Genomic DNA, 121,896 nt, shown 5'->3' with positions numbered 1-121,896 from the left:
CAGCAGATTACAGCCAAAGACTCTCTGATACATGATGCTGGATTTTGATTTATTTAATTTTTCTTTTTTCTTTTTTTTTACAGACGTCATAAAACGCCAGATGGAAAACCAAAATAATAAAATAATAAAAGAATACAACAGCAGACAAGGTCAGCGAGAGATAATGTGTCTCTCAGACTTCACTTCATGCAGGTAGCAAAGATTAGACCCGATAACAGAATCTATACATATATATCTTTAGATTGTGTAATCCTGGCTCGTGTCCCAAATTGTGCAAGTTTTATCCTTTAATTCAATGATTGATGTCTTAATCATTTATTTAAGAGTAATGTTATTCTACAGGTTTTATCCGTCGTATCACTTTAATTGGTCTTGTTGTTTTTTTACTGATGAATGAGCTTAAACATGTATTTCGTGAATGATTAGGAGAATGCTGTTTGGAGAGGTTGACCTTTTTACTAGTAGTGGCAGATTTTGGGTTGGTGACCTTTCACGACATTCTGTATGCGAGTATAAATCACAGCGTTTTTGCCGTCTGCTCTGAAAACAAAGATCCAGTCAGACGCTGAGTTTATTTTGCACCCGAAATGCATCAACGGTGCAAATGAGTCTGAGTCACACACGAGTAGGAGGTGTCGGCCTCGGTCTGTCTGAACTCTGTGAAACGTGATTCACTCCGTCCGGACAGCTGACATAGGAGAGCTTAACACCTCCAAATATTGTGTGACGCTGATGCACTGAGACGAGACCAGTGAGTCTCGGGCGAAGGCCCAGTTTAAGCTGGTTTTCAGTGACAGCCCCGATCCAACCATGAAGTGAAAGATAAACTCGCCCAAAATCATTTTATTCAACTTTTCAACCCATATTTATACACTGACACTAATACACAGCATGTTATGGTTAAGATTTATAGTTTTTTGAAGGCTATACAAAACTTCCCTCAAACATCAGAGCTGTGTTCAGAGTCTCGGGTCACCTCAGTATCTCTGAAATCGACACCCTGCTGTCTAGTATACATATTTATTTTTACAGATATGTCTTATAGGTGTTTGGTTATTAATTAGGAAGTGATTGGAATGTTATATAAGTGGTCAGGTGACGAGGTTCGAGCTGAGAAAAAAAAAATGTGAGCCAGGTGTTAGATTACTGATGAAATTACGAGACCTAATCTGCTTTTTTCACCCTAATACGAATAATACGTTTCATGATGTTTGGTAGGAATGTTTATTTCGACACAATAGACGCAGAGGCATTGAGATACAGTGTAATGTAACACAACCTTCAGGAAACCACTATGCAAACTGAATACGGTTGTTTTCTTTGAGTGTGCATTATTCTCCCACCATGCAATGCACAAAGGAAATGAGCTACTCACAGCTGGAAAAGAAATCTTTGAAATCAGGAAAAACAAAACAACGTATCCTGATACGGTTCTCATGATGCCTTACAAAAAGTTATTTTGTTATCAACTTGTGAACATCACTTTAATGTTGCAGCTGGTAAAGGTGGAGCTCATTGGTGGACATGTCATCTTAACCTATAATAATACATCTTTATTTATTTGTTGGTTATACTTTGTATTATTAGTTACGATCTAAGTTATCAATTAAAGTAAAAAGTACAATATTTGCCTTTGAAATGTAATGGGGAAAATTAAGATACCAAAGTAAAGTACAAGTACCTCGCAGTTGTACTTAAGTAAATGTACTTAGATACTTTCCTCTACTGCTGAACTGAACATATCTGCTTAATACACGATTTATCCTCAAGAGAAATTAAGCCAGATTGAAGAATCCTCTTTTGGACGCTCCGTTGCAGAATTTTAAGATGTCATTGTTATTATTCATGTCGACTGTAATCTTGTCCCACATCCAAAAAAAACGGCACAAGTTTAAACTATGTATACGCCCCCCTCCCCTCTCGTCTCTGCTGTTTGGGGCCCAGCCGGAGCCTCTGGAGCCTCTGACACACTCCAGATGCAGAGATTCACAGAACACGCATGGCGCACAATGACTCGATCAAATCCTCTTTGGTCAATTTGGGATTAATTCGTCCGAAGAGAACGCTGCAGAGAGCCGCTCCGGAGGTGGGGGGGGGGACAACGACGACTGGGTGTCATCCCCCCCCCAGCTCTGCCGCTCATGTTCCTTCTTATGTAACCGTCCCAGTGGAGTAATTGAATCATCCGTGTACTGAAGCTCCGACAGGATTTCCAGTGTTAAGTGTTTGGTCGTCCTTCCGTAACTTCTGTCAGTTGACGTACGACTGATTACTCCCACACACACACACACACACACACACACACACACACACACACACACGCACACACAATTATTTTACAATATGTGGTGAATTGCTACCAGTGAGTGGTGGATATTCTTGTACAAGGTCGCAGTAAAAAGGTGAATTCAAAGACTCGGTGTGATTGGTTTAAAGCATGAGAGCTGGTTTAAACAAAGCCAATGAAGTGGATGCGGTCTCTCTCGTGGTTGCTACTGGAGACGATGGTTTCAAAAAAGTCGCTAAATTAAATATTTCCTGTGGATTGTTTGGAGATTCACTTACCGGGTCACGGATGAAGGGGAATAAAAAAAAACAGCTTTGTGTGAAGATGAGGTCAAGGGGTCAATCACAGCACCGTCATGCAAACGGCATTACGCAACTGCTTCACGTTTTTGTCCTTCATTTTTTTTATTAAACATTCACAGAGGGCAGTGGGTCACACGAGCCTGCAGGAGAGACAATCGTGGGAAAGTTTGAAGCCGCCTCGTTATTGATCATTCAGACACCTTGCTGCGTGTCCTGACTAATGTTCTCAAACCTCCTCATTCTCTCTCTCAGAGGAATGCCCTTGTTTTGTATGCAGAGAATGGGCTTCTGCAACTCCTCCTGCTTTCCCCAAAGCCCAGGGATTCCTCAGATAAGACGGTTCGTTATTCTTGCCGAACAATGCCAAGTTTGTCCGTGCGTCCTCTGGGCCCCACGCTGTCCGTTTGGCCACCGAGGGAGGAATTTTTCCACTCTGTGCGTTCCCCCTGGAGAGAGCAGCTTTCTACTGGTCTTGTTTTATAGACACAGGTGGAAGTGGGTGACGGGGTTTTTATTATTGAGACAATATTGATGCATCTGCGAGGGGATGTTAATCCGCACGTCAAAGCGAGTGGATTTATTTGGGCCAAGATGGCGCTCTGCTTTTGTGTCGCTCCCTCTCGGTTGTGACATAGTTTTGCATAAACGGAGACACCACTGCTGTCAAGAGTTCCCAAAGCAACGTTATTGTTTTTTTTACCCTTTGACGTCAAGACTTTGTATGCCGATATCACTCATCCCGTGCTTAATTTACACCGTGCATTCCTCCGCCCTCTCATTGACAGCGATCACCGCATGTCAGTGCTCTTTTTAAAAATAGCACCGTGTCATCGATTTGACGCGACAAGTCGGTTGCCACGCCTCGCCCAGCTGACTTTGATGCTGCTGCGCAGAACAAAGGAAAAGAAAGTACAGAGCATGTTCTCACTTATGTAAAACGTCACGGCCTCTGCATCGATTCAACGTATTGCATGCTTTTTGAGTCGGGCCTTAATATAATCAGCCCATCTAAGTTTATCTTCAGGCCTGACCCGAGCTGAGCGAATGAAGCCACGGTAATCTGTCTCCAGCTGGAACTCAACTCCTGCGCGTACAAAGAACACTGTGGTGGAAGACACGTGAGTCAAAGTGTTTTGTGCACGAGCAGAAGTTTTTCGGACCTCGTGTTTATGGCCTCCATTTTGTATTTATCTCTCTGTAGGAGTCTGCCATTCTTGTGCTGGATTCAAATTGCCAACCTAAGTATGCATCCATCTATCCGCCTGTCTGTCTATATTTTAATTTACTGATAATGCAAACTAAACACTTCCTTCTGCTACTGCTAACCATTAAAAGCAACTGGCAAAAACACAGGGTGGCTTTTATTGTGACGCGGTCACAGGAAATGCTACGCATTTTTCACTGAGGTTTGCTCCTGACAGTGATTGCTCATCAAAAATGCTTCTACGCAAACAAGTCGGCAGCACTTTAATCTTTATTTTTTTGGTGCAATTATTAATGACTGACATCTTAATTAAAACAGGGCGAGTTTGTTTGGCTGCGCTGTAAACAGACACACCAGTCTTAATGGTTGAGAACTTTAAACAGGCAGCTAGTTTTAGTCTTAAAATAGCACTGCACAATGACAAACCGTCCAAACTAAATCATCTCAGCCGATTTAACACACTCTTTCCTTTTTTCGTGACTCAGACGTACTTTTCAAAGCGAGCCATCCTGCCTCCACGATAACAGCAGCTTTTCTCCTTCAACCTGGGAAAGAAATGTAGATGCAAGTGACTTCTCCTTGTAGGTGGAAAGCAGCTGGTTCACTTAACCAGATCAGAGATCAAAGGGAGCAGCGCAGCCCTCCGCTTTCTCCACAGCCTTTGAAGTTTGCTGTGTGCAGCCTCAGTTCGGGATAACAGAGCATCCTGCATCTTATACAACTTCCGTAATCGCTGCTGCACATCCCGGTGTCGGCCCGATACAACAGGATGGGAGTGTGTCGTATGCAAAAGAGGAAGATGAGACGCTCACGTTAACTGTCCTATACCCAAGGAGACTCCAAACATAGCTCAGCTTCTACAGGCAGCACATTACCCAGCGATGTGAACGGTGTGAAATACCAGAGCGCTGCAGGCACCTGTGCCACACGCCGAACTTCAAAGTGTGAACATCATCGCAGAGTCTCTGAGTGCATGGGACATGTTCACCAGGACACTGTAATAGCTGGAATAATTAGAGCAGATTATGGCTGCTGTGAATCACGCAGTCATGAATATTTAGACAAGCTGAACAAATACGTTTTATAGGTGCTTTATGAGTTGGGAGCGTTTCTATAAAGTGGTGCAGGATTGACATGTTTTTGTGGGCCAAGCTGGGAAGTTAGCATCGCATTGGGTTCCCGCTGCAAAACGCCAATGGGATTTTTCCATTGATTTTGGATTATAGCAGAAAGTAAGCTCTGTGGCAAGCAAAAGTTAATGATAATTCCATGTTTTGATAATCTTCACAAATAAACAACACTATTTATGAATTTTGAAGTGTGAATGCACTCGTCAGAAGTAAAAATATAGCAAACATTATGCTACAAACAACAACACTACCGTCTCATGAATGCCAGTTTTGCACATCGGGGTTGTGAAGGCGAGGTGATGACGTTTTGTAGTCTCATTAAAGCCACTTGTTAGCAACCACTTTTTTACGACACTTAAAAGCTCCAAAATTCACGAATATTTACCGACGTATTTCATCGTAGAACAAAACGTTTAAATCTCGTAAGCTTGTGTTAACCACAGAAGTTATTTCAGGCATCTAACCAAAAACCCATTCAGAAAATATACCTTTGTCCTCGAGACAGGGGAGCCGAACGTTCAAAAATGCTGACTCATTTCGGGGTTTTAAGACTCATTCCTGCAGCACTCAGTTGCCTCCACACAGCTCTCAACATGGCGACGGTTGAGCCGGCTCAAATATAGGATTTTATTTTGATGTAACCAGCAGCAATTGCTTGTTTTGAGTCGTTTGTAGTTCTTATTGCCAAGTGGGAGATATTGTCACAGTTGGTAATGTCCCATAACTTTCCAACAATTTAAACTAGGAGGATGACGTGCGTTCTTTTTTACCACTTGGCTGCTCGTAGTTACGGTCCTTATGGTGTGAACATGAACGCAACATCACACCAGCCTTTCCTGTGGGCAAACCAGGGTTTATCTGTGAACTCTCGCTTAGTGATTCGCTTTGGTGAGACGGGTGTATTCTTAGATGAACATCAAAACCTGTGATGTCTTAAGAACAAAGTCTTTCCTTAAATATTTAGCGTAAAACATGAGTGAACGATCACGGAGGCTCACGTGCCTTGAAGCAGGCCGGTCAACGGTCTGATCATGAGAGCGGAGGGTCGCTGAGCTGAATCATGGGAACCAGAGGCTGATCGCTCGTGAACCGCCTCGGCTCCTTATATCACAAAATCATATGACAGAAGCAGAGACACAAGAGGTTTACACTTTTTACAGCATTCCTGACCTAGTTTATTAACACACACACATTTTTCTACTGGTGTTTCTGCTCATGAGAACCGTTAGGCGAGTGCATTCCTGCACAGAGCCACATGAGGGGATTTAGGGTAATAACCGATGAGAGAGTTATATAATGGTTTTCTGCAGTCGCTCGGCCCGTAACCTTTATTTGCTTTATTTACTGTCATGCAGACACATGGGACCATGAAGAGGACGGATATGAACGCTGTCTGTTTTCTTTAGATCAATATTGGATAAGACAAAAGTTAATCTCCTTATGTTTATAAATGTCAAAGTGTGTTGTTTTCACATAGTTTCACAGATATAAAAAATAAAAATACACCACATTACGTGACGTTATTCAAAGCTCTGGTCGTGGACCTTTGGACACCAGAGGCTGTTGGAGTACTTAAAGCTTTTATGTAAGAATTTCAAAATGCTAATTCCTGGTTAAATGAGTGAAAACAAACAGTTTGGTGTTAGTATTAAAGTCCCTTTTAGACATGGAATCTGTAACTTTGCTGGCTGTAGTGACAGAGGTGTCTGAGACGAATGTTTGTTTTGTTTTATTTCAGTGATGATGTGACATCTAGAGGGCCACGATGCTGACATAAAATACAGGGAGGGAATGCTGGTCTGATGACGGCAATACCAGTCGGTCTACCGGTTTGCTTCAGACTGAAATATCTCTACCACTTCTGGATCAATTGCCATTTGTTACTGCTATTCATGGTCCTCAGAGGATGAACCCTACTGACTTTGGTGACCCTCTGACTTTTCTTCAGGTGCCACCAGAAGGTCTTATTCTTTTCACTTATCCATTGAAATTTTGACATTTTGTTCAGATATTCATGGCTCTCAGAGGATGAATCCTAGTGTCACAATGAGGTTGACATTCATGGTTTTGAGTTAAATGTCTTGACATTATTAATTTCAGACATTATTGTCCCCGTAAGGATGACTTGTAATAACTTCCCCTAACATTTTATCTAGCTTTTAATATAATATTGACAAAATACTTTAAAAACTAATGATATTCACATCAGCCTCAGTTGTAGTTTGATTAATTAGTTAGTGCGTATACGTGATATTAGGTAGTTTTTTTTTAAAGGCTGATATTTTCAGACCAAGGTCACTGGTAGCCGATATTTTGTCTTGTCTTTTACTAGACTATTTGCGTATTAAAAAATAACAGATTTTCAGTATTTCCAAAAAGTTTCTATCCTTGTACGTGTGAAAAAGCCTTTTTTAAATTTAGATGATCACAGGACACTAAAACTTGAGGTAAATCAAATGGAAAAATACGTTTCACTGCACATTATGTACCTGTAGGCAAGGAGGTCAATTCAACATGACAGCAACGGCTTCTCTCTCACCCACTCCCAGCTGTTGGTTGGATTTTACATCCTCTGTGTGCGTAATTGGGATTAACCGAACCTCTGTGCATAATTCTGCACGATAATCTCTCTCGAAAAAAAAAAAACCATCATTCAGAAAGAAAAAAAATGCTGCAACTCGCTCAGACTACAAGGATTAGATAGGAAATGTGGAGTGGGGATGTGAAGGGGACTGGTGAGAAAAGTGCACGGAACAGTGTGTGTGTGTGTGTGTGTGTGTGTGAGTGTGTGAGTGTGTGTGTGTGTGTGTGTGTGTGTGTGTGTGTGAGTGTGAGAGAGTGTCATTATAATGCAACATTCCTGACAGGTACAGGAAAATCGTTTATTAGGTTAGCACACTTGAATGACGGGAACCATTATCCAGTAAACTAAGGGGCATCAGTGACATACATACAAATACATCTACCCGTCATTATTTCTGTAGCTTCGTCTTCATCATACAAACGTGAGTGATATCGATCTTCTCGTCTAACTTAAAGAAAGCGCATGAGGGTATTTATAAAGTCGAACTGCCAACCAATGAGCATGTTCGTGAAGGAGGGTTAAACTAATTTACCTGTCCTGCAGCTCTGCTCCTATTGCATCTATTTATAAAGTTTTACCCCAATACATCTAATTTGCTAAAGTCTTAATTTAACGAAACATCTGTATTCGTGTCCACATGTGGCGTCTTACTGGAAAAATAATCATCTACTTTTATCTCACTCATGACCTTAACCTCTAATACTATAAAGGACTTTTGTATCACTTTCTCTAAAAAGACAATCACTCCCACACATCCATACCAGCTGTTTGTCTCTATGGACAACTGAGTGAACTCTACACCGTCACCAGATTTCAGCAACAGCTGGACGCGTGGGTACGCAAACAAGCTCAAACCAGGGAAAATAAAACCCAGAGATATAAAACTTAAAGAGATTAAAGCGCTGATTTGTACCGACTGTACTGAGTGTACTGACACAGTCTGTACTGATGGTGTAGAATTTAAGCTCTTTGCAGCACATAAAGGCCTAATGCAAAAAAAAAAAAGAGCCACAATGGAGGTTGTCTTTATAAATGAGGCTGTCTCAGGGACAGACTTCAGGGCCTGGGTGTGTGTTTAACAGTGGGTGACGGCCCCTTGGGGCCCAGCGAGTGTTTTTATGTCACAAGTGTTTCCGACATAAACATCAAAAGTGAGCCGAGCGCTTCCCAGCAGCACCGTGGATGTCTCCTGCAGATATACGCTCTTTCCCAGACTCTGACTCAAGTGGGTCTGGCTAATTATAGCCGCTCGCCGCCCAGGACGGCTTCACACATCTGGTGTTATGTGCTTTTGTCACTCCTCCGTTTCTGACGGGATCCCGCTGAACAAAGTTCACTAAGAGACAACACCTTGTTTTTTGTTATTCAGTCCGGGCTCTCCGCTGTTTTTGCAATGGAATGTGGCAGAAGGTCACGCAGCTTACTCTCAATTTATTGCTGAGTAATGAAAAAGCCATGGAATCTCTGAGCCGTCGACATTTGTACGAGTCGTTTGTGTGTTTTAGTGCTCAAACAGCCTTTCGCTGGTTTGATGCTTGATCCAGTGTTGAAATGACCATTCTGCAGATTTTACAAATGAAGCTCAGCTGTTGAGCTGCATTATGGAAGATCCGGTGTTTTGGAGTTTAAAAGTCATGAAGGTTTGCAAAGAGAGTGTGGACCACACCTGTGCACATGAAGCTTATAGCAGAGCAGCCGGGTGGTGTTGTTCAGCTGGGACCAGCAGATGGATGCTGTTGGATTCGGGCATCAGATAATAGACTTAAGGACAGACCCCTGCAGCCTGGCCCCTCTTTTCTCAATGAGCACTGTAATCACTGAGCCCGCTGACGTGGAAACCTGCCAGGAGATCAGAGTTTGTGAGCGGCGCCCGACTGTGATGGACCTCATTGATCGGCTGCTGTCAGCTGATAAGTCCGTGGTGGAAATTTCCACTCGGCGTTTACACGCAGCGGTTTGAAATACAACCTGTACAATCAGCGGCATGGGGTCCAACGTGAAACACTTTATGTAATGTAATAGTTTATTTGATTTAGCTCGTGGTGACCGACGATGAGGAGGCCACAAAATGACACGTTACCATGGCTACGAGCTGTTCGCCCTGCCTTGGTCTCACACTGCTGTTGCGCTTTTGGTTAGAAGTCAAGAATAACAGGACCGACTCGGTGAACAAAGCAGAGGGATGGGGGCGAGTCAGTTCGGGGTGATCAATTACAACACTTCTCAGGTTGTAGTGAAATGAAATCCCTCAAGCGTAAAATGTGGGCAAACTACATTTCAGCCCCCAACCACGGAGAAGATGATCATGTAGAATATCTAAGAAAAAGGCTCCTGCTATTTTGGCACACAGCCTGAACAGTCAAACAAGCATTTAGCTACATTTTAGACCAAAATCAGTTAATTTCATTAAAGCAAAGTAAATTAAAGCAGTGCATTCACAGAGTGCCTGACCCTGAACCATGATAAGTCCTTGTACATGTCTTTTATTGGGGGTGGGCCACACAAAATTTGGTTTTGGTACGATACCAAGTTTCCAAGGTCAGATCTTGTTTTCATACACATTTAGAGAGCGCTATATTGAGATAACTATCGTATTAGCTTTTTCATAACATTTTGTGATTCTGCTCCGCTGAATGAGAGGCACCAAATGAAACTAGCCACAGTCAAACCCACAAGTAGTTCCTGTCTTTCCAAACTATTTCCTAATGGGAATGAGTCAGCAGTATCTTCAGCAGCTCATTTACAGTAAGAAGTACTCAGTCAGGACATCAGAGAGGGGACAAACGTGTTAAGATAATCTGATGAAGTCACTGATGCGTTCAGTCATGTGGAGAGCTGCTGGAAACATCCCTCCTCCCTCTCAAGTCTCCCTAAAACGTGTAAAAAGATTAAATCCTTCAGAGGAAAAAAAAGAAAAAGAAAATCCCTGTTGCCATTAGGCGTTGTTAATTGATTTTCCCCCGAGTGGAGCCCCTGTGTAGATCAGAGAAATGTCCCTGCACGGGCGCCATTAGCAGCTGGACTCCGTGGCTTCAGTGGGAACGACACCACCCACAGGTAGGCCGGGAAACAAACCGGCAATTATGAGCAGCAGATCAGCATGTTCTGTCCCCGAACCTCCTCCCTCTAACCTGGCCTGCTGTCAAGCTGCTCGTGCTCAGCCCCCCCCCCCCCCCCCCCCACCTCTGTCTGCCTCCTCGCATCTACTTCACAATTACTGGCTGTCTGGTGGAGCGATAATCACTGCAGCAATCAAATCAGGCTCCAGATCCGCTCCCGTGTCTCTGCTCCAGTATCTGCCCGGCTGCTGCTGCTGCTGCTGCTCTGATGAGGGGCACGAGATCAGAACGGGATGTTAAGGTCTGTTTCGAGGGCCTCATCTATCTCCTCCTCCCTCTGCTGCTCCGGCTCCCAGGATACGGCAGATACACACCACTGGGAAAGGTTGAAGGCCTGTCCACACTGTGTTCAGATCCACAGAGCGGGAATACTCCAGTACCTTTAAAAGTCCTGCATTCAAAATGTCACTTAAAAGTACAAACGTGATATCAGCATAACATCACTACATCACCACTATTGTTGATGCATTAACATGTACAGCAGTACTTTTAATGCCACAGCGGTTTGAGGCGGAGCCCGGAGAACTTCCGGGTCGTTAAATCTATAACGCAGCATCATATTTTGTTTGTAAAATCCTGAAAATTATTCAAACAATAGTTGCCATATGAATGTAGTACAAAGACCAATATTTGCATCTGAAATGTAGCGGAGTAGAAATATAAGTAGTAGCATCAAATGAAAATACCAGAAATATAAACGCACAGACTCACAAGGTGAAAACAATACCTGAATCGTCCAATGGCTTTCCTTCTTCAGACCTTCATACTTCTGGCGCCCTTGGTAGAGCCACACCTATCCTCAAACCCACCCTTCAGTTGGATCTCAACTACACACCTGTTAAGTTTCACGACTGCGTCTTGACTGATTAAGACGCCGTCGTGGTGACAAAATCTGTCCACAGTAACACAAACCACAAACTGTCACTGCCGGTAGTAATAATACTCAGCATCGTTCTAGTACTAAAATATTAAAGTAAGGGTAGTTTTTTGTAAAATAGATCCAGTACGAGGCGAGGAAAGGCTCTTTTTCCAGCGTGTATCTAAGTAATTTTCCATCAGCTGAGATGCAATCTTACTACTACTGTGAAGAAACCCATGAAATCTTATTCGTCAAAGTGGAAAAAACCCAAAGGTGATAACTAACACTCATCGTAAACTCTTCCTGTGTCCCTGGTATTTTTATGAGTTGGTACCACAAAAACAATCAACGCCTGTTGCCAAACATGTTTGAGTAAACCACAATATAACTCCTGTTTCCGATCATAAAAATGCTCTTATCGCTAATGCTGTTGCTGAAATACCTTTTTCTCGCTTCGTTAACCCGAGAACAAAACACTTTGATCCACTTGTGCTGAGAAACGCTCATGAGTTCTGCTGCTGGGAACGCCAAGACTCTGAGATAAGAGTGGATTTATCTCGGGAGCCCCTCAAAAAAAAAAAAAAGCTACATGGAGATGCGATCAAGAGTGTTTGCAGAGTCATGAAGCCGGGACACTGTGTCATGTGATAAGGCTGTTAGGGAGCCTAGAGTCCCTGAATAATCTTGACGTAATCCCCGGTGCCATTGAGTGTGTGAGGGGGGGGGGGGGGGGGGGGGGGGGGGGGGGCAGTGTCAAAGAAAGCCGAGAGGCTGAGTCACGGGGAGAACATCCTGCGTGCGGCGAGCGCAGTGAAGCGTTAAGAGGCTGACTCAGGCCGATGGGAAAATCGTGTACTGGAAAACTTCTTAACAGTATAATGCATCCGCTGGAGTATGACCATACACACACACACACACACACACACACACACACACGAGGTCGCTCCGTTCAAGTGTCCATACGTGCAGTAGTTCTTCGTGTCCATTTTTCATTCCAGGTTGTTGTTTCCAGTGGTGGAGGAAGTCCTCAGATATATTTTTACTGAAATAAAATGGCTCTGAAAATACTCTGCTACCAGTAAAAGTCCTTCACTTAGAATCGAGAAGTGTTGTCAGCAGAATGTACTATTGTTATCCTACAATCTCTGCCCACGTTGTACCGCAACTGCTGCACAGCAGTTTCCCGGATAAATAAAGTTTTATCTTAAAGTATCAACAGGAATATTATGCAGAATGGCTCCTCTCGTGGTGTTGTGTTAGATAGATAGAATGTTAAAGTATGCTGCTCTCATCATGAGCAAACAAAAGAAGAACAATGATATTACATTACGGTCATTTTAGCAGACGCTTTTATCCAAAGCGACTTACAATTCAGTATCTATCTACCGTAGACGCAGCTACGGGAGCAATTTTGGGGTTAAGTGTCTTGCTCAAGGACACATTGACATGAGACTAGTAGAGCAGGGGATCGAACCGCTGACCGAAAGGCGGCCCTGCTCTCCACTTAGCCACCCTCAATAGTGCTGCTTCCTATCATTTACCACACATGATTTGTTTTTTATGTAAATAAAAAAGTATAGTACAAGTACCTCAAATTTGTAGTTGAGTGCAGTGCTTTAGTAAATGTACTTATTTACAGATTCCTGAACTCCAAATGAGTTTCAAATCTCATACTTTTTCTTTTTACTTTTAGTACATACTACGAAGTATGTACTGTTGCATGTGGTATGCATACTTCCTTGAACTTTGACCCTTCTTTTTTGGGGTACTGCATTTCACATACTATGTAATGGGACACACTAAATATTTTTCCTGCATACTAAATAGTATGCTAGTATGAGTATTGGAACGCACAGTTCAGATGTTCAGAAGATCTTCATCATAGCATGTAGCTGAGATCCTAAAGCTTGAGGAGTGTTAGCAAACGGCTGCTTATTTCCACTTCCAGCTGTTCCAGAGGAGCAGTATTATTCACCTGAATATACGCCTCATATTCACTTTCCCTTTTAGCAAAAACTGCTAAATCCTTGTTCCACATCTTGTTTTCCCGAAAACCTCTGCTAGCCTGAAGAATTTTAGAGAGGACATTAAAGTGGCCAGCATTTTATTAATGCATCAAAATTTGACACTGCATTTACTACAGGGTTGGAAGAAGTACAAATATTATATCAAAAGTAGCAATACGTACTAACTACATTGTAGAAATACTCAAGTAAATCTCAAAATATACTGAAAGTGGAAGTACTTATTCTGCCGAATCATTACTCAGAATCAGTACAACAGTATATCATATTACTGGACTATAACTAGTGATAGCTAGATGTGGAGCTCACTTTGGTCACTGACACTATGATCCTCCTTTTTCCTCCACCACGTGTTTGAAGTATTTCACCTTGTTTCAGGGATCAGGTGAAAAGGATTATGGGCTCATTAAACCCCGCAGTGTGAATCAAACCCTCAATTATCCTCAAACAAAGCCTCTCGGGCCACCGCGGGGTTTCATAAGAGAGGCCGTCACGCTCCCGAAGCAGCTGGAGCCTCAACTTGTGTTCCCGCCATCCGACGTGACGTCGGGACCGGACTGAACTGAAGGGTCCTCGTCAGACCGCCCCGGCACACGGAGACTCGAACAGAAGGGGCCCCGCCAGATAACATTACAGTCAGACCAGAGACGGAGCCCGCACAATGTTAGGTTAGAAGATGTGGCATCATTTGTTTTTTTAATAGTTCAACTTTTCTTACCAGAATCTGAAACATCTCTGCCTCCTGAATGGAGCAAAACACAGACAAACACATATATTAATGACATATTAACATGTTTGATGATTGCTTATTAGTTTAAGTCATGTATCAAGCAGAAGTATCAAACATTTGCAAGTTCCCACTTCTCAAATGTGAGGATTTCTTGCCTTTGTTGTAAATTGAATATTTTTGTGTTTTAGACTGTAAATTGGACAAAAAAAACAGCTAATTGAAGACTTCCTCCAGAGGTATGGGAACTTGTGACATGTTTTTAGACTAAATTGTTTCTAAAAAAGTAACTATTAACTAGAGCATCTCTCAGAAGAGGTGGCATCTCCTAGAGTGTGGCGATGTCAGTCAGCTGATACACACTCTGATACACACACACACACACACACAAAGGCATTATTCACATTCCGACTGCAATCTAATGCCGTTTACATAACTCTCACTTGAGTCTTTAAGTGTTAAAACCAACCCTCTTGTTACTTGTAGCGGAATAAAAGGTGCATTACGTGAGAGAAAACCTCTCTCTCTCTCTCTCTCTCTCTCTCTCTCTCTCTCTCTCTCTCTCTCTCTCTCTCTCTCTCCCTCCCTCTCCCTCCCTCCCTCTCCCAGATGTGGTTCATATGTGGAGAGGTGTCTGCGATCCTCTTGACGTCTGACACTAGTTTGATTAACCTCTCTGTCGCCCTTCAGCAATGCCTCTAGTTGTGGTTCCACCAAATTGGACTCACTCTCACATTATGTAGCTGTTTGATAGATTGTTCATGTGAACACATTGATAGGTGCAGCTTTAACTTCGTTGGCCTCAAGATAGAATGAATTGAAATACTGAAGTAGATGAGGGTTCCACCCTCTACTGCAGAAGGCCTGACCTCGGTGATCTCAGTAGCAGCAGATGCAGCCCTGCTTTGTTGTGACATAACCACTGATATGAAAGTAATCTCATTTTTTGAGAAGCTTTTTGGTCATTGAGCTATTTTAACAATCTGCCCGGAGGCTGAGATGTGCGGTTGATCTCATTTGTTCATGCTTGTTTTGATTTGTAGGCCTCTGTTTCTGTTTTTCTTACTGTACAGACATGATGGGATAAATCCAGCCACATGGTGGAAATAGAGTTATTGGAAGAGATCAGTTCTGGACGGCACACCCGGGCCTTTTCTTATTCTATAGCTTCAACAGAGCCCAGATCTGCGATGGCGCCACTTCTGCTTTTATAAGAGACACAGACTTTTCCCTGTAAGCGTCCGAGGAGCAGCTGAACTGGCTCATGTTTGGGTCCGAACACAGATTGGGATTGTGCGTTCTCTTCATCTGTATGCGACACACACGTCAGCCGGGCATCGCTGCGGCCAAACAAAGCTGAAATTCATCGCGGACGTCTGCCGATGGTGCGGCCCAGGCAGGAGTCCGCTCCTCTATGGCTCGTATTGTTGTACGGCAACTGCGGTCTGAGTCATCCACCACGAGCGGCCTCCTCGTGGACGCTCCCGACTCCCACCAGCATCGGCTGTCCGCTGGGTTATAAAAGGCCTCCCACGTGCAGAGGAGATGCTCTGTGGGGGCTTCTAACCACTTTATATACACGCTATGTATCCTGTATAACCAATTTGGGAAATTGTTGCTCAATTAAACCTGTCAACAATATTTGAAAAACACAACAACTTTGCCCCCCCCCCCCAAAAAAAACAATCTATATTTTATCATAAAATGTCCTTTAAATGAGCTGCAGTGTGCCAAAGCTTCATGTTATCAGTCCACATGGGGAAATGGGAAGTCAGTTGTAAACCATGTGATCATAATTTATGAAATATCTATTCCGCCCTTTGTTTTGTACTTCATGTTGAAGATGAAGATTTATTTTTTCCTATTTGTTCTCATTGTGAAATGTCCAGTATGAGGAAGTGAGTGAGACTATTTTAGAATTATTTAGTAGAAGTGGCATCAATTTGTTTTTTTAGTTCAACTTTTCTTACCAGATTCTGTAACAAATCTGTCCCCCCCTGTATTGAAAAAAATGTCAAATATCATGTATAGTAAAAGCTCTGTTTTTAGACGGATTTTCACCACATCAAAAATGTAAAATTGTGATTCAAACAGCTTTGGTATTTTATTGCCCCCTGCTGGGAGACCCTGTGAACTGCCGTAAAATCTCAGAAAACCATAGACTATACAAGGAGGAGGAAACCAATGTCATGAGATGCTTGGTGGGAACAGAGTGCGGAGCTGACAGGTCTGCTTTGAAAGCTATATATGTAAAACCTTGTTGGGAAACTTGATGTAATAAAAGCACAAGCATTACGATATGTAGTGGGGCTTTTAAAACAACATCTGTGCCTGAATTGCAGGCAGAAATGAGGAAAAATACCATTGGAGTTGAGAAGACTGAAGATCATGCATGACACATGGGGTCAATTTACAAGCACATAACAACCATCAGACAATAAGTTATATTGAGCCGTGCTGGAACATGAAAAAAAGGCCAACTGAGAGCTTTGGTTGTGTAGTTAAGAAGAAGGCTAGTGAATTGTGTTTACTGGATAGAAGTTATTCTTCCACTGTGGTTCTGCCAGCTATTCCTCCTTCCATCCATCCATCAAATGCGGCTGTGTGTTGATATTGTGTGGGTCCCTGCCCATGTTGAAGTTGATGGGAAGGAGAAGGCGGATAAAGCAGCGAAAAAGGCTCTGAAGAGTGTAAGGAATAACATTAATGTGAATATAAGAAAGTCAGAAGCTAAAGTGGTGATTAAGGGACAAATCCAAAAATAAAATGGCAGAAAAAATGGAATAAAGGGAGTAAAAGAAGACATCTTTTTTAAAAATAAACCATTGGTTGGGAGTGCAGGAGCTAGTGAACGAAATAGGAAAGAGGAGAGGATTCTAACTAGACTAAGGAATGGTCATACTGGTCGTAACAGTTCCCTCTATGTTAGTAGAAAGCGGAAAGAGGAAACTATCGGTAACGTACTAAAGAAAAGTGACACATGTGGGAAACTTCTTTTAGAGTATTTAGGGTCAACAACACTAATGAATATAATTAGTTTCCTTTTGTTTGGCTCAGTATTTTAGGGTCCTTAGTCCACGCTCCAGAGGGTGGCGGTAATGCACCCGAAAGCTGTTTGCCAACCGCCATTAAAACCAAAAGAAGAAAACCTCCTGCGTTGACTTGAAAAACGTCACATCCGGGCAGTTAGTTCAGTTCAGAATACAGCGGACGAATAGAAAGGTAACGTACGTGAAACTTATCCGTCTCCATCCGAACTAAATTTTAAAATGTATAAAGTTTCTGACCTTTTGAAACGTTATTTGTAGCGTAAAGTTGTGATGAAATGGCGGTATTGTTAAAGAAACTTTATTTTTAATCGTCTAAAGTCAGGCGGTGCTACTTCTGCTAGTTCTGCTAGCTAAACAGCCGGTATTTATTTTCTGTTTAATAGACCGAAGACGTGTGTTTAACGTCTAACATCAAGATGTCGAGGTATACAAATGTATATAGATATTTAAAAATGTAGAGATATTTTGACCACTTAGTACTAATGCATCTCCCAGCCCGTAGGAATGCATTGCGTTGTGATGAGCGCTGCATGTGGGCTCTCACAGGAAACATGCCAACCCTTACAGTTCTAAACTTTAGAGTTTTCTGTGTAAACTGTGCAGACCTTATCCAGCGAGGCCCAGCCTGCAGTGGCTATGTCCTTTCCTGTAGTGTCTGCTAGAGAGACCTGAGGCCGTTTGAGGCCCTGCTGTGGCTCCTCGCGACAGGGTTATAGGTAAACCTCAGACAACCTGCAACGTGTTCACAGGAAGCATCCGATTATTGTTTAAAGTGAGCTATTACACGGTTTGAGCCTGCGTTAATTCTGTTTGCTCTTTTCGTAGTTGTGAACGCCTTGATGGGGGAATTCCATGAAGCATCGAGGAGACCATGTGCCACGAGGAGACTAGTCTGCAGGTATCTATGTTTGCTTAAGTTTGTATAACCAGATTTCACTACTTTATCTGTTTACTTTTGCAACTTTGGCTGGGCAAAAATGAATGGCACACTATTTAGAAGGCATATTGACATTTACGACCATCTGTTTAAATGTAGAAGTCAATCTCAGGTTAAGAAGTCACACTAAAACTTTTATTTTCAGCTGGTTGGCACTGATCTATCAAATACTGTTAACAAAGATCAGAATTTGAACATACTACTTTGACATGGGTATATTTTCAATACATAATTTTAATGGCAAGACATTACAAATGTTTTATTTGCAAAATGAGCCCCCCCCCTCCCCAACAGTTAAACACAATTATCTCAGCAACATGGATTGCTTCATAATATCAGGACAAACTACAAATTTGTGCATCACGTTCCACTCACAACAGCCTTATGTAGGCTGGTAAAGTCATCACTTCATCCCACATGGTTGATGTGACCTTCATATTGTACATTGTGTAACAATGCCCAGTACTTGGAGTAAGACACCTTTTATTTATTTTTTTTTATTTTATTTTATTTTTTAAACAGGACTGCAGAGATGAAGCCCTGCTCAGACCTCCTGACTTGACATCTGCTGCTCAAGTATGACTTTGAAAAAGTAAGTTTATTTTATTTTATTTTTTTTATTTATTTTTTTTATATATAAATGTGAAGACAACTGGCCTGAAATGGCTGTTGGTCATGTTGCGTACTTGCAATTCCGCTACATTGCCATGGTGTAGTGCAGACCTTATCCAGCGAGGCCCAGCCTGCAGTGGCTATGTCCTTTCCTGTAGTGTCTGCTAGAGAGACCTGAGGCCGTTTGAGGCCCTGCTGTGGCTCCTCGCGGCAGGGTTATAGGTAAACCTCAGACAACCTGCAATGTGTTCACAGGAAGCATCCGATTATTTAATGTGTGAACTATTACACGTTTGAGCCTGTGTTAATTCTGTTTGCTGTTTTTGTAGTTGTGAACACCTTGATGGGAGAATTCCATGACGCATCGAGGAGACCATGTGAGGACACCATGTGCCACGAGGAGACGAGTCTGCAGGTATCATGTAGTTTGTTTTTTTTATTGTTTTTTTTTTTTAAATGTAAAATGTAAAGACAACACCTGACCTGAATTAGCAGTCGTGTTACAGCTACGTTGCCGTGGGTGCGTGCAGACCTTATCCAGCGAGGCTCAGCCTGTAGTGGCTCTGTTCTTTCCTTTAGTGTCTGCTAGAGAGATGTGAGGTTGTTTGAGGCCCTGCTGTGATTCTTCACGGCAGGGTTATAGGTAAACCTTCGACATTTGTCGTCTTGGGTTTTCGAGCTGGACGGCGTGTTTGGCATGCTGCTCCAGTGTCGTCTATTGATTCGACTTAAATCCCTTTGCTTATATGTTATGTTACTCCCTACCTCTTTATAGACCGCTCAGTCAAGTTAACAGAGGACATCTTGTATGAACATGCATGTACAAAAAGCACTGTATAAATGAAACCTCTAAGAAATACTGTTAATTAGATTTTTTTTTCTCATCTTTTCCAGAGTTTCACAGCTTCCGGCCGGCCTCACTGAGAAGAGTTTACCAGTGACCATGTGGATCCATCCATGTTGTGGCTCCTTGTTGAACCTGCAAACTAAAAAGTGCTCACAAACATGACCGGACTTGAAGCAGGTGAGGATGCAGTATTCCTCCCAGCGGGCTGATGAGTATTTGTTTTACAACGAAGAATTTGATAGAATGTTTTCTTTATTTGCAGATTTCACCTGAGAGTTGGCGAACCAGTTCATCTGCTGAGGTCATGTCTGTACTTGTACATTTGCACTAAAGTTAATTTCTGGTCTACTCCGGTTCAACCCACCCCACCAACGCATCCGAGACTGCACTGATCTTTCAGACTTCAAATCAAAACTCACCTTTTCAGAACTGGTTTTAATGTATTCTGTTTTTTTTGTGTATAGTTTTTTTTTTTATGATTTTAATGTTTGTAAAGTGTCTGTCTGAGTATCTTGAAAAGCGCTCTATAAATACAATGCATTAGTCCAAAAACAATAAAGGAAGTTGTTCTCAGAATGTCTCACCTGGTCTTTTATTAAAGTTAGATTTTGTGTAATGAGTGGATTGGTTTAGCTACTGAAGAGTTCAAGTTTTTAAAGAACACTAGGGGCAAATGTCATTTTGCTTTCAAATGACTTGGTGCTTAGGATGTGTTTCAGTGTTCTTCATGGGTCAACTTTTTGTTTCAATAATTCTTGGATAGTGTCTCAAATGAAAAAAAAAAAATACAACCATGCACTCATTTTTTTTTAATTTTTTTTTTTTTGTAAATTTTGTTTATCTTTTTTTATGAGATCAAAGTAAAATCCTGAAACTGAAAAAATGTTTAATGAGAACATGATGCATTTAATGTCTTGTTCTGATTAGATGACCAATGCATCTTTTTAGTATTTGTAACTGATCTTCCTGCTGACTGTTGAGACTGAAGTGGTTTCAACTGACCTGTCATTCGTGTGTGTGTGTGTGTGTGTATAAATATATATATATATGTGTGTGTATATATATATATATATGTGTGTGTGTGTGTGTGTATGTGTATATATATATATATGTGTGTGTGTGTGTGTGTGTGTGTATATATATATATATATATATATATATATATATGGAAAAAGATGGTTCACAGGGAACGGTTGCATTCATATTTTAATTTGCAGAAATCCAAATGTAATCGCATCAAATCTGATAATGCAATGAGCCTTGAAGATAATATCCTAAGTTCCTTGCTTAAATAAAGCGAAACCGTTGACTTTTTGGTTTGAAATACTGAGTTTTGATTATTCTGAAACAAGTTGTAATTCAGTTAAAGACCCACGTGAGGGTGGCATTGCACCATGTGTACTGTAGGACATGATCACTCGAGGTAAACGGAAGAATCATTCTTGGTATTTTAGACTTGGTTTGTTTTCATTCTTTGGGCTTATTGGTGGTTGCTCATATTGATGGATCATGGGAGATTTCTACAGTTATACTGAATGAAAGGTGTTTCTTATCATTTGTCCACCACATTAACACATGATAGGGATGAGTATAAACACAACTATAACCTCAGTATTAAACAAAGTTGAATTACCTCTAACACAATCTGTTTGTAAAGGTATAAATGGCTGCTGTGTACAATCACATTAGATTTTACAGGTGTACCCTGAGTGTAGATTAAGAGCGGCCTTCATGCATTGTTCGCAAGGGGGCAGATACATGAAATTAGGGGATGAAACCTCTTAATTGCTATTTTATGCACCTTCATATTTCTATGGCATGTTAAAGGGGTTTCCATGGATACGATCAAAGGTTTCTTTCCTAGTCATTATTCTTCCCCACGGAATGTATGCAGATGTATTTTACTTTCTAAAAAAAATTAAAGAAAAGGTCAACAAGCTTGACTTTTTAATTAGATTTATTTTGAAATGCAGGAAACTGTAAATATGTAGCGGAAATGACATCACTTTCGGTTTCATCCGCACAAAATATAGTGAAGTCATGGAAGTTGACAGGAATGAGGTGTAAAGTAAGTTATGAACGTAACAGAGCTTCGGCGTGTCGAGTTATTTAATATTTACTGCGGTATGTTTACTTGTAAGGTGAGTACTAGCTAGTGAAGTTCACGCGCTAAGCTACCTAGTACTTTTGCTTTGCAAAGAGTAACTTCTCATCACTTTTCAAACGTTACTTTTATCCGCGAAGTCACCGTTTTTACAGGCAATGAACTTTTTTTAAATGTACAGAAGTTTAATTAGAAGCCGCAGCTGAGAAAAGAATCACTTTCACTTTCGATGAAACGCCCCAACATTAAAGTTTCATGCAGCCTTGAAATGTCGTCCTGTAGCCGTTACCTAGCATGAACAAACCAGACAACGTGAAGAATAAAAGCTGTTTTATCTCTGCTCTCACAGCGTCTCCTTGTTTCCTCACAGCCAAGGAGGAGAGGTGCTGAGGGGGAAGCGTCACATCTGAGCAGCCCGACAGTACGTCACAGTGAGCCACATAAAAGTCATGAAAAGCCCAACAGCCATTTAAACAACAAGAGTGTTCCTCAAAGTTCCATTCTACACACTAAATTAATTCCTTCTTCAAATGGTTATTAACTAGGCAAATCTGTGGTATAGAGGCTCTTATGTTTGTTTCCTGTGGCTCATTTCAGCAGCAGTGTCGTTTCACCACACAGAGCTATAATTCCAAAATATCTCCGCTGTAGAGACGAGGACGGGCTTCTTCTTCTTTATGTCCCCTGGGACCTTCAACTTCTTTCTTCTACTAATTAAAACCAAGGTGTTTTTTTTAAAACTAATCTTTTAAAATTAATTTTAGCATGAAACATGGTTACCTTGAATAAAGTAAGTAAGTAACTACTATATACAGTAGCTCCTGTATTCCAAAACAAACCACAAGGAGAAAACAAAACACAAAGGTGTCGTCATAGTCATAAGTTCAACATGGAGGACAGAAAGTTAGTCCCCTCCATGAGTAACTAAGTCCAATCATGTTTTTCTTTCCACAGTTGAACGAGAGTCTCACCAAAGAGCTCCCATGTGTTGGAGGTGAATCATCAACCACAGCATTTAACACTGGAAGCACTGGAGAGTGTTGAGGTAGCTGAGCTCACACATTGTGTCAGGTCACATTAATCCTTTGCCTATTCCGAATGGTTTGTCTGCAGGCTCCTCATGCACCACCCTGTTGGCGTGTTCTTCCTCCACCTCTCGTTCTCAGATGGATTTACCGGTGGAGGCAACGGTGCGCTTGGACGTTTTCCCCGATGAGGCAGAGGCGCGACGCATCCTCAGGTCGCATGGCTTCACGCTGACGGATCTGAGCGGCCATCAGGTGCGCGTGAAGGGGTCCTTTTTGGATCTCAAGGCCGCGAAAGCCTCTTTGGAGCCGCTTCTTAGCTCACGAACCATCTCGGCGGTCCCAAAGGCTTCCTCTGGAGCCATTTCCAAACGCCCCGCCGGCAACAGCTCGGTGTCAGGTGGTAACAGAGGCCGAAACATGTCTCCGCGGGCTTCTCCATCTTCAGCCAACGCCTCCTCCCCTTGGCCGTCTCCACCCCACAAACATCCATCCTCTCCAGAGCCCCGAGCTTCGTTTTCTCCACCACCAGACCAGCGGGGCTCCTTCGGGCCCGGAAGAGAGTCCTTTGTCGTTGATGTAGATGTGTGGAGGTATGCAGAGCAGCTCCGGAAAAAGGACATTGAAGGCATTCAGGTCAGCCATAATGTGAAAATGGAAGTGTGTGAAGTCGGCGAAACCTGCAACATCACTTTACTGGGGAAGAGCGCGAGAACAGCTGCCGGTAAACTGCAGAGCCTCATGAATGATCTCAGCAAATCACTACGCACGCAGGAGGTTCCTCTGAAGGACATGGATCGGGAAGGCCAGGCTCTTTTGAAGAGGATTCAGAAAGAGAGAAACATTTACTTTTCAGTAGTCGTGTACTCCATGAACGACAAGCTTCACCTGATAGGCCCGTCCGCTGCGAGCTACGAGTTAAAGCAGAGGCTGCTGGGTAGGCCGGTCGAACGTACGGGGAGGACGTCGGACAAAAGCTCCAGGAGGAGGAGCAGCTCTCTGCCGCCAATCAGTCGCAAGAACACAGAGAGAGATAACGGCGCCATCGCTACGCCGTCTCCTGTCGGTGCTGCGGGTTACTCTCCGCCGAAGGATCATGACCGGGCAGCTGCTGCTTGTTTCGGTCAAGGCGGAGCTTCGAGGGGAAGGAGCCACTCCGCGTACCACCGTGAAAACACCCGGGCAGAAATCACTAATGTGCCAGAGACGGAAAACAAACGTCCGTCTCCTAAACCACTCAAGAATCTCTTCAAGCAATTCAAGAAAAAGATTAAATCTATTAGAAAATGAACAGTGAAGTTCTATTCATGAAGGTAGAGAGAGAACTTTGGTCTCAGTTTACATTGTTAGTGCTGTTTTTTGACCATGTTGTGTATCTAAAGACCTGTTAATATCCTTATTGAGTAACAGGTCTGAGTATGCAGTCACATGGCGTTGTACAGTAGAGCCTGATTGACACTGGGCTCTTGAGGATAATAACAGTGCTGATATTTGAGCGTTGAAGGAAAAGTTTGACTTTTTGTCGAATTACAGTTTATTGCTTTAAGAGAAATTTGACACGACTACGTCTGTACAGTAAATATGTAGCTATTGTCAGCAGCTGGTTAGCTTAGCTTAGCACAAAGCCTGGATCAAGGGGTAACAGCTGGTCTGACTCGGTCCAAACCCCGCCCACCAGCACCATCTAAAGCTTCAACATGTCGTATCTTGAGAGCGAGGTTAGCAGTTTCCAGTGGTAGCCCACTGTATCTGTGTGTCTGTGTGTAGTGGTACACAGTTACAGCACCAATATACTATATCTGCAATAAACCAAAATATGCAAATAATATCAGCCATGCACATATATCGATTGGGCTGTTGTTTAGTGTTGACTCTTCTCAATCAGCTCTTTTTAAATGATTATTGTTGAAGTGTAAATTTTAAATTGCTCAGTCAGATTGTTGTCGTTATGCGATGCAATATACTGATATATAGACTCTGACACATTGTATTCTTCTGATGTCACAACTTTTTTATTCTAATCAAGCAACAATAGCCCGTGCACAACTTCATTCAACTTATTCTATTAAATAACTGTAACGGTCAGTTATTTTAAGTCTTTTACTGACATCTCTCACACAATTGTGTTTTGTTATTGCCAGTTGCTCTGACTGTAAATGTTGCTGATGAACTGAATGGCTAAAATATTTATGTATATTGAAAAAACTGAAGAATAAATATGGCAACTAATTAAACAAATTAAAAGAAACACTAACGTTAAGAATAAAGTAGCGTGGGTGATTTTAAGGTTAATCACTTGTGATGATGAGATTTATGTGTTCGGCTCTAACGTAGTTACATCGAGCATCTGGAGCTGTTGTCACAGTGTTGTTATTATTTCTGCCAGGAGGATCATGACATCGGTCGCGTGTGTGCACCCCTCTGTGAGTGAGTGTGTGAGTCTGTGAATGAGTAAGTGTGCACCTCTGTGTCTGTCCATGGCTAATCTCGCATACTTCTGCAGCGAACTGTATAATATGTTGGCTGGCTAGTTATGGCAGCGCGCTCAAGGACCCCCTTGTGGTTGCGGTTTCTCACATTTTCTTAAAACACCTTTTATTGCCTGTTTTATACAGCCATTGACTTCCTGCCAACTCCTCACTCACTACTCTGAATCGACCCCCGGCCGGTAGAGGCCGCTAATGATAAAGCTTAGCTTAAAAAGATTGTTTTGTGTCGTGTGTTTGGCTAACTGCCCTCTACTGAGTTAAACTTTCGAGTTTGTCACTGTAGCACCTGAACTCATCATCTAGATGGAGACAGAATCAGACGTGAGAGGGAAGAGGGACCAGCAAGTGAAACGGTCCCTGACAGCTGACTGAACTCATGCAGGGAGGGGAAGTGCTTACAGCAGAGGAGGATCTGACAGGCAAGTGTATTTACAGATAGAGTAGCTGCATGTTGGACTGGATATTGTTGCCTTAATACAATATAAACTGCAGTTTAGATTAAACAACAGACTGTCAAGACACAGATGCTCTACAGTAGGTAGGTGTTGTGTATTTCTGGCAAATGTTTTCAGCTTGATCGTAAAGTCCCATTACTCATGAGTTTCCAACCGTTACTCGCATCAAGCGTGCATTAAAACGACCATTCGAACAAGGCTGCACTGGTGACTGTAGCTATGACTCAGAGGCCTTTCTTTTAACCGTAATAACTAAAACACTAAGTCTGATCTGAAGTCTCTCCACCCCCACAGAGCTCAGTGCTGGGGGTTTCCCCTGTTAGTGTTTGCCTGTTACCATGGTGTCTCAAAAACTTAACCTGTCCAGCAATAAATGATCTGGACCTGAGATTTACATCTTTGCAACATTGTCTTGAAGTCAAACCAGGAAACGTAAAGATAACGGTTTATTTAGAGGATTTAACGACCAATTAAAGGTCGGTTCACCCAAATTACTAAAAGCATCAAAGCTCAATCTTGACTAGAAATTGTGAATTTAAAAAACAATCCCAAATCAAGTTCCAATTACCAGCTTTTCCTGGAGCATTTACCCCCTCCCCCCCCCCGAATCTCATTACTTCTTTTCTTCCAATACTCCAAAATAATCGCTTTAACGTACACATAGTCCCCAAGAGTAAAAGTAAAAAGAGAGAACACATAATAGTTAGCCCAGCAGAATTAACAGTCGCTATGTTGCATTAGCAAAACATTAGCCTCAGACAGCTACGCTTGGTTACCAGGAAACAAATCAACAATCACAAAACTAAGAATTAAGAGGAACAATGGCATTTGAGAGGATTAAGGATGACTGTCAACATTGACAAATTGGTGGATGTAACAATGTCAGTTAAACTGCTGACTTCTGGTTCCCCAAACTGAATGGGTTTTGGTTAGATGCCTAAAATAAGGTCTGTGATTAACAGAAGTTTAAGAGATTTTAACCTTTTTTTCTGCGATATAGAATATGAATTTGAAGTTTTTACGTGTCTTAAAAGAGTGGCTAATTGAGACGACTAATTGTCATCGCGCCAAACACTAGTGATGCTGAGGTGAAGAGATTTGTGAAGATTATGTTGCTGAACAATCATACAATTCTGTTTGCCACAGAGCTTATTTTCTGCAATAATACAAAGGAAAAATCCCGTTGGCTTTTCTTTAAAAGTTCAAGAAAAAGGTCATGCATTAGTCAGCATTCCCATACACTCTCTACACACACACACACACGCACACACACACACACACACACACACACACACACACACACACACACACCTACACACTTACATTGCAACAATACAGCTAAACCATTTGGCACCCCCCCCCCCCCAAAAGAAAACGGTTTCTCACGCTGCAGTTTGACTCTGGGAGTCCGGAACCCTAAAGGGACACGTTGTACTGCCAATGTGAAGTCAAGAAAGGAAATGCCACGATGCCTCCCAGGAGATAAAGGCCATTTTCTACCCCCAACCTTTGCAATCGCAGTGAGAGTCAACGCTCTGTTTAGACATGGGAAGGCCTTTTGCGGCAGGAAGAGAGAGACGGAGGAGGATGCAGAAGTGGTATGAGCTCTTAAAGATAGCCTCCTGCTATTTATATAGATCTGCATGAGGGCACGGTCTGACTGACAGGGTGACGTGCTGGAGCTTGCAGACCGCAGCTCTCTAGCACACCCTCAAATCCACCATAGAGCTTGCCACGCCCACAGTACACACACACACACACACACACACACACACTGTCTACACTACCGGGGCCCCAGAAGTCGACCGTACTTCTCTTTCTTCCTCCTTTTAGCGGCTTTCTGTTCCTCTGCGTCTTGTCCGTCTTCTATTTTCTGTTTTTGGTGTGTTTGGTGAAGACAGACAGGGATGGCGGAGCTGGAGGGCCTGGAGTTTGGGAAGTCAGACTTTGTGCTGCTGGATGAGGTGACGATGGAGCAGTTCATGGAGAATCTGAAGCTGAGGTAAGAGGCCTGAGATACTGTTAGAGAGGAGGAAGGGAGGGGAAGCAGCCGGGTGTCACAGGTTAACGCTTCCTACATACCTCATGTATGAAGGAATAACAGTCCTTAACATATGTTAAAATGAGATTCAACATAAGTAAGATGAATATGTCTATTCTATAATAGCACTAAACTACCAAGTTGACCTTATCTTGGCGACTTGGCTGAAGTAAGAGAGGACATAAAGATGAGACATGAAGGGGAAAAAGAGATGAGCAACAGCCTCTTCTAGCTTTCCCGCTCACCCCCTTTGGACGTTCGGCTGTAAACTTGTGGTTGATGCGATCGTCAGCGCTCTACACGCCGGCTGTCATGTGAAGCCAGTGGAGCACATGGCAAACCTCACACAGCTGCTCTCACCGAAGCCCGGGTTCAGTTAATGAGTCTATGTCGCTTTTCTTTTGTCTTGTTTTGTGACCTTTCCTCTCTCTCTCTTTCTCTCTCTCTCTCTCTCTCTCTCTCTCTCTCTCTCTCTCTCTCTCTCTCTCTCTCTGTCTTTCGGTGTAATGCTTTGGGGACTTTACACTTGACTGTCTCCGAGTCCATGTCCAGTCTCACTTCCTCTGTGTCTTTCATGGGGCATCATGTCCTCGGTTCAGACCATCAGAAATCCCACAATGATCTGAGGACGAATATCAAATAAGCTGTAGATTTAGAGAAAACAGCTGCCCTGACTTGAAGTCTGTTAGTTGGCCAATAATGTATGAAGCTTAGTTTCATCAGGCAGCTTGATCAGACTTGTCAGCTGGCACTTAAGTTTGTGCTGTTGTGTGTCGACTTTAATGATTTGCGCTGACTTTTCCTTTTCTACCTGTAAGTTCAGGTGTTTGCATTTTGTTTTTATTTTTGCAGTGTTTTCATTTACTTATTTTACACCACTGCTGTTTTTGTCCCATGTCGGGCTCTCTGTCAGCAGGATATCCCCAAAACATGAAGCCTCAGTGGTGATTTGTTGCTTTAAGTACCGGAGATCAAGACTTCATTGGAAAGTTTAAAATGTTTTTGTTATCGTGATTTAAGTGGTAAAACTGACATCTTCAATGTATCAGTAAAAAACAAGGCAACAGAGGATTTGTGCTCTTAGATTTCCCTCTGACTCATATCAGATGTTTTCTCACATGGACTCAGACACTTGTTACATGATTGGTCAATAGATTACCAGGAAGAAGACTGGAGGGAGTTCTCTTTATTTGTTTGGCACCAAACCCAACTGTTACAAAGAGGAAAACTGTATTTGCTGTGGCAGTGGTAGAGCAATTTCTGCTTTCAGAAAAGATATGTATAAAATATGAACAACCTTCTGTGACTCAGTGCAGCTATAATAATCCATAGCTGTGTCTCAGTTGAGGGGCGGGACCCTCCAGGACTCTGCCCACACAGGCAGTGAACCTGAAGTCTAGACTGAAGCAACTTTTGTTTTCCTAATGACAAAGTCTAGATTCCTACGGACCAAAACTAACGGTACTTTCTGGTTCGTCTTGTCAGCTCAAACAAGAAAAAAATAAATAAACGGGGACAGTGGTAAACTATGTTTTTATATCATATACAGTCTATGGTAAATACCGGTGGGAAATTGGGATTAGTTTACAGTTGGAGTTGTCTCCACTGGTGTCCGAAGTATTCAAAATTCCTTTACTAAAGTAAAAAGTTTAAATCCCTCCATAAAAGTAAAAGGTGATAAAAAAAGTGACGTTTAAGTAACATGACAACACCAACTACTTTACATACTGTATGTGTAGTTTGAGCAACACCATGCATCCCATTTTGAGCCCTGACTCCTAGAAATTACGTTTTAATTACGTCAGGAGTGAAAAGGTATTTTGTCGTGGATTTGTTGTTCGCTTTTGACAAAAAAAATCTTCAAATGAGTCCATCAAAGGAGGTCTGGGTAGCGGGTGGGTCAAAAATGACTTTCACCCAGGAGACTGCTGTCCATGTCCCGTGTATAGTATGTACTTTGGTGGTCGAAACATAGCCAAGTAGTTTTGTTTAGTTACAATTTCTCAGTCATTTTAAACCAAACCATGCTGGTTTTTGTACTTAACCTAACCAAGTAGTTTTCTATCGTTTTTTTGTCTTGTTTTGTTTTACAAAGTTAACCCTGTGTTTCAAACTGTTTCAAACTGCGACTGTAATCCTCTCTGGATTACAACTCCGTGATCGCATGATATTTTCAAACTCTGCTGGCTAACAAAAACCACATAAGTGATCCAGTAAACAGCTGGCTAGTATACTATACTGGTTGTGTCCTCTGAAGGTTGCAGCCTTGTTCAGCCCCGTTATGAAGAATTTGGTATTCAAATGTGAACCTTCAGAGGATCGGTCCCTGTACTGTTACAGAGCTCATGTGTCATAAAAACAGTATTCCATTTTGCTCCACCACCCCTCGTGACACGTCAGTTTTACCTCTCGCAGCTCAACAGACCTACACAATGCCGTGACGCCCTTTGAACCGCAAGTTTCATTTCCTGCTCTCGGTGTGTACACACACTTTGTGTCACTTCCTGTCAGGAAGTTACGTGTCACATAAAGGTGCATGATCTTTTATGGAGCTTATAGCTCAAGGTTTTTTTTCTCGTGGGTGGTGTGAAAAATGCCATGAGGCTTTACACCTCGTTTCCCACTTCAATTGAAGATTGAATAAATGAAATAGTTAAATACATACTACATATATAGAGATGCACACGCAGTATCTTTATTGTTTCGGCATCCATATATCTACATGATACCTGTACATGTATGTGAAGTGTGCCATCAGTGTGTCTTTTCTTTTGTTCGGACAGGTTTGAGAAGGGCCGTATCTACACCTACATCGGAGAAGTAGTCGTCTCCGTTAACCCGTACAGACAGATGGACATTTACGGCAAAGACACCATTGATGCGTACCGGGGCCGGGAGCTGTATGAAAACCCTCCTCACCTGTACGCAGTGTCTGATGCTGCCTACAAGGCCATGAAGCGACGGGCCAAAGATACCTGCATCGTCATATCAGGTCCGTCTTCTTTCCGCCTCTTTCCTGTGCTTCCATATTCACCTGACATTACGTTCATTGTTATCACACTGTATGCTTTGCTTTTTGTAAATAAATAATGTTGTAGGGGTAATGTTAATATAATATTAATATTAATCCATGATAGTCTGAATACTATTTCACCCTGCCAGGAATGTAATGTAGGGACAAATACAAAAAAAATGTTTTACATTCAAATCATCAAATTGACATATTCCCAGTCGTCTTCTGCGACACAATAAATTGAATGGGGCCGTAATTAATTTAATCAATTACACCTGTGTTTACCTTGCTATGACATGTCAAAATGGCTGCTGGGAAAAGGGCCTATTCACAGTTCAGATACCACGTTCACATGCTTGGCACAATAAATAAAACCAGTACAAGGTGCATTTCTTTGTCATTTTACAACACAGGGTTGCACAATTAAGTTGTAGTCCCTTTCCCCTATGCACACATAGAGCATATATACAAATATTTAAATTACAACAACAATACATACAGTTACTTATATACAAATCCTTATGTAGATAAGCAGTTTACCTAGAGAGACTTTGGTTCAGTAGTAATGAGGGTTGTTTAAGAGATAGTGGTATGGTAATGTGAAAAAGCAGCACAGCAGAAAGTTCCATGTAATTTATTTATGGTTGATTGTGGAGGATCAAGCTGTTCTGTAGTCTGGTGGTACAGCAGCAGATACTTCTCCTGCCAGACAGCAGCAGGGTGAACAGGCCATGGCTGAGGTGAACTTTTAGTGTCCTTTGAGCTCTTTGCAGGCACCTCTTGTCACCAATATGACGTGATGCTCGATAGATGGGTAGCTATGATGTTCGGGGCGGTTTGAATCACCTGCTGTAGAGCCCTCCTGTCCTGGGCCGTGCACAAGCCATACCAGTTTGTAATGTTTCCAGTCAGGGTTCTTTCTATTGCTAAATTAAAGTTAACAAGAAGGGGACGTTTGCTTTTTTACATTTGATTAAGAAATGCAGCCGTTTCTGAGTAAAGAGACATTGTGCAAAGTATTATTACATTTTGCAGATGTACTGATCTGTTCATCATTGCTGTGAAACCTGTGTGTTTTGTATTTTAGGTGAAAGTGGAGCAGGAAAAACAGAAGCTAGTAAATACATCATGCAGTACATTGCAGCCATCACGAACCCGAGCCAGAGGGAAGAGGTTGAGAGGTGAGTGCTGTGTCCAGGTTAATAGAACTAAAAACTCATTAAGTCAGTGCTGTAATCTGAAACGTAGATTCTGAATGGTTTTATCCTTAAACCAAACTCAAGTAAATAATTGGATCATGAGAACGTGATGTTAACATTAATCATCTCCCTTTTTTCTTTTCCTCTGATTCCATTTTCGCCTCCCTGATGGCTGTCTCACACGCTACTAATCAATGTTACCACGATGTGACGAATCAGTGTGAAGAACGTGCTGCTCAAATCCAACTGTGTGTTGGAGGCTTTCGGGAACGCCAAGACGAATCGCAACGACAATTCAAGCCGCTTCGGCAAGTACATGGACATCAACTTCAACTTCAACGGGGAACCCACCGGAGGGCACATCAACAACTACCTGCTGGAGAAGGTGGGCGGGCAGGATGATGGAGGGGCTTTGACCGCAGACGGGGGACCCTTCACGGGTCCAAGAAACACAAAAACAAACTAGTTATATGTTGTCGGGGACCTAATGATCTGAAGTAAAGTACAGGAAAGTTCTGCTCATTTAGTTTCCAAATTACGTCTTCTCTCCCGAACATGAATATTTCATGAGGTGATGACAAAGAGGTGAGAGGGAACATCCACGAATAGATGTATCTGTGAAGCCAACGTGCTGCTGCTGTTGCGCGTTAATAAACGGCTCGCCTGAGGATACGTAATGCTGCTGTATTTATCCGCTGTGTTAAAGAACCGTCTGGCACTCAGAGCTGGTGTGAATGATGGTGTGAATGGTGGTGCCATGCTTCATTTACAGAGGGCAGGAATAACCGCACTGTTTCAGGTCGTCAGAGTGCCCGGAGAAAACTTGCTTTGACCCCTTTAAGAGCTCTTTGTTATTTGTCGTTTGTTACCTCAGAAACTCACACATCTGATTGCTGACCTGTGCTGCTAACTGCTTTTGTGTAGATTAATATAAATTCAGTCTTAGTTGTAACCCGGAGAGTTCCTCTTTGGGTAGTTGAAAGTAATTTAGAGAGAAACTAAAGTAAGAACAGCCAACGCAGGACCTGGCTCAACAAACAACACTCATGACGGTGTAAGAGTGTGTTAGGAGGATGGACGCTGGTTCTACTGCAATAATCTGTTTTCCTGTTTAAGTCCAGGGTGGTCCAGCAGCAAGACGGGGAGAGGAACTTCCACTCGTTCTACCAGGTAAACTCTAATCCGCGCTGCAAAACATATACCGAGCGATAAAAAACGAATGTAATCAAAGATATTGTGGATTGCCGCTCCAGCAGTTCCTCCACGATATGAACTCTAATGAATTTGGTAAATTGGATCTGAACTTGCCTGTTTGGTGGGTATTTATCACAGTTACTACGCGGAGGCTCAGATGAGATGCTGGAGTCGTTGCATCTACAGAATGATCCTGCTGCTTATATTCATACCAAAGAGGGAGCTGCAACTGCCGTGAGTTTGTCACCTTTACACTTACACTGCAGACAAAATGAGCTATTTGAGAAACGGCTGTTGGTATGAAATGAAACCAACTTCTCAATAAACACATTTGAAATAAGTAATTGGCAAAAATTGCAAAAACCCATCCAGATTGCCCCCTCTGAACTGCAGCTCATATTCTTTTGACTGATGCTGATAATCCCAAATCTATTTTTTCTTTCTTAAGACCTCCAACAACGATCGCTCGAACCACAAAGCGGTGATGAGCGCCCTGGAAGTGATCGGCTTCTCAGCAGAGGAGATTACCTCAATTTATCAGATCCTGGCCTCCATTCTTCTGTTGGTAAATTACAGCATGGATTGCTCAAAATAGGAAAAATTCATGCCTATAATCTAGGATTAAAATGATAGATTTTGCACTCCTGGTTCTTGAGATCACAGACATTTAAAGCATCCAGTAGTGATGAGGTCACGGCTCTGTAATGAACCGCGGTCGGTCTGTCTCTCAGGGCAACGTGCAGTTCGAGAGCGACGGCGAGAGCGTTCAGATCCTGGGGCTCGAGGCCGTCGGCCACATCTCCGAGCTGACGACCACGGAGGTGGACGCGGTCTGCAAGAGCCTGCTGTTCCGCACCGTGGCCACCGGGGGCGGCGAGGTCATCGAGAAGGGACACACGGAGCAGGACGCCTGCTTCGGGCGGGACGCTTTCGCCAAGGTGCTGTAATGCAAATTGAGATTTGCATTACAAATTACTTTTGTCAATTTTACCTTGACAAAAGCAGCTCGTCAGAATGAAATTGTCACTGTGTGACTCTCCTTATAGCTCATTTTCACAGTTGTCACTTATTTCTAACTCTGTCAAACACACTCTTATTTCTAGGCTCTTTACGAGAGACTTTTCGGCTGGATTGTGAGCCGCATCAACAGCGTCATTGAAGTCAAAGACTACGACCCGGTGCTTCATGGGAAGAACACAGTCATTGGCGTGTTGGATATCTACGGCTTTGAGATCTTTGACAACAACAGGTTGGTGCTGCTGCCGTATCTCTGTGTCACTTTGTGCAAAGAAACTGCTGATGCCGTTGCTCAGGTGTTTGTTCCTCTGCTTGTCGGCCAGTTTCGAACAGTTCTGCATCAACTACTGCAACGAGAAGCTGCAGCAGCTCTTCATCGAGCTGATCCTCAGACAGGAGCAAGGAGAATACCAGAGAGAGGGCATCACCTGGCAACACGTGAGAAGCACACACGCACGAGCGGCAACACTCGCACGTAATATGCACACAAGAAAAACATACATCTGCAGATCAGTTGTCCCTCAGCAGCTGTGCAGGACATAGTCTTATGTTCACACAGTGTAGTGATACATAAGTGTGCGGAGGTTAAGGTAGTGAATTAATGAAAGTTTTCTCTAACGTTATTCAAGTGTTTTTAGTGGCCTCACACACTTGCAAGTCGGCCAATAAATAAAAAAAAAAACTGTAATCGCTGATGACGGTTTTCTGTGTATATTTAAAATTGCACCTCACTGTTGATTCCAATTATATTTATGACACTTACTGTCAAATTTGGTGTTTTAAATTAGTCACTTGGTGTCTAAGTGACTAATGGGAACAACTATTTTGAAACTGGTCCAGTTTGGAAGTAGAACAGTAGAACAGACAGCCACGGTGCTCAAAACAGTCTGATAAGTATTCACAAACAAATGCCAAGTTACCTAACTCGTAAAACGGATTTGCATCTGTAAATCTGTATCCGTGTTTGTAATTTTACTTTAATTTGAATTTACTTAAACGTCTACATTTGCATGACTGAATAACATTGACAATCCTTATATCTATTTGGGAATTGTCAACTTAACATTTTAAAACTGAAATGTGTTGCTCACGGATCTCAGCCGATTCGTGTGGGTCATACCATTCACAAGTTAAAGGGAAGACCCAGCGCTCTCCAGTAGGTGGCGCTAATGCAGCATTTATGGATGCAAACCGCCGTTTAACTAAACAGAAAGAGAATAGAAGCCTTCGCTACGTAAACATTAGTCCAAAGGCACCACTTTCATTAAAGCATCCATGGATACTTCCTGACCCTGTTAGGCTCACAGGGGTGTTCCCTCTCTTCCAGCAACAAGTCACATGACACAATAACGAACAGAGCGGAACAAGACAACAACAACTTTTAGCAGTTCTCCCTCAATACTGGATACATTTCATGATCTCCTTAGTCACTTAGACACAAAAAACATGGGAATATAGGGTCCAGGTTGAAAAATACCAAAGCTACACTTTAATTTCTGCTATTGTACATCACCGTATTATCCCCCTCTCAATTAACAACCACCCCGTTTACACGCAGATTGATTACTTCAACAACCAGATCATCGTGGACCTGGTGGAGCAGCCCCACAAGGGCATCATCTCCATCCTGGACGAAGCGTGCCTCACTGTGGGCAAAGTCACCGACACGGTCTGCCTGGAGAGCATGGACACCAAACTGGCCCAGCACCCCCACTACACCTCCCGCAAGGTGAGATCAGATCAGAAACGTGAAACAACATGAAACCAAAACGCTAACTTCACAGAGTTAGTAAGAAGTGTTGTTGACATGTTCTCCTCAGACCTTACTCTGAAAAATCAAAATTTATGAGATCTTCATTTCCGTTGCAGGATAGAAATAAAGTATTTTAGTATTTGTTGTGTGTTTTTTGTTTCGACTTTTGACTTGAAATTAACAAGCAATAACAACGGGGGTCCACACTGCAGTGTGACTTTAATATTTACTATAACTCAGGTGCAGTAGGGAATTTTGTCTTAAGAGACATCATGAGATGCTTTTTTTTTTTTTTTTTTTCAAACAGCCGGGGCTCTGAAATGCAGCCGTCATTCATCTGTACACAGCAAACATTTATATAATATGTCGTATGTAATATTTGCACTCACAGCGTCTCCTCTTCATTTCCAGCTCATTCCCACCGACAAAACCATGGACTTCCAGAAACACTTCCGTATCCGCCACTACGCCGGAGACGTCACGTGAGTTGCTCACACATTACCCCCCCCAGGCAGTCCAGCCTGTGCCTGAATAAGTGACTGTGCAGAGTTCAGAAGTGTACAGCAAAAAAAAAAAATCCTATTAAGAGAGGAAGAGATGTCAGCAGTGGGTGAATTCATAGAGGCTTTCCAGTGAGTGGTGTTGCGCTCAAAGTTATTGTAAATTCCCATGTCAGCAATTATGGAAAACAATTGATTTGTGTCTGGACTTAAAACCAGAACTACAATCCTTCTGATTAGGCCTGCACCATTTTTAAAAAATATCTAATTGCAAGTATTTTTGACTGATATTGCGATTGCGATATGATTTGCGATATTATTCTCATTTTCATTAAAAAGCTTTAATATTATTATGGTGTGACTGTTGCAAGGATCTGTGCCAAACTAAGACGTTTGTACATTTAACCACGACAATGTTACATTTAAAATTGTATTTTGACACACATTTATTGCCTTTAACAAATACCGCTCCTCATGCGATTTGAATATTGCAGTCGACATTATTGCGATTTTGATAAAATTTAGGTTTAATTTTGAAGCACCACTTCTGATCTCACTTCTCAAAATGTATCCCGAGAGGTTCCAAACATCCAATTATGTAATATATTTGCTTGACGAAAGATCCACATGGACCATACAGTAAATTGTGTGTCCACATTTTGAATTATACAAACGGGAAATGTAGTCACCGAACGTTGATGCTTACATGAGTTGTGACCTACTGTACAAATCTGTTCATGTGGAAACACATGAAGAACACTCCTCACACACACACACACACACACACACACACACACACACACACACACACACACACACACACACACAGTATAGTGCATTCACTAAGCTGCACATTCAGGCATTCAGACAACACAACCATGTCCAGGAGAGGAGGTGACTGTTGATGGGACAGAATCAGTGGTCGCCAATGTTCAAAACGTGCAGCTCTGATTTGTAAAGGCTGGTGACACCTTGAAGTATTTTCCAGGGTTGCACGTGCACGTTTTGCACCACACAGAATAAAATTAGAATTGGCATGTCGCTGTTATAGGAGAGATCTGATCGAGGATGCAAATGAAAGATGACTTTCTGATGTTCTCCACAACAGCATGAACATGTGTTTTGATCACTTGTTAGGGCTTTCATTTTGTAATTTAAACCATCCGTCCTCCTTTAGTCCTAATTTATAAAAATCCTTTTGGTAAATAATTTCGCCTTTGGAAAAATTTGGTGACTTGCAAAAAGGCCCTGCACCACATTCAAACAGAAAACAGAATGGATACGATTAATTCTATCTTAAATCACATGTAACCCTTTATCCTATTTCGAAAGCATGACCATTTTTGTTTACGTTGGTGGTCATTTGGTTTATCATTCACAGACTAGAGAGGGTTTGTTGGGATTCCTTCTCCATCACTGCTCCACTTCTTTAATGTGCCCACCGGATTTAAACGTCACAGTGGTCACCCGACGGGGCTTTGGTTTCAGAAAGATCCCCGCCGCTCACGTGGACTGCCCTCAATCTAGAGAGGGGAAGGACATTAATATGTCAAGGGAGCACGAAAGGAGGAGGAGTGGGAGGAGGAGGAGGAGGATGGGGGGGGGGGAATTGGGTGGCAGGCTGATGAAACAATTTTGGATGTAGCAGCAGCAGTAATCAAGGAGAAGTGGAGTCGGGTTTATTGAAGGTCCTTGGCACGGGGAATTCCGGGCTAACGCGATGTCGAACACTCACTGAAACACAGAGCAATTTCATCCGTCTCTGGAGCTCCAGACAGCTCTCACAGACAATTACTGCACTGTCAACGTTCAGCAGTATTCAGATCGTTCACTTCAGTAAAGGTGCCGGCATACGTACTTTAAGTGGAGAAATGACCAGCGCGAGGGTTATACTATTATACGTCGTGTCATGACGTTATTATTACTGATGCATTGACATGTAAGCAGCATTTCACTGTTGTAGAGGTGGAGTTAATTATTTCCGCCAGGGGATCATAATAATAATAATTTTATTTATATAGCACTTTTCAAGCTTAAGCACAAAGTGCTTTCCAGATTAAAAGATTTAAGGAATGAAAATTAAAAAGCCCCCCCCCCCCTTTTTTTTTAGTAATACTAAAAAGAGAGCACATCAAGCTGCACTGAGCCCAAAGCTAACCAGATGGACGTGCAAGTGCAAAATAAAAAGACACTCGTTCATGTGAGTAAGATGTGGATAAGGGAAAGAAAGCTCAGATAAAACAGGTGAAGATTAAGAAGGAGAAATAACCACACATATAAACAAATGAGATGCAAAAATCAGAGCAAATAAAAATGTAATATGTAATATATGTAACGACAATAAAAACACCACATCAACGTACTATAAAGAACAACTATAAAGTGATGCGATAATGGAATGCATTACTTGCCACCTTGTGAAAGTGCTGACACACCTGGCAGAGATCTGCACTCTTCTGAGTTCACTTCACACAAATGTTTTCTTGATCAGTCCATTCATTGTTCGGTTTGTAAGTCTGAAATTAGTAAGAAATGCTCATCACAATTACCCAAACCCCAAACGATCCAGATTACTGTAATTCAAGACAGAGAGAATCAGCAAACCATGAAATGTATTTTTCGTATGAAAAATAAATAAAAGGATGAATCAGTTATGAATCAAGTTAAAGCTCCAAGAAGGAACTTTCATTTTGTGATGATTTTGGCGGTCCCTGAGGACAAAAGCAGCAGCGTTTCAGACCACCAGAGTCCCTTTGGAAAAACCTCTCATATTACTGCATCAGGGTCTGACAGTTTACCCGGTTCTGGTTCTTCCTTGCCTCCCTCCCCTCCAGCGGGCCCAGCAGTACGGCCTTTTCTCCCAGTGTAGCAGCGAGGCTCTGCTCCTGGCCGGAGGAGGAGACGCTGCTGCCGGCGGCTGAGCTCTCCTCCTCCCGCTGGAGCTCCGACTACAGGTCAAAGGTGGCACCAAAGCCGGGTCAGGGTCTGTCCGCTGTGGGCCGGTCGCTGCTGGAGGCCCAGCTAGAGTCTGAGCTGAAGGAGTTTCTGGTGAACCTGCATGATTTCATCTGATTTTCTGTGGAATCCGACAGCGATGACAAGCATTAACAATAGCTATATAGAAATAGACAATCTTCTCTCTGATGGTCTCCTTTACTGATGGAGGTCATAAAAAGGCATCAGGATTAAACTGAAGCTGTTTCATAACCAATTAAAAGTCGATTTAGTAATGAACATTTAATGTTATACCAAACACATATATTTAAGTACAGTACTGGAGTAAATGTACTTTCCTGCTGGCGTTAACAAGGCGGGCGGCTAAAGAGCATGCGTGACCGACCTGCAGCGCTGATGACAGATGGCCGTCCCTGTCACTGCGTGTCCCTGTCACCCCGCCTCATGTCGGAGGGCCGCTCTCTCTCTGAGCTGTCACCCCTGGTATATCGCTCCGTGGTGGCACTGGCCCCCCACCATCCCCTGTCCCACCCCACCACATCTGAGTCTACGATGGCTAAATATACCCTCATCCTCACCACCCACTGCCCGCCGCCCCCCCCACCGGCACCACCACTCTCAGCGCACCACCACTATCACAAGCTTTGACCTATTTTGCTTCCTCCTCCTCCTCCTCCTCTTTCCTGTTTCCTCTTTTCGTCTTCTCCTCCCTCTGTACTGCAACACTCACCTGACTCTCTTTGCCATCCACATCTTAATTCCCTGCAGTATTTCCGCCTGCACATGCAGCACTTTGAGCAGCCGTAAGATATATCATATTCCCCCACTGCACAACTTTACAGTGCCAGAAATCTCACGTCTTTGTCACCATGGCGCTCTCGGCGTGAGCTCCCTTTAACCTTCTGCAACACGGCCCTCTCCTCGCTCCAGCCTTGACCTTCACACTTTGATATACTTCCCTCTAAATCATCCTCACGTCTCTGGAGGAACCGCTGCCTTTTTCTCCACATGTCCCCTCCTGTCCTGTCCTCTCCCAGCACTGTCCTGTCCTGTCCTTGTAATTTTGTTGTGCTGACTGCTCTTTCTCTCTCTTTTCCTCTCGCACTCCGTCTCTCTCCGGTGAGCTTTCCCGGGATTTGGTCAGGTGGTTTCGGCGCCCGTGAGCCAAGGGGACACATCTGTCATAGCCAGCCTCTGCTTCTTTGCCTCCAGATGTGACATTCTAGGACACAGCCGCAGACAGGGCCACGCAGGCGACATGTGACATGCTGAGTGTGTCCTTGGTTTTGTTGGTGTGTGTGTGTGTGTGTGTGTGTGTGTGTGTGTGTGTGTGTGTGTGTGTGTGTATGTGTTTGTTTGTTAGAGAGGGAAGGGTGCAGAGATAATGTGTAGAAGAAATATGTGTGTGTGTGTGTGTGTGTGTGTGTGTGTGTGTGTGTGTGTGTGTGTGTGTGTATGTGTTTGTTAGAGAGGGAAGGGTGCAGAGATAATGTGTAGAAGAAATATATGTGTGTGTGTGTGTGTGTGTGTGTGTGTGTGTGTGTGTGTGTGTGTGGAAGAGAGTGTGAACTACTGCAGTGGTGGAAGTACTTTTACTCAAGTGCTGGTGTTGAGGTACTTGAACTTTACTCGAGTATTTCCATTTTGTGTTACTTTATACATTTATCTGTAGTCATTTTGCAGTTTACAGATTGATTTTTACATACAAATATATGCTAAAATATGAAGTACATTGTATTGTAAACCATTTACATTCTAACCTTCTCACATGATCTTATTTCAATAACCACTGCATCAAGAGGTACAATTGTTGTTTCCCAAAACAAAGCACAAAATCCATACAAAAATGAATAAAAATGAGTTTAGCAGGCTTTGTTTTTCATCTTTCTTCTCCCAAATAATCCTCTTATGACCCACCAAATGTATCTTGTGACCCTTTGTAGGGGCCTCGACCCCTAAAATATATTAAAAGCAAAGTTTAAACTAGCCTCACCGTGTCCAGCTACAACAGTAACTACTCTACACCCAGGATGCTACAAGTTCTACTGTAATACTTGAAGTACATTTCGCTGCTCTACATCTGTACTTTTACCTCAGTAGAATTTGTCATGCAGGACTTTTACATGAGCAAAGGATCTGAATACTTCATCCACCACTGATGTATTGTTAGCCAGTGTCTTCCAAGCTTTTTAGCTTGTGACCTGATTTTATTTAAATAACAGTTTGAGCCCTAAAGAGCTTAGATTTCACTAAAAATGTAAAAAAATAGAGAAGAGTACAACAAATCCCATGTTTGGGAACCACTGGATTCAACTACCTAACTGTATACAGTAGTTCAAAGTAAATATATAAAATAATACAACACTCAAACTGGCTATTTTTCTGCGGAAGAAGTACTTTTTTAAAGCACATTTAGCTTATAATATTTCAGTACAAAGTAGGATTTTGAATGCAGGATATATTTTTTTAGGAAAGCATCCACACCGTGTAATGTTTTGTTACATTGTGAACAAGAGAGGAGAGGGAGAGGTTTATTTGAGGCAACGCTTACACTACTCTCTTAGCCCCGGGCTGGACGGCTTATGTAACTGTAAGACTGCGACCTCCCGCTGACACTTCACCAAAACCAACTGAGCAGTTTTAAAGAAAAGCCAAACGGATTAGTTGTTTTCTTTTCCTTCTCCAAAACGTGAGCCGCAGGGGGAATTTGAGCACGTTCCTAATTCATAAATTGTCTAGCCTGACGATTGTGAATCATTTGAAATAGAGTGGAGTCTCTGGAACCTATTGCTGCTTGTAACGAAATAATTTCCCCTCGCGGGATCAATAAAGTTACTATCTATCTATCTATCTATCTATCTATCTATCTATCTATCTATCTATCTATCTATCTATCTATCTATCTATCTATCTATCTAGCTATCTATCTATCTATCTCTTAACATAGTGATCGTGACCCTTTTGGTGACAGACACCTGTTTGAACTGTGACTACCTTGTAATTTTAACAACTTTGTTTTTGACACACCTCTTCACTCCAAGTGCTCTTAAGTGGGACATCCCTCCTTCTTTGGAGCTACTTCAATTACTCTCCTTTTCTCCCTCTACATCCATCACAGATATTCCGTCGAGGGCTTTCTGGACAAAAACAAGGACCTGCTTTTCCAAGATTTCAAGCGTCTCATGTACAACAGGTGCCAAATATCATGATGCTCTTGACAGTTCAGAAACTGGGTTAAATGTATAATGAGTTCTTTGCCCATCACTCCTCTGCTAACCCAGTTAATGACGCCCCCCCCTCCTCTCATGTAGTGCCAACCCAGTCCTGAAGGAGATGTGGCCAGATGGTCAGCTGGGCATCACGGAGGTCACCAAGCGACCTCTGACTGCGGCCACCCTCTTCAAAAACTCCATTGTGGCCTTGGTGGATAAGCTGGGCTGCAAGGTCAGTGGTTTCAGTTTAGGATTGACTTCCTGTTCCCTTCCCTTTAACCATTTGGGGAAGCTGAGGTTGGCATTGGCAGTTTTTAGACTGATTAAAGATACATGATTCTGACAAATATAAAGTAAAGACAAGGAACAAAGGCAGAGTGCAGTAAATATGGACACTGAAGTTCTTACATTTTCAGACTGGTCGGAAAACTGCGTGACAGATGGAAGATTAATTTTCTAACTTTTCAGGCAGATTATTTTACCTCCAAAAATCATTTCCCTAGAACACACTTAATAGATCAATAATCTACTAACAATCGTGTTCTTTCTGCTTTTATGTCCATTTAAACTATTTTATTTAAGAACATATTTAGTTCATAGGAATTAATCGTATCTCTGTTTTGATAGGTGATTGTCTTTGTGCCTATTATTAAATATTAAAATCAATATAATAAATGAGTTTAAAGAATGAACAATAAGATATGTGATTCAAGGCAGCTTGACCACGCTAGCTGAGATGGCAGTGCTCCTAAGAGTTCTGCTAAGCTAGTTAGCTTGGCAGGAGTTTTTTTTTCATCATCTCATTTAGTTATGTGAAATAACTACTGTAAATTAATTGCTTTATTTTCTCAAATTACAGTTGTTTTGTCTCTATCAATAATGGATTTGTCTGCCTTATTTTGTTATGTGGAATAAGAAAGTGAAGATTCATGTTTTCAATTACAGAAAAATCAATAAGTAAACTTTGTTTAGCTTTAGGCTAGCCGCGGCTACAGCTGTCTTGCTTTGAGTTAGCTACGCAGCGAGTTACCATGGTTTGACTTTATGCCTTTCTATGGCTTCATCATTTTCATATGGCAATACAGATGCCAAAATGTCATTTGACCAAATATGTAGTTCTGTGTCTGGGTCTGAAGGGCAGAATTTGCGTGAAATCAAAGCCAGGTTTGATTTTGTGATCATATGTTCACGTTGGAGTTGCAGTATTTAGCACAGACGTAGATCTTCTCCCCCAGTTTACGTTGCTGCCATCATCAGAAAGATGCTCTGCACCAGTTTGCCTGTTCTGGTCCCTGTAAAGCCTCAATGAGTCACAGGCTATTCTGAGGCTGCCAGTGCGTCTGTGTGCGATGTCTCTTTTTGGAGGACGGCTCGTCAACATGCATGATAAAAATATGGAACGAGATGCAACGCACAGCCGTCCAGCAGGGAACGTACATAGATGGCGATGTGCTGTTTTTGGTGTCAGAGAGTATCAGTTTTTGTAGGTCGCTCGTCCTCGTCCCGTCTGGCTGCGTGTGGTGTTGATAGGGGGGGGGGGGGGGGTAAAGGGGGAGGTGGTGCTGGACCACAAGATGTGCTGCTCACCTCTCCTGGCCTCATCTCGCCGACTGAAGTCTGACATTTCCTGCTGTTATTTTGGGATGGCCTGCTGTCAGGCTGCTCGCAGCATCTCGTCTCGGTGTGGCTGAGGTAAAATGAAAGGCAGCTCCCCTGGCAACCTTCAGGTCACGTCAAATGAGCGGATGTTTTCCTCTACCACCGAACAGGAGCACCTGTGCCCATTCTGCCCATCTAGTCTGCTCCCAACCCCCCCCCCCCCCCCCCCCCCCCGCGCACCATTAACTGAACTTGAGTTGAAACTTGGGGCACACAGTGCACATGGATCATTGATATGATCGATGACAGTGTTGGGGAGCAGAAAGTGTTCACTTTGTTCCGCCGTCTTTCACGGACGGCGAGTGAGAGACGTCTCTGTTCTGTGACAGGACAGCGCATCCCCTCAGAGGTCCCTGTCAAGGTCCAGGCGCCCAGCCGTCAGCTCTGCACTGGAGGCTTTATCACCTTCGCGGATGTGATGCGCAGTTAAGCGCGCTGTTAATAAGTACATGTGTCGCGATGCTCAGCTGCTAGCAGCTGTTGAAAGTGTGATTAAGGTCAGTGGACTCGGTTTGCCGGTGTTGCGGCTTGGCTGTCACAGTTCAGAAACTGTAGTTTATTGACACGCACAGTGATGAACACAGCAGTGATGGAAAAACATGCAACAATAAAAATAAAAGACAAGCACAAGTTTGTGCAGGTGATAAAACAAGAGTGTTATGAAAAAATATCGCCTCAATCATACAAACACTGAAAAGCGTTGGAAGTACGTGTACACTGTCCTGCTATGGCAGTACTTTGATTGTGGTTCATTGCGTCCTCACTTTAATTTCCTTCAGTATTGTAGTATATATTTCTGTAAATGAATACAGAAGTTAGTCGCAGCAATGTGGTGATGTGATATTTCATAGACCCCAGCTGGGAAATAACAAAGAAAAAAAGGCATTTGGTGTCTTTTTATTGAAAGAGGATCTCTCTCTACTCGTTTCCTTAGAGGATTGCCCGCATCCCTTTTTGTCTTTGTCTTTCAGGAGCCTTACTACGTGCGGTGCATAAAGCCCAACGAGATGAAGTCCCCGGTGCTGTTCGACGACGCTCGCTGCGAGCATCAGGTGGCCTACCTCGGCCTGATGGAGAACGTGATGGTGCGCCGAGCGGGCTTTGCCTACAGGCAGCATTACGCTCGCGTCCTGCAGCGGTAAGAGAACGTCGTGGCGCTCTGTGAAGCACGAGTTCTGCAGCGTCCTCCTACGGTCAACTCCTCTGTGAGGAAGTTGTCTTTTTTGTCTTACAGCAGCTCATTTTACCACCAGGGTTGTGTAAAATGTACCAAACTATGCAGTACTCCTTACTCCTATGATACAATTATAATTAAAACCAATACCATAAGAGTTATCTTACTTAATATGAATGGAAATCTCCAAATTACATGTAACAGAAAAGAAGAATGATGCATATAATCTTTTCCATTTAATTAAAAAATGCAGAGGACGAGAACATTTACAAAATCAAGTAAAACCAGATTTTTTTGTCTCCAATTGAGACTGAAGCTGTTTTTGTTGATTGCTGAGGAAAAATACTTAATTTTCAAAGTACTCCAGGGATTTTAGATGATGTGATGCAGTAGATGCAGAGTTACCCTTGCTTTTCACAATCCACTAGATCCTACACTTCCCAGAATGCAACTTGATAGCTTCTTTTTCCTTTTGTTCATCTTAAATAATCATCTAATTTTCTTAGACCTGACAAATCTTCAAACCCACAGAAGATATGATACAATAGTATAACAATACAAGCTGAGTAGTACTTCCCATGGCTAGTAAATGTGAAATTGGTGAAGTGCCCCTTTAAAGACAAGCACTGACTAAAAACACTTTTCCAGGTAAATTAAAAGAGCACCTCTTCCATTTTTGTAGATGCTGAACAGCACTCTTGTTGTCGCTCATGAATGTCCGCAGGTATAAAATGACGTGCGAGTACACCTGGCCGAACCACCTGATGGGCTCGGACAGAGAGGCCGTGGAGGCCATCGTCACCCAGCACGGTTTCCAGGACGATGTGGCGTACGGACTCACCAAGCTGTTTGTCCGAACGCCGCGGTCTCTCTTCACTCTGGAGCAGGAGAGAGCCGCCCTCATCCCCATCCTGGTGCTCTTCCTGCAGAAGGTCGGCCATATTAGTATCAGTATCACTGTTTTATTTGTCGCCATCGTCTGAAATCTCAGATCCCCACGGATGTTTTCAAAGACCGCGCATGCACTTTGATAAGGATGTATTGATCCGACAGTACAACTAATTGACACAGACCTAATTTAATGTCACGAGCAGCTCCGATCATGTGATCTCAGTTAATCCCCCTGCAACGTTATCTTCTCCAGTTCCCAACGTGGGCCTCTGGGTTTCAGAGTGGAGATCGCAGTTTGCCTCAACCTCATGAATACGTGGCTTCTGGTTATGTTTGACTGAAATTGATCTGCCAGCTTGAATCCTAATTTCCTGTAACAATAATGGGGATAACTAATGAGATCCAAAGCTACAGTTACATTACAGTCAATTACTTCACTCGCTCCACGAAAAACACCCTTCTCCCTTTCTCTCTCCCCTGACCTACTTTGATGACTGCAGAGAAGTCTGGTTCTTTAACTGGAGCACGAGTTCGTCTGCAGCTCAGTGGGACTCTCTCATCGCTCCTCTCTCGCTTTCTGTCTTCAAAACATCCCTTTTTCCCCAAAGGTGTGGCGTGGGGCTTTGGCTCGTAAGAGGTGCCGGCAAATGAGGGCCATCTACGCCATCATGGGCTGCTATAAGCGCTACAAGGTGAAGGCCCACTTCTGGGAGGTGGAGAGGAGGTTCGCTAATGTGCGAACCATGGCCGACTACGGGAAGAGCGTGGAGTGGCCCACCCCGCCTGCAGCTCTGTCCCAGTTTCACAACAACACAGTCATGCTGCATCGCAGGTCAGATACTACAAAATGAAACTCAACAATGTGAAATATTGAGTCTTTAACCATATTTTAAAGTGAGATAAATCCAGGCGATGACCTCCGGTTCTGAAAAGTCAAGTCAACGCAGAAGTGCCTTAAACTTGCATTCTTTCTAATGACAATCAGGGGACGACTCCTCTGGTTACAAAAAGAAGTCTGATTGTGTGGAAGTCTATGAGAGAATGACTCTACTTCTCTCTTGATTTATTCTCTCAGTAAACATTGTAAACATGAGTTTATGGTCTCAATCTCTAGTTTCAAGTCTTCTTCAAAACAGCTTGATGTTCATTTAGTAAATTATGGTCCATTTAGAGTCAAATAGACCATAAAGCAGGGTATGCAATAGGGCGGGGCTAACTTGTGATTGACAGGTTGAATACTGTGTCTCTACATCACTCCTCCGCAGTCCAAATACGTTAATTTCCATTCAGTGGTCGCAAAAAACCAAGATGGTGAGTGATGAAACTACAGACAGCAGCCAGTTAGTTTAGCTTAGCATAAAGACTGTAAATAGTGTCCAAAGCTAATACTTGAGACTCCGGGCAGTTACTGCGCTCGGCCAGGAAATAGTTCAGCACATAATGGCCCTCAAAAAGCTGTTTGTACCATTTGGTTTAAGTACAGATTAAATAAACAAGATACAACGTCAATTGGTGAACTTGAGAGGTGCTGCTAGGCAGACTTTGGACAGAGCTAGTCTAGTGTAGTTTATTTACTCGCACAGTGTTGAACACAGCAGTGATGAAAACTATGATAATAAAGCTAGGCAAAATTTTGAGACAAACACAAGTTTGTGCAGGTGATAAAACAAGAGTGTTATGTAAAAATATCGCCTCAATCATACAAACACTGAATCAGTCCAAGTGTTGGAAGTACGTTTGCACTGTGTCCCGCTATGGCGGTACTTTCATTGTGTTTCATTGCGTCCTTACTTTAATTTCCTTCAGTATTACTGTATATGTTTCACTGTAAAATGCTGCACAAGCCAAACAAACAATAGAATACAATACAAACATTTGGTTACCAGTGTTCCTTCCTCTCCTGGCTGTAGCTTCTTATTGAACACACAGATGTTAAAGTGGCATCGATAACCGCATTTAGCTCGACAACATTTCATTTGCATTGAAAACTAATTATTTTTAATTAGTATTATTTAATTCATTAATTATTATTAATTATTTCTCCCTGGCGGATTCTTTTCTTCTCCAGTTTGAATTAATTCTCAGCAACTGCAGAATAATTTGAATGATTCTCTGGGTGTGTGAGTTTTGGATCAGCACAGATATGTTTTGGCACTGCGGATGGAGTTTATTTTTATCCCTCGTAGACCTAGTCTTGAAGTCGTTCCTCCTACTGTATTGTTTTTCTTTTTTTTTTGGTTGCACCTTTGATGTGTTATTCCGCCCAGGAGACATGCTGCCTTGTTCCCATCCCCTTGTTGTCAGGTGGTGGGCGAGGCAGATCGTGAAGAACATCCCTCCGTCTGACATACTGGAGGTTCGGGCCAAAGTGGCGGCTCTGACTGCTCTGAGCGGAGAGAGGAAGGACTGGGGAGTCAGCAGAGCCTGGGAGAGGGACTACCTCGCCAATGTAAGAAGATTTACATACAAATAATTCCGGTTAAGCTTGGAGATTCATTCTTGACCATGGGAAAACAAACCTAGCAAGACAAAAGATAATACATTAACAGAACAACAGAAGGAGTCTTGTACCTCCTTACCAGAGCAAAACACAAACATACCCTTTCAAGGTAGAATGATCCTAAAATAAAATAAAATATAATAAAATAAAATAATATATAGACTCATACAAAAGTCACTTCTCACCCCAAATAATTTTTTGTGTCTGAGACGTTTCTGGGCGACAACCCCCAAAAACCGTAGCGACCAGTTGCCAGATTGTGAGCATGCATCCAAGAGGAAGCTACGAAAGTCACACCGCCGAAAAACCCCGAGAAGAAACAACACACGAACAAAGCGGTGCCTTTGTAATATTTTATGGTTATTAATGACGAAAAGCAGCTTTTTAATTAGGTACAGATCCAGGGTTTCATTTGCAGCTGAAGATAAAAGATAAAGGATAAAATAGATAACAAAAATAATAAATCCACTGTGCCGTGCGGACACTTCTATTTTTAATAGCTTCTACTTAGTGTTTTCTCCTCATTTTCTCTTTGTTCATTCACTTTCTGTTAACGAAAACATTTGCCAAGCACTCCACGCCATGAGAGGACCTTAACGGTTCAGTGTGACTCTTCACACAACAAAATGCTTATTCCCTGCATGAAAAATAACTGGGGAAATCCATTGGATTTTTTTTTTTCACTTGAATTCATCACAGTAAACAAGACTTGAATGACCAGCAGTGTGTTGGAGGACAGAGATCATCCGTGGTTGTGAATGTATATGGCGCATGTGACGACGAGCCTCGCGGAATGACCAAAGGAGGATGGTGCTTGTGAACACAGCCCTCCTTTAATGAATCCCACAGTCGACTCATTTAACGGCTAATCTGAGCTTGTTTGGTGGCCGGAGGCTTGAGAGACGTCTTCAGGGAGCCAAGAGCATGACTGAGTCACTCCCCTCGTTAGTTTGTCAGGCGGCCCGTGACTCGTCGTCCTCCTTCAGGGCTTCGGCTCCACAAGCTTGTTCTTAATTCCACAAAGACCTATAGAGGAGTGCATGTAATGGGGCATGCGGGCGGCCTGAAACGTGGTTTGTGTGCGGCTGAAGTCGCTTTGGAACCACTGTCTGGGATCATGAAAGGGGAAAGTTAGACCAGTTAGTTTGTGTTATGTGTTCTCAGAAACCCTCAACGAGAGCACAAGGATCGGCAAGTTTGCGCCATTATTTTGAATTCAAGCTTTTCTTAGAAATCAAAGTTCGCTTGTCAGGACAAGAAGAAGAGAAAAACAAATCTTATTTCCTGTAGCAATTTACACCCATCTACCATTATTTGATCCCCTTAATGTGCGCGGGGAGCTATCAGAAAGTCACATGGCTCCAGAGGAAGTCTCAAAAGATCAGGATCTGAACAAACTCGGGAGAAGAAGAGAAGGACTCTACTGAGCATGCTCAATGGGTCCAAAAAACGCAGAAGCGTGAGGGAGCCAAACCTTTTCGGTGTATTTGCCCAAAGAGCAAGGCCATGTATTGAACGCGGTATACAATTCTTTAAAAGAGACAACAAACTGGATAAGTAAGTAAGTAAGAATTATTTATAAAGCGCTTTTCACAGACATTAGTCACAAAGTGCTTAACAGGAGTGGAATTATGAGCATAATAACACAAAGTGACCATATAAGGGCCAAAAGTTTACATTTAAGAAGACACAAAAAACAGAAAGTACACAATTAAAACATGGCTTAAAAGCAGGCCTAGGACATGAGATTCAAACTAACACCAGTCTAAACAGGTATGTCTTGAGATGATTTTGGAATCAGCTAAACGTGGGGGTGCAGGCAGAGCATTCCTCAGCCTTGGTGCTACTGCCTCAAAAGCTCGGTCACCAAGGGTCCTAAGGCGAGCGTCTGGGACGGACAGATAACACGTTTGACCTGAGACCGTGGGTGAATAAGGGTGAAGTAGTTCAGCCACATATGTAGGAGCCTGACCGTGTACTGCTCTGTAAGTGAGGGTGAGAATTTTAAAGTGGATCCTAAATGCTACAGGGAGCCAGTGAAGAGATCGGAGTATGGGGGTGATGCGAGATCCCCTCCGCTCACTCCTACCTTTTTTCAAGAATGCTGTAAAGTGAACCGTGAGTGGAAGAAACTGTGGTGTGGTTTTTCGCCCTGCTCAGAAGCCATCTGTTACATAACAACACTACTTTAGCAGCAACGGAAGTCAGACGGCGTCTCACGTTACAGCAGTTTTACAACTGTGTCGGTGAACTTTAGGCAACATAATAGCACCAAAGGCGCTCACTAGAGCCAGCGAAAACACAACTATTCTTAGTTTCACGTTATTGTCAACTAAAGAAAATGTGTTTCTGGATATTCTATTTCATTTCTGCTCATAGATTCCCAGAAATGCTACACTGGCCCATAACTACATCCATCATATTGGGTTTAATTGTTAAACATCTAGTTCCAAAAACATTAACATTTGTCTTTAACAACTTCCACTCTTCTCTGAAGACTCCCCACAAGATTTTGGAAAACTGGCTGCAGAGATGTGATCCCGTTAAGCCAAAAGAGCATTCATGAGGCCACTGGTGTTGGGCGATGAGGCCTGGCTTGTTCTGGTTGATCCCATTGGTGTGGGATGGGGCTCAGCGAGGGCCAATCGAGTTCTTCCACTTCAAACCAGGAAAAAAACATTTCTTTATGGAACTGGCTTTTGTTTCCTGAATTTGGAAGCATACCAAAAATATCATCTAATGGTCTAGCATTTGGATTTCCCCTCACTGGCACTAAGGAACATGTCAACACAACAAAGGGATTTTCTCATGCATTTGGTCACATGCTTTGGTTGTTTCAGTATGAATACATCTTTAGAAAATATTTCAAGGGAACATTTTCAATGGAATCTTACGGGAAAAAAACATTTAGTAGCTGGAATATATTAGAAACGGCTCCGTAAAGGGAAGATAGATTATAGTGACGGCTCCGCTCTATAGGAGTGAGACTGCGACATGGTTTGAGATTAGCGCCCCACCGACCGCATTTCTCATCAGGCAGTTTAGCTCCAGTATCAGCCGCCCTGCTCCCCCTCCATCGGCACGTCAAACACCGTGGCTGGTAACGGCAGCCTGAGGCCGCGAGCTTTGATCTGCTACTTATGGAATTAAAGTGATAAAAAAGAAGCTGAGAAGAGGTCGCCCAGAGTATTACGACTAACGACGAGATACACTCCCACGCTGCCGTACTGTAGCTACCGGCTTCTGTGTAATAACACGGGGTCTTTTTATTTCTGCAGGTGAGAGACTGCCCTCAGACCAGCTCCGGCTTCGTTCGAGTTTCCAAGGAGCTGAGGAACAAAGACGAGTACACCCAGGTCCTCTTCTCTGGCTTCTGTAGGAAGGTACAGTATGTGAAGTGGGGGAAGAAAAAGAAACAACACGCTGACATGAAAATGTCTGTTTTGAACAAGGAGTTTCTGTCTTTTCTTGCTTCCTTTTAGCCTCGGGATTATTTTTTCTTTTTCTCACCTGCTGTGTTCTCCGTTCCACCCCCTCGCTGTCGGCTTTTGTGTCCGCTCGTCTTTCAAGATTTCAGAAAGTAATACAAAGAAGTTAGGTAAAAAATAATCATAGAGGATTAATTGCGAAAGATTTCCTCAACCTTTAAGATATCCTTTTCATTTTTAAAGTCTGTTGGGATCTCCACCAAATGCTGCTGTGGCCCAGCTTATTATTTCACCTTATGATTAACTCTTATCATCTCCCTGTGGATAATAATGGCCATGTTTTCCTTATCAGGGATTGCAGAGACAGGGCTTCCACTAAATTCTGCAGCTTTAGCCAAAGTACATTTGAAGATATGCAGGCTTTGATGAAGTGAAATAAAACAACCTCCAACACTGACAAACCCACCAGAGCCTTTGTCTTTGTATCGGATCCTTTTGTTTTGTTGTGTTTTGTTTCGTGAGTGTTGCTCGCTTGCAGCTCCACAGGGGAAACTTGTTTTTGAATTGAGAGAGAGTGATAACCCAAAAGATCCTACAAGTTGCAAAAAAAAAAAAAAATGCAAATGTTGAGCTTAATCCTTGTCTCTGATCCCTCCTCTGCCCTCTCAGGTAAATAGATTCAACAAAAGCACCGACCGAGGCCTGCTCATCACAGACAAGTGCGTCTACAAATTGGAGCCTAAGAAGCAGTACAAGGTTCTGAAGAGGTTTCCCTTGGATGCCGTAAGTACTCACATGGGAGATATACGCACGCTTTCACACATTGACACAACGTTCGTCTGAAGCCGAAGCGCTCCTCAGTCATCCTGGTTATGAAAACACATACAGTATCGAACCCATGCTGTTGTATTAGGGTGACATTTTCCTTAGATTGAAAGGAGTAATTAAGATAATTCATTAACACTATAGTGTGCATTTTGAACGTCTGTTCCGCACATTGCGGAATAGTTTTTATCCTTAATGTAGGTCAGCCCCTAAAGCACTGGTTCTTACATTTCCCTCTTAGCATCTCATTGTGTTTATGTTTGTGGTCCTGCCTGATAAACAACCACATCTTTCAAACTCTTATCACTTTCCACCTCATGAACTTTCCCAGGGGACCAAGAACCTTATGAGGAACTCCGGAACTAAACCTGCGTTTTGATTGGAGGAACCGGCGACAGAATTTCCGTCATGTAGGCAGCTCTGGGAAATGTTCAGGATCTTCAATGGCAGAGTTTGCATGGTTGAAAGTCGCTGTTCGGCACATTCTGACCTTCGGCAACAGCAACTTGTGTATCGCTTCATTCACAAAACATAGAAAGACTCTTGGACTGATATAAAGACGAGGGTCGTACATTTCTTCATTTCATTTTAAGAAAGTGTGTTTTGACTCAAATTAGCTTTTGACCTGTTTTGTCAAGATTGAAGAGAAGAGTGTGTTGGTTGGCCATTGGTGTGTCTGTTAGGGTTGTGTTTTGATATGTGAGGCCGTGGTGGTGCTTTGACACATAGCTTAGCTTTAGAGATTCCTCCCGTCTGGGGCGAACCCGGCTCATTTCACCGCCCAATCTGAGAAAGTGGATCAGGGATCTCTCAGGGGCCGTTAGCTCTAAAAGTGAAGAGAGAGGAGATGACAGCTTTATTTAATCTGATGCTTGGGGTCCCTTGAAATAGCTTTGAGAGCAGGATTTTTTTTCTATGGTTTGATGTATTTCTGAATGAATTGAGATGTTGGGCAGGGACCTTATGGACAGCTGGGATTTGATTTAAGCGTGTGAGATCTGGATCGTCTTGTAATACCACTTGTACCTCGATAGGCGATAGTGAGTCGCTGTAGCGTCCAATCTGTCCTCAGTCCAACATGAAAGGAGAAAGAAGTAGAGCTGTCCCGAGGGCTTGTCGATCACGCTGGAGGTCTGTTTAATTCAATAAACGTTTGTTTATTGAATTAAATCCATATACTGTATATAACAAGTGGGATTAGTCAGTGTCACCCATTCGTTTTTGTGGACTGACGTTTTAAGCCTAGAGTCCGGCTATGCATAGGAGTGACTTAGAGACGCCGTATACGGCTCTGGTAGCGGCAGCGACCTGTCAATCACAAGGTAGCCCCGCCCTAAAGCATACACCGCTTTATGGTCTGTATCTCCCTAAATGGACCACAATTTACTAAATGAACATCAAGTTCTATTAAGAAAACTTGAAACTAGAGATTGAGACCATAAACTCAAGTTTACAATGTTTACTGAGGTAATAAATCAAGAGAGAAGTAGAGTCATTTACTCATAGACTTCTGTACAACCAGAGGAGTCGCCCCCTACTGGTCAGTAGAGAGAATGCAAGTTTAAGACACTTCGGCGCTGGCTTCCCTCAGCAGAACCGGAGGTTTCCGCCTGGGTGAAATTACAAGATGTCGGGAACAGATATTTTTAGCTACAGCTAGCTAGCATTAATTACCTCATGCTAGCCCTTGAGTTGGCTGAAATCTGTAGCTGATCTTTGAAATTTTCAAGCTATCAACATATGCTAAAAATACAAATGGGATGGCTACATACACGATATCGTGCTAAAAGACTGAGGCTAAAGCTACATATCCCAGACAAAAAAGATCAGCATCCTCACCAGCTGACTGGTGATAGCAAACATGCAATTAGCATTGTTTGCAGGGTAGAGCAGGCTTATTCCGATTATTATATTTACTATAGATAAAAGTGTAATTCAAATGTTATTTGTTATTGTGGAGGTTGTATTTTGGGCATATGACATTTCCATATTTAGATATCTTTTCATCAAAATCCATCATTGACTGTCCGTTCTCTACTGTATGTACAATGTAATTTCACCGACAGTGTAAAGACCAACAACACCTACTTAGCACAGAGTGAGTCAGCACAGCTGGACGTCCAGAAGTGGCTTCTGAGAGAGAGAGAGAGAGAGAGAGAGAGAGAGAGAGAGAGAGAGAGAGAGAGAGAGAGAGAGAGAGCTCAAACATGCCAGAGGGTTAAAAACCATCATTATGCAGCAGTGGAGCGGCTAAAGATAGCCGATGCCATTAAGCTCTGCTGCTCAGAGTGAAGGATATGAATCTTATCCAGGTCAGGAACAGAGAAAAGAGAAGAAGCGGTGCAGCGCATTGTGTCACCAGACCCTGGAACAGATTCCTCGAGTTTGACTTTTAGCGCTGAAAGGTCACTCAGGTCACACACTGATGGAACAATGTGACAACATCATGTATAACTGTGACGGGTCTTCAGTGTTTTTCCTTAATCGATTGGACTCGTCACGAACAAAGTCAAGCAAAACAACTGAACTCTGTGACTCTGTTCTTTTTAAATGACGTCTTTGTAAAAAGCACCAAATACAACTGCTATTGGAGAAGTATTAAGTTGTATAATTGATCAACAGAAAATTAGTTTCTCATCTCTCATCTTCGACCGCTTATCCGGGATCGGGTCGCGGGGGCAACAGCTCCAGCAGGGGACCCCAAACTTCCCTTTCCTGAGCCACATCAGTCAGCTCTGACTGGGGGATCCCGAGGCGCTCCCAGGCCAGTTTGGAGATATAGTCCCTCCACCTGGTCCTGGGCCTCCCTCGGGGTCTCCTCCCAGCTGGTCGTGCCTGGAACACCTCCCTAGGGAGACGCCCAGGTGGCATCCTGATGCCCGAACCACCTCAACTGGCTCCGTTCCACGGAAAATTAGTTTAATTTAATTAATTAAAAAAACATCTCAGAAACAAAGTTGAAGTAATTCAAACCGGTGTCCATAACATAGAACCTATCCGATTACATTATCCAGGAGAAACTCTGTGGTTCTGCGTAAAGCAATGTTGAGGATTTTGTCGAAGCTTGTAAATACAGAATGGGGAAAACACTTCCTGATCCAGCGACTTCTTCACTATATGAGTGATCACTAGTTTCAGCTTCTCAAATGTGTTTTTCTTTTTTATTGTAATTATAAATTGAATATCTATTTGGTTTTTGGTTGGTTGCTGGTTTGACGAAATGAGGACCTTGAAGACTTTGCTAAACAAAACAATCAATTGAAAAAATGATTAATTGAAGCTCTAAAAACAACATGTTATGTGTTGATTAGATAACTCGGCCTTGTGTGTACAGCCTTAACGTCTCAGTCAGCTCTATGCCAGACCCTCTGACTTTTTGTGAAGACTGGACTGTGTTGCTTCTTTAGAGGATCAGTTTTAAAGATAAAGATAAAGATAAGATAATCTTTTATAGAGGATACTGTGTTCTGGGTCTGTTTGTTATGTTTTTCCTTGTGTCTCCTGTGTCTCATGTTTTATTTAGATTTTCTGTCACCTGTCCCTCGCTACTGTCACCTGACCCTCGTTACTGTCACCTGTCCCTCGTGACTGTCACCCGTCCCTCGCTACTGTCGCCTGTCCCTCGTTACTGTCACCTGTCCCTCGTTACTGTCGCCTGTCCCTCGCTACTGTCGCCTGTCCCTCGTTACTGTCACCTGTCCCTCGTTACTGTCGCCTGTCCCTCGTTACTGTCGCCTGTCCCTCGTTACTTTCGCCTGTCCCTCGCTACTGTCACCTGTCCCTCGCTACTGTCGCCTGTCCCTCGTTACTGTCGCCTGTCCCTCGCTACTGCCGCCTGTCCCTCGTTACTGCCGCCTGTCCCTCGTTACTGTCGCCTGTCCCTCGTTACTGTCGCCTATCCTTCGCTACTGTCACCTGTCCCTCGTTACTGTCACCTGTCCCTCGTTACTGTCACCTGTCCTTCATTACTTTGCCTGTCCCTCGTTACTGTCACCTGTCCCTCGTTTCTGTCACCTGTCCTTCGTTACTTTGTCAAGGTTGAAAGGAGTAATTAAGTTTGCTGTGTGGGTTCGGACTTCGCAGCCTCCCTGTTGTTGTACACTATTGTGTACATTTTGAATATGTCCGTTCCGCACAACTTGATTGGTTGCAACCTTTACTCATGGTGGCAAAAATCGCACTTGTTCTATTCTTGTTTTTTGTTTTTTTTCATCACAATAAATGGCTGAACACTGAGGGGACAGGTTGTACCAGAATCAGGCCTTGACGATGTCTGGTCCCCGCTGGATTAACCTGTGTGCTGGAGGCCGTAAAAGGCTTAATCTACTCTTTCTCTAAAATCTGTGACACACCTCACTTTCTCTATCTCTCTCTGTCTTCATATATCTCATATGTACTGTTCTTCTGTTTCTGTTACATTTACTGAACTACTGTACTTGGATACAATTGTTAGATGCGTTACCTGATCTCCATCTGCTACTTTATATGTCTATTCCACAACATTTTGAAGGCAAATATTGTACTTGTTTACTCTACTACATTTATTTGACTGATTTAGTTACCTTGCAGATTCAGAATATTAAAACAAAAAATATGAATTAACTAATGAATGATGATGTTATTATAGATAATGCTACCCAGCAGTATATAAAGTAAACTAGCTCCACCTTTACCAGCTGCAACATTAATGCGATGAACACTTAATGTATCAATTATTATAATCTAGTAATCTAATATATGTGATTCTGAATAATGAGTACTATTACATGTTGAATGTAGGACTTTTATTTTTCAGTAGTAGTGCTACTTTTCCTCCAGTATCTGAATAACAATATTCCATCTGGGTCACACCTCATGACCTTTCCTTCACTGCACCTCAACTACACGTTCACCGCGGGCAGATTTTCTCTCACCCTACATACTGAGCAGAAATAATCCGCTGGCTTCGTTCATGGCGTAATTTCTGATCCTGGATGTACTGTGCCGCACTGTATTCAATTTACAGGTGTTGTACAATGACGGTATAATCCTGACATTCTTATACAAATTAATTCCCAGTGCTCTAGTGTGTGACCTTGAATGTCACAGTCAGTCACCTCAGCAGCAGAAGAACAAGCATCCAGGTTTCTTACTAAACTTAAATTAGCAATGCAACATTTCAACAACACTTTCTTCTTCACTGCATTAGGTAAAAATATAGAGGTACCATTAGTAGAATGTACTTAACGTATCAAAAGTAAATATAGTTGTTATCTATGTTATATTGTTACTGATGCTCAAATGTGTAAGCAGCATTTTACTGCTGTAGATGAATAAAGGTGGTTGAGATATAAGAAGCCTTTAATCTTAATGTAGTATTACCTGCAACTGTACTTTTACTGGAGGATGTTAAACAGTGACTCCCTGAGCACATGTTTCGCTGTGGCCTTAGTGCGGGTTGGTGTCGTGTCGGAGTCTGACTTTGTGGCGTTTGTGTCCCTCTACAGTTGACGGGGCTGAGCGTGACCGACGGGGTCGACCAGATGGTGGTGCTCCACACGTCCTCCCAGGACGACGTCCTGCTGTGTCTGCAGCGCGGGGAGCTGTGCACCAACCAGGATCGAGTGGGCGAGCTGGTGGGCACGTTGGCGGACCACTTCACACGGTCAGTTCACGCGGCCGGAACCATTTCGCTGACGCTGTCCCGAGAGTTCTCCTCGAGTGAGACGCACAATTACAAACAGTGCGGATGAAGCATTATTTCTCTGTTGGGTCCTTTCCATAATGTTGTCACACTTATGATATGACAGTCTGAGCTTGTCTGCTTGAAAAACAAGCACTTTTAGAGGACATACATTGACGGTGAGGTGACTTATAGCTTGTTTAGCGGCTGACGTCTGCGTTCTCCCTCAGTGCTGGACCAATGTCATGTCCCCATTTGTCCCTTAGACACAAACATGGAAAAATAGTTACCCTTTAAGGTAGAAAAGTGTATATATATATATATATATATATATATATATATGTGTATATTTAATATAAAGGACCAAACAAATGTCTGCCCACTGTTAATCACTTGTTTTCACTCATTAGGTAAAGTTTTACCTGTTTATTAATTGACATTGAAAAGAAAAGAAAAAAACAAACAGCAATTGGCAATGGCAATTACTCAAAACAAAACAGTACAGAAAAAAGCAATGCAACATAACATTAAAATTATATGAAGAGCTTCCCATTGAAGCTACAATATTTTGCACCTTATCAATGTCAAGAAAGTACACCGCACACCAAACTTTAAACTATTTCTACAAACATCTGTACATTACACATTTTCTTAAACTAACAAAGCTCACCACTCTAGTTAGAAAAATTCACCCCTTTATGTTACGTACTACAGCAGCGGATTACTCTCATTAGAGAACCTTAAACAGAGAGGAGGAATGAATTGGAGAAAACATGGAGCCTTTTCAGGTCTCGTTGTCACACAAATAAACGGCACAGCATCAGACCGACGGAGTAGCTGGTCAAAGACACCCGGCTGAAACGAAGTCTATTAATGCAGCACAACAATTACGCAAATCATACTCTTGGCATTTATCACTGTCATAGTTGTCGGTGCCGGCGCCCTGCCCTGAATGACTGCTGCGAAATGAATCAGTCACGCTGACATTTATCACGTTTATCATTCGGACCCTGATTTGTCATCGCTGTTTATAAACCTGATTCACATCCACCCACATTGATCTCTGCCAGACTTCATTTGAATGGCACAAGTTTTCACACAGAGCAGACTGTTTTTGTTGTGTGTGTGTGTGTGTGTGTGTGTGTGTGTGTGTGTGTGTTGTTATTAGTACGGCCTGCTGAGACAGCACCCAGTCTGCGGTGATTGGTCTCCCAAAGTATTAATCCTGCCAGGACCGCAGTGAGTGATGTACGTATACTAACAAACACACAGTGGAGCTCGTCTGGGGATGAAGATGATACCAAAAAGACCTCTTTATAGTTCAGACTGATTTAGTAGTTGTCAAAAAGTAGTTTGAAGGTTCATCCTAGAAAACAAGGTCCAATTACTTGGTGTTTTCTGCTGCCATTACATAGTATTATCAGTAGTATTGTTACATAGAATGACATAGTAATGTCACATGATAACAAATATCTTAATGTGTTACTTTCATTATCCTTTGATCGAGGGATTTATTGTTTTATCTATAAAATGCCAGAAAAGTTGATTGAGAAAATGATTGGCAGACACATTGTTTGCTTGCTAGCTCACTAAAAGTCAGTTAGCTCTAGCTAGCTTAACGTTTCTCATGATGATTCGGCAGAGAAGCTTTAATTTCTTAAAGAGAGTACATTTTCTCTTTCTTAATTTTAAGGTAGTTTTGAAGTTTGCAACATGATATAAAGTTAAACCATGATTCAATCTGGTTTATAGATTAACCCTCGTTGGTGCAGCCTTAGACGTTTGGTCTGGGTTTTGGGGGGGGGTGGGGAGCAGCAGCTGGGTGTCTCTGTTCGGGGTACGCCGGGCGTCGCGGAGGAAAGTCGACCATCGGGAGTCAGCTTCAGCTCTCCGCCTGCCTTTGTGCCACCATCTGCGGTGAATGGAGGAGGTCGCGACCTCTACTCATGAGACAAAGTCAGGGGTGAGCTGTGTAAGTGTGTGAGCATGTGTGAGGGGGGGGGGGGGGGGGGATGACAACACACAAACACACTCCTCTTGTGCTTTCTTCTGTCAGGAAATGAGATCCCAGACTTCTGGGAGTCACGCGCACGTAAGTCTTTAGTTTGTGAGGTTTGGAGATTGGTCAGGGGAGCAAACAGTCAATGGAGCGATTGTGTGGTTTATTTATTTTTCTCTTTCTGTCTCATCTCTGCTAATCAAACAGGAGAGAGTGAGTCTGTGAGTGTGTGGTGGCACAGTGAGTTGTACAAAAGTGGGTCAGCGAAGGCAGCGTTAGAGGCATAAGGTAAAAATCAGACTTCAAAGCCGCGCTGCGTCGTCGGCGAGGACGAGCCGAGACAAGCTGCCTGGTTTTCTGTCATGTCACATCCGTCTCCATCCCGTGGCGCGGCTCGTTCCCCCCCCTCCTCTTTCCTGTACGTATTCCCCCATCTCTCTCCTGCTTTCCCTTCCTGTCACCTGGGTCTGAGATGTCGACATGAATGCGGCGCGTGTGTTGGTATGTCTGTTTACTGTGTGTGTGTGTGTGTGTGTGTGTGTGTGTGTGTGTGTGTGTTTTGGAGGGGGTTGGACTCGTGGACCATCTGCTGGGACAGCTGGGGGGGAGTATGAGTGGGCTAAAGGCAGGATTTAGGGTATGATCCGCCCCGGCCTTAAAAGATTGAGGAGGATTCTTTACTTAAAAGGCAATTTGGGGATTTTATTATCTTTATTGGCCGCGGCCAGAGACTGTTTTCTGGATAGAAGTTTCTGTATCAGCTGTGATGTGGAACTAAAAACGGTAGCAGCTAGTTTGTGCCATTTTTAAAGACGCACTGAAATGAATAATGCATGTCGAAGTTTATATTGACAATACAAACACATCTCATTCTGCTGTCACTACATTCAGTGTTTGGAAAGTTCTTTGCCAAGTCAGATATATGTAAAAAGAAAAAAAAGCATATTTGAGTATTTCTTAGTTTCATCAAATAGTAATTCACCTGAATGCAGCCCACACAGCCCCATCCTGACTTCTACTGTAGGATGTATGTTGTTGTGTTTTATTTGTGGTTCCTCCGCTGCATCAGAGAAGCAAACAAAGTCAACAAACAGCCTCATCTTTATTTACAATTCTGCCATCTGTCAAAGCCATCTTTAATCACAAGGTTGGCGGTTCGCTCCCCGGCTGTGACTGTCCGCATGTCGTAGCATCCTCGATAGAGACACTGAACCCCCAAAAAAGAGGTCAAATTTCACAACGTTGTGCTTGAATAAAGTTTTTAAAAGCTTTCTGACGTCACTTTTCAGATAGTTTGTGTTTTATGATTGTTTGGTCGCTACATTTGCTTCACTTTACATTAGTGAAGGCAGCAGCAGCAGCCTAGTTCACTAACAGGGCTGCACGGCACGCAGCGGGTCAGATGGTGCATTTCGCAAACGCCCATGTTTTCTTCATGTTCACACATATAACAGATTAAAAGTGACGCCCCAATTATATATATCTTAACTCCTCTTCTCTCTTCCTGTAAAACTTTGAAGTGTTTTGGTTGAATCATCCGACCCTCGAGGGCGCACACATGAACTCATCCAAACAAATGTGATTTGGGGTGACCGGCTAACGCCTCACATTTTATGAAATGACACTTGATTAGCCCGTGGGGAAATTATCCCCTCCTCTTTGCCTCTCGTTTGTTTTTCTCTCATCTTGTCCTCTCCCAGCTCCTCTCTCTCTCCGTCTCCAGCATAGTCTAAATCAGCACTTTCCTGTTATGAATATGGAAAGACCTGGGACAGTGTTGCATTAATAGCGATCTTCTGGGTCACCCCCTCCCTTTTCCAGAGAAATAGAGAGAAAACAAGATGACTTCATTAGCCTCAAAGCGTACGCGAGTGGTCTTGTGGTGTGGCTTTAATGGCCTGTTACTGATGTCGAAAGGACTTGTTGACTTTCTCGTTTGACCTCGTCGGACGTCAACAGTTTGCCGGTTAGGGAAGGCCGTCTCTGTTCTAAATTCACTTTTTAGGTCGTGAAAGGCGTCATCCGAAGCCCGAAATAGCCTCTTCTGTTTCTCTGCATCCCCTCTTCCTTTCCCTCCCTCAGTGGCTGTCCTCAATGTGTTCGTCTCTCGGCCGGAGCAACAGGAGAGGCAGCTTGTGCTCCGAGCTCTCCTCGGTCAGCTCGCCCTCTCGCCCGCTCACTTCCTGTCTCCCGTTTTATCCTTCTTCAAACATTTCACGGTTCCATCTTCACTAATGTGAATGTTTGCAGTTTTGAGGTTTGTACTGTTGGTTGGTCAATGCAAACATTGTGAAGGTGTCACTTTGGTTTGTAAAAAAAAATCAGAAAATAGTCACAATTACCCAGAGCCCAAACAATGGATCCATGAATGGAGAAAATAATCAGTTGACTCATCCATTATGAAAATAATCAGTACACAATAGTTCAAAATGAGCTCCATCTCAAACAACTACAACAGTAAATCCTGCTTTTCCAGTAATAATAGTATAATCATATAATATAATAGTATAACAATCACAGGGGACATTTGTCAGCTTTGAGTACTTTTACTTTTGATACTTCAAGTACATTTTCCTGATCGTTCTTAATACTTTTCCTGAAGCAACTTTTGCTTCTAATAGTGTTTTTACAGTGTGGTATTAGTACTGAAGGATCTGAATACTTCCTCCACCACTGGGAGTAACTATGGCAACAGCTTTTAACCCAGGTGGAACGTAAATGGTGTGTATTAACATTGACCCATTTCCTTCTCAGGTCTCATACAGCTGGCAGGTCATGTGGCTCAGTGCTTTTAGCCTCACGGAGTAGCCGGAATCAGTTGATTACAGCCGGTCTTTAGCCGGAATTTCCATGACATATGAGCATATTAGAGTTCAGTATCTATAAGTAGAGCTGGCACCAAATCTAGTTTCAGTGTTTTAATGTGTCCGTCTTTCATGTCGTGACCAAATGCTCTTATTAATTTGAGATTATGCACAGTCTTTCATGTCTACATGAATAATGTTTCGGTGACTTAGTAAGGTCTGACATATCTAAGAAGCTTTATGTTTTTTATAAATAATAATTAAGTAAATACTGTCACATATAAGATCAACGTAATGACGTGATAATTACTGAAATGCAGATTTTATGACCCATCACAGCCCGTTTCTTTTGTCTTAAACACAGTAGTTCAAGTGGACACAAAAGACATTTTATAGTCATATGACCAATATAATGTCAAGTCAAATATGTCATCATATCTAGTACACACAAATAAACGTTTATTCCTTAAGACTTACAAAAGCCTCATTCATGCAGGATTAATATCAGAGAGGGAAGTGGGTAGTAAAATAATAAAAGACGTCCTTCAAGATGTCATTTTACCCGCTGGCAAATTACCGGTGCTGTGCGGGAAAACCATGTGACCTTCATAATAGTACAATACCTAGCATTGTATTTAATAATTTGCATTATAGTTAGGTAATTTACTTAGCTGTAATTTCATCGTCAACACAAACTCTTTCAGAATGTGGATTAAACGTTCATACAATCAATGAATAGCCAGCCGTGACCGGAAGGCTAAACTTTTAGCAACATTTTTCTCTCCGCCTCTGAAACACTGCGCTGATATTGTCCCACGTTCTTTTCTCTACGTCTTCCTCATTGATGTTGCTTTGCTTTTGCTCCTTTTGACGCACTCGTCGCTGAGTTGATGAAACTCAGAAACGGTGAATGCAGCTCTTTGTTTAGTGATGCAATAATGACACGTTTAAATGCAAAGTGCCGCAAAGCGTTAGTTTTAAAGATATATCAATAAGAGTCAAGTCAAATTCGCCTGCTCCCACTATCCTGTTGAGGGATTAATGTAAAGCTTCAAAATGCTCTGCTGCGATTTGAACCCGTATTTGAGCAAATCAGTCAGCACACTACCTAAATCTACACACAAAATGCAATCCTAACAGGAAGGATGATGTTAATCCGTTAAAAAAACATATTAAGTATGCCAGTGAACATGATTTTCTGCTTTTTCCTGTTTAACCAACCCTTTGTAGTCGAGCAACAAAAAAAACCATGATGGGATGGGTGGCGTGTAGCGCACGACTACACAGACAGTGAACGCTTCACATCCTATTTTCCCGATGAGCTCATTCCCACACGTTTACATCAAAGACACTCCGGCGGAGCAGATTTCATAAAGACGTCCTGACTGGTGCCTCGCTTGTTAAATCTCGGGGACTTTCTTGTTCGAGCGCCTCAAAGCCTCCTGGGCGCTCTCACAGAGTCAGCGACGACTGACCTCGAAACTGCACCGGCATCAAAAAGGCCTCTTTGTGGATTCAAACACACACATACACACACACACACATGCACACACGCTGCCTTTTTTTAAAATCCACCTCAAGAGTGCAACAAATGGATTCTTCAGCAACATTTCCATTCGTCACAACAGTCTCACCGCAGTGTCGAGCGCCACACAGCAATTTGTCCGTAAAAGGGATTGTATCTCTTATCTTTCTTGAGTTCAGCTAACGCTTGGAGCGAGGTGATGAGTTCAAAAGCCGTCACTAACATGTCTGCTGCACAACCCCCCCCCCCTGACAGCGATCGATCTTCCCCCCCATTGATAATCAATTTGTTGAGACGCTCGGCTCTCCCTCTGTGAGCTCTCTCACTGGTAAACTGATTTTTGCTGTTCAGAAACGTGTCGGCGGTCCTCAGAATTAATCAGCGCTGAGGAAATGATTGAAGTCAGTGCTATTAAAGTACATCACACTTGATGACACACATCTATGATTCAAGTCATGTGCGTGCACAGGACCACAGTGTTGCATCTTAAAGCATATTTGCACCGTTTACAGAAGCCACTCTTCATGTGTTAGCTCTGCTGTTGTTACAGTATGACTCATTTTTTCTTTCCCAGAATGCCCCCCCTGAGGAGACTCAAGACGCAGGGGGCAGCTGGTTGAGATAGGCGCACGGTTTCTGATGACGGTGATGGTAATTTGAATGGATGATGAATGCTGTGACGCTAAAGCGGACCCCGTGATGGTCCGCCTGCCGCCACCTCGCACCTCGAAAACTTGAGCGGCCTCGGCCCACGTCACCCCCCCCCCTCCCCCTTCGCTGCCGGCGCGCTGCAGATGCTGCCGTTGCCCCAGAGATGGTTGCCAGGCAGCCGGGGGAAGTGCTAATTAAGATTGAGAGGGGGAAATTGCAGGCTTGTGTTGAGGAGTGGGTGTCGAGTCAGGTGGGATGGAAGAATAGGGGGGCTGTGGGATGGAGGGGAGGGGCTCTGATGGATGGAAAGCCACAGGTGAGTGTGAGACAGCGACCATTTTTTTTCTTCTTTTTGTTAAATGTATTGATTTATTTACATTTTATGAAATATGCTTATTAGATGAGAAGATGGATACCCTTTTCATTTCTGTCTTGTCAATGTAAAGCTACAGTCAGCAGCCGATTTGCTTAGCTTAGCATAAAGACTGGTAATTAGCTAGCCTGGTTCTGTCAACCTGTAACAAAATCCACCTTTCAGCACCTTTAAAGCTCACTAATTAAAGCTCACTAGTTATACCTCTCTTGTTTTATCTGTACAAAAGCTGAATTGTAAAACAAAATGACAGGGAGTCCTCATATCTAAATGTAAAATACAGGACATTTGTGAGTGCCGTTTTCATGTGATCCACCTCAAAGGTTGATTTGGGGTTACTGTAAGTTTAGGCTACTAAAAGGACTTGGTTTAGGTCAGGGAACTATGGTGGTCAAGGTTGGTGGATGGTGATAGGATGCAAACCGCCGTGTCCGGTAACATCCACCCCAACCTCCTCCCCGAGAGGTCTGGCAGCGATTCAACGACAAACTTCCACCCTCGTGTCTGAGATTCGTACCATCAGTATGTCAGAAAGATTTGGAGAAATGACAGACGCTATTGTTTCTTTTGGGGGGAAGACGGTCTCCGAAAAAAGTCATGGTAGCCAAAAACCTTTGTGTTGCTGTACGTTGAGCTTAAATGCTTCAGTGGTTTGAAGAAAAGCCCTCACATAGAGAGTGATGGTCGGCTGTATTAAATCGTAGCCTTGGACGATCTCGGCCTCCACAGTCTTCCGGTGCACATTGCTGAACCACAGGCCTTCACAGCTGATCGTCCACTGTCCTCGGGGCGCAGCCGGAGGCCTTCCTCGACACACTCTGCCGGTGTCGGGTTCCTCTTGTGGTAGCCAGTGTGATGAGATCACGATCACACACAAGATCCAAACGCAGCGGAGGTCACTGGGTTTCTGTGTTGGGGCTCGTCCCTGCTGCAGGAGGGCAGGACAGCTGGTTTAGGGGGGTTCAGCGAGGCCACGGTCGAGGCTGACGAGGGGCCAAGCGGAAAATGGAGAGCGAGGCCACACCTGTCGGATGACGACGATGATGAACAGCGACACGGATTTGGAAACGGGCAGTGACTTGAGTCACTCAAGTTCTTTTTGCACCAGGAAAGCAAATAATGTGACACCTTAAACAGACTGTTGTTTTGAAGTTCAAGCTGAAATGCATCAGCTTCCTGTACACAAACTGATGTTCTGGTAATTTGTTATTAATCCCCATGGATGTTTAGTCTCTTAGACCTACTGTATCTTGTTCTGAACAAACTTTCCTGCAAAGTATAATTCTCTCAGATTTACCGGCATGGCAAACAAGAGAGACACCTGCACCGTGTTGTTGGATTTGCCTGTTTTCGTTACCTCGCTAGCTAGAACATAAACGGTGTCCCCAACTGTTTCGGCACAAATAAATGATTCCTGATGGATATGTAATTTGATAGCCTAACTTTTAAACAAGTAATATTCATACTGGTTTAAATAAACCTGTCCAAAGCAAATAAAAGCCCGGGCTATTAATTGCAGTTTTACAGTATTTACAGTTTCTTAATAAGCAACAGTGTCATCATTCAGAGTATGTTTAATACATTTGAACTTTTAGTCCTGTCTCTATTTGTGTCCGTCTGATGCTCTCACCTGGTGTAGCTCTCTACTTCATAATCATAGTGCCAGCACTATTGCATAACGGCGAAAACATTATGTAATCTGCTTGAATGAAGTTCACCTTTTCAAAAGCGGGACATCGTCTGATTTTCATCCATTGTTTTTTGGAAGAGGACCAGTCTGTCTGGGGGAGAATAGCACACTAGCAGTTTTAGGCAGTGCACTTGGTCCGTTCTTGCCAAAGGAGAGAGAGGGGGGGGGGGGAGACAGTTGCCAAAGGTGGCCCTGTATGCATAAGCCAGCTCTGCTTATCAGTCACATCATCGACATTCAGAGGCCTCTACAAATAGCCGCTTGGCAAATATTGTTCTGCATCGGCTTTTGTAATGCCACCAAATTGAGTTAAAACAAAGTGCGTCCACGGAGAGACAAACGGCAATCTGAATACACCCACAACAGAACCGGGAATATCAAACTATGCACTCATGGTCTCCTGGGCCTCGGGCCGTGACGGAGGTGGATCCGGTGTAAGCCTCTTTGTATGCACACTGCAGAGCCAGCTTGTGTTTGCGGGGTCGCCGAGGCTGAGGCTGAGGCTGAGGCTGCAGGATCCCCGAGGGGCAGAGAGGAAGCAGCGACTTCACTGTGGATCATCTTCAGCTGACTGTGCAGCAACCGGCCTGTCGAGCAAGCAGAGCCACGCTTCCTTATCCCAGCTGTCAGCAGAGGGATTGGGGTGGTGGTGGAAGGAGTGTGTGTGTGTGTGTGTGTGTGTGTGTGTGTGTGTGTGTGTGTGTGTGTGTGTGTGTGTGTGAGACGCCACAACCCCCTGCACTCTGGACGTGACCGTGGTCAGTCAAAATCATCGCTAGGCACGGAGGAAGTGTGAAGAGATCAATAACATGCTCCATGTGGAGAAGTTCCAGGGTTAAAGATGGGATAAGGCATTCAAACACACACCTGTCAGGTTTAACGGATTAATATGCTTTGAACCTGGATGCTGTGGATACGTGACGGATGATTGACGCAGTGAACCAAACACTTTCTTGTTGTGATATCAATGTTGGGGAATTTGGTTGCCTGAAGGAACACAACTGCTCCAGTTTGGCAGTGCTTTGGTTCATTGTTAACTTCTCTGTAAACAACGGCAATGGCGAAATAAAACAACACATTTTATTTTTTATTAGACTCACAGATGTTGAGCTGCATTATTAGACCCACAGAGTATATGTTTTTTTGACACGGTTTTATCTCTTATTTCTAAGTGGGTGAATTTCCCAATAAAATGCTCTTACTTAAACTTACTTAAATGTCTAAAATTGCAGCAAAAGTTGAAACGAGGTCCCTATTTTCACTTGTCATCCGTCAGCGCACTGATCTCATTGACACACATTAAATATTCGGGATTAGGAAACAAGGTGAGGATTAAGTTAAGAGGAAAGGAAAGGCATGTAGTTCAGAGGCTGTGGGAATACACTTCTTTTTTTTGAATCAAGTATAATAATACAAAAATGTATGTTTTGTCTTTCTCTCTTTCAGTATAAGAAAAGTCCACTTTCCTGTGAAGGTTTACCGCTCAGCCCTGCAGCTTCACATGCGGGGCAAACCAAAGAGTGTCACCGTAGAAACCAAACCGGGCCAGACCTGCGCGGACTTCAAGAAGAGCCGAGACGGTTTCGTCCTGCTCGTCCCCGCTAACTAACAACTTGACCTCAGGAGCTCGACTAGACCGCTGCAGCGCTGCGTTTGGGGTTATCCAGCAAAGATTGTTTGAATATTTGAAATGTCAACCCAGAGGGCAGAGTCCGTTTTCTTAATCCTGAGCTGTAGGAGGAGAATGTTCACCGGACAATTACAAAAGTGTTGAAGAGAGAAATTATGTTGCTGTAGAGAGAGACACGAAGCTGTCTTTGCTTTTAATGTTGCATAACATATTTGAAGGTATTTTTCCAAGACAAGATGGAACAAAAACAGATGTAAATGCACTTTTTGGATGACAAATTGTATGTCGAAATGCATAAAAGCAATCAAGAGAAATCCTTCCAGATATATTTTTGTACATTGAGTTGATTTTTTATGAAATGAGAACAAGTTTGCCTTGTCTCATGCTGTTCCCTTAAAAATAAAAATGCAGACTGTGACAATTATTCCATGTCAGAAGTAGTAAAAAGAGAAACGAGAAGAAAATAAATTATTCAAGATTTACTTAAGCGAGCTCTCTGTGTGTTGATTTTTGCCTAATGCTTTGCCTCGTGAAAATACAAAATGCTGTAGACAAGTCTACATTATACAGTGATTAGAATGTATTTCTCAAATGTGCTTTGGGCCTTTGAAGGAAGACATGAAAATATAAATGGAACAGGTCAGAAGCCTTGAGGTGTTCTGTGAGCGAGAGGATTTCCTGTGCGAATACGGTCAATTTTCCATCAGCTAAAGCTCTTGTGTTTTGTATGTTACGCTTCTCCAGCCTGCAGGAGGTGACGTCCAATCCTAACTGTCCTCTGAGCAGCAGCAACTGGACTCTGTGACGTAAAAGCTGTTTCCTCTCTTGTCCCTTTGGTGTCCTCTGGATCAGATCAGCTGGGTTGATAAACACACACGCAGCAGACATCATTTCACAGGATTTACGGGGGCTTAAGTCGCTGCGATTAGGAGTGGGTGATGTCCAACGTGGTTTCGGTCGAACAGAAAGTCAAAGAAATGTTGAAGTGTTGCTATCTGCCGGTGAGATTTCTGCCTCAACACAGTGGAGGTTCAATACAATATTGGTTGCGTTCACTATGTTAAGACCTGACTCCCATATAGTGTCATACAACCCTCCTCTGCTGTGGTAGAAACACAAATAGAAATGCGTCCCTGAATAAGATGTGTGAATTTGTTTTGTTAGAAACTGAGCTAGCGTTAGCTAACATGCTCACTGACTGTTAGCTTGGAGAGCTATTTCAACAGTGTATGGAGGCTAATGTTAGCAAACTAAAAGGTGAATACTGTCGTGTAATGGTTATTTGTCAGTCGCCAACTTAATTACTTTTTTCCACTTGTTGCTCTTTTTACATTAGCAAAAATGCTAAACAGCCTAGCAATTACACTATCCCATATTTGTCCACTATTCACATGTTTCACACAAATTAAACTTTGAGTGGGAATAATAGCAAAAAACAAGATGGCAACCCTAGATTTGCGAAAACTTTCCCTTTCTTTGATTTGCGAGACTCGCTGCCCGACGATCTATCGTAACCTCCATCAGACTTCACACAGATCCCTCCGCACGTCATATGAAGTAGGACTAGCTCTCCCCAACACCTGTAAACACACTTTGATGAGGACAATCAGTGGAGTTCCCCTGTTTCATGGCAAACGCTTGATTTTATGGACGATATCCACTATTATGTATGAATTAAGTTACTGGACACCAGCATCATGTTTTTATCAAATGCTTGATATTCCAGTTAGGACTAAAACTCTTGGTATCTTCGATCGTTCAGCCTGAGAGCTTAATTGTGTCGTCAGCTGCCCGTTTTCCTCCCATCTCTCTCCGCAGTGACCTGTTAGTGCGACTTAGTGACGGCCGGCCCTCACTGTGACTTGGCTCTCTGACACACTGTGATTCCCCAAACCTCTGTGAGTTTGTGTGTGTGTGCAGATGTGTGTATTTATTTTTTGCATAACGGGGAAACAGACCATCACGTTGTTAATGTAACTCTGAGACACTGTGCTGGGTTTAAGCACAGTGCATTCACACCTATAGGCGTCAATTTAACACTTCGTAACAGCCCTGCAGCTCTTCAATCAACACTCTGCAACTCAAAATAACTGTAACTGCAAAAGAAGAAAAGAAATGTGCATCATGTTTTTAATGGATGGTGAATATGGATCTGTGAAAATGTCGAAATTCGTCTCTATATTTGCTGTGGTCCGGTTCTCTGTCTGCATATATGCAAATATTATCGTCATGTGCTTCCATGTGTTAAAATCATGTTTCGGACAATGGACACTGGCTCAGGTTTATCTGTTTTAAATCTGTGCTCAATGTAGGAACTTAAAACATTTGATTTTGCAAAGAATTGAAGAATACGACATTAAGAACCGTTTAAAACCAGCTAAAACCATTCATATGCAAATTTTAACACAACTTCCCTTTTCTCCTTTGAAGTGGCGGTGGTACTGTCTAAGCACAAGGCTGCACTCCATTTAGCGTGCAAGCGTCACCCAGATTGGGGGCCCCGAACGAGGTTTGACACCAATTCACACCTTTTTATTCCTCTAACTCTTAGCGATTCTCATATGGCTGCAATGTGACCATGCTCGCCAAACAGGTGACATGGACGTGTGAACGACCTGCAGGAAGTCAAAGGGCCTGGTTGTGTGAACAGAGAACAGATCCTGTCTTCTAATCCATTTGATGTTGGACATCATACTTGTCGATACTTTGAGGCAGCGGTCCCATGTGGAAGCAAAATATAGAAAGAAAAGAAAATGGAATCCCAACCCCTTAAACCTCAATTGTATTTTCATCAATGAGTGACAATACTGGGGAAACTAGAAACAAAAGTCCATATAAATAACATAGTCGAGAAGAGGAAGTGCGGGTTTCTGGTGTGAAATTGAAGTGTGCCTGAGAAGCCTTTGAATTCCCAGAGCTGGATGTCCTGGATTGTATTTTATGTCTCACTGGAACACCGTTGCAGCCCCATGGTTTTGTTTTAATGCAGGTCTGATTTTGGTTAACTACATGATTGGAGCTAAAGACACACCTGTGCACATGGCAAAGAAGGATCGGAAATCCAAATACATAGTGTTTCCATGCCAAAAAATCCTCTTATGTATCAGAGTACTCCATTCAGCACTGGAGACTTCAAAAACCTGATCATAACCAGGACACTAGTGTGTTATTGATGTCTATGAAAATGTCCCTGCATTACCCACAATGCCCTTTGTCTTCATGTCCTATAAACTAGGTGACCGAAGTCAGGAGCTGTGCAGCAACACATTCATTCTGCATTCTGTTTTTTTTGGTTTTCCCACTTATTCTGAGCTCTCATTAGTCAGAGAGTGAAGTGAGAGGAAACATCCGGCAGAAATAACCGCCCTCGGCCCCTTTCGCTCTCATGCCCTATTTTGACAACAAGTCGTGTTTAGTGGCAAAAGAAAGTGAATTGTGGATCTAATTTAAAGCCAGGGGGTGGGCTGGCATCGCTTTGTGGCCTGATCGAGTCAGAAGTCTTGAGTGCTCGCCACGGCTGCAGAGGGAACTCGTCCTCAAGCAAATGACCGGGATTTGTTTATTTAAATGCCACGGACAGCGTCTCATCCTCGGCCTCTAGTCCGTCCTCTGCGGAGGCTCTGCAGAGACCTTCAACTGCTCGATGATTAACTGGATGCCACGGCTCTTCTTCCACTTACAGCTCCACCAATTGTGGTGTGTTGGGCCAACATATATCAATCAGAAATGGAGAGTTTGTCTGTAATCCTTTAATCACTGGCATAAAAAGATGTGATTTATAAATGAAGTGCGAGATCAATGCAAATTCAAGCATATCCTTCCCACCACTGATCATTTGATACACACACACACATACACACACACACACACACACACACACACACACACACACACACACACACACACACGCTCATCATCGGATCAAATGAGGACATCTGGATTCGCCAAAGCAGACACTTTTTCAAAGACCCTCAAGATGTATTCATCATTCTGTTTTGTTTTTTTTAAATATTCTTTGATGGGTTTAGTTTGATGGCAGCTTGTGCAACAATTATTCCCCCAATTGTTTCCTCGTCACATCCACATCCGCTTCCCCGCTGCCAGGCTTTTTCTCCCACATAATGTTTCCCAATCATTTTCTTCTCTGACAGCTCCCATCACATCCCCTCCTCGCTGCGAGAGGCCTGCGAGTGAAAAAGCCGACTGACTTGCAGACGTAAATATTGCAATCAGTCGAGTAGTCAGAACGTAGACGCGTGTGAATCAATTCTTTTCATCTGACGTCTGGTTTGGATTGCGATGAAGTTTTTCTTGTTTTTTTCTCGCGGCGCTGTACAAGCAGGGTTCCTGTACTTCTAATCTAATTCATCAGGACCGGCAACTGTTGATGCAATCACTTAAAGCGGCGTGCAATTCCATTACAAAAAGGACTGGCACCTGGTCGGCCTCTCTTTAGAGATTAGCAGCCCTGCAGCGAGGATTTGGTAATGAGTTGGAGAGGATTTACCAGTGGGAATATAATATGTGTCCCAGAGCTGCTGTGTTGTTTTTCCCCCTCTAAATCCTCTCAGGGCAGACCGGCCACTGGTTTGGTGAGCGCCGCAGGTTTTCCCAGCATCCCTCCGTCATCAGGCCATGGGGAGGTCACATGCTGGAGATTACAGTAACATGAGGGGGGAGATTGGTTTTTACTTTGGCTCGCTCTGAATCAACATGCCTTCAGCCCTGAATGCTTACTAATAAGGAAATATCTGAGAAACCAGAGCGCTCTCACTTGAATCTTTTTAGCATGTAAAAACACGTTCAGGCATCTCAAATGGTGGGTTGTTAGCAGGCATTTACTTGAGTAAAAGTAGCAATACCACACTCTAAAAGTACTCTATTAAGTAAAAGTCCCGCACTCAAAATGTAACTTAACATCAACAGTTCAACATTTTGGGAAGTACATTTCTTTACTTCCTTGCAGAGTTAGATGAGAAGATTGATACCACTCTCATGTTTGTATGCTACACATGAAGCCACAGCTGGCAGCTGGTTAGCTTAGCTTAGCATACAAATTGGAACACCTCTAAAGCTCACTGATTAACATATATTCGTTTTTAGTTACGTATCTGTACTTTGATGTCTTCTAGTCTACACTGGAAAGTAGTAGAAGAAGTTTTAGAGTGGAAAAGGACTAAAGTACGAAGGGCTCAACATTTTAGTTAAGTAGCCGACAGTACTTACTTAATTACTGCGGTAATAAGATTGACTATTAGTTTTAGCACTTTATGAGGCTTTAATGGGACCTCTGATTGCTCTTCACAGAATTCGTCATCCCCGTAGAGTCTTCTGGAGTGCCCTCCGGCGGTGTCATTCGCTCAGTACTTATGGGTGCATGGCTGAGTGAACCATCTGTCCACTCAGCCAGGATGTGACAGCAGGCTACTGCTCTCCAAGGTCCTAAAACTGTACCATGAAACACAACGTGGACTGACCCCGATATCAAATGATTTTATTTGTTTCAAAGAAACAAAACTTTCTAAACATACACTTGTAACCTCGTAAAACATTGTAGGTATTCAAGAAAAGGCTCGTTGACCTTGGTTGCTCGGCTACGAATGTGGGTAGTAGGCTAGTTAGCTGTACATGCTAACGATTGCAGTGTAAGTTGGAGCAGATAAACAGTGTTTAAGCCATTTTCTTACACTTACACTCTTACACAAAAGTTCTTGACTCTCCAAGCATTAATATAGCATCAAACAACTATTTGCAAATTAATGTCAATGTGAGCAGAGAAGGAAGTCATTCTTGCACTGAGTGTGTGTTGTTATCCGAGCTTCTTTGTGCCTTGTTGACATAGCCTGCTCGCTTGTCTGGTGCCCCCTCAGGTATACACTGTTAGTTATGCACTGTTGCCATTGTTTGCACCCTTAGCGCTGTTAGCTGCGAGCCACCGCCATGTTGACAGCCTTGTGGAGGCAATAGATATACTCAGAATTTCTTTTACTATGTCAATTTAAAGATTGTGCTGCCAGATATTGCTGTTTGGGAAATTTAAAGCTGACATATGCAGTAACTAGTGGTGAGATTGAACTAGAAAAGTACTAGCTTGAATTGATAACGTCTCTGGATGCCAGGAAGCATTGACAGAGTTTTTTTTTGATGCTCCCAGAGGGCTGATAAAAGACAGCGAACAGCAGTGGAGGCTTTCAGAAAGCCACTGGGAACACTGAACCAGTATAAAAGTGTGACACTAGGAGGCGGAGAGCTGGGTGATTTGTGTCCTCAGAGGACAGGAGAAAGCTGGAGAGGACTCAATCAGACTGTGGCAGCCATCTGCAGCGATGCCTCTTCATCGCATTTAATCAAAGCGTCCCGAGGCTTCACCTCCCTCACCTCCCTCAGTCCCCAGCCTCCGCCACTGACCCCGGCTCCGACCAGCAGCATATGGTTTTTACCCCGCTGTCCTCTCACTCCGTCATTGTGAACAGATTATAAATGGCATTTAAATAATCATTTTCCAATGCCATCAGACAGAGAGAGACAGACTCGCCAAATAAGCTGCTTTGACTGAAAAGTCCTTTTTGAGTCTTAGTTTTATGGCATGCATCTGTTATATGATATAAGCAAAATGTGTCTGTTGAAACTGAAAACCCCTGTGATTTCATTCTAGGGTGTTTGTGGTATTTTATAGGCTTGTGACCTGTATATTAGACTATGTGCAGCTGTTTGTGTGAACCCAGATAGTTGCCAACAGCTTTTTTCATTTGCTTTAGCACATTTTCCCAAACACTTTTGAAAACATAATTGTAATCACCATTTCATTCAGAGCAGCTCAACATTTGTTCTGCAAAATACTTATATATAAATATTTAGCTTGTATGAAAAGTATATAAATGCATCAATCTGTGTTTAAAGACATAGTTGTTGCTGAAAGTACATAAGTATTGGTACTTAAAGTACTTAAATTTACTTAAGTAAGTAAAGGTACTCACTATGCGGAATGACCCCTTTTAGAATTACTACATATAACATTACTGGATTAGAATTAATGATGCATCAATGTGTTCATCACTTTAATGTTGCAGCTGGTAAAGGTGGGTATAATTTGTATTATTTTATGTTATTTATTAGTTGATTCATATTTTGTATTAATATTCTGAATCTGCAAAGTAACTAATGTTGCCAAATCAATGGAGTGTATAAAAAGCACAATATTGGCATCCAAAATGTAGTGAAGTAGTAGTAGTATGAAGTAGCAAAACTACAAGTACCTTGAATTTGTACAGTGCACAAGTACAGTACTTGAGCAAATGTATTTTGTTGCATTCCACCATTGGCAGAGAACAAACTGTGGTGAGGAAAAGAGCTGTGAGAAAAACCAAGAGCACAGTTTAGATACACAACTGTTTATGTATAGAAATAAGACAACACTCAGTGACAGTGGTGGGCAGCCTGAGGCAGACGGCACTAAATGTGCACATAAAACCTGCTTCCCTCTCAGAGGGGACTGTTGCTGAGCAGAAGGCAGCATCACAGTATTTCCACCTGTGGTCGGAGCGGAGAGGGTGGTGATTGACTGCAGAGACATGCTCAGATGGAGCGCAACCACCCCCCCCCCCCCCCCCCCCCCCTCTCTGACAGGAAGCCAAAAGGCCATCTGCAGCGCCCGGTCTATTGTGTGGCTGTGCATTAAGCTATTTTATGTCCCGCATGGATTTACTGCCAGTCTTAAGTTAGCGGGATAGCAGGCGGAGAGTATTTCATGTGCACTGTGTGGAGAACAAAGGCAGTTTTTAGTTAAGCGTGTGAGCCTCGCAGATGTAGCACGTGCAGGAAAAGAGAGAAACAACTCAATTCCAACTCAATACTTTATTAAATAATCAACATAGCAAACATCATCATGATGAAAAAGGAAAACAAACAAAAACAAAATAAATGAAACAGTCACATTTGTTTTTCTTCAAGTTTTCCCCATCAACAGTATTTCACTTGTAGCTACACACACGCACACACACACACACACACACATTTTAGTGGCTTTACAAAAGTCACTCGAGGTGATGTGCCGCTTCATTTTGGTGTGACAGTTACAATGATGGCTGAGGAAGGTAACTATGGAAACGTGGGCGGAGGAGAAGTTGATGGACACCAGACAGTTATATATTTATCTCTGTATTAACATCTGTCCGGTGTTGACGCAACACGGACGAGGTGTTGTGATGAATGCAAAGTTGTGAAATTTGAAAAGCTTTTCACATCGAGAGGCGAAGCTACAATCAGTGAGGATGCAGGCTGAGCTGGAGCTGCCTGTGGCGAAACGCTACAGAAACAATGGCTGCCTCTGTGTCAGCAGCTGGTGCATTGATGAGAAAGGCTATTGATAGCCACTAGCTTGATCGGTTCTATACTGTACTCTGGTCGGTGATATTCTCGTTGCAGTGGATGACACACCATGGCCACATATAAATTAGCAAATTAGCAAATGAAGTCTGGTGTGAGACAGTTGAGTCTAAAATAAAAGCATGTTAAGTTATAACTTCATGTCATAGCTCGTATGAATTCGCATGCTTTGCTATTTCAGGACCAGGCCTGAGAAATTATGAGTCGACCATTTATTTAGTTTTCTGTCTCTATTGTTTCTAAACATGAACAGACCACCATAATGTTGATATAGTTACACCTGCTGTCATAAGAGAGACTTTAATACTGTTGAAATGTTTCCTATAAAGGAACACTCAAAAGAGATCCAGTTTTAAGTTACTGAAGAAATAATCGTTCATTTAAAACATCACATTATAAAAATCAAACAAAAGCAGATGTAAAAAAAGAAAGAGAGAAAGAAAACATTTCTAAACTACCTGGTTTGCATGCATGCTACTACACAGAAAGACTATCTCTTTTTGTTCATTTTTCTTTCTTAACAGCTCTTTTTGTTACACGCCCTCATATTTACATCATCAGTTGACGGTGTGCCATTGAAATCAATTTCACACCAACCTCCAGCAGCAGCAGCAGCAGCAGCATACTGAAATAACTTAACACAACTCATAGAGCTGTGGCGACTTAAAGGAAAAGTCTTGCAATATTTTATATTTCTTATTGTCAGCAAAGCAAATGAGAAGAACTTAACTAACACTATCAGTGTGTTTAAAGCCGGATATATCTTAATTCTCTGTGCTATAGCTCATTTTTTTGTCCAAAAAGTATTCAAAACACATCAATGAGCTACACTGTTGCGCTGGGTGACATGTTCCTTGGCTACGATGAATGTGGGCACTTTAGTTTTTTTTTCAAACAATCCCGCATAGAGCGTCCTACTGCTGTAAATACTCAGGGAACGAAATGTGTATTCATCCGCAGTTGAAAATAGTCCCCAACAAATGCATTTTTTACTCCTGTTTGAGTAACGTTTGCTAAAATCTACAGTGGCCAGCTTTTTAGGAAAACACTTGGCCTTTTTTATAAAGCACAATTATACATTCATGATTTGTTTTAAAAGGTTTTTCTTTAGTCAGAACAAATGGGCTTGTGGCCGAAAACACAGACAGGGTGGAGAAGTCTAAAAGTACAAAATACCGTCTAATGCTTGTTGACAATACGAAAAATAGAGTAACACCGGACTTATCCATTAAATCTTTTATCACATTGTTCACACAAACCCAAAAGTCTTAATACAGAACCGGTCCAAGGCCCATCTGAAATATCCTGCAAAGCAGAGTTGAAGTACTAAATGAGGGTCCCATCTACAGAGATAAGGTCCAGTTTGCACTAAAACTCCTGTTTAATCTTGTTCAAATAGCTGGAGTCAGTCAGCGAACAAGAGGCAAATATCATCCACAGCGATGTCACAGGCATCATGTGTCTGTCAGTCAGGTACATAGAGCTCGGGATTCACGCCGAGGGGTTTGATTGGATGAACAGAATTAGAGGTCCGATGTTGGGATGCAAGTTAATTGGCTTGGGAGCCGCTCCGCTATCTGTGTGAAACGATTGGAGGAACAGCTTCGTGATTGGACAGAGACACCGAACTGAGGGAACAGTCGCCTTCTTGGTAAAGACCAGATTACATCTCATTTGACAAATGGCGTTAAAGCTCAATTAGGCCTAAATTAACACGGTTCCTCGGTGTCTGTGCCATTATTAGCATGAAGAAAGAGCCACAAGAGTTGTTTTTCATTAGAAGGGTCACAACGTGCTGCTGAAAGAAAACCTGCAGCGGATATGTCGGTCACCGATGTGAGGGCAGAAGTTAACATCATCAGCGCTTGCATGCGCTGTACTCTATCTTCTGATTCAATTAACGTCCAGGTCTACAGGAGGCGCATGGTGGAGGCAGATACCCTTAACTTTGACCCACATTCTCACACAAACACAACCAACCCAGTGCCAACAAACGGTCCCATTCTGCCCTTCCTCGTCCTGACAATGGTTGGTGGGTGTGGGGTGTCAAATCTAATGAAACAGGCGGGAACAACAGCTGAGTGTGTGTGGAGATGGGGTTGGAGGGGTGGGAAGAGGACGGAGGGCGGATGGGAGGGGGGGTTGAGTCAAGACACAAGTGTCCTTGTCAAAGCTGGGGCCAGGGAGAAAGAGAGAGAGAAAGAGAGAGCGAGAGAGAGAGAGAGAGAGAGAGAGAGAGAGAGAGAGAGAGAGAGAGAGAGAGAGAGAGAGAGGGAGAGAGAGAGAGCTGCACTGACCACAACAACAATCCCAAAATGGCTGCCAGTCAAAACTCCAGAAAAGGAGACTCTCTGAGCGTGACTCACCACCATCACTCCTCTCTGGTTGACTGACTGCAGCCCATGCCAGATCCCTCAGGCGGGCAGTGAGGCAGTAATCCCCGGGGGAGCTGCAGTGGGGCAGCAGGGTTGAGCTTTGGGGTCTCTGAAGGCCTCGGGTTTGTTAGAGCAGGATTTGAAGGGCTGCCGTGGAAGTGTGACACTTAAATCTCATCGGATCCTGAATCGCTTTACTTATTCCCTCATGTTTTCATCCCTCGCTTCCTCTCTCTATTTGATTGGGTGGGAGGATTAGGACTGGATTACCCAAGGAAGGGGATGTGGAGCAGAGTGCGTTTGTTTGCACATGTGTGTAAAGGTCGAACTTATGAGGACGCTTGTCTATCATCATCGAGAATATACTGTAGCAAAGTGTGAGAGAAGGACGGCCACGTGGAGGAGTGGGGTGGGTGAGGTGGGGCCTCTAGATGCCCCAACACAATGAGATTAAGACTTTGCCACATGCTATTGTGGGCATGAAGACGCTTCCTCAACCAACAGCTTCCTTCTGTAAATCAGGGGTCCCCAAACTGTGTGGAGGGACACGCAACAGGGGTCACAGGGGAGGAGAAAAGCTTAAAATAAAAAAAATCTATTTAATTTACTTGTTCATTTTAACTTGCCCATTGGAAGTAATCCCTCTTTGGTTAAACTAGTAACTTCTAGTAAACGTATGCAACCAACAATGACGGGTAGGAGGTAGTCAAGCCAAAATGGTTGACACACACTGCCCTATAACACAGGTATGGCTCTTTTTCTTTGTTTACAATCTATACATTTATTCCTATTTATTTTAAATAACTGGGTAACAAAAAAAAGAAGACCACATGCCCTTCGCAGTTGAACTGTTTATGGTCTTTTTAAGCCACTCTGGCGCATAATTAGCTGCCAATTTGTGTTTCCCCCACATTTTTCTATCTACTCTCTCTGAGCTATAAACCTCAAAACATGAACTGTAAACTTCCATGACCTCTGGCAGCAGGAATCTAAACAACTTTTGGATGGCTGGGCGCATATAATCCAGTTGAAAATATATTTAATCTGATTTGCTCCAAACGGAAAATCCATAAAGATGAACCACGAGCTCATCTGTGACCACCTCTGACAACGCACGTTGAAAACACACGGGAAATGGATCATTAAAGGCATTCGAGCACAAATGCCAATGGTTCATTCAAGGGAATAATTGAGCACGAGGCGGGAGTTGAGGGAGGGATGAGAGAGAAAACAGACCTCTTGATGGCAGATGAGGAAGCGCAGCTGCCTCGCACTGAAGTGGGACAGACTCAGAAGCGACAACGACAGAATCCCCATTCAACTTGGACCCCTGAGCTGCAACACGTGTGTCGCTCTGCGTTTCATTCATGCACCGAGGAGGATAAAGCGCACGCGACAAGGTATTTAAATGTGTGTGTGAGTGTGTGTGAGTGTGTGTGTGTGCGTTTACGGTCCAGCGCGGTCCAGCCTGACCTGGATTAGCTCGGCAGGGCTGCCGACTGGACAAGTAGGGGGGGCAGAGGTTGAGAGAGGGGAGGGGCTGCGGTAATCTGCTAATCTCATTAATACCACAGCCTGTGGGTGCCCTGTCAACAAGACACGGGGAACAAAGGATGGAGTAAACAGCTGATGACCCTGGCTGCCGTCCACTGCACAATGCCTACACACACACACGTTCACAAGCCACGTCAATCAGAAATTCTGCTTCCACCAGAAAGCACTCCTGAGATCAAATGGAGAGACACAGAGACAGATTTGAGTGAGTAAAGAAAAAAACAGCGACAGTCCCCTCAGGCCAGATGACCCTGAGAATGGCTCCAAAAAGCACTGCCTGTTCGTTTTGCTTTACTGATTACACAGCGCACAGCAGGACCAGCAGGACCTAACATGGACCTCTCAGCTGTCCCCGTCACTCTGAGTCACTTTTCACTGCTGGCACATGGGGTGGGGGGCTTAGCCAGCAGCGGATGTCAACATGTCTCCTCGCGTCGTCCTGGAAAATGTAACTCGGCCTCTGTGGATTATATTGTCTGCTTTATTCTCCTGTAGATCCACTCGGACATTTTAGAATAAAAAAAGACTGTTGTGGAGCGACGATGGCGTCTTCTTGTCCGAGAGGTGGGTGAAGATGCTGGGAGGCCTGGCAGCTGGGACGACTGGGACCAGACACAGAAGGGACAGGTGGACCAAATGGTTCCCCAATTCAAGTAAACTCAGGTGGGTATTTAAAAAAACAAACAGCTGTGAGCTTCTGTTTGTCAATTATCTTTGGGGGGGGGGGGCTCGTTATTTCTATCTGGATGGACGGGACAATGGCAATGAACACAGATGGAATGATTCAATATGTCTACATAACTCCGTCAAAATACGCCTTAATTGCTCCTGAAGGAGGACAACAGGGACAGGAATCTGTATGAGACAAATGTGTGCGCAAGTATTCATGTGCATGAGGATACGAAAAGGCATGCGGTCAGCCAAACTTCCTCTCACCGATCCAGCACCCGACTGTAGTCCTGAGGGCCGCAGCCGCCCTCGCTCTTCAGTTCGGCAAATATTTGCGTGAAAAAGTGCGGGTCCGCATTGATGCGCAGCATCTTGGCGCTGGTGGCGTTGATGATGGCGAGGCAGCGGTCCCAGAAGGCCTCCTTGCCCGCCTCGACCAGGAAGGGCTTGAGCGGGTACGAGATCTCGTTGCCCATGTAGGAGTAGGACAGGTAGAGGCAGGTGAGCAGGATGGCCTGCAGCTCGTGCTCCGACGCCACCAGGTCGCCGTCCACGACGTCGCGGCACAGCATGTAGACGAAGACCACATTGGCCGGTGTGACGAAGGCCTGGTCCTGCCAACCCTGCAGCAGCAGCGAGCGGTCCACGGCCCGCAGCCACAGCACCGGGTCGGCAGGGGACAGGTGCTTCAGGCGGTAGCAGCGGCAGCACAGGAACTCCCCCAGGCAGCGCAGGAGCTCGCTGGTGGAGGCCTGGACGATGACACGCTTCGGGGACGACGAGGTCAACGTCCCCTGGGGGACCTTTTTCACAGAGGAGAGCTGTTGGGGCTTGCCGTAGCCGCATCCGTGGCCCTGGCCCATGCCCATGCCCAGGCCGTAGCCGAGGCCCAGGCCCAGTCCCAGTCCGGCTGGGCCCTCGTAGCTGGACAGGTTGGCGCACGAAAGAGACTTCTTCACATTCTCGTGGTTGAGGTGCAACAGGGGGTCCTTCTGGTAGATGTTGATGTTGTTGTTGTTGTTGAGAGGGTCCCCGAGGCCAACAGGACCGCCTTTCTTAGAGTTGCCCTTCTTCTTCGTGGAGGCCACCAGCCGCTTCCACGTGAGCGCCGGGAGGAAGATGGACTGGCCCCTCTTCAGCCCGCGGTCCTTCTGGCTGTTGAGGGAACGGCTGCTGATGCTCGGGTAGTGGCTGAGCGAGCCCGGCCGGTTGTCATAGTAGCCAGACTTCCGAGAGCCAGGGGACAGCGATAGTACAGTGCCCATGGTGAGACGGAGCTCCGCAGATTATGCCGCTTTACTGCTGCTGTGGGGAGAGGGGACGTCGTTGAAGCAAAGCTCTCTTTTTATTTGTTAATATCCAGCAGATGTGAACTCTCGACGGGGAAACGGCACGAAGAAGAGATGAGTGCAGACATGTCTGCAACGTTAAAACACACAGGGGGAGATCATTTAAATGCACAGTGAAATAATAACATCTAATCTCACTTTAAATCCATATGGGCCAAATATTAACCTCTTCAGTGCTGCCCCAGGCCATTACAGGTTCATGCTGTGCAGCCAAACGTGATTAATAAACCACTTGACTTTATTTTAAATTCTAGAGATCCCAAAGTTTCAAAAAAGACATCAGACTGAATATTTGGGCAAATGTGCGTAAATAAAATGATATAAAAGCATTTCTACTTGAATGCAGTCTGGTATTTAAGACAGAATGTGTGATACTGTCAGACAATTTAAGGGGAAATAAACAGGTAAAGCCGGGTTTTAAGAGGTTGATCAACAGTCCGATTTAATCTTCGAGCTCCTATTCTCTGAAACCTGTAAAGAGTCCTGGATTTAAAACTATTAAAGGGACTTATCTTTCGCCTAAAGACTAAATGCAGGAGCCAAGCTGGTGAATAGTGCGTAAACAACACATTTTACGCACATTATTATAAAAAAAATAAAAAAAACATTAATCACCATCACTGTCGTCCTCGGAGCTGCTCTGATTCTCACCTGTGCGTACGAGTTGTCCGGGTACGAGATGTTTCTTATTTTCTTTTTGCCGCAGTCCACAGTGGTGCAAAGATATAAAGGAGCGCAAAAGAAACGCGCTGTTCCTGCAGCCACGGCCGATGTACCCAGAGGTGGCTGCGAGCAGGATGGCGATCTGTTTTGCAGAATTAGAGGCAAAAAAAAAAAAAGTCCCTCTAGCAGAAGATTTGGACCTACTCTTCTTCAAAGAGATGTGGAAGTGTGGAACAACGCGTCGGTCCTCGCCAGGCGGGGTGCAGGTGTCATCCTCCGCTGCACCTCGAACCCTCAGGCGAGAATGATGGCGATTGCTGTGATTAGTTGCTTTTTCGTTTGTGTCTCCATGTCCGAGGTGCAAACTTTCACTGTGTCGGAGTCCTTTCAATGCATTCCATCGTCTCAGATCCGAGCGTGCAGTCTGCTCCTCCGACTTCTCTCCTCTTCTGTTTCCAGGTCTAGGTTTGAGGTTCAGCTCTGTATCCGCACGCTGAGCTCTCCACTCGCCCACTGACCAGTGATCGGTCCCGGCGGTCCGACCTCTGAACGGGCTCTCCTCACGTTAGAGGCTGAGCAGCCAGTGAGCGCACAGAGCGGCTCCTCACACACCGCCTCCCCGCGACACTGACTCCTCCTAACGGGGGCTCAGCTGCCTCCTAACACACACACACACACACACACACACACACACACACACACACACACACACACACACACACACACACACACATTTTAATAAATTGAATTAATCTTATTAAATTAAATTAAATTAAATTAAATTAAATTAAATTAAATTAAATTAAATTAAATTAATTTAATTAAATTTAATTAAATTAAATAAGCTGAATACAATTTAACAAGTATATAATAGTAATAACAGTAATAAATTAAAATACAATTCATAACTAATTATTAAATTAAAATCCACTTGCTAATAGATAAATAAAAATGAGATTAAATGAGACTTTGAAGAACATAAGAGATGTTGAGAAAAAATATCTCACAACTCACAAAGGTAATTTACCAGCTCCTTCAGAGCTTTCGATCACATCACATCATCTTCAACAACCCGGTTGTCATTGAACTTAATTTTTCATTTCTTTCTCAGCACCTCAAGGACTCCAATGTGAGACGTCTTCTCACCTGCTGATGAAGATATGATGCGATATGAGCAAAAATTCCAGTTGAACCTGAAAATAAGAGAAAACAAATACAAATTTTAACACATAGATAACAGTGGACGGGACCAATAGCACACTGCTAACCGAATGGGTTACATAAATCAACGTTTGAGAAAACACTTCCACTGTTGGGGCGAAAGGCTCTTAATCGACTCCAAAGAGGTACAGACTGTTTTTAAAAATGTCCCCGTTAACAACATTTGCATCAAAGATATGAAGAAGAATTAACACCTGCCCCTTCCAGAGGTCTGCACACTCTCACATTGTACCAGCAATGTGGAAAAATGCAGACATCGCCCCTGCTCTAAAGAATATAATGATTTCAGAGCGGTTGCTTTGACCCTTGTGGTGATGAAATGTATGGAAAGAATTATGGTGAGCAGGCTGAGGAAGGCCCACAGTTAGACCCGAACCAATTTGCATACAGACACCACAGAGGCAGTGACGATGCAACCAATAGTGTAATGATCTAAGACTGTAGTTTGTTCATTTCAGTCCCACATTTAATACCTTGCAGCCCCACATATCACTGAACACACTGAATCAGCTCAATGTCAACTCATTCATCACTAAGTGTTGCCAAGAGTGAACAGAACGCTATAACAACACCTAGGCTGAAATATGTGAATGCCCTATCTGTCTTCTTGTCACAGATCACTGTTATTTATTGTACTATGTGTGCACTTTTTCCTGATGAACATGGGCTTGTTTAGTTGATGGATGAACGCATTTGTTGTCATTTTGCAGTGTTTTTTATACTGCAAACACTGTGATTATCAAGACAAACTTCCCACTGGGACAATAACGTTCACCTTATCTTATCTCAGTGGTGGTATGATGATAGTAATAATAATAACTTTATTTATATAGCACCTTTATATTATATAGCACCAAAGCAGCAAAAAGCAAGGCAATAATAACAATAACAGAAAGCTCAACAGTGAGGCCTAACAAAGCAAGACAACTAAGGTTAGACTCGGATAAAACAGTACAATAGATGAAACGGAAAAAAAACAATTGATATGATAAAAATAAACTAAGAAATAAATAAAACTAAAGAATTTAATTAAATAATTTAATAAAATCAACAACAAAAATAAAGGAGTAAAGCGACAACTTGATTTGGTTGATATTGATATCTTGATATCTCCTCAGGCGGGTCGTTCCAGAACCAGGGGCCCTGATGGAGAAAACACAGTCACCTTTAGTTTTCAGCCTCGACTTTGGAACAGCCAGGAGGGCCCCACCTGAGGATCTAAGGCTCCGAGCTGGCTCATAAGGGGTCAACATTTCTTCTACATATTTTGGTCAGACCCATATGTGCTTTAAAAATGATCAGTAAAAGCTTAAAATCAATTCTAAAACAAACAGGGAGCCAATGAAGAGAAGCCAGGATTGGGGTTTTGTCATGTCACCTGTTGAAACCGGTGAGCAGCCATGTTAAGTGCAGCGGCAGCAGCACAGTATCTGTTGTTTGGCGAGTAAAAATGTTGCACGAATCTTTACGCCAGCTCTGCACAAAGTAGCACTTGTCTGATGAACGCTCTCAGCAACATAAACTGCACATGGTGCAGAATGCATGTGGCACGATGACGCCGTGATGGCTTGAAAGAAGCTGTGCAATATTGTCTCAGAAGCACACGGGGAGGTAGAACCAAGCTTCAGGTTGATTTATAAGAACATTAACACGCAAATGTCACATTAAATGTCCTGTAAGACTCATGAGCTGCCCATACGCCTCTCTGATATCTTTATTATACTCACTGTTGCTGTGCCGTCCCTGTGCTGTTGTATGGCCAAGTAAGCAGCAAGCTTTTGTGTCTGTAACACCACTTAGGGACTGATAAAACTTGATGAATCAAATCCAATTGAAAAGGGAAATATGTAATTATGAGGAAGTGATGGTGAGTGACCCACATCTGGGAGGGTTTCACTGCAGGTCGGAGTGAGTGAGCCTCCGTCACGTGGGTCTTAACATACAGCAGTCTTCATAAGTCCATCGCATTACATTACATTACAGTCATTTAGGAGACGCTTTTATCCAAAGCGACTTACAATTCAGATTCTATCACATTTCTACACTGTAGGCACAGCTACGGGAGCAATCATGTGTTGTAGGTCTTGGAGAGGCGATAAAAGATGAAGGAAACCATCCCGTCTTCTGTCCATTACAGCTTTGGATCTGTCTGTGGACTTATTCTGGTATTCAGTGTACTGATGTGGACAGCATATTATCATAAATACATGTGTCCTGGCCATGTGCTACATTTGTCATTGAGTGTAAGTGTTGTTAAACCAAAGTTGTCTCTGTGCTGTGGTTTCTACGTTCATAAATTAAACTAATGGCTTAATTAACGCTCAATGAATGATGCTTCATTGATCATTTATAAATCATCTATTAATAAGAAGAACTTTTGGGTTGCCAGATGAAAAATCCTCTTTTCCCCTGTCTGGGAAAAGAGGAAAAACGGTTTGCGTCTCAAGAATTCCCCTAAGATGGTAAATTGTGGGAAACCAGAGAATAAACACATGAGAACAGACGGATGAGATAAGAAGGGTGGTGGTGTGCAGAAAATGGCAAATAGAAGACATAAACATATAGAAAGAAATGTGTAAATAAGTGTGAACGTTTTATTTTTGACAAAGTATGTATTATTTAGAAAATGAAACACAAACAGAGCACATTACTTGTTCTATGGTGCCAATTGTTAGTAAATTCAGAGTGATAAAATTCCAGTCTGCTGACTGCAAGAGGTCCAATCAATACCTTTGACTCTTGGTTCTTCCTCCAGGAAGCAAGATAATCTGAGTAGTCTTTTAGACTGCAGAGACCGTGGTATCATCCATCTAAAGGCAAACAGATTGTAAACTTGTGCAAACACACCAGGAACGGTTTCTCTTGTTTGTGAAAGATCAGCAAGCAGCTTCTGAAAGAAACCTGATCAAAGAACTCAGACATTGACACCTGTCATAGAGTCTCTGTGTCATACACCTCCCACAGAAATGTGAAGGACAGAAAAACCCCTGAGACAGAAGACGAGGAAGATGTACTCATCATGCCTGTCTGGATCTCTTTATGCAGTAAAACTCTAAAGGATTACAACGATATTTTCCAAAATAAAATACAGATAAGAATCACAACAAAGGACTTCTCAAGAGTGTCTTTATCAGGAGCCTTTTTGATTGAAACCAATCATCTGGTTGATCACAAATCACTGTATTCCCTTACAGAATATATCTAAAAGCTTGTTTGGCGGCTTCTCAAAAAAAGCTGTCAGACTCAGCTGTCCACATTTTTTTATCACTGTGTCATCCTCCAGAAGAGACAAGCCATTAACAATATTAACAACAACAATAACAACAACAACAACAACAATAATAATAATAGTTTGAGGGTGTGTGACACTGTGTCCACATTATTCTTCAACTGATGAACGTATGAGCTAAAAAAATTAATTCAGGGAGTTATGAGAATCTCTTTAAGTTTAATTTTTTTATTTGCATGACTAACGTAATACATTACGTGAGTAAAAAAGATTAAACGTGCTCAAAGGCCATATAAAGTAATCTCAATCTGGTAATAAAATAAACACAAGATACGAGCGTATGTCAATTGCTATTAACAAGCATAGCATAGTATACAAAATTACAAGTCGCTTGGCCCAACAAAGTTCTAAAACTAAATTCAGTTTTTGTATTTGTATGACTATTGCCCTAAATCTTGTGAAATGCAAATGATTTACTCGTCTGGTGTTACACTGTGAGGATTACTCACGTAATATGTTTAACCTCTCTCGTTTGAACCCGACTAGAACACTGAATGACTAGTTTCAGCCTGAGCAGAGAAGATGCAGACATAACAAGCTGAGGCAGTCTTCTTCTGGCATAAACCATCTTTGTTTCTCTCCTCCGTTTAGGTGTTTTTACATCAGAGTGAGCTGGCAGATTGGCCGGCCAAGCTGTATAGGGGAGATCTCCTCATTCATCTCACACACACACACACACACACACAACACACACACACACACACACACACACACACACACACACACACACACACACACACACTCTGCTGGTCTTCCTACCAACAGCTGCAGGACTCACAGCATCTCCTGCACAGCTGACCCGGATACACTGACGCCTATCAAAAGAGCTGTTGTAGTCCACTGATGCCCCCCCCCCCCCCCCCCCCCCCCCCCCCCCCCCACACACACACACACACACACACACACACACACACACGCATGCACATCGCCACTTTACGGCAAGAGACCTGAAGCAGGAAACAGGAGCACTGATGGCTGTTGGTGTCTTCATAATCCCCGTTTTGACATTTTATTTTTTAAATCCTGAGATTAAAAGTGGATGAATGAAGCTATATCCAAACATTTGTTAAACTGAGTCAACTGATATTTAAAGCTGCTCACACAGGTTCCAAAATTCTTGTACAGATGCACAGACACAGAGACACAGCCACACTCACTCACTCACGCACACATGACCAATCTCATTATCTCCCGGTGGAGATAATAATAATAATAATCTAATGATCCTGTATAATATATAATAACCACTTTACTTTTGTAAAGGATCTGAATTCTTTGGCCACAACCTTTGGTTTTTAGCTCCTAATTTTGGCTCATAAATCTTCTTTTGGTATTCTTTGCTGTTGTTTGACCTAGTTGCATTATGTAATTGCGATTTGTACCATCATGCCCCACATTCGGCAGCAAGAGAAGATGACTGGTGCAGTCAATAAAACAAATTGTTTCCTGCTTTGTTTTTTTTGTTTTGTTTTTTAACCAGGGCTTACAAATGAGGCCCGGCAGCTGTGTTTTCTTTTTTTTCTGCTCTCATCACTGGCACTTTCATCCACATCCAAAACGCACAGTGGATTCGTCTTGCCTTTCTGTCACACACCCACGGATCTTATTTCATTTCTTTTTTTAAAAACAGATCAGCATGAATGCACTGAAATGAAAGAAGGAGCTCCTGATTCCTCAGCGGATTCACGTTTGTTTATCTGTGGTGTAATTATGGCTTCTATTTTTAATACCTTTATGAATATGCAGTAGCTGCTGTAATGGAGCTTTACTTATCTTGTTTGCCTTAAATTGGACAGTTTATGAAGTCATATAGTGTCGGTATCCCTGTAACACTGAAACAGCCACAAATTATAGATTGTGTATTTACAGTTTAGAATGATTCAGAGTGATTTTGACATTTTTGATACATACAACTACAGACATGTATACATACATATACTGTACATGAGCTACTTCATATATATATATATCAATTCTGTATTTGTTTCTTTGCACTATTTGTTTACAATTTACAGAAACACTTAACAAGCACATGGACATTGTTGCTTTATATACATATTAAATATAAGTTAAGATGAGCCTTTATTGATCCTCAGAGAGAGTCAGGTGCTGAGCAGCCCAAAGACAGACATAAGTAAAGATAGACAGAACAAATAAAAAAAATACAAATAAACAAAATAAGAAGTACCCAGTACAAGAAAAGACAAAATATGAACCAGACAAGAGCAATTTAAAACAAAATGACCAGGTAAAGTGACAGTGGTGTGGTTAATTGAAGCACCAAAATGAAAATGATGAACAGCATCAAGAAGAAGACAAGAAAACAAAGAGCAAGAAACAAGATGTCAGACATCAGAGATGAGAGAAAACCAGGGCAGTGACTTCACAGAGGGAAATAAAAGAGGCCTTGGTGAAAGGAGGACTCAGACAGAGAGGGGAGAGAGAAATGGCGGGGAAAAGGGGAACGAGAGAGAGGGACGAGACGATATCGAGGCCACAGGACGGGGCGGGGAGGGACAATGAGCTCAGCCGTGGCTGCCGCTGGAATCAGCAGGTTCACCTGATGACACATCTGTCTGTCTGACTCACCCAGACTCTCTAATCTCACTCTTAAAAAACTGCAGGGACGACACAGAGGGGAGAGACAACGCACGCCACCGTGGGATTACATGATGAGGATTCAGGCCAGTTTCAGGCTTTCATCATGTATCAAATAATGACCTGATTTATTGTCCACTGCTGACTTGACGGATGTCCCTGATGCACTGATCTGTTGCAGGGATGCTGACTCATTTGACAATCAGTTGTTTGAACAGACAATTACATTTGATGGACAATACAGAGTTTACAAGGTACAAACAAAGAAGTATACATTTACAAAACTCAGATCATAAGTGCACACATTTATGAATGATTTAAGACTCGTTGCATCTGTTTGAATAAATTAGAACTACATTGTGGCCTAATATTGTTCTGCATACATGTGGCAATACTGCCCTCTAGTGGACATTTAAAGTCTACGTTGTCTGTGCAGGCAGAGACTGCATTCATTTTCTAGTGACAGGTTTAAAATGTAGTCTGAAAGAATGACTATAACTTTATTAAATTATGATTATTATTTACCCTTTAAGGAGGGGGGGGGGGTCATGTACAACATTGAACTGACCAATACGAAGTTTGACAACACGAAGGCAACTGAAACATACTGTACGTTGCAGAACCTCGTTGATGAAACAATACTAAAACGAAGCGTAGTAAAGTAGTTCCACCTTCACTGAACGCACGCGCGCTCCCACGGCCATTGGTGCACTATCAGAGGCTAACTACCTCAGCACGAGACCTGTGTGTTTAGCGTGGTGGGGGGTAGCACGAGGTGTTCTTTGTAAAACAACGTGCTAACTGACATACATACAAACATACAAACAAACAAACACAGCGGACTAAAAACATAACCGCTTCGTTGCGAGAGCAATTAATCAAAGCAACCCACAGCTAAACGGAAGAGCTCGTGAAATGTAATTAATTAATTAATTCTTCGTGCCCACCTGTCGCTCACAGGAGGAAGAGAGTTCCATCCAGGTAACAGGGCTTTTAGCTAGTTTTGCTAACTGATGCTAGCTTCTTTGGTTTACGTTTTTCACTTGACCGTTAGAAGCAATTTGAAAGTGACTGCTGAGGACAGTTGCTGGTTGTAGTTTTGTGGCTTTTTGTTTATTAAACAAAAGTGTAGTCACATGTTATGTTTTGTTTATTTGATATGTTTAAACCATTAAAATGTGCTTAAGTAAAATGTACCTCAAAACACTAAATCTAAGTCATTACACTGTTCATGGGTGATTTTGGTGTACTGGAGGCATTTAAGTGCAACTCTTGCACCCCTTAAGCTCTGTTGGATCTTTACGGTGTTGTATTATACTTCACGTTGTATAACTATGACCAGAAACTACATTTATATATGTTATATTGTTGCTCAAAATCATAACAGGAATGTGTTGTTTTGATGGTGTTGCACATAATATAAGTAGTAGGAGTAGCTAGTATTGAGGTTGAGCTGCAGCTATTAGGTAACTATCGATTAATCGAACGACTGATGCTCACTGGGCAATTTTTTTCATGATAGTAATGGAATAATTTATTTTTCAAACATTTGATGGTTCCAGCTTCTCAAATATGACAATTTGCCTCTTTCTTTTGCCATAACATTAAATGAAACTGGATGTCTGTGGTTGTTGGACTGTTGGTCAGTCAAAACAACACATTTTAAATTGTGATGCGCATTTCCCACATTTTTTCTCATGATTTATAGGCCTAACAATTTCTTGATTAATCCAGATAATAATTGACAGATTAACGAATTATGAAAGTAATGGCCCTTTTTTGTTTTTTTGGTTTCTGCAACATCATGCGATTGTAAACTAACACCACTTGATGGCTGATATATAAGTTGACTCCTGTGTTCCAGGTGGCTGTGGCTCAGGAGATACAGTGTGTCTTCCTCGAATTGGAAAATCGTCAGTTTGATCCCCAGCTACTCCTGTCGGCTTGTCGAAGTGTCTTTGGGCAAGATGCTGAACTCCAGATTGCTCCAGAAGGCAGTGCCACAGATATGTGAGTGTGTGTGAAAGAGCAGTAGATCAGATCCGGATGGTGCAGTTTGCCCCTTGTATGAATGTGCATTACATTTTAGACTCATTCTATTTAAATTTGACTTCTTTTAAACAAAGGAGGCATTTCTTCTCTACCAGAATTGCAGTGTGGAAAGGGCTTTAATGAAGCATATTATTATTATTATTACTAAATAAGATGTGGAATTGTCTTCAAAGGCTTTATAAAACTGAAATGTGGAGAATTTGGCTGCTCTGCTCAACACCTGATGTCTCCAGTACTCTCCAGCAGAGGGCAGTTGATCCACGTGGTTTTGTTGTTATCCCCTTTGCCGCAATCCTTTGCTTCTCTGTACATTGACTGATGTTAAATCCTTGAGTGACAGTGTAGTTAGGATCTAACCTGTATTGGAAGGGTGCTAAATGCTTTTTAAAGTAGTTCTGGACTTGACAACAGTAGTGAAACTCGATTGAATGTCCCAAATTAAGCATAGGCCTGTCAGAGCTGGTTGTTCACAAATATTACAGTTCGGATCACAAATGAACAGGACTAGACGCCAAATACATTCCCGCAAATCCTGGGTAGTGATTGACCAGTGTGACTGATATGTTAATCAAGTGGAACTAAACTAGGGTCCCGGGCCCTCAGGGGCCTTTGGGGGAAGTCAGGAGGTACCCCAGCGACATGACAAATAACAAGAATGTATCCCTACTTGTCTGCACTGCATCCATACTGTGAAGTGTTTTTATGGGTTCACAATAAGTCAGATAAACAGTTTTATCAAATGGTAGTCTTTCCTAGAGCTCAAACAGTTAGTTGATTAATCGGTTGATGAAACATTTATTTTTTGGCAATTATGCTGAAACTTCTATGGTTCCACCCCAAACCAAGTTGCTGGTTTTCTTCTTTGTCATTAATTTCAATGCTTTTGGGTTTTGGACTGTTAGTGGGACAAAACTGCCTGAATATGTCACCTTTGGTTCTGGAAAAATTGTAATTAACATTGTCACTTATTCTGATATTTTAACAACCAACCATTTAATAAAATAATGGAGGAAATACCTGATAAAGTAAGACCGGTATGACTGACATGCTAATGTGATGGAATGTTTGACTGCATCGTTATCTTTTTTCATCATTTCACTATAAATATAAACGGTTTTATTAAACTAAAGCTGAATTTTTATTTTTGTACCACAGCTAAAGTTGCTGCATGTTTTCCGTTCTGGCATCTTGTATGTTTATGTGTTGGCCAACCTGTCTGTCTTTGACCATCCTGTCTTGGAGGGGGGGGGGGTGCAGGGTCAAACCTGTTAACCTCTCCATTGAAGAACACATCATCAGCGGGGGACGATGTACAACTACTACACCTTTAGGCACACAAACAGACACCCTGATCCCACAGGCAGAACGTAGCTTTCAGCACTGAGCAAACATTTGATACGACAGCGGATCAGCACACCAACACCCCCCCTCCACCCCCATTGGCTCGCCGTGTTTCACTCCATTGCTTGTTCTATACGGTGTGCGGATTCAATAGAGTAGATGGCAACATGGAGGTGAGATTTATCTCCCGAAAGAGGACACACACACACACACACACACACACACACACACACACACACACACACACACACACACACACACACACACACACACACACACACACACACACACACACAGCACTTCAGAAGAGACATTCATGGTGGTGACTTCGGTGTTGAAATTGAGATATTGGCTGTGTGTTTACGGTGTGACGGGATTTATAGGACCAGAAAGTGAAGCCTTTCAGCCCCTGTTTTGAGATTTTGGGACTACTTGTTTGTTGTTGGAGCGTAGCCTGTGGTGTTAACCCATGACCCCGCTGACCTCTGACCTATGGGATGACAGCTCCATCCACGCGTCTGGGAGAGGGGCTGTCGCATAACGGAAACATCCAGACCAAGGGCAGGGCTGATGGGGAGGGAGGGACAATTAGGGGGTTGGTGTGGCTAACACCGGATCAAAACCACCGGGAGTGTCAGGCTACCGGATACATAATCTGTCTGCAGGAAAAGTGTAAAAAGATGCCACAGGCTGGAGAGGAGAGTCGGGATTAAGAGCTCAGCTTTGTTAAAGGTTTCTCCCAGCAAGTGATGTGTGCAGTGAGCAGATTGAATGACTGATTAAGTTTGCAGTGCAGCGCAAAGGTAGTTATGTACACATGCACAAAAGATCACTGGGTCAAGTGCTGGATAGACAAAAAATAGAGCTTGCAATTTTTGTAATATGCCACCAGCAATATGTTTGACAGTAAAAGTTGGCATTAATTGCCTTAAGTTTATTTATATTGCACATTTAAAAACAACAGGGTTTAACCCAAGGGTCTTTCCACTCGAGGCTGATGGGTTAAGATCTGCCTCAAAACAGGTAATTAAAGAAAAAATAGGTGCATAAAAGGCAATAATACATAATGTAATACAATAAAACAATAATAAAGCTTCAATCTTAGGAAAAACTGTGTCGCACATTTATTACTCATAAACCAGCCCAGCTGCAACGATACCCAATGCACAAGCGGTTAAATCCATCATTTATGGCTCCGGGGTGCTTGTTTTCAACATGGCGGCTGGGTCATAAACGCTCTCAACCTAAAGCTTAACAGCGCACTAAAATCCCCAATTCCCCAATCATATTGCAGACTTTCTAGAGAGGCCACATATTCTGTGCTTACTGGAAAACATTTATGAAATCACGCACAAAACCATTTACCATTATGCCATTTAATGCAACAGTGCACTCATAAAAAATGCTGTCTTGGATGGAATATTTGACTCAGTTTAAGCTTGCAGTAGATTTAGTTCAAGTTCAAGACATGAGGTGATTATTTTGACTTTCATGCCACTGAAGTGCCGCCTTTTTCCTGGATTTGTTTTGGGGAAACATTGCGTGTTAATTGTTTCTTTTGAGCATATAGAGCATATATGGAAAGAACGTTGAGGCCAAAGCTCAAGCTGCTTCAGGGGAACATTGGGGTTCAAGTGGTCAAGGTTCCTGCTTTTACATTGCTGTTTATTTTATCTGGAACTCTGCATCCCCCAGCTTTTGATGGCTCACTGAATTTATTACTGTTTTTGCTGATAACCACCTTCCAGTGAGGTTATAAGGTCCACATTTGTCATCTGATTATTTTTTTTCAGGTGACAAGCTTCCCATCTACCTTTGCTGATGTGACCAAACGTCTCGAGTCGTCCGCCTGAATAACTGCTGAGGGCGTCTTTTCATTCCCGCCTGTGAGCCCTTCAGGCTGCCGGAGGAGAAAGTCGAGGTGGGTGACCACAAACATCCGTGTGCCAGCACAGTGCTACACATGTATTGCACAGGCTCACGTTATCTTCAAAGCCTGTCGCCTCCAACATGTGATACGGCTCAGACCTCAAAAAGAAAAAAGCGGCAGACATCTTGCATTCCTAAACCCATTCCACAAAGTACAATAACTTCCTTGAATTCTTCGACCCTCGACGGCGGAGCCAGGGCACATCCTGTTGTCCTCGCGGCACTTCCTGCTCATGCGGCTCAATCAGTCATTCCGCGTTGCCATGGCCACTCGAAAACACTGTGCTCATGCTTAGCTGGCACGCTAGCAGGTAATGGTTGGATAATTGTGGGGTAAAGAGATGCGGCATCAGTTGGATCATGTTGCCATCAGCTTGCAATTTTGTTGTAATGTGGGTGATTAAAAGTACGGTACATATTTGCATGATAATTGCAGTCTTTGTGAATGTAAGTCTGACCACTAATAGTGGTTCTAGTTGTTGTTTTTTAACCCCCTAACATCTGTTTTCTTGTTCGATTCCCTTTACAAGTTTACTGTTGTTAAACTCATCTTAGTCATCATCTTAATCATCATAGTAAATCTGCGTAGTGTTTGGTTGTGATATGAACTTTCTTTCTTGTGCTGCTTAGCTGGAAACACTGAACTCAGAGGAGAAAAAAATACAATAGCAGACCTATACCTGGCCAGTTTGACTGAAATACTGCCTGCCTGCAGTAACACAGAGGCATGTTGACCGTAACAGCCTAAATCAGGGCTGATGCTCACGATTATGAAGCCTGTAAAAGCTGCATACTGCGTATTTATTTTTTGGATGAGAGCTCGGTGTGTTTCATAATCACGTTCTTGCTGCCAGAACAGCATTCATTTGTCCGCTTCCAGCTCGACAGTCCTGGCCAGACTTTCATCCTGCTTTGTTAGAAAGAGAGAGAAAGGAGGAAAGCAAGTAGGCTCTCCTGGGTATAGACTGACCCTGGAGGGATGCATTCAATTCTGCTTCCTGCACTGCCTCCAAATCAGACTGGCTACAGTCCTTTGAAGGGAAGTTTAGCAGGTCAAAGGACTTGTCAGAGATTTCTTTTGCATCATACTTAGATGATTTGTTTGCCTTGGTTTCTTTTTTTATCGTCTCTCCACATAAACCCCACCTGCAAATATCTTGACGCCTTACGTTAGCTTTGAAAGCAGAGGAGGGATGTTACAAGCCCTCATACCCTGATGGGATGAGGATGAGCCATCGAATAAGAGACGACAGAGATAGCGGACTGAGGTGGCGGTCCATGACATCATGCATCACGAAGGCCTCCACCCGCCCGTATGCCAGCAGTCTAAACTCCACGCCTCCGTCTGCTGCCTGTAAACATGGTGGCTGACACCGGCTCTCAGTGCATTAGCGCAGGAATGTGCAGACTCTGTTTTGTCAAGCAGGCAGCTGGGATTGAGGAATGAACCTTTACTTCTTACAGTGAATTTTTTGCTCCCTCATTTCACCCAGTTGATTCTTCAGCTGTTACCACACTGCTGACATTTGAGTGGAGCCGATTTTGACATTTGGTGGAGAAAGTCGTAACGTTCAGGCGACGATGAGGGTATTCGTGACTGTACACTTTTCCTCATGATTTATCCTCGTATCTTGTCATGCCGAGGAGTTTTCACGCCTTTTTGGATCCGCCGTATCAGATGGCATACCGGATGCACGCGTCTCGACGAGGGCGAAGTTACGCTCGGATATTCTCGAGATCAGGTTGTTATCTGAAATGCCCCTACACAACCGATCCCAAACAGTCACAAACAACGTTCTAATGCTGCAACAGGAATGTATCGATGTAGGGTCTCGAGTCCCAAATTATTTATTTACGTTAACTGTAATCTTGTATTCCAGGTACACTTTTGATATAAATCTAAAATGTTTAGTTTGCGAGCTCTATATTTTGGAAAAACCGACACAATTTAAGCATATAGTTAAATAGTCAAACAGATGAACATCACTTACAAATGTTCTCATAAGCTTTCATCATCCGTGCTTCAGTGTAATGAAGAATATTATATATACTGTTGATTAAAGGAATCGGGACAAGATCTTTGCAGGAGGGCTGTCGGCTGATTCGGTGTTTGAGGTTTTTTCGAGCAAACATAGTTGTAGTCCAGTTATGAGCCATTTTGCTAAAAGTTATTACAAAGCTGTTAAAGAATCAGAAAAGGGATCAGTTTAATGCTAAGTATGTTTGCACAAACAAGGAATATGACTCAGTCATTTGTGCAGAACAATAAACACAGAACATAATTAAAAATAAAAATATGAACATTTTCAATAGAGTTTAAAGTTGTTAAAGTGCTTGAATTTAAATTGTACTAACGACAAGTACTTTTACTAGGACTCTTTGAGTGTGGGACCGTTTGTTTCTCACAATGAAAAACATCTCTGGCACGCATCCATTGTAGTCAGAAGTGTTATTACCTTTACATACCTTTTAGTTTCAGCAATTAGACATGAGTCAAGCTGTTGTAAAATTAGATGGAATTACGCCAGAGGAGGGCGAAGAACTGAACACCAGGCTGACATGTTGAAACAGATGAAATTTATGCATGTTTTCGATGTTGCATATTATTTAATGTGGTCCATGCTGTTTATTGACTCTAGCATGATCACCGAAAACCCCTCTAAGCCTCTTCCCCCTCAGCCCTCATCAAACTTCACACAAATATGTTATGATCTTCTAACTGCTTTCCACCAACAGGGCAGCATATAAGGAATGCTGCTTAATGTCATCGGCTGTCAGTCGGACTTAAATCCAGCCGCTCTGTAACACTGCGAATATGTTAAACCCTGTGATGTCATGGCGTGAGAGTCGGGGAAAGGAAAACTGCCTGCACGCGATGTTGTTAATGAAGCGGCGTGTGTGTGTGTGTGTGTGTGTGTGTGTGTGTGTGTGTGTGTGTGTGTGTGTGTGTGTGTGTGTGTGTGTGTGTGTGTGTGTGTGTGTGTGTGTGCGTGCGTGCGTGGGAGCAGACATGGAACAGATTTGTTTGAGAGCTCCCTAAGGTATTTTATTAGAGGTGCAGATGTGTGTCGAGATCAATGCAGATTAAGAAGCGTATGTAAGAACTCATGAAGGAATCTTCTCTTGTTGCTGTAAGTCGGTCCTGAGTTTTTAATGTTTGTGGGCAGTTTGCATTTAAATGATCCTAAACCTAAAATCAATCCGTGATTCAGAGTCAATTCTTGACTTTGGATCCAGCAGTTAACAAAAATCACCTCACAAGGTCCCTTTAGTACCTTGGTCTGGAGCTTTCAATCATATCACACGATCTTCATCAGGAAAATGTTCTTATTATTTCAGCATATTTTGTCAGCTGCTGTTTCCAAACTCAAGAATGAAGTTTGAATCTCTACTTTTAAGCCAATGTGGACAAAAAGTCCTTAAAGTGCAAATTTGAACATCTGCAATTCCATAAGCAAACTCAATCTGCTCATGAAGATCATGTAATATGATTGAAAGATCAATAACAGCTACTAAATGGACCTCGTGGTGAGATTTCGTTTTGTTGACTAATAAGTTGAATTGTCAACAATTACTGCAACATCACATCACCAGCGTCATTCCCAATCATGACTACAAGCTCTACAATTTTTTCTAGAACGTCGTGGTCAATAAGGTCAGATAAGATGAGCCGTAATTAAATACAAAACTACAATACAAGTTTCAGTGATATCTAGAATATTTGACCTGAAACTGCACCGTTCGCTTTTGAGTAAAAAGCTGTAAACAAAACACTGACATATTATCACCTTCTAAAGTTGTTAGACGTGGACGGAGCACTTGATGAGGCACTGTTATGGTCAACAATGATATATTATTATATACAGTATTTAGATTGTCACACACTAAATACTTTATATTAGATTTAGCTAATGGTTTACACCTGGCTACCATCGCTGTATAGGCCTACATGTGGACCTGGAGTAACGAGAGGATATCTGATAACAGCTGCTCATCAGGTGATAACCTTGATGAAGATGGCTCCACCACATATTGTGGGCTTTGTCTTTATGGATTTTACATGAGCTGTATGATTCTTCAGGGCAAAGATGCAACAAAATATGCAAAAAGATGATTCGATAAGAAGACGTGTAAGAGAGAATTCTAGTCAAGGTCCAAAAGCTTTATCAATTAACATTTTAATAAAACTGCATATATTTGGTGTGAATGTATTATGGAGTATATATGTATGTCCATTTAGTTAAAGTTAATATATAGTTTTCCACTGCATTGATTACCAAAATTAAATGTAGGGCTTTTTATTCTCTACAACTTTATAAGTAATAAATACTAATCAACATTCATTTTAAGTTAAATTGACTGCTGTGAGTAGGATTGGGGTTTAAAAGCATTTGATCAAAAATCTAAAATGAATGTTGAATTTGCTTGACGAATCCGAATACCAGCCATTTATATATAGCTTTCAATAATTTGAAGCAACAAAACAACCAGTAAACTGGAAAAAAAGAAAAAACAAAACTAATATTTGGGAGCTTAAAGTGAAATATAGATTTTTAGAGAACTAAAGCTAAGGTTTTGGCAGATAGAATATTTATTTGCTATATAGCTAAATGATTACCTGCTTGATTTGCACATCTGTATTTGCTAATAAAAATGAAATGGGCAGTAAGACTTTCATTGCACTCGGAGCTTATGCATCTGTATTTGTAAAGCAAACTGACAAGATGACATGCAAGCAGTATTGCAGTGAAATTTAGCAATTATTGGTTTGTGTCAAAGTTTAACCTTTGTGGAAAAATTCCTTTGGTTCAAAGCATTTCGACAGCCGAGTCTACATTCTCGCTTTGAGGTTTATCTTCAGCGACGATCTAACCGCTGAATCTCACCTGAACTTACACTGGAACGCAACTTGAACTAAGACCAGAGCTGCTCAGCGACAGCGCTAAGAGGGAGTGTTTTGTTGTGAAAACCTTTTCGCCCATAGCAACACATTTTCACACAATCCAAATGAGAAATACAGTAGCAGTCAGATCAAAGGCCGTATAACCGCAAACCTCAAAGTCAACAGAACCTGTCTGCCAATCAATAACCCGGCCTCCTTATTGCAGAGTCCACGATGAGGAACTCGTGCGAGTGTTCCAGTCGGACCTGAATAACCAGCGAACGGCAAAACAGCAGCAAAGCCAGAGTGAGAGCAAGGCAGCAGGAAAGTGGTGGAAATGCTCATTGTTTTTGAGTGTTAGAAAGACCTTTGTGTTTCTCTCAGTCACACAATGATTGGGTTCCTACTTTTTTTTTTTACCTAAATTCTTCGAAGGCCCCTTAATTTGAAGCCCTCTTCCCTCTGAGCACATTAGCTTGTTTTGCGTGGTTGGAAACTCCTCCGTGAGGAGTGGTGAGAATGTGGCTCTGGCTCCAATGCCAAACTCCTCAGGGCATCCATAGTTCAGAGAGATTCTCACCAACTTAATGATTGACTGGCTTTGTTCCGGATTAAAATAGATGCTTCTGTGGAAAAAAAAATTACAGCTGTCAGTCACATTGTCCTTTTATTGCACATCTCCATAACCCTTAATATATAGGCCGCAACACTCATATTAAGAGGTATTAAACTAACATGTTGCAACATGCTGACTGGCATTGTTCAGGACAAGAAATCTCCTCTCTGGAATCTGTTCCAAGAAGAAATGACATTAGAGTTGCTTTTAGGTCCCAACCCTGGTTCCTCTAAACATTTGTAATGTATTCAGATCATTTGCAGCAAAATGTTTTGAGGGAAATGTAATGCTGCCTGGATTATGGAAGACTGTAGAGATGCACCGATCAATTGGCCAGCGATCATTTTCAGAGGATCAGTCTCATATTTCAGTTTTTCCCCCCCAGGTCACATTTTCACCTGTGTGTCTCGTGATAGTTTTACGTCGGTACTCAATCACACACACACACACACACACACACACACACACACACACACACACACACACACACACACACACACCGGTCGGTGGTGACTGAGTTCTTCAGTGACGTAGACATTCATTTTGCAAATTTTAATACCAGCATGTCCAAAATAAGCTGTGGAGGAAGAACCTTAAAAACACTTGGAACATTTGTATCAGACACTTATCATATTGTCATTCATTCCCATGCATGCTGCTCGGAGGAATCACAGTGACCGCCTCGTTGTTTATAGAAAAAAAACATGATTTAAGTTTTTAGGGTTATGTTGATAGAATTATTCGACATTTTGGAAATCACGCTTATAAACTCTCTTGCCAAGAATTAGATGAGAAAATTTATACCACTCTCAGATTTGTGTGCTAGTACAGTGTCTATCCAAATCCAATGGACTGTTAGCCTAGCTTAGCATAAAGACTGGATGCTGATGTCAAAAAATATGGCTACTAACACCTCCAAAGCTCGTTTATATATATATCTATATATATATCTATCTATATATCTAGATATAGATATATAGATATAGATATAGATATATAGTTATATATATCTATATATATATACGATGAGCCGGGTGCAGTGACTGTGGATTAGATAACTAACAACCTAGGAGACGAGTTTTGGGCGTTTAGACAGAACCAGGCTTGCCGTTTCTCCCTACTTCCTGCCTTTATGCTAAGCTATCAGGCGCTGCACTGTGGCACCCAGCGACTCGGTTTGTTTGCACGTGTTGTCTTCTTTCTGTGTTGTCGTCTTTGTGTTTAATCGTCTTGTTTTTACCAACCATACGTTTCTTGGAAATAAGTCATTCAGCATGAAAAATCTTCGGCAACTAAGACCAAAACAACCGATTAGTCAACTATTCGACTAAGAGGGGGCAGCACCATTGTTTTCCCCTTAGGAGTCTCTGTGTGTCCGTCTCTGGAGGTTGAGTTTGGAGATGGATGTGGTCTGAGGAAAGGCCTCGCAAGTAGGGGGATAGGAAGTAGGGATGGGGCAACAGCCACACAAAATGTTTCCAACCAGAATGGCAGGAGAAGTTCAAATGGTGACGGAACAGACAAAATGTTCTGCAGCACTTCTGAGAGGGCCGGCAGGACAAATGACTTCACCAAAGGGTCCATCAAATTTCAAATCCTCTGCACTCACAGAAAACAGTCAATGCTCCGACCACACATCAGCTGTGCATTTAACAGCAGAGTACCATGAAACAGCACGGTGATAACGCAACCAAGCTTGTCTCTTGTTTAAAACATGACAAAAATAATTCATCCCATGCTGTCAGTTTGCTGGATGATAGATTTATTGATTTCTCGAAAAAAAATTTTATTTCGAAAGCGACAAAACTTTCAGTGATCAACATTGAAGTGACTGTCCAGGTCAAATTATTAAAGAAACTGAACATTACAGTAGACAAAAAGCTCATAATGTTCCTAAAAATTGGATAAAGAGGGGAGGACCGAAACATGTTTCCTGGGCAGCTGTCACTAGACATAAGATACTTATACCAAGCTTTCCTGGGATCAATGTGCACAGGCTGTTTTTTAAAAAGGGCCAACAGCGCATGTATTTTCTCAGAGCTTATCTTCCTGTGGGACGATCATGGACGCGCAGCAGTCTGATCTGCACCGCCTGTACAGGAAGTAGTATGTTATACATAGAGATGTGCAAGATATATCGTATTCATTGATAGATCATGATCACAGACTTCTGTTGTTCTGTGTTTTATATGCGTCTACGTTATGTTCATCGTTTACTGTGCTGTACCACAAATTACCCCTTTGGGGACATTCAAGTTTTCTAAATCTAAGCTAACCGCTTTAATGCACACTCAATGAGAGTGGTGTTAATCCTCTCATCTCACTCTTGGCAAATTTTAAAGTGTAAAAGAATGTTTCCAAAAATGTCAAAGCATTACTTTTTGGACTATAGAGGCAAAAAGGCATTTACTCACAGTAGTTTCCTGTTTACTCGCACAGTTTGAGGAGTGGATTAACAGGTCATTTCACAGATTATGTTTTGGTCTAATGCATGAAATTACTGGATTCTTTTTGGAAAAAGGCAGCTAGCTTCTGTATTAAACAGCGTAGACTGACACTCAACAAAAGTGTATTTAACCACAAACGGGACAACCTGACATTGCAAAAAACTGGTAAGAATGTCGTCAGTGAGCATAATCCAGGGAGCAATTACATTTCCTTCAAAATGTTTATAGAAAAAATCATTTAGTATCGTATAATTACAATTTCTAGGAGAGGGGCTTTTTAGTCCATATCTCCACAATTTTAGCATTTAGACCGCAAATCTCAAATTCAGCTGTGATGATGCGTTAATTGATGTTTACATTTACATTCCAGCAATTTCCAGATATACCTGCTCTGTATCCTCCTTTATTTCTATCATTTTATGCAGCGAGAAGAGGCTTTTTATGCAAGAGCCGGTATCTGTATTTCAAATGATTAATCTTAAGCGCCGGGTGATTGCGGGGCCTTGCAGCGCAAGTCAGCGCAAACCGCAGGCTTGTTTATGACAAGTACATCCTTCAAAGGAACAGGTTCATTTTGCTTCTCGTAATCACAGTGTGTTGTGTCTACATGCAGCTCTGCAGTTTGTGAGCAGGAGCACGCCCAGAGCATATAATTTGGTAAACAAGATATTCAATAAATGCAACGCCTGACCTCGTTTCACCTAAAAAAAAAAAAATGTAATTGCATAACACGATGGGAGGCTCTTTCCTCAGGCCTCCTCTGCTCGCTGATGATAAAAGACGATAAGAGTTTGTTTTTGAGATACTGGTTAGTATTTTCATAATATTTTTACCTGAAGAGACCAACCGCCAAGACATTTGACATTAACTCAAAGGCGTCCTGGACTCCCGTCCAAAACAGCGGACGCTGCCAAATCAGCACGGCGCGTTCGATCCTTTCACCTTTTACATTCATAACGACTTCCTGTTGAGTGTGCGAGGGCGTAGGATTTAAAGTGAGCAGCATTCCAGAAGTGGCTTTACATTTTCCATTACATCAGAGCTGTCTGAAGGGCATAAAGGGGAGAGAATTGCTGTCACTTAGCAAGACAAAGGCCTTGTCTTTTTAAAGAACAAGCAGGGATTCCATGATGCACACGGGTCGGCGGTAGAGGCCGGCGTATTGATGTGTCAACATATTGGCGTCGTCCTCTCAGATTCCAGGCAGCATATTGTCTCGAATTCCTGAACATTATCCACGTTATTCATTACTGGTACTTCTTCTAACGAGGCAGCTCGAGCAGCCTCAGTCCCTCCGTCGGCAGGGCTCTTATCTGCAGCGCTGCAGGAGCCACTCTGAGGTTCCTGTTATTGCGATCCCGCGGTGTGCAGGCAGATACTCGCACCCAAATCTGGCTGCGGCCGGAGTGCTCGCCTGTTCCACCGCCCGACAATTCGGATTGTATAAAAGCAGAAAATGAGGATTGTTTGTTATCACAATGCCAGTCTACAGTGGCTGGAGCGTGCGTTGTTTTGACTCTGAGAACAATCAACTGTTGCAATAAAAGAGCCTCCCCCCCTCCCTCCTCCGCACAGCTCACCTCCTCCCTCCTTCCCTTCCCTGGTTATTTACAGTAAGAGTTGCTCTAAAAATGTCACCGTCCTTATTCTTTACTTTTCTTCTTAGGACTTTCCTCTTGTTGACAGCTGTCGACAGTAGGTCTTAATTAATTAGATAATGGTTTATAGGCGTCTTGTGTAAGCCTGGAAGAAAGGCATCATCAAATCACAAGTGTGTTGAATAGGAACGTCTTGAAAGGCTGTCATGCGGATGGGACTCTCCACACGTCATACATTCGTTGTAATTGTATTGTAGTTGACTGTCCTCATTTGGTGCCCGCTTTTTTTTTTTTTTTTAAACCTCCCTTCAATGACTGTTGTCTAAGCCCCGCCCCGTTTGTTGCTGTTGCCACACTTGAATCCTTGATTTCAGAAAGAAGTAAACAAAAGCAGACTTCTAATTTGTTACCGCTGGCCGTTAATTTGCTGGCTTAAATGACAGCTGTTCCTGGCAAATGTAGCTCCAGCTAGCTGTCTGACTAACATTACCTTTTTTTTAATTATTTATATAAATGAGGCTAGGCTAAATTACAAGGAGGTCTCAAACCGCAGCCTCCAAAATGATCATACAGTTGAATCACAACCTGAACTGTAGATTATAACCCTTCTGAAGGTAGGATGTGTGGCTGTACTGTTGTGTTAGACCCCATAAGTCAGGGCTTTCATTGGTCGTATGTGTGAAACTGCGCCCTGCGTTCTGCCTCGGGCGACATCGCAACCTTTTTAACATTCCGGTAATTCAAAATGAAGAGAAAAATGCTGCAGCGCACGTTACACCTGTCCCTGAGAGGCCGAGCCGAGCCATCGTCAGCAGAGGTAATCACTCCACCACCCGTCTCCCCGTCCCCGGTAAGATGCCCAATCCTGACCAGAAGTGCTGGATTCATTTCAGAAGGGTAATAATAACGCAAGACAACTTTACTGCCAATTTCCTCTCTGCTTCGATCGATCGTCAAACAGCTGTTCTGCTCTCAATGTAATAAATTACCAATAACAACTGACAAAAAGATAACACTTAATTATTAATTATTGCGGTGCCAAAAGACCTGTAAGTTTTAGCGAGGTGAAACAATTTTTTCATTTCTAGATATATGTGGAAGCTCCAAAAATGTATAAAACTGTGGTTAGTGTAACTGCTGGTGTGCACGGTATGGAAAGATTGATACCGTCGCCTCACAATGTACTGTGCCTTTTTAAAAACTAGCTTTTTCATTGGTGTTAGCGCCACTTAGGAAAGTCTGGAGCGAACAACAGGAAGCTGAGCTGCATGTTTATGGAGCAGGTAGCTTACAGATGATACGGAGCCTTTTGTCACAGAAAAGCTGTGAACTCAATCGCTCCGCAGAGATACCATCTAAAATGGAAAACTACTTACTGATTGAGACTTAAAAAGCCTTTCAGCTTTCCTCTCCAGACTTTCCATCCTTTTCTTATGAAACTGAACACTGTGTGTGTCTGTTTGAGGGGGGGGGGGGGGGGGGGGGGCTGTAGGTGGGCGGTGGAAAGGTGGGAGTCTCCCCTTTCAAAAGGGCCGAGAACAAAACAGGAAACCATCCCGTTGTTTTGGCTCGTGGTCGCTACAAGTGTTTGGAATTTGGCGGAGGTGAATTCACATGTTGTGTTCACGTCCACGCTCAGGTCAGAGCATGCACACACGCAAACACAAACACATCCACGATCGCACACAGCGCAGGGGAATGTCTGGCATGCCTCAGTAAGCAAGACGCACAAAGACTACGAAACCCCCCCTCATCTACCCAGCTCCACCACTGCCCCCCTCCCATGGGTGTTATGAAGAGCAGTCGCTGAATAGACTAAATACCCGCTGAGATGGTTCTGTGACCTTGGTCCGAATCTGGACTCGTGTTCTTTGTGGGCCAATGTGCTGCTTGCGTCTTCATTATTTTTGGCTAAAAGAAAAACCATCATGACCTTTTTCACGTACTATAAAGTGGAGTTTTATCTGCCTTTTTTGTTTTGGGAAATTAGACAGAGGATGGATTCTTGGAAGTGATCTTATCACCTCCGACAGACAATAAGAAGGTTTTGATCTACGACAATGTGCACCGTTGTTGTTGTTGTTGTGAAAGGAATCCTGCTGCTGTTGATGTAATTTCTAGTTGGAGGAGGTTCCTGCGCTCCCTCTGGCATCACATTGTTTCAGCACAGTTGGCATCAGCTTGCAGTTTTGTGTCAATCGGGAACTTTCTACTGTTGAGGTTAGCTGGCATCCTCCACACCCTGACAAGAGAGCGACCAAACAAAGTGACACCTATTCTTCTCTGCTCAAGCGAGGGAACCTCCCCTGCAGATGTCTTCCTGTGGCTGTCAGCTTCTTTGCTCCTGCCCTTGTGATAAACAACCTCTGAAGAGATGCCTCTCCTGATATTAGAGCTTTAATGCTTCCTATTATTGTGTGAAAGAATTCGGCTACATCAAGGTCAGAGCTTAGACAAAAAGATAAATGGTTCGCCTGTGATTGATTCATCGATTGTTTCAATTCAAGTGAACGATCAATCAAACTTCCTATTTTCTCTGTCACCATATGCAAACTCCTAATGGAAAGTCTCATGTTGTTTTTAAAGGGAACAGACAATTCATTTAATCACATGACACCTGGCTACTGGGAGAAATGTTGGACTTAAATCATAACCTTTCAGTGGAATCCCACTGCAAAAAACTGAATCGGAAGAATTGCGCTGATATCTGGTATATAATTTTCTCTGTACTACATTAATCTGTCAATAGATGTCAAAGAAAACGTGGACATTATGGCTACGTTCACACTACAAGCCTTAGTACTCAATTCTGAATTATTGCTGAGATCTGATTTTTTTTTTTGTTTGGCTGTTCACATAATTTTTTGAAATGTGGCCATTATCAGATTCCAGTGTGAACTGGTCCCGGTCCTGAACTGTCACGCATGCTCAATAACAAAGGCAGTGGATACACTTGTCTTTTCAATGCAGCTTTTGTCATCCGATCATGCCAGGACACATTAACTGTCAAGTAGACAAGACGAGATCGGATCTTGTTTGCCTTGAGGTCCGATCGGTCAGACCCCATGTCGAGGTGGCCTGGCTCACATTAAACTCAGATCTCAGTGAGGTTTGGACCGCATGTGGGCAAAATCTAGACAAATTATCAAACGTAGGTCTCCATCATCTTCCCCCCACACGAGAGAGACCTGCTGTCTGAATGCTGTTAAGTTACCGCTGATGAAAAGCCAACATTTCCTGATTTTGTTGTTTTAGGGTTGGCTTTAAGTAACAAAGGACTTTTATTGTGAAGAATTTATTGCAACGTGTTCATTACAGAATTAGCTGAGCTATTTTAACAAGTCTACTAATACTGCAGAAGGTAAGAGTCAGCAGCAAAAATAAAGAGTTTTGTGAATAATTTTTGGGAAATGCAATCTTTATCCACCGTTTTACCTCCGCTGCAGCTGAGTTTCAATCTGGCACGTCCGATCACAGAATTTGCCTTGAAAAGAGAATGTAACCACGGCCTAACACGTCACCAAGCAGCAACCTGCCGAGTGAAGCCAATGCAAAAGTGTCTTAAAACGTACATTCTCTTTACTGGCCAGCAGGGGGCGACTCCTCTGGTTGCAAAAAGAAGTCTGATTGTATAGAAGTCTATGAGAAAATGACTCTACTTCTCACTTAATTTATTACCTCAGTAAACATGAGTTTATGGTCTCAATCTCTAGTTTTAAGTCTTGAACACAGCATGATGTTCATTTAGTAAATTATGATCCATTTAGAGTCAAATAGACCATAAAGTAGGTTATGCTTTAGTGCGGGGCTGCTGCTTACAGGTCTCTGCTGCTAACAGAGCTGTATAAGGCGTCTCTAGGACCCTCCTCCACATTCCAACTATGGTCACTTGCAAAAAGCCAAGACGGCCAAATCGTGGAACTTGAAGCTTCAAGACGGCAGTCCACAAACCAATGGGACACGATGACTATGTCCACTTCTTCTATACAGTCTATGGCTGTCACACGCAGCACGCTGTCACAAGGAAGTAAACATTTAGGCCACTGAAGTCTTGTTTTCGGTTTCATTTAAAAGTACATTTTTCAGTGGAAGCCAGCGAAGGGTTACTCAAATACTTATGAGGTGTAACACATCACTGTCCCTCCACTGACTTCCTCCATCGCGGCTGTCTTCCATGTCATTTTACGGAGTGACACCTGTCTACACAGAATTGTGATGACTGTCGTTCTGTGATGTAAATAAGACATGAATTCTGATATGACTGTTCAGACTACGGTTGCATTGAAAAAAATCTAATCTGTATCTGATTTAGATTAGTAATGAGTTTAGATTTGCAAGTGGTCCAAATCAGAATTGAATATATCAGATTCCATGTTATTCGTGCTGTTAAGAGACAAAAAGACAGATCTGAGTCACATATAGAGTGAAGGAGTAATGTGCCAAAGAAAGACTACATTTTCCTTTTGTTCCTGTGAACCCAACATTTCTCTCATTACGCTCAGTGTTTTTTGTTTACATACAGATGTTGTCACTCAGGTTCAATAGCATGGACCTTTGACCTTTGAGAAGTACTTCCAGGTGGGCCCTCTCTGGTCTCGCCCCGACACCGAGCGCAGACCTCCTGCAGCTACACACAGATATTTCAACCCTAAACAAACAGTGATCTGACCGCTCAGAAATGTCGCGTGATCTCTGTGAACATGCCAGCTCACTCACTCACAGACTGACATGCCTGAAAAATAAGAAAGGACCTCTCTGGACGAGGCAAATTTAACTCTAAGACGCTACTTTTCTAATTTAGATAAATATGTAGCAATTGGATTATCTATAGCCTTAATCCAGTTCTATTACTCGTATCATAAGTAGCACATTTTCTCTGTCACCCCATGCCTAACGCAGCCTCTGGAGGCTTCCGCTCAGCCCTTTCAGTCTGAGCACCCACGGGTCAAAACAATACAGTTTTCATTGTTATAATATAACTGCTTTAGAGAATTTGGGGGTGGCACAAAGCTCATTTGGACAGGCTGGCACCGAACCACAGATAAAAGGTTAGTCTACAACGTTGCACCATGAAACCTCTACTGACTGATGTACGTTGCTTCCACCTGAGAGGTCACAAAAAGAACTAAATGATATTTACAGTCCTGTAATGAATCGTATGAATATGTGATAATATTTAAATGTCCAGGATCTGTGACCATGCATCCAGGAAGGATATGTGGTATGACGTTTGTGCATTGCTCAGTCGGTGTAAAAGAGCTACATACAGTATAATATCCCTTCTGGATAAATCTTGTCAAATATGCACAGCAGGCTTTTAAAAATACTCCCTGTAAAGAAAAAAAAAATCATATTCTGCTGCCAAAGATGTGCAGTCTTTCCCTTGAATATTTTGAAAAGAAGTTCCTGTCATGTGTTACGTGAGGACAAGTATGTTGTTGTAGAAAGTCTTAAACACAGCAAATTACTGTAAATGATGGCCATTGTCTCAGTACTATACAATCCATTCTACGTTTCTATATGATCCTCCTGTGATGATTATGATTATCCTGTGCTGAAGCCAATCCCAGGGCGAGAGGCAGGGTGCAACCTGGAGTTAAAAAACAGATAAACGTGGGGTTTCCTTTGTGATAGAGGAAACATCCCATTTTACTGCAACATCCAGAGTTTGATTTCTGGCTGTGGAAGGGTATTTGTCTTCACTGTCAAATAAAAGCAACCCCCAGACAGACATTCACATTTCTGGGTGATTCAGATCGTCTTGGTCAGCCATATGTCTCTGGACAGTCTGCAGACTCTACAGTCTCCTCATGGTAGAAAGCTGCAGCTCAGGTTCACACACGCCACCTTTTTTGCCGTGACGTAACCGTAGCGCCCGGCACCTCATTTGTCTCGTACATGACAAAGGAGACGATTTTTTTCCATCACAAACTGTGCTGCTCGTGGCTGCAGAATATTGACAGTGCATCAACCTGCCTCTTGACTTGCAACACTCGCCCGTGTCTCTGAACATCAGCTGTCAGGCCGTCGCTCAGCCAAATCTGCTCCATGTGTCAGAGGAATGTGTGCAGCACAAAGGCTCTTGTTGCATTAGCGAAGCTGGAAAGAAATTATCATTCCTTCCTCCAGTACCTCAGGAATGCTGGTTGTGTGAACCGAGGGGTCACTGTGGAGCACGCAGAACATGAATGTGAGGAATTTATTTTTCCAAAATCCTTAGCAGGTGCCTGCAAGCACACTTACTGTACATGTAATCTTCCCTGAGGGAACCGTGGCGCCCCCGATATCACGCAGGTCTCCGTGCGACTTCTTAGTCACATCAGTCTTGGTCTGCTCTACCTTCGTGCAAAACACTAAACCACAGGATGACTTGTACAATTCTGTCTTATGTTCAACTCTCCAGGCGCCACCTGGGAGTTCTACAATATGGAAAAACAGCTCGGCCATCACGTCGACCTGCCACGTGGAAAATGTTCCAGAGGAGCCGTTTTTTTGGGATTGAAGCCGAAGCATAAAATGTTCACAACGCTCGGTGTGACACTTTTTAAAAAGACACATGCGAGCAAAGCCGTCCACGTTTTTCAGCTGATTTCACGGCAGTTCATGGAAAGTTTCCAGATCTACAGGGAGGTCTGTCGGCTGTCAGACCAGCGAACAAACAAACTGGAAATGCATTAAGATGATGCTGAGAGCTGAGGAAGGGGATGCTGCTCACAGTGTGGTGGTGAATGAATGATGCCAGGTGCCACCTGCGCTGGGCAGACCCCCACAAGTTTCCCACTCTTTTCTGTCCTCACATTCAGATTGTTTATGTGGCTGAGGTCCAGTCAGCTGGCCATGCATTACCGCCACAGTTCCTGTTGTTTAATGGCACCTCTCTCTCCTCCTCCTGCTTCTCTTCCTCTTGTTCTGCCAACTTTTCTTTGGGATCAGTACTGGGAGGTAGTCTGTTGTCTGCTTCAATCAAAATAGACTGAATGCTGACCATAATGATTTATTTCTAAAGCTGTATTAACCGTGTTTTATACATTTCTGAGTGTCCTCAGTGCTTGCAGCTGTCATTTGTAGTGCTTAATTATTTAAGGATTTCACTGGGTCAAAACTGTGAGGCTCTAATGTTTTTGCTTTCAAGTCCAGTCTCAGAGCAGCTAACGGTGTCAGGTGACTAATGGTGCAATAAAAACAATCCCGCAAGTTCATTGCATGTGGGAGATGGGTTGAACAAAATCCTGCTCATTTTGTGTCAAATTATACATTGGACCACATCTAGGACCTGGATTTGTTTTTTACAAGCAAAGATTTTATCTGGACAGAAATGGACAAAATGGGACAGTTAAGCCTTAAATCATATCAGTCACATTACTTTAGGCTCTGCTTAATATTGAGCGTTGTTCTGTGTTGCAGATTAAACAAAACTTGTTCTTAATAAATTAAGACTTATTATATAATTAGTATTAAAGAGGTCATGTACAATGCTGGGGGAAACTTGAGGGAGCTCAGTGGCGTCAGTCATCCCTGCTCCCTCTGGGCAACGCTGGTGCTTTAACTTCTCTCACCCTAACACCCCCCCCCCCCACAGGCACACATGCCCCTCATCCCCCTGAACCCACTGCAGGATTAGCCCAGTGAGAAGCTGTCTGTCGACGCCTGTGGCCTGTGGGGGCGAGGTAATGGAGCAGTTAAGAGGCGTGTATCTGTCAGGCGGCGTGGGACGCTGCAGGCCCATGGCTCTGGGATTAGCGTGACAGAGGAGAGAAGGGCCTGTTTCCTCGTATTTGAGTTGACTGGGTGACCTCATTGTCCGCAGAAGATGCGCTGCATACCGTCAGCCTTCCCGTTCGCCGCTGCAGCACGAGCAGATATCTCACGGTATGGTCAGAGAGCAAGGAACTGTGAAGTTTATTGCATTTGTTTGTGCAGCCATTGTTTCCGCTGCGTCTTTTGATGGCTCTAATCGGCCCACCAGGGGCCTGAACTCTGTGACCCCTGGGGTCCAGCTTTGATCCCTGGTGTTGTTGCCCGGGCTCTCTGAGGGACGGGTCAGGAATTAGGAGAGAGTTAGGATCCTTCTACAAACAGGCGGTGTCACCAGCACTTTGCCAAAATATTTCACGCTTCAGGCTTTCCCCCAAAGCTCATTACCTAAATAAGGCGAGGTGGGGGAGGTGGGGGAGGTGGGGGGAGTGCTGCCAGTGACACCAGTATCGGGCCAAGATGAAGAATGCGGATAACGCTGTTTGTGATGATCTGCCTGCATACGGAATTTAAAATAACGAATGGAGTCGTCAGGAGTTATTAAGTCTTTCGACAGGTGTTAACAGGGATTCGCTGATTCCTCCTGTCGCCAACAATAATAACACACTGACATAACGATGCTGTCAGGTGAAAACATTCTATCTCCAGGCATCAATATTTTATAGACCCGTATGTATTTTGGTTTATAATTGTTGTTATAGCAGAATTAGGAGGAAATATGGAGAAGAATTATGATTTTATCAACATGCTATTTCCTACTTGACAACCATCTCAACTCCCTTTAGTAGCTGTTCTAGTGCTTTCAGTCCTATCACACAGATTTCATCAGCAGAAGTTTGCCCGAAGGTCAGTTTTTCTGAGCACTTCTCCTTCTTGACCTTGATATAAAATGATAGTGTGTATAGTGAATTCACTTTTAAGATAAGACTGAACTTGTTGTGCAGCAGTTGCAGTAGGAAAGAGTGCAAATATAAAATAAAAATATATTCAAAATCCAAAATATACACAATTCCAAAAATACTAACAAGGATAAAGATCATGATCATAAGTTGCTCATATCTCAAGTTTCTTCTTGGTAAGTTGCATATAACTCTGTAGGCTATATACAATTTCAAACTACAGTTAAGTGTATATGGTTATGGGTTGGTTCATAAATAGTCACTCTGAGTTCTGATATTCAGAGCACCACTCCCCAGACTGTTACCAGAAAAGAAATAGTCTGGCCTATAACCCCAAATGAATGGCAATGTGGTGTTTTTACACTTCCATTTTTGTACAGATTTAACAAACTAGATATGACGTTGCTAACTAGTGAGCTTTAGAGGCTCTGAAGGACAAATGTCCCCTTTGGTCTCTCCCTGTTTCAAATCTTTGTGCTATGCTAATCAACTTCTGGCTATAGCTTCACGTTTAGTGAACAGACATGAAAGTGGAATCAATCTCAGCAAGAAAGTGAATGAAAATAATTCCCAAAATGCTGAAGTACTCAACTAAGGAATAGTTGTTCACTAAAAAACTACCCGGTTTCTAATAAACAAAACTTGTCAGCAGTGGCGTTAGCAACAGCTTCCACAGGTGAACTGTATTGAACAAACACTGCATCAGCTTCCATTCATCAAATCAAATGAGCTGGAAGAAGCTCAGTGACTCAATTAAGTTGGATTAGTTTACCGTATATTCATGTATTCGGTGAAGGTTGCATCATTGGACGTGACCGTTTTTGCGATGAGTGGGGCATGAATGGAAGGACTGTTAGTCATGTTTATTTAAAATGTGTTTTCTGTAGGCGTGTTGGGATAAAGAAAGAATTCAAGGTACCTGCCACATCTGATACTATCTGTATCTTCTCGTCTCTATCGCCCCTATTTGTCTTTTGCTACGATTACAATGACGTTTATCGTAAGCAATAGCGATAACATCAACATGGTGAAATGTGCTGGAAAAAACAACAGGACACTGGTGTGATCTCACCACACAGAAGTATTTAGAAAGTGAAGCATGTCAGGTGCTAAACTCACACCACTGCATGCTCACTGTAAATTCACTCATAATTAGCAATATGTAGGTGTACCTCCATATTAAGATGCTGTAGTTCTGCTTTGAGCCCACTTGAGTCTACTTTACCCCATGTCGCCACTTTGTGCTCTGTCCTTCCTGGACATGTTTTTTTTTCCTTCTACTCTTCATTCATCTCTTCCTTTCAGCCTTTTGTCCCCGACTCTTGTCTTCCTCTGGCCTTTCAGGAGAGCGTGCTCCTTTCAGGTTCAGTGACCAACAAGCATTTAACACAACAGTTTTGAGTCTGAGAAATCAGGTTCAACTTGGCTCTTGTGCAGCGCAACCCAGTTCTTTCCAGTTTGTAAATGACAGAAAATAGAGACATTGTTTTCTTAACAGCGGTTTATAATGTCATTGTGGTGGCAATCCAATTATTAAAGGATACGTATGGTGTTATTCTGCGTTCTTATTCATTTAGTCAATAAATCCCATGAAGAGTCCAAAGCCTACAAAGAACAAGTATCGCCTGTGCAGCTTATTTATCTGTGTCATAGGGCTCCATTGTTGTCCAAAAGCACATGAATGAGCCACACCGTTGCACTGGGTGACATGTTCCTTCAATACAATGAACAATCACCAAAGTAGTTTATTTTGAGTCAATCCCACATACACCGCCCTGCTGCTGGAAATGCTCACTAATCCGCATCTGAAAATAGTCCCCAACAAATGCTCTGTTGAATCCGGTTTGACTAAAGTTTGCAAAAAACTATAGTGCCAAGATGTTTTGGACAATTACTCAGCCTTTTAGAACTAAATGAGTATCAAATATATAATTGTGAACACAATGTAGCTACGCCCTAAAGCATGCCCTGCCTTATTCTCTATTGTTCCCTAAATGGGATCATAATTTACTAAATGAACATCATGCTGTGTTGAAGAAGATTTGAAACGATTGCGATTGAGACCATAAACTCATGTTTACAATGTTTACTGAGGTAATAAATCAAGTAGAGTCATTTTCTCATATAATCCATGTAATCTGTAATATTTGTGCAACCAGAGGAGTCTGGTTGCCGATGGCCATTAGAGAGAACGCACGTTTATTCGCTTTTGCTTCACTTTTCCGAACCCGGAGGTTGTCGCCGGCGCGGCCTAAGTCAACCTAATTTCTAACCCAAATTTCTGAATTTAGCAAATCCTTATATATTTCTCTCCTTGCTGAGAGACAGCACCCCTCCTCTTTCTCGCAGCCATGCCTGCAGGCCGTGAATTAGTAGAGGGAGGACAGAGGACAGGAGGAATGACTGATACCGATTCATGTTTGTGTTCTTTATAAACTTCCCCTCAGGAATTTTGTTTATTTTATTGACATTTTAGATTTGTTTTCAGTGACATATATTTAGAGTTTATACAGTGACTTTGCTTTAAACGTTACTATATCTGCTCTAGAAACATTTTGGCTCGCTATAATTCAATATTTATTCTAATCCGGTTCTGAATTCAAAAGGAAATGTATAGCTAATATGCACAGTGCATGTTGTTGAATTATTACAAGTTATATTTTCACTGCAATATTGAAAATTGTTAACGCACGTTGCAGACTTTGGGCCCCATGAAAAGGTGTCACATTGGGCCCCACCACCACGCCAACCCTGCGCAATTGCTGTAACCACACCTCCAGACCCAATCAACCCATTCAAAGCTCTACTTTTGCAGGCTTGCTACTCTCTTTATATCCAATGAGTATTTTATGTCTGAAGCTTGTCTTAGCGACTGACCTTATGTCAGTCATCTCACTAAAGAGACTATAAAAAAAACTGACTTCAAAGCGAGGTAACCGGAAATGCAAAAATGCTGACTTATTTCCCAGTTTTAGGACTCATTCTTGCGGCGCTCTATAGCTATAACCTGCCCGGTTCCAAACGTCCAAATCAGTAGCCAAATCTTTGATTCGTGACGAGATTCATATCGCTCTGGTGTTGTGCTCATTGAAGCGCTTTCCTCGGTTGGAAAAACAATTACAGCTTTATAAGTGAGATTAAGAATAGGTACATTGTCTTCCTTACATCTATCAAAAATAGTAACATAAAAATGTCAAGAAATGTGGATGAGTTCAATGTGACTATACAGGTAAACTAACAGAAATAGCAGCTGTTAAATTGGCATATTTCTTCTGCCGCTTCCTTGTAAAAATCACAACTGCAGTTCAAATATGGTGCTAGTTATTGATTGTTAAAGGCTAAACAGTATAGGAACACTTCCTCTTGCAACAAGAAATTCCTGTAACGAAATAAAGTCATGAGATGTCTGGTTAAATTAATCCATTGTAACAAAATAGCAGTTTGTCTGATTAGCAAGCTAATACAGACCTTTTTTTTTTTTTAAAACAATTCCTCCCTGGGAAGCAGCCACGAGGCAGACAGAAGAAAGCTTCAGCGACATTAAGGGGCTCGAGCTCTTCCACTTAACCACCAGTCCTCCTTTGCCCCCCAAACATCAGTCTTTTCTTCCCGCCTCTCCAAAAACAACACAAGTCACTCAGGTGAGGTGAGACGCTGACGTGCTGCAGCAGATCTCCCAGCAGTCCCTTTTGAAAAGTGGCTGTTTGGATTTCTGGCGGTGAAATCGCTCCCATCTACAAAGGGACATTAGATTTCTTTATTTTTTTACTCCGTGGTCCCTAAATGCCTTGTTAAGAATAACAAATAAGCTGCCAAGATAAATCATGCCATGTTTTTGTTACTCGCCACTATAAAGGCTGGCATTTCATCATACTGCTGTCATCCTCGCAGTGCCTTTCTTTAAGCAGATAAAGGGTCAAGAGACGAAGATGGTGTAGAAAGCAAGCTGTCCTCCTGCTTTATTCACTACACGCAAACACTCGCCCAGTTTGCGTCCTCCTGTCTGTGACTTTTGGCAAGTGAGCATGAAAGGGAAATTTACATAGATTTGTCCGGATGTCTGCATTGCACCGGCCAGAACGTCGATATGAGCGGCTTTTACTGAGGAGATAAAAGAGCCGGACCGGCTGCCACACAACAGAACTGGACGGCGGCATCGGGCGGGATACACTCTGCTGAACAAATATGACCTGCGCATTGATAGATGTGTCACAAAGCTATTATCACTTCCGCTCACTCTGATAGACAACACAACATTTTTCCCTTTTTACAATCTCGGAATGCCAAACAAAGGCATTTAAGGGCCGTACCGCTGTTTATGTATGTTCTGTGGCATTGATAAAACGCCTCAAAACATCATTACCAATTTAGAAGAAAAAAAACATGTGCCGAACTACCTGTTTTATGGGACAAAAAAAGAAAGACGGTTGTCTGGAAACTGCCCAGTTTGCCAGATGGCCAGTCCATCCCTGGTTACGGTCAATAAAAGGCACATGATGATGCAGGTCTGTGATGAGACGTGAACTCCAGACTCCATGTGTTTATGCCACAAATAAGTGCACATTTTTAGTTTAAGTTGAGTCATTTTTGCTGTATGCTCCACCGTTTGTTGTAACAAATATGGTGGAGGTGAAAACATGTCCTTTCTTGTCCACTATAGTCTTTTCCATGACTCTGTAAGCAGTCACCACACCTCAAAAATATGTTTACGCAATCGTTTTCGTCTTTAGGCTATTTAGTAATGCATAAGGAAGACTGGAACTGGTGAGCTGAGTTACAATTCAGCCTTTAATTGGTGCAATTTTTTCTTTTGTCAGTCGTGAAACATAGTTTAAACACCTAGTTTTTACCAGGTGCAACCGGTAGTCATTAGTGGTCGCATGCTTCAGAGGAGGGACAAATGTTCAGATGCATGGTTCAAAGATCAATTACTGAAGACCAGAATCCCAAAGAAGAGATGCTCTTCATGTACAAAGGTTTGCGTGACAATAAACTGGGTGTTAGCAATTGAGGTAAGTGTGCGGTTGCTTCTTTTCATCTGATCAATAATCCTAAAATTAGGATTAGGTATTTTCATTCACGTCTCTAGTACAACATGTACCTGTCCTGTGCGGTTCGTCATATTCAAATCTGATTGAAACGTTAGGTGTGGCAACTTAAGAATACAACAGCACAAGGTTGTGATCGATCTGAATTAACCCAAAATCGTTTGGAGAAAAAAAATCAGACATACCGGATACCGGTAAATGTGTGAAATCTTTAAAATACTCCCTCTACTCAGCTTCTCACTCCCTCGTTGTTGGTGGTCTGGTGATGCTGGTGATGACCTGTGTGGTCTGAAATGTCGGGGTCAGGGGAAACCATAAAGTCTTAAGGATTTATACAGCCAGTTAGGATCCAAGGGGAGAAACTCAGAGAAGTCAAGCAAACGGAGAGAAAAGGGGTTGAAATAGGGACTCAGCGGGTCGCTCTGTGAGAAAACTGCTGAGTCACTTGTCTGAGAGCGAAGCAATACAGTTAAATGTGCAATTTGCAGACATTGTCAGTGATATGACACGATGGTCCTAATTAAATTATCATTTATAACCAGCTAAACAAGTTTGGTGACATCTTTTTATAAGAAGTGTGTGGGCATTGTACTTTAATAACCTTTTATGTTTGGTGAGGCAAAAGGATCTTCCTCCTCGCCTAATTTGTCTTCTATGTTAGAGTTGTTCCGATAACAGTATCGCAAATGCCTCCGATCTGTTACAATTTCGGCATTTCATTTATCGCTACTCGATCCGTACATGCTGTCAGATTGATACTGCTCATGTTTAAACTCATACTGCACACCTGTGGTTAAACACTCTTGTGCACCCTATTTATTTTCCTGGTAATGCTCCATTGTGAACAACAAATCAGTGTTGAAATCGAAAGGAGAGCTAGTTAAGGTTAGCTGATAGCAGCCAGTTGGCAGCACAGCCCTGCTTGGCTAAACTAACAGCTAATGTGCGGAGGTTGCATTTACTTACATTACGATGCGTTCAAGCCCTACTAAAATATAGTAAAAATTATTATTAGGTAAATTATAACATTATCATGACATGTTCAAATGTAATCTTTTGTTGTATGTTTTTGGCGAGGAACTTGAATAGAAACAGTTGTTTGAAGGAAATGTTGTCACAGCAATATAAAATACATATTAGAGAGGAATAAAATGACCTGTTTCACTGTTTTTGTTTTGAATGCACTGGTATCGGATCGGTAATCGGTGTCCGCCGACATTCAAGTTCAGGTGTCGGTATCTGGAAGGAAAAAAGAGGAAGCACTCACTCACACTGTTGTGACCGTTTTTCAATGTCTCACTCAGAGGTGAATATCAGTGTTGATCAGTGGCTGAGCTACAACTTATCTCTTGGTGTCTCTCACCAAAGTACAGAGACTGAAAGGAAGACAAAGAGCAGTTCTAGTTGTCTGTGCTGTTATCAGTAAATAAACAACAAAAACAGTGTTGAGCCACACACAATGGATTTAATTTGCCACACTTGTTTCTACTTCTACTTATCTATTTTACAAGACCGCAAAAACCCAAACGATTTTGCTGACCTCTGACCATTTTGTTGTTCACGATGTTCAGAATCAGGTCAGAAATCCGCGGCTTTTTAAAACACATTTGTGTTTTTTTTCTTGTTTTTTGTCTTTCAGGACAAATTTTCTCTCCAAATCAAATAAGCAGATTTCATTCAACTTTCCCTGAGGATCGTCTCCTCTCCATTTGTCATCATTTTCTATGAGCTTTCCTTTGTCATTTACCTTAAATTAAAATGATCCATCTCAGAATC

At 42.7% G+C, this 121,896-nt stretch overlaps 3 protein-coding genes, 2 long non-coding RNA genes and 3 other non-coding genes across 21 annotated transcripts; 7 read left to right on the top strand and 1 right to left on the bottom strand.

Moving 5' to 3' along the window:
* The first annotated feature begins 17,407 nt into the window (after positions 1–17,407).
* On the top strand, positions 17,408–20,258 carry LOC137872867 (uncharacterized). Of its 4 annotated transcripts, none has more exons than XR_011102894.1 (6): positions 17,408–17,458; positions 18,112–18,184; positions 18,746–18,815; positions 19,165–19,250; positions 19,730–19,859; positions 19,945–20,258. It is a non-coding gene; the product is annotated as an uncharacterized lncRNA (long non-coding RNA). The 4 variants fall into 4 exon arrangements; XR_011102893.1 differs by having other exon boundaries at positions 17,436–17,458; positions 17,890–18,184; XR_011102895.1 differs by lacking the exon at positions 17,408–17,458 and adding an exon at positions 17,465–18,002.
* Positions 17,884–18,019, top strand: LOC137873318 (small nucleolar RNA SNORA9). Its single transcript, XR_011103169.1, has one exon. It is a non-coding gene; the product is annotated as a small nucleolar RNA SNORA9 (small nucleolar RNA).
* Positions 18,939–19,074, top strand: LOC137873317 (small nucleolar RNA SNORA9). Its single transcript, XR_011103168.1, has one exon. It is a non-coding gene; the product is annotated as a small nucleolar RNA SNORA9 (small nucleolar RNA).
* Positions 19,360–19,495, top strand: LOC137873315 (small nucleolar RNA SNORA9). Its single transcript, XR_011103167.1, has one exon. It is a non-coding gene; the product is annotated as a small nucleolar RNA SNORA9 (small nucleolar RNA).
* A 1,403-nt stretch (positions 20,259–21,661) lies between the features above and the next one.
* Positions 21,662–25,455, top strand: rbm43 (RNA binding motif protein 43). Of its 9 annotated transcripts, none has more exons than XM_068711355.1 (5): positions 21,662–21,750; positions 22,136–22,207; positions 22,387–22,511; positions 22,741–22,831; positions 22,953–25,455. In XM_068711355.1, the coding sequence occupies exon 5, from the start codon at positions 22,953–22,955 to the stop codon at positions 24,099–24,101; it is 1,149 nt and encodes a 382-aa protein (XP_068567456.1). In that variant the 5' UTR covers positions 21,662–21,750; positions 22,136–22,207; positions 22,387–22,511; positions 22,741–22,831; the 3' UTR covers positions 24,102–25,455. The 9 variants fall into 9 exon arrangements, with proteins under 9 accessions (XP_068567456.1, XP_068567455.1, XP_068567452.1 ...); XM_068711354.1 differs by having other exon boundaries at positions 22,384–22,511; XM_068711358.1 differs by having other exon boundaries at positions 21,737–21,823; positions 22,384–22,511.
* A 2,063-nt stretch (positions 25,456–27,518) lies between these two features.
* Positions 27,519–69,937, top strand: myo1g (myosin IG). The gene is made up of 22 exons (XM_068711349.1): positions 27,519–27,757; positions 30,580–30,788; positions 31,897–31,990; positions 32,228–32,393; positions 33,125–33,178; positions 33,341–33,436; positions 33,651–33,767; positions 33,934–34,140; positions 34,306–34,451; positions 34,543–34,657; positions 35,778–35,948; positions 36,384–36,454; positions 42,546–42,620; positions 42,739–42,871; positions 45,270–45,436; positions 46,197–46,404; positions 46,972–47,195; positions 48,668–48,812; positions 52,142–52,246; positions 52,961–53,074; positions 58,603–58,760; positions 69,267–69,937. The coding sequence occupies exons 1-22, from the start codon at positions 27,663–27,665 to the stop codon at positions 69,427–69,429; spliced, it is 3,033 nt and encodes a 1,010-aa protein (XP_068567450.1). The 5' UTR covers positions 27,519–27,662; the 3' UTR covers positions 69,430–69,937.
* A 7,375-nt stretch (positions 69,938–77,312) lies between these two features.
* On the bottom strand, positions 77,313–84,666 carry si:dkeyp-92c9.2 (uncharacterized protein LOC571482 homolog). 3 transcript variants are annotated; one of them, XM_068711347.1, is made up of 2 exons: positions 84,398–84,666; positions 77,313–83,852 (listed from the first exon to the last, which is right to left on the bottom strand). In XM_068711347.1, the coding sequence occupies exon 2, from the start codon at positions 83,696–83,698 to the stop codon at positions 82,697–82,699; it is 1,002 nt and encodes a 333-aa protein (XP_068567448.1). In that variant the 5' UTR covers positions 83,699–83,852; positions 84,398–84,666; the 3' UTR covers positions 77,313–82,696. The 3 variants fall into 3 exon arrangements, with proteins under 3 accessions (XP_068567448.1, XP_068567447.1, XP_068567449.1); XM_068711346.1 differs by having other exon boundaries at positions 84,434–84,666; XM_068711348.1 differs by having other exon boundaries at positions 77,313–83,735; positions 84,434–84,666.
* Positions 84,667–92,413: 7,747 nt separating this feature from the next.
* On the top strand, positions 92,414–113,109 carry LOC137872431 (uncharacterized). The gene is made up of 4 exons (XR_011102877.1): positions 92,414–92,534; positions 93,418–93,563; positions 96,740–96,867; positions 112,822–113,109. It is a non-coding gene; the product is annotated as an uncharacterized lncRNA (long non-coding RNA).
* The last annotated feature ends 8,787 nt before the right edge of the window (positions 113,110–121,896 follow it).

The sequence above is a fragment of the Cebidichthys violaceus genome, unplaced genomic scaffold (genome assembly GCF_023349555.1).
Source record: "Cebidichthys violaceus isolate CVI_PGR_0920_01 unplaced genomic scaffold, fCebVio1.0.p SCAF_16, whole genome shotgun sequence".
Classification (NCBI taxonomy): Eukaryota; Metazoa; Chordata; class Actinopteri; order Perciformes; family Stichaeidae; genus Cebidichthys; species Cebidichthys violaceus.
This window is presented reverse-complemented; position numbering and strand designations above follow the sequence as displayed.

Coding starts and splice junctions, on each gene's coding strand:
- myo1g (XM_068711349.1), top strand. CDS start 27,663: ATGGCGGAGCTGGAGGGCCTGGAGTTTGGGAAGTCAGACTTTGTGCTG. Junction 34,141..34,305: donor GGCGGGACGCTTTCGCCAAG/GTGCTGTAATGC, acceptor TCTTATTTCTAG/GCTCTTTACGAGAGACTTTT. Junction 52,247..52,960: donor TCTCTGGCTTCTGTAGGAAG/GTACAGTATGTG, acceptor CTGCCCTCTCAG/GTAAATAGATTCAACAAAAG.
- rbm43 (XM_068711351.1), top strand. CDS start 22,953: ATGGATTTACCGGTGGAGGCAACGGTGCGCTTGGACGTTTTCCCCGAT.
- si:dkeyp-92c9.2 (XM_068711347.1), bottom strand. CDS start 83,698: ATGGGCACTGTACTATCGCTGTCCCCTGGCTCTCGGAAGTCTGGCTAC.